We start from the raw sequence: 144,179 nt of genomic DNA on the forward strand, positions 1-144,179 counted from the left end.
ATAGAGATCAGCTCCCCTGGAGAAAATGGCTGCTTTGGCAATTGGACTCTATGACATTGAAGTCCCTCCCCTCCCCAACCCCGCCCTCCTCAGGCTCTGCCCCAAAAACCTCCTGCTGGTGGCAAAGAGGGACCTGGCAACCCTAGTATGGATGCATCAGTTGTACGTGTGTAACCCATTGTTGGTTTTTAATTGTGCTTTTTAAAAGATATGTACTGGTTTTAAAGTTTTATTGTCTATTTAATTGTTGTTTGCATCCTTGAGGGCCCCAACTGGGCGAAAAGGCAGGATACAAATGTTTTAAATAAACAAACAAATAACTCTGATTTGTGGTCTGTACCTCATTTCCCACCACTACAATTGTGGATTAAGTAACTCTTTGCCAAGACCCTATTAAACTGTATACCTAATGGAATTCATAGGGTTGCCAGGTCCCTCTTCGCTACCGGTGGGAAGTTTTTGGGGCGGAGCCTGAGGAGTGCGGGGTTTGGGGAGGGGAGGGACGTCAATGCCATAGAGTCCAATTGCCAAAGCAGCCATTTTCTCCAGGGGAGCTGATCTCTATTGGCTGGAGAGCCGTTGTAATAGCGGGAGATCTCCAGCTAGTACCTGGAAGTTGGCAACACTAGGCATTCACTCCGACAAACAAACACATGATTATCAAAACAGGGAATCATTTCACAATGATTTGCAAGCGAAAGGATGAAGAATTGGGTCTCATAGGCTGATGACACAGTGACTTAGAGAAAGGCTATGAGGCCTTTCTGGAAGTATTTAGGGTGTTGGCATTCAGGAGATTGGTGAGTAATGCAGGCTGAGAGGAAACCAACCCACAGACGAACTGGGTCGGTCTAGTGCTGTGTAACAGAAGTGGAAGAAGTCTGAATGACAAAAGCTAATAGCGTTAGAGGCATTACAGCTGGGCAAATGGTAATTTACAATTGTAAATGTAAATCTGACATGGGGAGGAGAAGGCATCTGTTGTACCTCCTGAAGAGAGAAGGAGAATGGTACATACCACAGCTGCATGTCATATATTTGGGAAGGCAGGGAAGTTGAAATATGGGTCTTGACACATAGGTATTGCATAGCATAATACATTAGTGCTTGATCAACAGTTTTCTGTATACAACCCTGAGAGATTAACAACATATATTTGGATATCTTTTCCATATGATTTACCATGCTCAAATGTTAGTGTACAAGCTCTGCTTTTAACTTCCGCACGTTGCTTAGCTCTGCACGCTCTGAAATAGATATTCAATAGTTTAATCTCAGAGATTAGTGTAATCTCAGTGGTTATAATCTCAGAGGTTAAAACAAGCAACAGGTGAAGTGCAAATCTAAAGGTAGCACAGGGTTGCTATCTCCAGATTGGGAAATACCTGGAGATTTTGGGGGTGGAGCCTGAGGAGGGTGGGGCTTGGAGAGGTGAGGGACTTCAATGTCATAGAGTACAACTGCCAAATTTTCTCCAGGTGAACGGATCACTGTCACCTGGAGATCAGTTGTAATAGCAGAAGATCTCCAGCCACCACCTGGAGGTTGGCAATCCTAAGGTAGCACAAGGTAGTAGAAGAAGAAGAGTTGGTTTTTATATGCCAACTTTCTCTACCACTTAAGGAAGAATCAAATTTGCTTACAATCACCTTCCCTTCCCCTCCCCACAACAGCACCCTGTGAGGTAGGTGCGGCTGAGAGAGCTCTAAGAGAGCTGTGACTAGCCCAAGGTTATCCAGCTGGGTTCATGTGGAGGAGTGGGGAAACTAACCCAGTTCACCCGAATAGCGTTCACCGCTCATGTGGAGAAGTGGGGAATCAAACCCGGTTCTCCAGATTAAAGTCCACTGCTCCAAATCACCGCTCTCAACCACTACTCCACACTGGTTGCCAACTTTGGGTTGAGAAATAGCTGGAGATTTTGGGGGTGGAGCCTGGGGAAGGCAGCATTTGGAGAAGAGAGGGCCCTTGGCAAGATATAATGTCAGAGAGTCCACTCTCCAAAGCAGCCATTTTCTCCAGGGGAACTGATCTCTGTTGTCTGGAGATCACCTGTAATGTCAGGGGAACTCCAGGCCCCACCTGAAGGTTGGCAACCCTAGTCCTATACCATGCAAGCTTCAAAACGTACCCATGAGACATCTCAACTGACTATACATCAAACGATGCGTCAGAAGACTGGCTGATAACCTGCCTCTGCATGTGAGGGTAATGGAACCCTTTTAAGATGATTCCTTTACAATAGCTTGACATGTCCTATGACAGACAGACGGGCCGTGATTGTTCTATCGGCTTTTGTTTCCAGAGTCTTTTGATATCAATTGTCAACTTTCCCATTTCTTTTCCTTTTCATCTTTCTCTGTCTTTCATGGCAGCAAGCATGTTTGGGATCTGTACGCTAGGAACACCAAGAGAGCCCCAGTCGAACCATCTATTTTCAACAACTGGCAGTCCCGAAGCATTGGCTCTAATCAACAAGCACTGGAAAAAAAATGCCTTTTCTTCTCTATTTATAAAGAAATTTAGGAGCTGTCTCCCTACCAAGTGTTCAAAGTGATGAACATGGAACAAAAGCTAGTTCTAAGACAATGGTAAAATAAAGTCAATCAAGCCACAAAAGGCAAAATAAAACAGACTCAATAAAAATCATTCCAACATATAAAATGCCTTTGTGAAATGAAAACGTGCTGGTAAAAAGGATGCAGGATTTTGGATTGAAAGGTCATCTAATGAGAATGTTCCAAAAGTGGGCAGCTAGGGTTGCCAACCTCCAGGTGGGGCCCAGAGTTCTCCCAGACTTACAACTGATCTCCAGAGATCAGCTGCCCTGGTGGAAATGGCAGCTTTGGAGGGCAGGCTGTATGACGGGGGTGTCGAACTCAGTTTTTACGAGGGGCAAATATGACATAAATGTCACTTGGTCAGGACGGGCCACGCCTCGTCAGCCCAGATCGAGACTGGGGAGGGGGTAGGTGGCTGCCTTGCGGGCTGGATAAGACCTCTCAAGCGGTCGTATCCGGCCCGCGGGCCATATGTTTGACAACCCTGCTCTGTATGACATCACATGCCCTGTGGGCTTTGCAGGAAATGTCCTGTGCAGATTGCTTGCCTTGGTGCAGCAGACTGCTCAGGCGGTGGCGTGGTGGTGCCGTGGCTGCGGCGTCCCTGGCAAAACTCCCCCTCCCCCTTTGGATTGTGCTGCCTGTCGCATCAATAATCTACCCCTGTAAAACCAGTAAATGTCGAAAAACAGAGCCAGTTCATTCAAAACAGGAAAACAAACAAAAACAGAGGATAAATGGAAGAGGTTTAATGGAAGAGTGATAACTTCTAGTACTACAAAGAGTGTATTCTGACAACGGCATTCGAGTCTTTTCCTCTGGAGCAAATGTTTGTGCAACAGTTCTTTGTTTCAAAATCTTGGTGCTGCAAGTACATATGACCTTTGTGAAGTTCTAGAAAGAATACCCAGCAAGGGCTGCCATATATTTTTTTTCTGGCCCTGTGTTTGTATAGCAAGGAGCTTAAGCAGGAGATTCCCCAGCCACTCTGCCCCCAAATACATTCTCCTCGCACAGCCCCCTCAGATCCAACACATACTCCATTTCCAGACCCAGAGGACTTGGCTATCCTCGCACGAGGCCTGCTCAGATACCAACATTTTTTGCTTTCAGGACTTGCCAACTCTGATCCTCAGGCCAGGGAAAGGATTACCTGCTTCATGGCTGCCAAAGACAGAGGAGCAGGCCAGAAACACATTAGAGGGTGTACACTAGACCACTGGAAATTCATTTGGTGCCAAAGTTGGTGTAAATAAGGAGCTGCTTTCTTGAAAGTGAATCCCAATAATTTGAAAAGGAAACATAAGAACATAAGAAAAGGCCCTGCTGGATCGGACCAAGGTCCATCAAGTCCAGCAGTCTGTTCACACAGTGGCCAACCAGGTGCCTCTAGGAAGCCCACAAACAAGACGAGTGCAGCAGCGTTATCCTGACTGTGTCCAAAGCACCTAATATAATAGGCATGATCCTCTGATCCTGGAGAGAAACAACTTGCAGGTCAGTGTAGGATCAGTGTGCTGGTTCAAACGCTTCCGATTCACGGGAGTTGTAGACTGAAATGGGTTGTCTGCGTGTGAAAGAGGCTTCCCGTCCCCTCTGTTCTCGCACTGCTCTTTCCAGATGACTCGTGTTTACTCCCACATCAACTTCCTCAGTCAGACTATTCACTTATGTACCATTTGCTCAGATGCTTCAGTGGGGACTAAAGTGCTTGTTCCTCTTTTCTTTTGATTTTGTGCTGCAGGAAAAAAAATAGCGGCTATCCCACAATCCCTTGAATTGCACATGGCTACATGTAAGGTTGCCAACCGCCAGGTACTAGCTGGAGATCTCCTATTACAACGGATCTCCAGCCAGTAGAGATCAGTTCACCTGGAGAAAATGGCCGCTTTGGCAATTGGACTCTATGGCATTGAAGTCCCTCCCCTCCTTAAACCCCGCCCTCCTCAGGCTCCACCTCCAAAATCCTCCCGCTGGTGGTGAAGAGGGACGTGGCAACCCTAACTACCTGACATAGCTTCAATAGGCCAGTACTAGCAGAGTTTGTGAGAGCTCTGGAGCTAAGCAGGGTTGGCCATGATCCGTACCTTCAATAGGAGACCACCAAAACAGACCTGTGTTGCTATCCAGAGGAAGGCAATGGCAAACCATCTCTGTTCATATCTTTCCCTGAAGACCCAATGAGGGTTCTCTGATAGCATCATTTTCATCATCATCATCATCATCATCATCATCATCATCATCATCATCATTATTATTAATGAAGGACTGAACTTCTGAAAAGGGCACTTTTTAGGAATGCCAGCCTCCAGATGGCACCTGGGGACCCCCCAGAATTACATGTCATCTCCAGACTACAGAGATCAGTTCCCCTGGAGAAAATTGATGCTTTGAAGGGTGTACTATGTGGCATTGTACCCCAATGAGGTCCCTGTCCTCCCCAGGCTCCACCCCCAAATCTCTAGGAGTTTCCCAATCTGGAGCTGGCAACCCTACACCAACCCCACCAGTTGCCAGGGAGGATCTGGCAACCCTAGTACTCTAGCCTGTGAGGAAATGCCTCCCTGAACCTTTTCATTGTCTCTTTCACACATCGCACATGCTGAGGAAAGTGCAAAATAGCAATAAATTATTCCAACAATGCAGGCATATTCAGCGGTAAAACATATTGCTGTTGCATTATGTTAGTACAGTTTACTGGTTTCATGTCACAGGTTGCAAAGAGCTCTTCAGTGAAGAGAAATGAATAAATCTTACTAATAAAGCTTTACAATGAATAAGTGAGTGATAAATTGCCAGTGTGGACACACGAGGTCTGTTTCAGCCAGCTCAAGCACTGAGGTAGGAAGGAAAGTCTTATCACGCGCAAATAACGCCTAACCATTCTGAGGTAGGGTTGCCAACCTCCAGGTACTAGCCAGGGATCTCCTGCTATTACAACTGACCTCCAGTTCCCCTGGAGAAAATGGCCGCTTTGGCCATTGGACTCTATGGCATTGAAGTCCCTCCCCTCCCCAAACCCCGCCCTTCTCAGGCTCCGCCCCCAAAACCTCTCGCCGGTCCCCGAAAATGCTGGCAAAACACAGAGGGAGATCAAGGTGGCCTCTGATGGTCAGAAACGACATGCATAATCAAAACCAAGACCTGAAGTCGTTGGAGAGGTGACCATGAAGGAAACAGCCATGCATTAAAGGCCTAGGATTGAGATCTGGATTTGAATCCCCACTTTGCCTCAAAGCTCACTGCAGGAGTTCTCTCTCTCTCTCAGGTTGCTGCGAGGATAAAGTGAAGAGGGGTTAGGAATGGACCCATGTACATCTAGGCAAAAAGACAAGATAGAAATGTAATAGATAAATCAACACAATCTGGGAAAAGCACACAACAAATTCCACATGCATACATGTCCTCAGTTTAGTACCTCCAAGAATCAAAACGAGAGTATGTAGAAAATTTATTTAGTTTATTTCCTTATGTAGACTGAGATGATTTCCGGTGATCTCTGGTGCGAAAGACAAGATGCACATAATGTTGAATCCAATATTCGTTCTGTCAAATTTTTTCCATCCCCCCATGCTTCCAGCAGTCTTTCCACCTTTTTAAAAAACCACAGACAGACAGACAGACAGACAGACAGACAGACAGACAGACAGACAGACAGATAGATAGATAGATAGATAGATAGATAGATAGATAGATACCGGTAGATAGATACCGGTAGATAGATAGATAGATAGATAGATAGATAGATAGATAGATAGATAGATAGATAGATAGATAGATAGATAGATAGATAGATAGAGAAAATGTACAAAAGGTGGACAACCCATATGTACATTTTTTTCAATTAAATGTATGTTTATTCCCTTGTTTTTCGTAATAAAAAACCCACACACACCAAGGATTTAAATTTTGTTACAGAATTGCAACTATCAGACTTCTGACTTTAGCTGGAAACTGACAGAATCAGGTTTTTACTTTAAAACGACCTCAACGATCATCCGCCTGACCCGAACATAGACAATGTGCTACTACAGCCACTCCAGTGCTCATATTGGTACCCTGGAGAGGAAAGCACATTTGTGTATGTCAAAAAAATAATAATTGTGCTCTACCTTTTACTAGGTAACCAAATTAACCAAATTAACCAAAATGCTTCCGTTTCAGCCCCCAGAAAGTAAATCTCAGCGCCCTCTGCTGGCCATTGGAGGCTAAAGCTTCGGCGAGAACAACGCAGCTGCGGGAAGGGAAATTAAGCAACAGTTGGAAGGACGATCAAGTGTGCAAGAGGCTTCAGCCTGACAACTGCACGCACATCCAGTTAGGACTGTCTAATTCACTGGTTCCCAACCAGGGGTCCGTGGACCCCCAGGGGTCCGCGAGAACTAAATTAAGGTCCGCGAAACAAAGTTATAAACCCATAATAAATTAATATTTTCAATTAAAAGTTCTCTATTATAAATATATATATTCAAATATTATTCTAAGCTTAATGTTTAACTAACAGTTATGATTAAAGTTTATTTTCAAATTCTCAGAATTTTTATTTTGAACCTTGGGGTCCCTGCACCGAACAAAAAAGTCCTAGTGGTCCCTGTCAAAAAAAGGTTGGGAACCAGCCCCCCCACCCTTTTTTTTTTTGCTGAATCTGGGTGTGTGTGAGCAATTCAGAATGTTGGAAACAGAAATTATTAGGACTAAAAAAAAGAAAGAAAGGAAAATAATGGACTCCTGACTACCTTTTCAGCTATTCCCCCCACCCCTCCAGTTCGGAAAGTTTCATTGCAGTAGCTTTGTATAGAGTTGGCAGTTCCTTCTGAACTTTGTTTAGAGGATGATAACGGCTGGGATAAAATGGCTTTGTCAACCCCAAGATTGCCAGCTTGTAGGGTTGCCCGGACCTGGCAATCCTAAGTGGAGCCTGAGGAGGGCAGGGTTTGGGGAAGGGAGGGAGTTCAATGCTATAGAGTCCAATTGCCAAAGTGGCCATTTTCTCCGGGGGAACTGATTTCTATTGCCTGGAGATCGGTTGTAATAGCGGGAGATCTCCAGCCATGACCTGGAGGTTTAGATAAATAAAAAACTAGCACTAATGGCTAAATGAAAATCCAGATTTCTACAATACAAACAGCATTACTTATTGGATGCCCCATCTTGTTGATTGTTATTGACTTGCTTTGTGTAATTCTCCTTGAGTTCTCCTTAAGGGGGTTGCCCGGACCCTCTTTGCCACCAGTGGGAGGTTTTTGGGGTGGATCCTGAAGAGGGCAGGGTTTGGGGAGGGGAGGGACATCAATGCCATAGAGCCCAATTGCCAAAGCAGCCATTTTCTCCAGGGGAGCTGATCTCTATCGGCTGGAGATCAGTTGTAATAGCAGGAGATCTTCAGCTAGTACCTGGAGGTTGGCAACCCTACTTGAGTCCCACTGAGAAAGGGGAATTATAAATAGGCTTGCCAGGCCCCGTAGCTCCACCGGCGGGAGCTTTGCGGGGCGGCAGCCAAGGTGTGCGATACGTGCACGCACTTGTTTACCTGGAAGCGACGTGGACGCTCTAGCGGATGCTCTAGCGATCTCAGCCGAAACTCTGGTTTCATTGAGTTTTAGCCATACAATTTTAGCCGAGGTTGCCAGAGTGTCCGCATCGCATCCGGGTAAACCCGAAAGTGGCATGCGGGCTGCATGCGCTCGCGCGTGCACGCAGTGTCCGCCGTCCCTCAGCTGGATTTTACCCGCCACCACCAGGCACTTGGCAACCCTAATTATAAATAACATAAATAAATAAAGCAGGAAGCGATAGGCTGGTAAGGATTATTATATTGCATTTTGAAATTCACTGGGCAGGAGACGGAGTGGAAAAGGGAAGAGGGAAGAGGAAAAAAGCATTTTTAAAGCAAGGCAATGTTCAACAATCACTGCTGCCTATTCACATTTTGTTATGGATTCCTTTCCTGCCTGAGACAAGGAGAATATCTGTGCTAGAAAGAGTTTGCATTCATTGTGTGGAGATGTGAGTGTGTGTCTGGACAAATTTCAGTCAATCGTGCCTTCGTTCTGTGGGACATTGTGTCTGAGCGGGCAGTCCGGAACAATGCCAGGGTTGCTTCCAGAAAGAGAATGAAGACGAGGGATCCATTTTGTAGCACGATTAGCGTGTGCGGCTTTGTTATGCTCTGGGCAGGATAATAAGAGGTTGTTAATGCCCATTAGGCATCACTGGCCTATCTGCGCTTTGGTATTTAATAATTAAAATAATGTACTTAGAGAGCAATGATTATCCTGCTGCTGTAGGATACCTTTTAATTACTGACTTGCTTATTTATGTATGTATTAAATTTTTGGTCTCTCTGAGAGGGCAAATGACTGCACGGTCCAACTGTTCTCTAGTTTCGAAAGCTGCAATCCTGGCCAAGTTGAGGGAATCAGAGGAGCATGCCTAATATATTAGGTGCGGTGGAACACAGGCAGGATAATGCCGCTTCAGTCGTCTTGTTTGTGGGCTTCCTGGAGGCACCTGATTGGCCACTGTGAGAAGAGACTGCTGGACTTGATGGTCTGATCCAGCATGGCCTTTCTTATGTTCTTATGTTCTAATCACCATCATACCAATTTAGGAAGGACCTCCCTGTGTGGTTGGTTTCTGCAGCCCAAGGAGCTAAAAATTAGAGAAGCTGCTGAGGGAGGGGGGATCCATTCACTCATCCCCGTTAACCTTGAATTTGAAGGAAGGAAGGAAAAAACTGGGGAAGCATATTTAGGGTTGCCAACCTCCAGGTACTGGCTGGAGATCTCCTGCTATTACAACTGATCTCCAGCCGACAGAGAACAGTTCACCTGGAGAAAATGGCCTCTTTGGCAATTGAACTCTATTTGGCAATTGAGCCCATTTAATACTTAAGCTTTACTTCAGTTTGGTTTTCAGATCCAGGTTGGGAAACTCCTGGAGATTTTGGGGTGGAGCCTGGGGAGGACAAGGACCTTAGTGGGGTATAATGCCATAGAGTCCATCCTCCAAAGTATCAATTTTCTCCAAAGGAATTGATCTCTGTAGTCCGGAGATAAACTCTTTGCCAATTGGACTCTATGTATGCCTAGCCCCAGAAGCACCGTCAGTATTTCAGCCATTTGTCTTGGACTCAACTGGTGGCCGTACAGGTATGAGATGCGATGAGAGGCATAAGGCATACCTCTTGCCTCTTCCTGCACTACTGACTCCAGCAGTATTGCCAGTGCCTCAGTTGCTTGGGTGGAGATCTGGCCCGGGCAGGGGTGCCAACCTCCAGGTACTACAATTCAAAATAAAGGGGAAGAACTGCTGATCACGTAAGTTTGTAAAAATGGCAGCAACGTAGGCTGTTATCTAACAATGCCAAGAAATATATTCACATATGAGTTCACAGTGGAAGGAACCAGCAAAATTGCGGTCAGTTTCCATATACAGTCCATCAACGATTTCTGAGGAAGAAGTTTTGTCAAAACAGATGGATACCGGAGCCCTGTAAAAAGAAAAGAAGAGATAAGATGGACTTGGCAATTTATACTTAATCAAAATATTAGCCACAGATTTGGTACAAGTGGCCAACTGATAATCTGAGTCAGATAAGGATTCAGTCAATTTCAAGGACTTGTTGTTCTGGAACTGTTTTCAGCTTGATCATCATTGTCTGTGAATGTAATTTTTGGTATTGTTGTACATAATGTCATTGGATTCTTTAATGTGAATATATTTCTTGGCATTGTCCGATAATAGCCTGAATTGCTGTCATTTTTACAAACCTCCAGGTATTATCTGGAGATCTCCTGCTATTACAGCTCTATACAGCCGATAGAGATACGTTCACCTGGAGAAAGGGGCCGCTTTGCCAATTGGACTCTATGGCATTAAAGTCCCTCCCTTCCCCAAACCCTGCCCTGCTCAGGCTCCACCCCCAAAACCTCCTGCCAGTGGGGAAGAGGGACCTGGTAACCCTACCCCCTTTTCCGGCTTTGCTCGGTTGTACATAATGGGGGAGGGGGGCTCTGTCTGACTTTCAAGTGTTCTGCAGCCATTAGACTTTATTGCAAGTGACAGCACATTCCTGAGGTGCGCTGGTGGCCAGGACCAAAAGCCTTTGGAGGCTGGCGAAGGCCTTTGCCGGCACAAGGGCCCACAGCGCTGGCATTTGGGTGGTGCACGCCAGCGTTTGTGGCCCCAGCGCCAGCATGCAGGTCTGGACGCCGGTCACCAGATGCTGCCGTGGCAGCGCCGGGCCCGAATGCCACCAGAGCCTGCCGCCAGCGTGTGTACGCTGGCAAAGGCTGCGTCGTTGTCCCAGGAGGCGTTCCTGGGGCGTACCGGTGTCCTGGGAGGTTTTCCCGGGGCGCCATGGTGTCGAACAGGGGGCGAGGCTGCCGTTAAGCGGCCTCCTGAGCCATTATGGCTCGGGAAAACCCCCTTTTTTGGGTGGTTTATCTCCCATGCAACCCTATGAGGGTTGTTTGGATTTTTGCGCCAGGCGGAGGCAGCACTGCTGCGTTGCCTCCTAAGTCCGGCTTAGGCATTCCGCTCAGGAATGCACGGTAAGATTACTGGATTTTGTTTTAACGTTTGAATGATGTTGGGTTTTTTAATATTAATATGTATTATGTTGTATTTATAATTTTACTGTTGTTACCCGCCCTGAGTCTGGCCTGGCTGGGTAGGGTGGGTTAGAAATTTAACAAACAAACAAATAAGTTGGGAACAACTTGATGGCTAGGGTTGGCAGCTTTGGGTTGGGAAATACCTAGACATTTTTGGGGTGGAGCCTGAGGAGGCGGGGTTTTGGAGGGGAGGCACTTCAATGCCACAGTTTCCAATTGCCAAAGTGGCCATTTTCTCCAGGTGAACTGATCTCTGTCGGCTGGAGATCAGTTGTAATAGCAGGAGATCTCCAGCCACTACCTGGAGGTTGGCTATTGATGGCACATAACACTATTGATGGCACATAACACGCATATCATAGACAGAACAGGATTGATAGTCTCAGTTATGGAGCTGGAGGATCTGATGGCATTCCCTTAGCCAAGAGCATGTGAATTCTGAGCCAGCTCATAAAATGGAGAGAGGAGTTATTTTTTTGTTTATTTTCATTCTCTTTCTGGATAGATTTTAATTCTATCCAGGCAGCAGGTTCCAGGTGGGCCTGCTTGAAGTTCTGATGAAGTCACCTTATTACTCCGACTGTCAAGTGGCATTATTAGAAAAAGCGGATTAGGACTTTCTCATGACAACGTTTGCATTTGTTACAAAACGTTTGGATGAAACTAGTGCTAAATGAAACACATCTAAAGATTATTTTTATGACAGAGAGTTGGAAATCCGTCAAATGCTATGAAGAAATATGGGGATGAACAGCTATTTTAACTAAGCAGCATGTAATCATAACCACCCACTTCCATGTGAATCAAGATATGGGTGAGCCAGAAATGTAAATTCCAGTGAATCATCACAATGCCAGAAACAGGTTTCTAGTAAGATTTTCAATAGGTGTGGGGAGAGAAGGTAATGTTGCCAGCCAGTGGTTTTCAACACACTTCTAGACAAGCCCATGATCCAGTTAAATGACAATGTTTGGCTTTTGGAGTCCTGGTCCTCAATGTGTATCACAGCCAAGTACATGTTTCTGTGACACCAATCAAGTTCCACCGCGGTGTAACTGTGTCTTCTTGCGTCCCAATCTGTAGATGGATCTTCAAAACCTCTTAGTTCTTGTGCATAAATATTTTCTGGTTTGGATATGCCCAGACTATTTTTAAAACTTACTATTTGTAGATACAAATACATGAAACTGCCTTCTCTTTGGTCTGTCCAGGTCACTATTTTTCTACCGCAACTGGCCGTTGCTCTTCAGGTAGCTTCTGATTGTCCAGATGATGAAGAAAAATAGTTGGTTTTTATACCCCAATGTTCTCTACCTTTAAGGAGTCTCAATCAGCTTCCAATCACCTTCCCTTCTCCATCCCACAACAGACACCTTCTGAGGTAGGTGGGGTGGAGAGATTTCGGAGAGAACTTTGACTAGCCCAAGGTCACCCAGCAGGCTTCATGTGGAAGTGTGGGGAAACAAACCCGGTTCCCCAGATTAGCCTCCGTTGCTCATGTGGAGGAGTGGGGAATCAAACCCGGTTCTTCAGATTAGAGTCTGCTGCTCTTAACCACTGCACCACACTGGCTCTCCACTCTGATTTGTAGTTTGAGAGCCAGCGTGGTGTAGTGGTTAAGAGCGGTGGTTTGGAGCAGTGGAGTCTGATCTGGAGAACCGGGTTTGATTCCCCACTCCTCCACATGAGCGGCAGAGGCTAATCTGGTGGACTGGATTTGTTTCCCCCACTCCTACACACGAAGCTAGCTAGGTGACCTTGGGCAAGTCACGCTCTCTCAGCCTCACCTACCTCACAGGGTGTCTGTTGTGGGGAGGGGAAGGGAAGGTGATTGTCAGCTGGTTTGATTCTCCCTTAAGTGGTAGAGAAAGTCGGCATATAAAAACCAACTCTTCTTCTTCTTCTTCTTCTTCTTATTATTATTATTATTATTATTATTATTATTATTATTTGCTTTTTGGTACAAATGAAAATATCATCTATCAGTGCCATGCTCATATCTATTGATGTTAGAGTGCTATTAAAAAGAGTCACGCCTATGTAAGAGACTTCAACTACCCTCACATTGGGTAGTTGACTGGGTAAACATTGACTGGGTAAACACGTGCTTGAGTCATGCTGTAGAAATGAGATTCCTAGCCATCATAAGTGACTGTGCACTGGAACAATTGGTCGCAGAGCCAACCGGAGGGGTAGTGGATCTTGGACTTAGTTCTGAGAGTGGCTCAAGACCTGATGAGAGATATAGAGGTTGTTGCGCCAGTTGGGGACAGCGTCCACAATGCTATTAAGTTCAGCATTCATGTCAGTGGAAAGTTACCCCTAAAGTCCAAAACTGTAACATTTGATTTCAAAAGAGGGACCTTTACGAAAATGAAGAGGATAGTCAACAGGAGGCTGAAAGGGAAGCACAAGAGAGTAAAATCCCTAGAGGATGCTTGGAAGCCATTTAAAACCACACTTCCTGAAGCTCAGACTGAAAGCATTCCCTAGGTTAGGAAAAGCACTGCCAAGTCTAAAAGAATGCCTGCATGGTTAACAATGCAAGTCAAGGAAGCTATAAATAGTAATGAGGCTTCTTTTATAAAGTGGAAGGTCTGCCTCAGTGAATTGAACAAAAAGAAAAACAGGCTCTGGCAAAAGAAATTTAAGTAGATAATCAGGCATGCAAAAAAAAAAAAAAGAATTTGAGGAGCAGGCTGCTAAAAGCATCAAGACAAACAATAAAAATTTCTTTAAATATATCCAGATCAGGAAACCAGCCAGAGAAGCAGCTGGGCCTTTGCATGACCAAGGAATGACAGGATTGCTAAAGGAAGATGGAGAGATGTCCAAGCAGCTCGATGCATTTTTTGCTTCTGTGTTCGCTGTGGAAAGTGTGGGGTTTGTACCCATGCTACAGCCACTATTTTCAGGAAGGGTGTCTGAAGAACTGAGTCAAATCGAGGCGACGAGAGATGACGTTCTAGACCCATTGAAGCCGCTTTGAATGCCATTGCATCAGGTTTCAGAAGTGGTTGAAGGTCACGCAGGAATGTCATCGGCAACTGCATCTCAGTCTCCCTGCGTTTTGCAACATGCGGGTGATTTCTGGATCATGTGAGCTCAAGACAGAAGCTGTGGAAAAAAGAACTGGCACCTGCTGAAGGAGAGCATAGATTGAAGAGCCTGATTTCGACAGCTGCCAAGGAAGTGAGTGCTGTTGGGCCTTCCTCCTCCTGTTGCCAAGTGCTACTAATCATCTTCCCCACTTCCCCGTGGCACTGCTAGTTTTGGCTGACTTTGGACGAGGAAGTGCTGGAGACTCAGTGTGCCTTTCTAACATTTGCTGGGTTAAAAATATATATACCTGTCGAGCACAAATTGGGGTATAGGAACAAGTTTGCACAAGGCAGTTTCTCTTGAGTGCAACTTGGACAGCCTCCTATGCTGGATCCTGGTTTCATGTCACTCCGTTGAGAAATGCTCTGCTCTTTTTCTCGGCCTCTTTCGACCTCCTCTATCTCACACACGATCTCTTCTTCAGCTCCACCACTGCAGGCGAAATGGCCATTCAGGTAACAGCCACAGTCATTTGAGCAGAGTAGCATTCTTTAACCAAAGGCCCCGACTCTCTTACAGGCACATTCACAATAACTGTCCTTTCAAAATTGTGAGAGGGGAGGAAGGAAGGAAGGCTGAGGAAAAGGAGGAGGTTAATTTGTATTAGAGCCAGTGTGGTGTAATGGTGTCAGACTACGATCTGGGAAACCCAGGTTCAAATCTGGTGAACTAGATTTGTTTCCCCGCTCCTACACACGAAGCCAGCTGGGTGACCTTGGGCCAGTCACGCTCTCTCAGCCTCACCTACCTCATAGGGTGTCTGATGTGGGGAGGGGGAAGAGAAGGTGATTGTAAGCCAGTTTGAGTCTTAAGTGGTGGAGAAAGTCACCATATAAAAACCTCTTCTTCTTCTTCTTCTTCTTCTTCTTCTTCTTCTTCTTCTTCATCTTCTTCTTCTTCTGTGTAGTGGTTAAGAGCGGTGATTTGGAGTGGTGGAGTCTGATCTGGAGAACAGGGTTTGATTCCCCACTCCTCCACATGAGCGGAGGAAGCTAATCTGGTGAACTAGATTTGTTTCCCCACTCCTACCCACGAAGCCAGCTGGGTGACCTTGGGCAAGTCATTCTCTCTCAGCCTCACCTGCCTCACAGGGTGTCTGTTGTGGGGAGAGGAGGGGAAGGTGATTGTAAGCTGGTTTGATTCTGCCTTAAGTGGTAGAAAAAGACGGCATATAAAAACCATCTCTTCCTCCTTCTTCTTCTTCTTCTTCTTCTTCTTCTTCTTCTTCTTCTTCTTCTTCTTCTTCTTCTTCTTCTTCTTCTTCTTCTTCTTCTTCTTCTTCTTCTTCTTCTTCTTCTTCTTCTTCTTCTTCTTCCTGCCATGGAAACTTGCTGGGTGACTTTGGACCAGTCACACACTCTCAGCCTCGACCTTGACAAATATTTGGAAGGGAGACCTCCAACAACTACCAGGGGAGTGACGTGGAGGCAGGTAATGGCAAACCACCTTCAAGCGTCTCTTGTCTTGAAATTCCCACCAGGGGTCGCCATAAGTCAGCTGTGACTTGAACAGCAAAAAAAAGGAAAAAAAGTTCTATGCAGGTTGGGGTTGCCAACCTCCAGGTAGTGACTGGAGATATCCTGGAATTACAGTTGGTCTCTAGACAACAGAGATCAGTTCATGGGGAGAAAATGGCTGCTTTGGAAGGTGAACTATATGGCATTATACCCTGCTGAGGTCCCTCTCCTCCCCAAACCCCCGTTCTACCCAGGTAGCACCTCAGAAATCTCCACCAGGATGATTTCAGTTTTAAACAAAAACAAAAAAAACCCCTGGGTGTTGGGGAGGGGAAAATAGCTGCTGTGGTAGGGTTGCCAGATCCCTCTTCGCAACTGGCGGGTAGGGCTGCAAAAAAAAAAAAATTCGGTACAGTTCGGATTCGGATCCAATATGATTCCATTTGTATCCAATATAAGATCCATATGTATGCATCTCTCGAGGGTGATCCATTCATCCCAATAGGGAAAAGGGGAAAGCCCATATCTCGGGGGGCCCTGACCCAATGTTTACAAAACTTGGGTGGTCTCTTAAAAAGCCTTGACTGAAGCTCCGCTGAAAGTCTGGGGTCGGCACACCCAAAAATGCGCCCCCTGCAGCCACGGAAAGAGAAAAGGGGGGGGGAGCTGATATTTCAGCCCCCACTGAACCCATCTTTACAAAACTTGGGTGGTCTCTTAAGAGGAATTCTCTGAAGCTATGATAAAAGTTTGGGGGCTGCACCCCCAAAAAAGCGCCCCCTGCAGCCACGAAAATGGAAAAGGGGGGAGAGGAAAAAGGGGTGGAGCCCATATCTCGGGGGGCCCTGACCCAATGTTTACAAAACTTGGGGGGTATCTTAAGAAGCCTTGTCTGATGCTCCGCTGAAAGTTTGGGGTCGGCACACCCAAAAATGCACCCTCTGCAGCCATGGAAAGAAAAAGGGGGGAGCCCATATCTCGGGACCCCCTGACCCAATGTTTACAAAACTTGGGTGGTCTCTTAAGAAAACCTGTCTGAATATCCCCTGAAAGTTTGGGGTTGGTACCCCAAAAAATGCACCCCCTGCAGCCACGGAAAGGAGCGAATGTGCACAAGCACCCCCTCACACACACATGAGGATTTCCCTCTCTCTCTTTCCCCGGCCGGCCGCACATCAGCTGATTCCTCCAGTACTCAATCCTGACTGATTGGCCAGAAGAAGACCCAGCTTGGCCACCGATTGGCCGGGGGAGGAGAATGCTGCTTACTGAAGGTTATGCTGCTTACTGACGGCCCCGAATTGGCCGAATTTATTCGCGAACTCCCGAACTCGCTGAATTCGGCCCCCCCCCGGTTGCCCGCCAGTTTTGAGTTCGGTTCCTCCTGAACTAAAAACCGCCGAATCAAGGGAAATTCGGCTGATTTTCAGTTCGGGCCGAACCGAATTGACAGCCCTACTAGCGGGAGGTTTTTGGGGCAGAGCCTGAGGAGGGCGGGGTTTGGAAAGCGGCCGTTTTCTCCAGGGGAACTGATCTCTATCGGCTGGAGATCAGTTGTAATAGCAGGAGCTCTCCAGCTAGTACCTGGAGGGTGGCAACTCTATGCTGTGGGGACAATGGCCACCATGGGGGTGGGACTGGGTAAATCTAACCTTTTTCCTACTCACACAGGTCTGGGAAAGCTGAAGGAAAAGCCCAGGAAATCCCAAGAGGTGCAGAAATGCACCGCGAGAAGCAGGAAACAAACCCGCTTTCCAACAGCATCAAACCCAGGGCAAATAACTTGTGTGGAAAAGGCTCTAGAATACCCAAGCCTAAAACCAGCAAGCTTGATTCCCTGCAGAGCACCAGCTGTCCCATGAATAGTCTACCATGGTATCTGTGTTAATCTGTTGCAGAAGACAAAACAAATGAGTGAAAATAATGAGCTTTGTGGCACCTTCGCGACTAACCCTTTTCTTCCAGCACAAATGTCTGGAGGCAAGAGCCTCTTCGTGCCACTATAAATTCCTTCATCTTCAAACAACTACAAATCTCCTTTGCAGCAGACGGGCACGAGCGACGTGCACTTAAGGTCATATATTTCTGTGATGGATTGTGGTCCTGGTCTGTAGGAAACGAACAACAAAAACAAATCGAGAAAGATCCGGGATCCTTTGCAGTTTCTTTAAGCAAATTATTCAGCTTGTTAACTCACCACTATAACCTTTGCCAGCGCTGGGTGCAGAATTTCCTGTTTTTGCAGTTTGTACATTGCTAAGCCGGGTTGTCAGCAAATTCTGGGGTGTGTGTGTGTGTATGATCTGGATGAAAAAGGGATTTGTGGTGCTCCTGGATTCTTTGTTTTAGTACTTGCAAGTGAAGAGTTAGGAATATAAAGCAGTTCCACAGCGAATGCTGTCTCAAATGCGAGGGGCGTCAGATAAATGTGTTGCCCATCTGGTTCTCCCCCCACCCTTCATTCTTAACAAAATAAGTTAAAAAACCAGAAGACGTTTAATTGCATAAGACAAGTCTTTAGAAAGTAATCACCCCGCACATGACAACACACCAGCGTCCTGCGTTCTTACTCAGCAAACGGTATGTTCCTCAACCTACTGACAGTCGTGTTTATTTCATTTATACCCAGTTGTTCTCTGCAATGGGGACCCAAGATGGCTCACAATGGGGGGACACCAAGATGGGTCTCCACCATTTTATCCTCACAGCAACAGCTCTGTGAGGCAAATTAGGCTGAGGTAGGGTTGCCAGGTCCCTCTTTGCCACTGGCAGAAGGTTTCTGGGGTGGAGCCTGAGGAGAGTGGGGTTTGGGGAGGGGAGGGATTTCAATGCCATAGAGTCCAATTGCCAAAGCGGCCATTTTCTCCAGGTGAACGGATCTCTATCAGCTGGAGATCAGCTGTAATAGCAGGAGATCTACAGTTAGTACCGGGTGGTTGGCAACCCTAGGCTGAGGGTACATGACTGGCACAACCTCTAGGTGGTGCCAACCTCCAGGTGATTGTTGGAGATCTTCCACTATTACAACAGAAATCCAGGCGATGGAGATCAGTTCCCCTGGAGAAAATGGCCGCTTTGGCAATTGGACTCTATGGCACTGAAGTCCCTCCCCTCCCCAAACCCCGCCCTCTTCAGGCTCCACCCCCAAAATCTCCAGGTATGTCCCAACCCAGAGCTAGCAACCCTAACACCCACCCATGGCAGAGTTGGGATCCTGGTCCAACACTAACCACTACACCACATTGTCAGTGATCTGAAGTGGAACAAGATGTAGGTTTCTGAATGCCCCGGCTAGTTTGCACTGAGGCCATGGTAAGAGGGGTGGACTTAAGGCAGCCCTTTGGGATCTACTGGAAACATTGGGATCTAGTGGCAACATTATCTATGGGATTTAGCTTTCCCTGGCCATTTAGGCTTGCAGCCTTGAGATCCTTTGAAGCCCTTTACAGCATTTAATAGGAGTGACAATCAGGATCATGTTTCACCCACTGTCCCTTTGTCAGTATTTTGGAAGTCAGCTTTGTATTGAAGGGAGCAACTTGTGTCCTAGGATGAGTGGATTCTTTCAGGCCTAGTACAGACATAACCGATAATTATGGTTAGCGCTAACCACAAGGTCTTAACCCTGGTTACCATGACAGATCTGCAGAGAAATTATAGTTCAACTCGCTAAAAGAGATTCCAGCGAAACGTATTGGCTTTCTTGCTTGAAGACATGGTGAAGAAGAAGAAGATAATCTGCCTTAACTACAGCTTCCTCAGGGTAGATGTGACATCACCATGGTGAATACAAAATCTGGGAGTGGTCCCAGCTATTCCACTGAGCAAAGTCTGAAGCCTTAAGAACATCAGAAAGGCCATGCTGGATCAGACCAAGGTTCATCAACTCTGCTCACACGGTGGCCAACCAGGTGCCTCTAGGAAGCCCACAAACAAGGCTACTGCAGCAGCACCATCCTGCCTGGGTTCCACAGCAGGAAGCAGTTCTTCGTCCGACCATCAGAGGTTGCCTCGCTCTCCCCCGGCGTTTCCCGGTATTTTGCCCTCATTTTCATATTTGAGATAAAGCAGATAAATTCCCTGAAAACGAGGGGCAAAACGCGGAGAAAAGCAGGGGGAGAGCGAGGCGACCTCTGATGGTCGGAAACGGCACGTATGATCAGAATAAAGACCCTAAGTCGTCAGAAGGGTGACGGCGAGGGAAACAGCCATGCATAAAAGACCTGAGTAGACAATACTGATCTTGATGGAGCAAAGGTCTGATTCAGTATAAGGCAGGTTCGTGTGTTTGTGCTTACCTAAGTAAACCCACTTGGGATAGGTCTGTTTATATTGCTGCTCTCCTTGAACCTTACGAGACAGGATGCTTTTAAAAATTCCAAATTAATAAATGCCACTCGGGGAATGTCCTTTTACAACTTCCCTTGGCAACATCGTCTATCTACTAAGTCATCTTTACAAAGAGGAAGTATTGCCCGATATCCAACCTGAATCTTGTTTGAGCTCATTGCTGCTAATCCTTTCTTTAAGGGCCTCGCTGTGTCAGTGGAGATGTTGCAAATCAGCTGAAGAGATGATTCAAAGCTTTCTGGCCTGGGAGAAGCAAACTGCAGAGATCTGAAATATATTGATTTCGCAATCCAGGTCCAACCTTAGAAGCTTGCTCACAAGTTTACTTCCTACTAACCTTCAAGTGTGAAAAAACAATGCCGCTATAAACTTACGTGAGCCATCAAGCTCTAGTGCGATCAAAGAGAAGTGTTATTTATTCATTTAGAAAAAACATTTCTCTCCCCGCCTTTCTACCCAATTCAGTGTCCCCAAGGTAAAAAACTGGAAATCAACTTCAGTCAAGGCAAACCAGGATCTGAGTGATCATTAGTCAGCTGGAAACCTTGTTTCACGAATAAGCCAGCATGGAGTAGTGGTTAAGAGCAGTGGTTTGGAGCGGTGGACTCTAATCTGGAGACCTGGGTTTGATTCCCCACTCCTCCACATGAGCAGCGGACGCTAATCTGGTGAATCAGGTTCGTTTCCCCACTCCTCCACATGAAGCCGGCTGGGTGACCTTGGGCTAGTCACAGTTCTCTTAAAGCTCTCACCGCCCCACCTACTTCACAGGGTGTCTGCTGTGGGGAGGGGAAGGGAAGGTGATTGTCAGCTGGTTTGATTCTCCCTTAAGTGGTAGAGAAAGTCGGCATATAAAAACCAACTCTTCTTCTTAAAATAAACCATGCTTTCGCTGTGGTATCTCAACCGGGCCTGGTTCTTCCTCAAGCAATCAGCAAATGTATGTGAGTGTATGTGCTTGTATAATATTGCCCTTATGTAACAGCGTTCTTGCACACATAACCTATCATTAAAATACAGCAAGATTTTGAATGACGACTCTCATTAGAGACTGAGAATGCAAATGAGTTTTCTTACTGAACGTTTATTGAATCAGAAGGAAATCGAAATATACACTTATCTAGAGTTCAGATGCTAGCTTTGAATTATAGCATTAGTCATTTCCCCTCCCTGTTACAGTAATGCAGATTTCTGGATTTTCTATCCGCGGTATCAAACTTGCACGTCACAGGATCTTCATAAAGCTGGTACAATTGTGTCCAGTCTTAGGATTTGGTGGGTTTTTTGTTTTGTTTTTAAAGAATGTCGCTTTAAGCACAGACATAAATTAAGAAAACTGCCTGCAAAACTGTTCCCTCCCCTCAAGATAGAAAAAAAAAATTAGTCACACAGAAGTAGATACATCTCTGAATTAGTAAGAAAAAGGAGATCAGGTCTGCCCCCTTGTGTCGCTTTCTTGTTAATACTTTAATTACTTTTCACCCCCCAAGAAGTTAATTTCTCCCATTTTATTACATCAAGGAAGAAACAGATACGAATGAATGATAAACTCTGTACATTTCAGCCTTTAAATAATATTAATAGCTGGATAACGAAACTGAAGCATACCTTAAAAGCTGATGATTCTACATTTATGATCCTTTTAAACATGAACCCACTTTTAAAAAAATTACTGTATAGTTTATTCATAGGCAATTTCGATGGCTTCTGTAAATCTCTATGATATCTCTTGTCTTCCTCGCATACCCAAACCATAATTTTAAAAAATGGTCCCCTTTCTTATCTTGGAGAGGTCTTAAAACTTATTAGTTTAAGGCCACATTGGTTCTGTACAGCTACAACATGTGTTATCTCCCTTGGTTAAGTGCTTCATCTGGATCCTTAAACCATGCTTAAGGGTCAACAGAAAATGGGATGTTGAAATCGTAGGATTGGACCCAGTAGAAGATTTCCATAGAAGAAGGAGGGATAACTTTTTGCTGAACCCCTCCCTCTGCAAACCTCTGACTCCTCCCTCGAAGATGTTCCTGGGCATTTTGGGCTGCAGAGGGAGAGGAAAGGCATGGCAGTCCCACTCCGTAGATGGAAATCTAGTCCGTCGAAATCTCTGGTGGAGCCAAGCTATGGTTTGAACCGAGCTTGCAAACTATTGTTTATGTTGGCCATGGATACGTCAGATTTCTGCCTACAGCAAGCCACAATTTCTGTATCTTCTCATGTCTCACTGGTGTTTCCCAGTGTGTGGCCTTTGGGACAGAGCTTGGTTTGGCAAGCCTAAACCACCGTTTCGCTGCACGTGGGGTTAAGGCAATCATATCCGTTGTTAACTGTTAAGGCTGCACCTTTGCGAGAAGACCGTTTCCTTCCCAAAAGAGGGCTTGCTGGACTATTGTTCCATCCTCCCAACAGAACTCCCACTAAGACAAAAGTGTCATTCCTAGACCAGCTACAGCAGATAGGCTTATATGAACACATGCTTTGCAAGCAGAATGCCCACATTCAATCCCTTGGCTTTTTAGTTAAAGGATCTTAGGTAACAAGAAAGATCTTTACTCAGGGCACTGGAGAGCTGCAGAATTAAGAGGAGATAGTCGTGGGTTACATGGGGAAGGCTGTGGCTCAGTGGCAGAGCATCTGCTTGGCTTTCAGAAGGTCCCCGGTTCAATCACCGGCATCTCCAGTTAAAGGAACCAGGCAAGTAGGTAATGTGAAAGACCTCTACCTGAGACCTTGGAGAACCGCTGTCAGTCTGAGTAGACAATATTGACTTTGATGGACCAAGGATCTGATTCAGTATAAGGCAGCTTCATGTGTGTTCATGTGTGTACATGGATCAGTAGCCTGATAACAGTATAATGTACTGGTTGGTGGTAGAAAAAACTGACTCTTTAGTCCGCAGTTTTGCTGGCCATTGCGAATGTCATGTTTGAACACCCTTTCCTAGATAAACCTCCCCTCTCAGTCTATGCTGTCTTCTTGCCTATAGCAAGGAAGGAATCTTTGCCTCTCGATCGCTCCTTCAGCTGCAGCTGCAGGCTCATAGCTGTCCTAAATCTATGGATTAGAATTGCCAGCTTGAAGTGGGGAAATTCCTGGAGATTTTGGGGGGTGGAGCCTGGGGAGGGCGGGGTTTGAGGAGGTGAGGGAGCTCAGCAGGGGTGTGATGCCCTAGAGTCCACCATCTGAAGCTACTCTTTCTCCAGGGGAACTGATCTCTGTAGTCTTGGAGATCCATTGTAATTCTGGGATAACTGCAAGGCTCCACCTAAAGGTCGGTAACCCTATCATGAATCCAGATTAAACGGATTCAATGCATTGCAAGGATTATTAATAAATGGGGAAACAATGGCCTTTTCTTAATTCAACTGCATATTTATGCGAGAATTGGGGGAAGGGGCTGGAGAAAGATAAGATACAGCCAGGACTGTGATACCATAGCCCCACAAAGAGCAGAGGACATAACTTGCATAGTATATATGTTCCCAATTAATACACAGATGATGAAGGTGCGGATTGGGTGTACATTAAGTGAAAGTACCGCAGAACTCAACAAACTCCAATCAGGATCAGAGGTGAACCAGTCATCTTACTTCTAGCTAGGGTTGCCAAGTGGCATTGTGAGTGTGTGTGTCCTGTCCCTTTCATAAAAACTTAATGGAATTTACCAAGGAGGTGTTATTTACCCCCATGTCATGAAACGATCAGCTGCCCATTATCACATGGCAAGCCTCAGGAAAAGGGCCAGGACATTTCCCCCCCCCTCCAGGACAGTTGGCAACCCGAGCTCTAACCTAAGGGACTATGCACTGAAATTTGTTAAGTAGGGTTGCCAACCTCCAGGTAGAAGCTGGAGATCTCCCGCTATCACAACTGATCTCCAGCTGATAGAAATCAGTTCACCTGGAGAAAATGTCCGTGTTGGTTATTGTACTCTATGGCATTGAAGTCCCTCCCCTCCCCAAACCCCACCCTCCTCAGGCTCTGCCCCAAAAACCTTCCGCTGGTGACGAAGAGGGACCTGGCAACCCTATTGGTAAGAAAAGAGATTGGCAGTGGGTGTGGCCACACAGGTGTGGGGTGTGGGGGTTAGGTTGACATAAGGGGGCAGGTCCAAGCCAAATGTGGGAATAGAAGCCCATACCTTAAAATTGTGATTTAAAAAAAAGGGGGGGAAGGCTTTATACAGTCAAGGGATGACTCTGGTAATCCTTTTAAATTAATCTAACACCCCCCATCATTCATTTACTCTCACAGCATACCCACTGTTTCTAAGTGACCCTTTGTTATTTACTAGTCTTTTAAAAGAAAACATTCTGTAAATGATGGTTTCAAAATGTACACCTGCTTTTGCCTTAGGCCTAGCATTCATTTTGGCAGGAGGCATCTGAAAGCGGGGTGGAAGGGAGATAGGAACCAAACCCGGAAGTCATTTTTCCCCCCACTGCAGGGTTAAGAAATTATCGAGATCCAGTGATTCTCCGATAGCTTTAGAGGATTCGTTACTTGGGTTTCACAGGAGCAGGCACAAAAGACACTGGATCTGTTTGCACTTCAGCGTCAGACATCCGTTTGGGGCTCTGTGGAAGGGGAGAGAGAGACAGAGAAAGAGAGATTTAGAGCTCAAGTGTATTTTGGAGCGTCGCATAGGCATTAAAAAAAAACCCTCTAGGCCTCTTTGCACAGATGATGAAGTAGGCTGAAGTCGGAGCTGTTTTGCACTTAAAATTTTTTATTATGGTAACTCAAAGTCCGTGTCAAGAAAAGATGAGTTCTGCAACTTTGGGCTTCTGGCTGAATTTTGCACAATTTAATCTGCTCTTACTAATTATGGTGTGCAGAGGGTGGAATGGACCTACACAGGCTCTGAAGCTAGTGTTGACAGGTCCCTCTTCACTATTAGCGGGAGATTTTCGGGGCGGAGCCTGAGGAGGGTGGGGTTTGGGAGGGGAGGGACTTAAATGCCATAGAGTCCAATGCCAAAGATGCCATTTTCTCCAGGTGAACTGATCTCTATCGGCTGGAGATCAGTTGTAATAGCAGGAGATCTTCTGCTATTACCTGGAGGTTGGCAACCCTATCTGAAGCTCTATACCTTGACCCTTCAAAATCTCATTCAGTGTTCTCTTTGGCTTCTGTTATTTCACCAGGCATTGTTCATAAACTTTCAGGTGTGGCTCTGCAGACGCGAGGCCTAGATACTTATTTGTAATTTGCAAAAACCAAAACAAATGAGATTCTGCACACATTCTGCACTTTTTTTCTGTGCTTGCCTGGAATCACAGAATACAAACAGCTCTGGTACAGCACACAAAAGATCCTGACGTAATTAATACTTTTCTTGGCCACAGAACACTTTTTTGGGTTGGTAGATTGCTAGCTGTTATCTTTTTCTGAATTGCTCCTGCAGAAAGGCTGTAAACAGTAGGTCTTGGTGTGGTTTGAATGTTAGGGACAGATAATCAGGACCAGCTTCTTTAATTCCAACACATCAATATTTCTGGTCCTGCTTACAAAAACTGAAATTTCACCAACAGCTCTTCCACCTATAAGGAACATTAAAGCCAAATATTCTGTTTGGATCACAATGGTCTGTATTTGACTTTGGGCAGACAACAGGATTAAGCGAACAGTTTTAGTAGCACCTAAAAGTTGGTGGGTTGGATCCTACCAGTCTATTCCAAGTAGGGAAGCCAACTTCCAGGCAGTGGCTGGAGATCTCCCGCCATTACAACCAATCTCCAGGCGACAGAAATCTGTTCACCTGGAGAAAATGGCAGCTCTGGAAAGTGTACTCTATGGCATTATACCACATTGAAGCCCCTCCCCAAACCCCACCCTCCTCAGGCTCCACCCCCAAAATCTCCAGGTATTTCACAACCCACTGCTGGCAACCCTAGTTCTAATGGAGACAACGTGTTTCTCTGGTGCAAGGAGCCTAATGGAAAGAGCCTTCTCTGCCAGAGGACGACATCTTGGGGTCAGCCGAAGCTTCACTGGGCCGGAGGAACACACCGGTGCTATTGATCACACTGGTCGGATCCAACCCATAATTATCGCATTTCATTTAAACAATGCCTACTACTCAGTGACTTGCAGTTAGAAACCAAGGACCCTGCCCAAAGGCTCACAATCTCAAATGCCGACAGCCAGGTCCTCAGTGACACTTGAAACACGGAAACTGACAATCGAGCGCTGGATGTTGTGTCAAAGTTTAGCAAAAGGATACAGTAGTACCTCTAATAAAAAAAAATACCATTAAATACAATTGTGGATTTCTGACATCAATCTTTTTAAATTAAACAAACAAAATACAGGTTATCAATGCACCAAGTAAAGTTTCAAAATAAACATATGCTTAAGGAAAATTCAACAATTTGAGATTGTGGTTACGTCAAACCAATTCAAGTAACAAGTTAATGTTCAAAATATAGAGGTACTACTGTATCCTTTTGCATATCTGATATTTCTAGTACCTTCATTCCCCCTTGGGTCTATTGTTTATATTATGTGCCAAGGTTTAGAGCAGGGATGTCAATAGGGTTGCCAGCTCTGGGTTGGGAAATACCTGGAGATTTTGGGGGCGGAGCCTGAGGAGGGTGGGGTTTGGAGAGGGGAGGGACTTCAATGCCATAGAGTCCAATTGCCAAAGCGGCCATTTTCTCCAGGGAAACTGAACTCGATCGGCTGGAGATCAGTTGTAATAGCAGGAGATCTCCAGCTAGTAACTGGAGGTTGTAAGCCAAAATAGACACCTCTGTGTATAAATGTAGTTACTCCTAATCTAACACAGTGTTAGATTTGGAGTACCTAGAGGTTGGCAACCCTACATGTCAAACATAAGGCCCGAGGGCCAGATTTGGCCCCCTGAGAGCTCTTATCCGGCCCACAAGTTGGCCGAGGTCACCGCCACCCCCCCACTCTCGAGGCATGGCGAGGCTGGCGAGGCATGGCCTGGCCCGACCAAGAGGCATTTATGTCATATCAGGCCCTCCTAACACTTGAGTTCAACTCCCCTGCTTTAGAAAGTCTGGGGTGGGGTTTCGTCAGTTCAAAGACTAGGTCTGAAAGCACTTGTGTTCTAAGCGCTGGCAGGGATGAATTAGTCAAAGGACATTGATGTATGTGGGACTGGTTTGTTTGTCGGCTTAAATTGTACTACAGTGGCTTCTGTCTGTGTCAAAAGAGGCATGCGCAGCGGATTTTAACGGAGTTGGGCTCACTTGCATGGTCGTCATTTTGATGCTCTATTCTAAGAGTAGGTAGCTTAATATAGCCCACAGGCTATATAGACTTCCTTCCATACATCCTGCTAGCTGGAGATAATATTCTATACGAATGCCACAAGTCTGGGGAACTCATTCTAAATTCCATCAGCATCCAAAGGATTAAGGGGGAAAAAAAGATTTCCAATGTTTGAAGAGGAGTTGATAGAGGCTGGGATCAGACAGTATTTTTCCAGAGAGCTGAAAATGGTATGGTACGGCTGTCGTTGCCTGTGGTATGCATACTCATTTCTGTAATTCCTTTATCATCTCTGAGTAAAACAGGTTTTGTGGATTTTTGAAGCTCATCAACAACAGCTTTATCGTACCACTTACAACTATATCTTACACACACACAAACACATATTTATATTACTAATATCTAATATAACTAATTATGGATTCCATGGACTGCCAAAAAAACAAATCAGTGGGTTATAGATCAAATCAAGCCTGAACTGACCCTAGAAGCTAAAATGACTAAACTGCGGCTATCCTATTTTGGTCACACCATGAGACGACAAGAGTCACTGGAAAAGACAGTCATGCTAGGAAAAGTTGAGGGCAGCAGGAAAAGAGGAAGACCCAACAAGAGATGGATTGACTCAATAAAGGAAGCCACAGCCTTCAATTTGCAAGATCTGAGCAAGGCTGTCAAAGATAGGACATTTTGGAGGACTTTCATTCATAGGGTCGCCATGAGTCGGAAGTGACTTGACGGCACTTAACACACACACACAATATAACTAATATATATTTATATATATAAAGATATATTACTGACCCATGGCACATTGGGTCTTTCCCTTGATGAGTTGTATATGCTTCCACAAAAGGAAGCATTTCAAACAATTAAAGGTAGAATTTTGGATATTCAATTTTAAGATCTTGGAAGTGTAGCTGACAAAAGCTGTTCCCCCTTAAGGCTGGGGCTTTCACTGAAGGCAGGTAGCATAGCCTCATATCTTCATCTTTTAGAAAATCCACATCTGCATAGAGCTTTTTCCCTGGCTAGATTCAATGTTATGCCATCAGCAGTTTTATTTGGTAGATTCCAAAAAGTGGACTATGATGACAGACTTTGCCCATGCACACTGAAAAGCGTTGAATCAATCTGGCACATCCTTTTCCATTGCCCATTCTATACAGATATACAGCTTAAATATATTGACCCCGTCTTTACAAACCTGGTGGGCCTGTCTGATTAAGCTAAAGAACAATATATACAGAAAGATACTTCTCCAGGCATAACTGAGGAGGTTACCAAATTCCTTAATAACACTCTAATGAGTCACAAAAAAAGGGAACTGGGAGTTAATTGTTGTACCTAATTTGTGTATATATCTGATGTTTGACATTTTAATTGGTATTTTGTACTGGCCTGATATTATATCCCATTAAAGGCTTTTGATTGATTGATTGATTGATTGATTGATTGATTGATACTGACCCATAGGGTGACGTCACATCCTGTGTTTACTGGGCAGACTATGTTTATGGGGTGGTTTGCCATTGCCTTCCCCAGTCATCTACACTTTACCCCCAGCAAGCTGGGTACTCGGAAGGATGGAAGGCTGCATTACCCTTGAGCCGGCTACCTAAAACCGACTTCTGTCGGGATTGAACTCAGGTCATGAGCAGAGCTTCGACTGCAGTACTGCAGCTTACCACTCTGAGCCATGGGGCTCTAGTTGCATCTCAACTTTATGCAAATATCCTGCAGAACATAGAAAGTTGTTACCAGTGGCTATGAGCCTGCTCTCAATCACCAGTGCAATGCATTCAAATCCCAACTGATATTTTCAGAGGAAAAAAACGATTGTCAGAGATTGATACCTGTATACAAACCTGGCAGGTAGGTAATTCTTATGGCGAGTGCAACAAAACTTATTTAATAAGTGAGTGCTTATTGGAAAACCCTGCAGGAGGACAAACCTGGCAAGCGCATGTTTCTGACAGCAACAGAAATAATGTTTTTGTTGTTGACCTGACCAACAGAAAATGTGCCTCGTGTACACTACTGACATGCATAACACGTCTGCTGCTGTATCAGCGCAGGAAATGGATCCCAAGGCCCTGCTTGGCCCACACGAGAAAGGTTCCCAGCACTGTGGCTACATGCAGATTGCTAAAGAAAGAGGAAAGGTAACGTACAAGACCCTTAAAAAACCCTCCGAACGACTGTCTCTTCTCTATCTTCTTGGGAGTGTTTTCCTTTGCAGCATCCCCTCCGTTCTGAAGGGAGTCCGTCTCGGCTCTTTCTTGCTCCTGGGGCTGTTGCTGTTCTCCGACTTCCGCTTTGCTTCCTTGCGTCTTGCTCAGCATCTCCGTTGAGCTCGCTTTGCTCCGCGCACCTGCTGTTTCTCTGCTCTCAGCCTGGGCAAAGGGCCTGTCTGGGAAGTCCAGGGTCTAAAGCAGTTTCAAACAGTAGTTATTGTTTTTTTTAGAGTAAGAAACACATTTGATTTGGCAGGAGGATCCCCAGTTCAGTAAATTAAAGTTTGGCCCCTTGACATCAACTGGGTGGAAACCCAAGGCTGGTCCCAAAATATCATGTTGTCCCAAGCTAGAGTCACCGATTGTTTCCTTCCATGCCGCCAATGTCCATTTCCGAGCTCAGACCCTGCGGATTCGGCTCAGACACGGCCAGTGGCAGCGGGAGTCTGGAGTAGGGTTGCCAGGTCCCTCATTGCCCCTGGCTGGAGGTTTTTGGGGTGGAGCCTGAGGAGTACGGGGTTTGGGGGAGGGGAGGGACTTCAATGCCATAGAGTCTAATTACCAAAGCAGACATTTTCTCCAGGTGAACTGATCTCTATCAGCTTGAGATCAGTTGTAATAGCAGGAGATCTCCAGCTACTACCTGGACGTTACATCAAAATAGACACTTCTGTGTACAAACAAGTTCAACCCAAAGACACACAGAATATTGACTCATATAAACATAACCCAAAATGTAATGGGAATCAAAATATAGAATACAAAGGTATCATGGAATCAACAATGCACCGAAAAATGGTGTTCCGTTATATGTTACAATGCAGATATGTTGACCAGGTAAGTATACAACCAATCACAATATCTCATATTAATGTCATAAATCCTCTTTTGTCTTTTTTACAGGAACAATATGAGATATTGTGACTGATTGTATACTTACCTGGTCAACATCTCTGAATTGTAACATATAAGGGAACACCATTTTTCGGTACATTGTTGATTCCATGATACCTTTGTATTCTATATTTTGATTCCCATTACATTTTGGGTTATGTTTATATGAGTACCTGGAGGTTGTCAACCCTAGTCTGGAGGCAGTGCTCGTCTCCCCCCACCCACACCATTGAAGGCTGGGAGCAAACCAAGCCCATGCACTGCACCAGCGTGCCCCCTGCCCTATTGTGCCACCCCAAGCAGATGTATGGAGGGCATGGCTATAGTACCAGCCCTGTGGAAACCACTTTACCCAGTATGTCCGATTCCGAACCATTGATCCTCTACCTGCTCAACTCAGAATGAGCCCCACTGAAATATCTGGGACTGACTTCTAAGCCAACGTGCAGAGGATCAAGATGTATCATTAGGGTTGCCAACCTCCAGGTACTAGCAGGACATCTCCCGCTATTACAACTGATCTCCAGCCGATAGAGATCAGTTCACCTGGAGAAAAGGGCCGCTTTGGGAATTGGACTCTATGGCATTGAAGTCCCTCCCCTCCCCAAACCCCACCCTCCTCAGGCTCCACCCCAAAAACCTCCCGCCAGTGGCAAAGAGGGACTTGGTAACCCTATGTATCACATATGGGAAAAAAGGAGTTCATCCTGCTACCCTTGCTCACATGAGTAGGCCCTCACAACAACTGTGGGGTTGCTCATGTGAATGAAAACTGCACTCTTTGCAAAGCATTTCTTCATACAAATTTCTGCATTTTTCTTATTCCTTCTTGCACAAAGAAATTTTTTTTTTGACACAGGGCATGTCCAGAGGGCTCTCATTTTGGCAACTGACCGTGCCATTTTAGCATTTTCTTATAGTACAGATGATGACAAATAACAATAATTATAGCTGTTGTTCCTAGGGTGGGGCCATGGTTCAGCGAGAGAGCATCTGCTTGGCATGCAGAAGGTCCCATCTTCAGTCCCTGGGATCTCCAGTTAAACTAATCAGGGAAAGATTATGAGAAAGACCTCTACTTGAGCCCCTGGAGGGCCACTGCCGGTCAGAGCAGACAATACTGATTTTGATAGACCAAGGGTCTGACTCATCAGAAGGCAGCTTCAAGTGTTGGTGCACATAATGCTTTAGGGTGTCACACGCTTTCTTCTCAATTACCTCTACTACACCCACAATAAAGCAACTCTTTATCTACTCCATACTACAGAGGGGGTGCTCAGATGGAGAGACAGGGTCTTGTCTAAGGCTACATAGGCTGAGATGAAATATGTTCTGGGGGCTTCCTTGCTGACGGTTGAGCGTTACACTATGTCAGCTTCCATTTGACAGGTGGGCAGGATGCCCACGCCAATGCTAGCCATCCATCAATCAATGTAGTGGGTAAGAGTCTAGCAGGGGGAAGGTATGCACTGAGCACTCCTGAATTCAAGCACCAGTCTTCCTTGGGGAAAAGGTACCCTGAGACATCTCCCCACCTTCCGCCGTGCATGTTGCCCGGGACCAGCCTGGAGCCCACGAGGCTGCTGTCTGGACATACCCCTCGAGGTAGAGGCTTGGATCATATGAACAAGTTCAGTACGTGCTAGATTTTCTCCGCACTGCAGCATGCTTCCTCTTGCACTAGCGCTTCCATTGGAGCAAGGTTGTTTCCAACCAGCCTTGCACAAACACAAGAGGAAGTGTGCTATCTAATGCATGCGCAGGGCTGCCGAGAGCCACCATGGGCCCCCAGACAAAGGGCGAAAATGCATGGTCGCTTTAGCCTCCTTTACTCCCTGTTTCAGCCAGGATTCAGCCAGGATCGAACACATGCGTTTTGCCGAATGTGCGTTCGATCCTGGCTGAATCCTGGCTGAAACAGGGAATAAAGGAGGCTAAAGCGACCATGCGTTTTAGCCCAAATATTCCACTTGGGCTCTCCGTATGACCCCGATCCAAAACAAATCACTTGGCTGGTGGTTATCATGCACCTATAATAATAAAAGAATCTGCACGTCCACCTGCCTGTCCATTTGTGACAGGCAGATCTCATCAGAAAATAAAACAAGGTATCCCAAAATGGGCCACCAGCTTCAGGGTGACCGTGGGAGTTCCAGAGCCAAAAATGAAAGGAATCAGAACATCCTGGCCCAGGTTACTTCCGGACACCTCCCATGCTATTTGCAAGGGAAACTAAACTAACTTCTGTTCCTCATTTATTACCACTAAGCCAGATTAACATTCTATTACGGTACTATACAAGTGAAGGGGGAAGGAAGCATCCTTTTACTAGTTTGATGTATCATGGTGAAATAATAACTCTGCTCTTCTATTGCTGCTATACTACTATTAAATACTTTCTAAGTTGCCAACTAGGGCTGAGAAGGAGTTGAGACCAAGACTGACAAATAAGGGGGAGGGGGGAAAATCAGAAGTGGGGACAGGGGTATGGCATATCATAAAAGAAAAACAGCAAAACAAAGGAGGAGAAAAGCATGGAAAAGAGTTGGAAAAATTAAGGAGAAGACCTTGAAAAGTTTTTTTAAAAAAATATTTGCTACCACACATTGATAGGGCTGCCCCTTTGCAAGATGTGGCTGTGCAGACAAAACTATGGAGCTGCGTGGAACTAAAAGAAGAGGGAAACCATAGACTGCTGGAGATTATGACCCTATTAGGCAATGACTGTACTTTGTCCTGGCTGGTTTTGCCTTGCTCCAATACTGGCTTGGCTGATGGGTTTAGCAGGATCTGAGAAAAGCCAGGGTTTCCCTCAGCCGCCTAATAAACATTGCAGAAAAACGCAGCCTGCAGAGTCAGAACAACTCCTGCTTACCATGCTCTGCCCTCCCTGCACCCCTAGTGGATGCAGCGCAAGTGCTTTGGGGGGGGGGAGCAAATGCATGACTGCAACATGACACTGGGTTCAGGGGCTTTCCGGCTGACTCTGGCCCTGGGAATTTTGTCCTCCCAGCCTCCCCCCCCCCACTTAGCAGCCCTGCGCACACAGAACTCGTTCATAGGATCCCAGCAAGTTTTCACATGTATGCAAACACCAGCAACACCATCACCAAAACATTAACAAGGTTCCTCTAATCCCAAGCCATGAAGCAAGAAACCAAAAGAGAGGGGGGTGAGGAGAAAGAGATTTGAAAGACACTGGATACATGACACCGGGTTACAGAAAGGAAAGGTGATCGGAACAGATTTCATTGTGTAAAATCAAAATACTCCACCAGAAGATTGACAAGCCATGATCTGATCAAGGAAATCCAATGCCACAGAACATTCTGCACGGAATTGCAAATGGAGAAAATGTGATTTCCCCCCTTTTTCTTTTTTTCTTTTGCAAAGCAAGAACTATTATCAAGCAATTTATTACACCACAGAAAGGAGGGAAAAAAGAGCAGGACATGGACAAGGCTTAAGGTTTACAAGATTTACAATGATACAGCTTTTGAAAGAATGAGAAAACAAAGTGGCACTGGTTCTTGTAGGTTATCCGGGCTGTGTAACCGTGGTCTTGGAATTTTCTTTCCTGACGTTTCGCCAGCAACTGTGGCAGGCATCTTCAGAGTAGTAACACTGAAGGACAGTGTCTCTCAGTGTCAAGGGTGTAGAAAGAGTAATATATAGTCAGAAAGGGGTTGGGTTTGAGCTGAGTATTGTCCTGCAAAAGTATTGTCCTGTAAGTATCAAGATAATGTGCTAATGAGGGTATGGTATGTTAATATGGAACCATTGTATCCTGAAGTGATCTGTTAATGTGTGTAATCCAAAACTAATCTGTATGGCTATTGTTGAATGTTGTCTTTGTCTGGAGGTGTTTCAGGGCAGGAAGCCAAGCCTTATTCATTCTTAAACTCTCCTCTTTTCTGTTAAAGTTGTGCTGATGTTTGTGAATTTCAATGGCTTCTCTGTGCAATCTGACAAAATAGTTGGTAGAATTGTCCAGTCTTTCAGTGTCTTGGAATAAGACCCTGTGTCCTGTTTGTGTCAGTCCATGTTCAGCCACTGCTGATTTCTCAGGTTGGCCAAGTCTGCAGTATCTTTCATGTTCTTTTATCCTTGTTTGTATGCTGCGTTTTGTGGTCCCGATGTAAACTTCTCCACAGCTGCAAGGTATACGATATACTCCTGCAGAGGTGAGGGGGTCTCTTTTGTCTTTTGCTGATCGTAGCATTTGTTGTATTTTCTTGGTGGGTTTAAACACTGTTTGTAGGTTATGTTTTTTCAAAAGTTTCTCCATCCTATCAGTGACTCCTTTAATAAATGGCAAGAATACCTTTCCTATGGGAGACTGTTTTTCTTGAGTTTTCTGATTTTTGTTTGGTTCAATGGCCCTTCTGATTTCATTCTTGGAGTAGCCGTTTGCTAGCAGTGCGTGATTTAGATGGTTAGTTTCTTCCTTGAGAAACTGTGGTTCACAGATCCGTCTTGCACGGTCCATTAATGTTTTGATTATTCCTCTTTTCTGTCGGGGGTGGTGGTTGGAGTTTTTGTGTAAGTAGCGATCTGTGTGAGTTGGTTTCCGGTAGACCTTGTGACCTAACTGAAGGTTTGATTTACGGATGACAAGGGTATCAAGAAATGGGAGTTTACCCTCAATTTCCTTTTCCATGGTAAACTGAATGTTTGGATGGATATTATTAAGATGGTTTAGAAAGTCCATTAATTTTTCTTCACCATGGCTCCAAATGGTAAATGTATCATCTACGAACCTGAACCAGACTGTAGGTTTGTAAGGTGCTGATTCTAATGCTGTCTTTTCAAAATATTCCATGTAAAAGTTTGCTATTACTGGACTGAGTGGACTTCCCATAGCTACTCCATCAATCTGTTCATAAAATTCTTGATCCCATAGGATATAACAGCCTTATTTCACCATTGTTTGACAACAAGTTATTTCCTATGGGATCAAGAATTTTATGAACAGATTGATGGAGTAGCTATGGGAAGTCCACTCAGTCCAGTAATAGCAAACTTTTACATGGAATATTTTGAAAAGACAGCATTAGAATCAGCACCTTACAAACCTACAGTCTGGTTCAGGTTCGTAGATGATACATTTACCATTTGGAGCCATGGTGAAGAAAAATTAATGGACTTTCTAAACCATCTTAATAATATCCATCCAAACATTCAGTTTACCATGGAAAAGGAAATTGAGGGTAAACTCCCATTTCTTGATACCCTTGTCATCCGTAAATCAAACCTTCAGTTAGGTCACAAGGTCTACCGGAAACCAACTCACACAGATCGCTACTTACACAAAAACTCCAACCACCACCCCCGACAGAAAAGAGGAATAATCAAAACATTAATGGACCGTGCAAGACGGATCTGTGAACCACAGTTTCTCAAGGAAGAAACTAACCATCTAAATCACGCACTGCTAGCAAACGGCTACTCCAAGAATGAAATCAGAAGGGCCATTGAACCAAACAAAAATCAGAAAACTCAAGAAAAACAGTCTCCCATAGGAAAGGTATTCTTGCCATTTATTAAAGGAGTCACTGATAGGATGGAGAAACTTTTGAAAAAACATAACCTACAAACAGTGTTTAAACCCACCAAGAAAATACAACAAATGCTACGATCAGCAAAAGACAAAAGAGACCCCCTCACCTCTGCAGGAGTATATCGTATACCTTGCAGCTGTGGAGAAGTTTACATCGGGACCACAAAACGCAGCATACAAACAAGGATAAAAGAACATGAAAGATACTGCAGACTTGGCCAACCTGAGAAATCAGCAGTGGCTGAACATGGACTGACACAAACAGGACACAGGGTCTTATTCCAAGACACTGAAAGACTGGACAATTCTACCAACTATTTTGTCAGATTGCACAGAGAAGCCATTGAAATTCACAAACATCAGCACAACTTTAACAGAAAAGAGGAGAGTTTAAGAATGAATAAGGCTTGGCTTCCTGCCCTGAAACACCTCCAGACAAAGACAACATTCAACAATAGCCATACAGATTAGTTTTGGATTACACACATTAACAGATCACTTCAGGATACAATGGTTCCATATTAACATACCATACCCTCATTAGCACATTATCTTGATACTTACAGGACAATACTTTTGCAGGACAATACTCAGCTCAAACCCAACCCCTTTCTGACTATATATTACTCTTTCTACACCCTTGACACTGAGAGACACTGTCCTTCAGTGTTACTACTCTGAAGATGCCTGCCACAGTTGCTGGCGAAACGTCAGGAAAGAAAATTCCAAGACCACGGTTACACAGCCCGGATAACCTACAAGAACCAATGAACTCTGACCGTGAAAGCCTTCGACAAAGTGGCACTGTTAGTATTCTGGCATTCCAAGATAACCAAGTGAATTGTTTTGGCTCTCCAATTATTATTTATCCCTCCCCACGCTCAGGTCTGTATCCATCAGTCTTGGATGTCATGTCCACGTCAGGCACTGAGAAACAAATGTTTGTGGATCCAGTCCGGTGTTTCCTTGGGCAGACGGATTTTTCATTTGTGGAGTGTGACTTTCCTTCCTCCCCAGTCCCACTATAGCCCTAATTGGAGTGTTTCAGGCTATGGTGGGAAGGGAGTGGCAAGAAAGTCACTCTGTGGATGGAAATCCTTCCACCCATGGAAAAACTGCACTGGGTCCAAGCCATAGACTCTTCAAAAGTGGTTCTTAGATGGCGTGACTCTCAGTATTTACAGAAACAAGACATGTATGGGAAAAAATTGAGCATTCCATTTTATTATCATTATTATATCAGATCTTATATCTAATAGTCAAGTTTGGGCCCATCTGCAGATACTTAAATCCATAGATTGGGGCCACACTGACAGAAAACAGTTTTGCAAACTTGGGGGACCCCCCAGGTTTGCAGAAAAACCTGAAAACATTAAAATACAATTGAGGGGGTTAAATCCCTTCACTGTGTTGAGGCAGTGAAGTTGCGTTTTGGTGGGAGGGGGAAATCCCCGCCACAATTTTCTCAGGTCCCCACTGGTTTTTATATAAAAGACACACTGACAGGTCAATCGTACTCAGAGCTATCCCAGTTTAAGTCCACTGAAATCAGTCAGTGTAGACTGAAGCCACTCTACTGATTTGCTAAGCCACCATTCCTTAGTGTTTAAAAAAATCTGGTTTCATAACAATTATAGATTGTACAACTCTCTTTGAGAGTCTGCATGGGTACTTAATTCATTAAAAAAATGTGGGTAATGAAAATTTCCCCTAGCTGGTAACTCCAAATAGGTCCTCCTTTATTGCATAGAACTGCTACGGAATGATCAATTACCTCAGTCTTTTTGGTTAGAGAGACAGCGTAGTGTAGTGGTTAAGAGCGGCAGCCTCTAATCTGGTGAACTGGGTTTGGTTTCCCCACTCTTACACATGAAGCCTGCTCAGTGATCTTGGGCCAGTCACAGTTCTCTCAGAACTCTCTCAGCCCACACAGAGACAGGCAATGGCAAACCACTTCTTAACGTGTCTTGCTTTGAAAACCCTGCCGTCAGCTGTGACTTGACAGCACACACATACAAGTTTTGGTTAAGGTTCAAATCTTGGTTAGGAGGTTGAGGATGGGCCTTGGAGTTGTGAGGTTCTCCCTTCTCATCCCCTCTTCTTTTGTGTGCACCTGTGCTCCTGTTCACATCTTACACTGACATTAAAGTTAATTTCATCATGTCTCCTATTTTATGTTTCAGCGGAAGATAATGGGGATGTCAAGAAAAGCCTCTGCTGGAGCCATGTAAAGGATGTCATTTTATCCCTGGATCAGCCAGAATACTGGTAGATTTTCTCCTGAATCTCAGGAAAAACAATACAGGCAGATAATCTGCCAGACGTCTCCATATTAATGTTGTAAAGCCTGAAATCGACCCTTTTAATATTGATGGAAGCGAGAGCGGGAAATACAAAACGAAAGCTATAAATAATGAACCATACATTCACCCCTCTTATTGTTATGGCAGATCCAGACCTGACAGCCTGTCTCATCTCATAAGCAGTTAGTGCTTCCCGAGAAAGGGAAACCGGATTAACAGGATGGCATGTTTTCCTAAGGATTTCTTCTCACGTCAGCCCCAGAGGCTGAAGGAAAGATTCTCATTGACTTTGGAGTGGAATCAGTCATTCTTTGATATATGACATTTTAGTAAAGACCCAGCAAGTGAGATCAGAGCATCCGAGGAGATGGCTGCCCCCCACCCCCAAAATGGGATATTCCACTGCAGATCCAGAATGGACCGCTGAACAGTCAGATTCAATTGCTGTTCAGTGACTTCCCCTTCTTCACTCGCCTGCCCTGTTGTCACTGTAAGGATAAATGGAGGTGATGGTTTCTCTTGGCAACGGTGAAATATTGCAAGTGGTGAAGTTGGGTATGGGCCATGCTAATGCCGGGGCTCCCTGATAAGCCTTGGTGCCAGTTTAAGGGCTCCTTTACAAAGCTGCTGCCAAGGGGACAGTCAACTGAACAAACTGCTCACCAGTGCCGTCTTTGCAAAACTCAATGTTAAAAGTTGAATAACTGCCAGCTTTCAAGCTATGCATACATAGAATGGTTTTCTGTTTCTTTATTACAGTTGTACGCTGCTCTTCCTTTGAAGAAAACCAAGGGCCCTTTCATACATGCCTAATAATGCACTTTCAATCCACTTTCAATGCACTTTGCAGCTGGATTTCACTGTGTGAAACGTCAAAATCCATTTGCAAACCAAAGTGGATTGAAAGCACATCATCCAAGGTGTGTGAAAGTGCCATAGGAGTGGCAGGTAGGGTTGCCAACCTCCAGGTATCAGCTGGAGATCTGCTATTACAACGGATCTCCAGCCAATAGAGATCAGTTCACCTGGAGAAAATGGCCGCTTTGGGAATTGGACTCTATGACATTGAAGTCCCTCCCCTCCCCAAATCCTGCCCTCCTCAGGCTCCTCCCCCCAAATCTCCAGGTATTTCCCAACCCGAAGCTGGCAGCCCTACAGGCAGGCATGCTTGCCACTTGGTCCTTTGCAGTGGGCCAAATAGTTCCTTCTTCGGACTGTTTCTGTTTGGGGTAACAGCACAGGGACCGTAGGGTTACCATCCTCCAGGTGGCGACCGGAGATCGCCCAGAATTGCAACTGATCTCCAGTTAACAGAGATCAGTTCCCCTAGATAAAATGGTTGTTTTGGAAAGTGGAATCTATGGCATTATATGCTGTTGAGGTCCCTCCCCTCTCCAAACCGCACCTGCTCCAGGTTCCACCCCAATAATCTCCAGTAATTTCCCCACCCAGAAGTTAAGGGAGGGGGTTGAATCTCCTCCTGCACCACACTGCCTGATCCAGAAAGGAAACATCACTTGCAGGAATAGAGGACAACAGACAAATGTTGAACAACTATGGAGGAGTTCACAGTTAGGGTCTGTGGGCCCCATTCTGTGAATTCTGTCTCATGGAAATCAGCCTGTAGGTAGCTGACCTCTTATCCAGGCAACTGAGAGGGCTTAGCCTGTGGAACTGAGGCTGCATTTTGTCCTTTACATGACAATTACTGCTTGTATAAAAATAATAATAATTAGATGCTGTGAAGTCACACCTTCATGGAGTTTTCAAGGCAAGAGATGAGCAGAGGTGGTTTGCCATTGCCTGCCTCTGGGTAGCAACCCCGGTCTTCCTTGGTGGTTTCCCATCCAAATATCCAGCTATGGCCAACCCTGCTTAGCTTCCAAGCTCCAACAAGCTTAGGCTAGTTTGGCCTATTCAGGCTGCTCAAATGGTCCACATTTTATACTGGAGAGATTCCAGAGTTCAGACCAACTAGTCCAGTGTACGAAGACTGTAATGGAACAATTTTTAACTTAACCAATTTTCAAGATTTGCTTTCAAAGAAAGTTAAAAAAACAACAACTAACAGTGCCACATTAAATCTGAACATTATTAGGAAACAAAGAATGAATGGAATACAACAGGTCAGAGGCCGAACTTGACATAACAAGAGTATTCTATGAAACGGTGACAAATGTTATCATTAGAAACCAAAGCAAAGGCAGGGCTGGTTCAAGGTATTTGGTCACCACAAATTCATCACCTGCTGAACCTGCCACTACTGGACACGTCTGGGCAGTTCACTGTCTTGGACCTGGCTGGCAGGGGCACAGGACCAGGAGGTGATACTGCTCCCCTCCTGTACCACTGATGCCCAGGAGTGAGTTGAGCCCCTGAAGGCCATAAGTGCCCTCTTCATTGCACCACCCCAAGCATTTGCTTGGGTGGTTTGGCTGGAGAACTGGCCCTGAGTAAAGCTCTGAGCAGCTGAGCCCATCACCAAGGTAAGATTGGAGCCGGACACTTACTTGCTCATCAGGCGCTCGATCGTTTACCTCTTCTGAAGGGGTTACCCCTGCATCACTTCTGCCTGACTAAAATAACAAAGGATTACGTGCATTTCTAGAGTGCTTCTGTGGTAATCTGCTCAAATAGGTGACACCGGTCAGGCCCCTGTGCCTCTAACTCTGCCTTTGCGAAGGGAGAAGGCAGATCACAACTCTCAGATCACAACTTTCGGACAGCACAGCCCCTCCTCTTCCTAAGCTGGGGAGATTCCTGGGCTTATCCTATTCAGACTCAATTGGGGACTCCTCACTTCTTCAGTAGACATGTCCTTTGAAGGACCTATGTAGCTTTGAGAACGGACAGCTCTTTTGGGCAAGTCCAAGAGGCTTCTCCCAGTGCATGGGATGGAAGGCCACTAAGGAAGAGGGCCCGTTATGGCTACCAGAACAGTCTCTGGCCCTGATATTTTGGGGGCTCATTCTCAGAGCTTCAGGACGCTAGGCTGAAATCTCAGGACTGCCAGCTAGAATTTCCTGTACACAGTAACCAGTGTACATATGTTATGCAGAGGAGAGGCAATAATCTGGTATCATCAGATCAAGTATGTTTTATGTTTAGCACATAATTCATTTCCACAGTATTAAAAAAAATTCTTCAATTGGTAAATAGTCCATTCTCTTCAAAATGACAAAGTGACTACATTCATTCGCAGTTACCATCCAGTGGAGTGAGCAAATACTGCCGTTATTATTGCTATTCATCATCAGGCCCCACCCTATGATATTATCAACCCATGACTCAGACCTTGACATGTTGGGGACCTGGCCCATTTAAGAGGTCTTGGGCCACAGAGCTGGAGAGACCTTCACCTTAGGCCTGAGAGAGAGCTGCCTGTTAGCTGAAGGAGATTGTTCTGGTCTAAATGGACTATTAGTCTGATTTAGTATAAGGCAGCTTCCCAGCTGTAATTCTTTTTTAAAATGTTTAAAAATGTTTTAAGACTCGGACTGTAATTCTTTGATTGTAAGAATCTATTAGTCCATGCTTTCGGTTTTATCATGTTTTGACTGGCTAAGTGCCGCAAATAAATTATCTATCTATCTATCTATCTATCTATCTATCTATCTATCTATCTATCTATCTATCTATCTATCTATCTATCTATCTATCTATCTATCTATCTATCTATCTATCTATCTATCTATCTGGCAGCTTCATATATTACACACTAGGTATGTTTGCATGACAGGGCTGTTGATGAATCAACATTAGATGAGGTTGTTCTCCACCTTAGCGAATAGCTTACAAATAGCTGCTTGGGTCAGATTGAAACTGAAATTGATCTGATAGGCTTTCCCCCCAGCATATATGATTGTCGGTTTAAAAATTATATAGAAGCATGTTGTTTGTCAATACCCATTCATGTAGGGTTGCCAACCTGCAGGTGGGGCCTGGGGATCCCCTGGTATTACAACTAATCTTCAGACCACAGAGATCAGTTCCCCTGGAGAAAATGGCTGCGTTGGAGGGAGGACTCAACGGCATCAGACACTGCTGAGGTCCCTCTGCAGGCTCCACTCCCAAATCTCTGGGAATTTCCCAACCCTGAGTTGGCAACCCTGCATTCATGCCTTATAAACTTAATTATCAAACAGGAAACATTCTTAAAGGGCAAATGTCCTCAAGAAATAAAAATTCAGCATCTGTATGAAGAACAACAACCATGAGGTTTGCTGTTTGTTTATGAAAGAACTATTAAGGATAGGTGAGTAATAATAACTGTGCCTTCTGACCTCGCTTTTCTCTGACCTTTCTTTGACAGACCTCTCTTTGTCATTCCCCAACCCCTTCCATCCTCCCGCAGAAGATTTAGGTATAAATCTCTCTGCCAACTGAGAATAACACTTCGTGCATCTTCATGCCACCTTTTCACATACTCTGCCTTGTCTGTTAAGGCCTTTGGTGTTGTGTCAGAAGGACGCCTGAATAACAGAGTCCTGTTATATCCCCTTGACATAAATAGTTGAAACCCACATAATACAGATTATGTGACAACTTTCCCTTTCCTTGAAATCAGGGACTTCAGTGCATGCTTCATGGGGTTCATCCCAGAGACTGATATAGCTATTCCATGTATCGGGAATGCATGGACTCTTATTCTATTTCCCACAACTGTGCGATTTGTGAAAAGGATAGCACAGCTCAATGCATCTGAGGACATGCTCCGTGGTCAATTTAGAGAGGACGACAATGGTCATTCAACAAGGTGCAAGCAGCAGTATTAGCTTTAAGACACTGAGTAGTTCAGCCAAAGACATCTTATAGACTTTTTGGGTGCTTTCGCACACGCCAAATAATACTTTCAATGCACTTTGCAGCTGGATTTTGCTGTGTGAAATGGCAAAACCCACTTCCAAACAATCATCAAACTGCATTGAAAGTGGATTGAACGTGTATTATTCAGCATGTGTGAAAGCGCAGTTTATGTTTCTATCTCTGGGACAAACCAATAAGTTTGCTAGCCCTATGGCAATGGAAGCCAGTTTATTAAACGATTTGGAAGTCTACTGTACTAACAGCCCATTCCTGAAAAGTCGGTGTGCAGAGTTGGCGGGGAAGAGGCACAGCGGCAACTCTTCCTAAGCTGATTTGCGCACTCCGTGGGAACAAAAAAAGATGTTTTGCGGCTTTTTTTGTTTTCAACGGGGCCAAAAGCCCCCGTTGAAAACAGCAAGGCTGCGCCTGCTAAATACTCTGCTAAATAGCAGGAGCAGCACTGCCGTTCCCGCAACCGGCGTAACCGGCCAGACCAGGATAGGAGGCCGCCTAACCGGTGGCTCCTCCCCCAGGCCTTCCCCTGGAATGCCCCCTGCACCGGTGCGCCCTCTCTATGCTGTTGCCGGTGCCATGGAAAGGCCGCGCTGGCGGAGAGGCGAGTTGCGGTCCCGCAGCACTCTCCCGTCGGCGGGACTGGCCTCGCTGCCAGCGTAAGTACATGTAATCGTGCTATTACACGCACTTACGCTGGCGGCGGGGTCACGCTGCCTCCTAAGGACTTTCGGCCCATTTTTTCAGGAACGGGCTGTAAGGCTTTAAAGATACATTAGTGTGTTGTTTTTTATCACAGTCTTCCAATGCTTGTTTGCATGCATATTGCTAATGCACAGCAAGGAAGGCAGGCCAGATCTTTTGCTTCCCTCCAAGGTTCTCCCCTTCCTGCTTACTCATTATAAAAACAGAAGAAAAAAGTTCTGTGCCAGCGACACAAATGGTGATGCCAGTGTTCAAGTCTGGAGACACGGGCTCTTCACAAACTGAGCGTGAGAAGGAAGGGCCTCATTTTGTCCATTTAATTGCTACACAACATCCTCTGAAACTATTTTGAAAGGCATTGGGAATCCATCTTTGAAACCGTACTTGCATCTATCTGTTTTTGTTTGTCGAAGGGGAAAACCTATTGTGAACCCACTGACTGATTCGAATAGGATTCTTTCTGCAGGTCAAAGGGGTTGGAGAGGAACTAGGGAAGCCATGTATTTATTTATTTAAATGATTTCTAGACCCTCCATATGGACTCAAGCACCGGTCCAGCCATAGGACACCAATGATTGACGGCTGCTGTCTCAAGAGACAGTGTGGGATAGTGATTAAAGCGCTGGACTAGAAACTGGGGGATCTGGTTCAAATTCCCACTCAGCCGTAAAGGTCACTGGGTGACCTTAGGCTGGTCATTTTCTCTGCCCAACCTAACGCATAGGGTTGTTGTGAAGATAAAATGGAGAAAGGAAAACCACAGACACTCCCCTGAGCTTCGTGGAGGAAGGATGGGATAAAATGTCCTAGACAAACAGAATACACAGACAACTTTGACTGCTAATGGCTACCTGGAACATGTTTTACATTTCTTCCATGTACGTTCAAAAAATACCCTTCTTACCAACTTGAAGAATTTCCTCAGGTTTGTTTTGGAAGGCTTTTCCTCTCCTTTGGATCTTGTTTCTGCAGCTTCCAGGCTTCTGCTTTCATCTTTTGCGGGGGCTTCAGGGACGGCTTCCATCCTCTCTGTGTTTATCACCTCTATGTCATCTGTCGGAGTCTGCAGATTATTGGCATCAATTTAAAAAATATATGCAAGTATTTCATCCATGGCAATGCAGCTAGGTATATCAAGACATTCTGTTTTCCCGAATCTCATCCAAAAACCAATTTTGCCAACATTTAAGGGCTAGAGAGATTTCCCCAGGAGCCAGTTTGGAAGAAGGGAGACAGAAGGACCTGAGTATGCTAATCATCTGCCTCCCAACCATACCTGACCCCACTCCAGACATTATATAGTAGGTCTGTGATTAGATTTCTCTGAATTTATTCGAACATTAGAAACAATCTATGGGGAAGGAGGAGGCTAATTTGGATTTGGTCATGGTGTTGGGGCAAGGAGGGGCATTTAATCATTTCCCTTGAACACATGATCACAGGAAGCTGCCTTATACTGAATAAGACCATTGGTCCATCACGCCAAGGTCAATATTGTCTCCTCAGACTGGCAGCAGCTCTCCAACTGCTTGGTTCTTTTAACTGGAGATGCCAGGGATCTTCTGCAAGCCAAGCAGATGCTTTTCTGCTGAGCCATGGCCCCTTCCCCTTGATAAAAATCTCCCCCCTCCAGAGGCTCCTAGCCCAAGTAGGAAGAAAGACAAGTATCCTTGTTAGCTTTTGTGGCTAACGGCAGTTTGAGGAGGGGGGATTCCTACTGGAGAAAGTGGGAAGACCCTGATCTAAATTAATCCCTCCCCACACCTGCTTTTTTAAATATTAAAGCAAACATTATGAGATCTGATCCCAGATCTCCCAACATAGTATGGGTTCAGCCCTCCATCATACAAATAATATGTAGGATTCTGATACAATTAACATTAAAAAGAATCGGCGCTATTCTTCATCACAGCAGCCGTCTGTGTGACAGTTCTTGGGATATTCCGTTTTTAGTCTTGAATACAAAGTACCACACCATAACGCTGTAATGCATCAGACAACACAAAAAGAGAAACACGGGAAGACACCACTCAGTCAAAGATGATATCTAATGTTAATAGCACTTAACTACTGCCATTAAATAAACTCATAAAAACTGAAATCAAATGGTCCTGCTCACAGAAGGCCTTTGAATAATTTAAACCTAACCAATATTTATGTGATGTTTGTAAAACTGCATCCCCTCCAAGTTCATTTTTTAAGCCAACATGTCTTGGATGGGATTTTGCCATGACAATTGTGTTGTTGTTTTTTAAAAAAAACACACAACAACAACCCTACTTTAGCGGTTAATCTCCGTTGCTTCTTCTGCAGTAATGCCATTAGCTCCAGAAAGCCAGACAAACCGTCCCCACTTATTTAGGTGCAGCTATCGCTTCTCTCCACAAAGCAGAACACATCCTCAATAAAGCAGACACTGTCTTCCAGGAGTTCATTTTTTAAAAAACATTATAGTGTAGATCAGATTACAGCTACCGCTGCTGCAGCTGTAGACCAAATGCATTCGTCTCCGAGGCTATGTTGATGCAGTGGGTTTAGTTTCACTAGTGACAACAGTTGTATCCTGGAAGGAAATTCCAGACACCCCTCTGTTCAGAAAAAAAACGTGGGATCTACAATTACTCTGAAAACCTAATCACCTGGAAAGAAGGCGGTTAAGGGGAGACATGATAGAGGTCTATAAAATTATGCATTGTTTGGAGAGAGTGGACAGGGAGAAGCTTTTCTCCCTCATAACACTAGAATGTGGGGTTATCTGCTGAAGCTGGAGGGTGAGATTTTCAAAACTTATAAAAGGAAATGTTTCTTTACACAATGCATAGTTAAATTGTGGAACTCCCTGCCCCAGGATGTGGTGATGGCTGCCAACTTGGAAGGCTTGAAGAGGGGAGTGGATATGTTCATGGAAGAGCGGAGTATTTAGGGCTGCTAGTAAAAATGGATACTAGTCATGATGCATACCTGTTCTCTCCAGGATCAGAGGAGCATGCCTGTTATATTAGGTACTGTGGAACAAAGGCAGGACAATGCTGCTGCAGTCGTCTTGTTTGTGGGCTTCCTAGAGGCACCTGGTTGGCCGCTGTGTGAACAGACTGCTGGACTTGATGGGCCTTGGTCTGATCCAGCATGGCTTTTCTTATGTTCTTATACCTGGCTATTTTATGGTTTGCTTAAAGCATAATAAGAACTATAGATCCTGGATCCAAGTCAGTTACTTTTTCTGGTTGCCAGTTTCAGGATCTAGGTGCCTTAAAGAATTACCTTTTTAAAAATGGCTTTTTGTATTGCACATGCTTTCTTTAGATTCAGCTGCAAGAAAACTTTACTTTTCCCTTTCTGGGATTTGGTGTTATTGTTTTGTAATTTTTTAATGCTTTACTACTCTTTCTCACCTTGGGAATCACTGCCTTGAAATGTGAGCTACAAATGAATGAAACAAATTTGTACCATATCTAGGATCCGCACGTACCTTTTTCCAAAAGAATTTACTTAGAGGTGTGGGGGTAGAAGCCGATCTCTCCTTCGTTGTCTCTTTTGGAATTTCATTGGTGATGACGGCTGGTGCCGGGGGCACCGGCGGTTGGACCGGAGGTTCGGGGGCTTTTGTGTTCTGCTTTGTTGCTGGCATCTCCTGCGATGGAGGGATGTTTGCTTCTGATTTCACATTATCAGTGCTGACAGTGACAGGCTGCTCAGTACTCTAGACACATGTATAACAAGAATTGGTAAGACCAAAGACAAGGTAAACAATTTCCACATGACTGATGGGAAAAATCCCACATATGATGATGATGATGAAGAATAAGGTGTCGTCAAGTTGCGATTGACTCATGGCAACCCCTTCAAGGGGGTGTTCCAGGCATGAGAGGAGCAGAGGTGGTTTGCCATTGCCTTCCTCCATGTGGTACCCCTGGTCTTCCTTGGTGGTCTCCCATCCAAGTACTGACCATGGCCAGTCCTGCTTAGATCCCAAGCCCTGACAAGCTCAGGCCAAACTGGGCTAATCATGCTGATCACGTGTGATGACAAAGAAGAAATTGTACCACTTGTATCTTGTACTGTCTTGTACATTTGTATTTATCTTCAGAAACCTATGCAATGGCAAACTACATCTGCTCCTCTCATTCATTCATTTATTCATTAATTCATTCGACCTACTACCCCACTCTACCCAGCCAGGACCAGGCTCAGAGTGGCTTGTGTGTGTGTTAAGTGCCATCAAGTCGCTTCTGACTCATGGCGACCCTATGAATCAAAGTCCTCCAAAATCTTTGACAGCCTTGCTCAGATCTTGCAAATTGAGGGCTGAGGCTTCCTTTATTGAATCATCTCTTGCTAGGTCTTCCTCTTTTCCTGCTGCCCTCAACTTTTCCTAGTTGCTTACAAGGAATATAATATCCCCTTAAATCAATAAAAACAACATTTAAAATAACCCTGTAAAAAGTAATATAAAACAATTATCCTAATTTACCTAAGGCACCTCTAGAGTGCAAAACATAAAACTACAATGAGGTGAGCAGGTGGAATAAAGTTCCAGTTTGATATAAAAGGTAAAGGTCCCCTGTGCAAGCACCGGGTCATTCCCGACCCATGGGGTGATGTCACATCTCGACATTTACTAGGCAGACTTTGTTTACGGGGTGGTTTGCCAGTGCCTTCCCCAGTCATCTTCCTTTTATCCCCAGCAAGCTGGGTACTCATTTTACCGACCTCGGAAGGATGGAAGGCTGAGTCAATCTTGAGCCGGCTACCTGAAACCAACTTCCGTTGGGATCGAACTCAGTTTGATATAGGGAAAAATAAAACAGAAATTTGTATTCATCCTCAGAAACCTCAGAGGTAAATAAGACAGGCTTATGGCAATGATGAAGGTTTCATGGTAACTGAATTCTGATCCCTTTGACCCTAAAACTGAAAAGCATAGCAGTCTTACTTGCAATTGGAAAGCAGGGCCCACATGAATGCTTTTCAACAGTGTTACTCACTTTGGTATTGGCCATTTGCTGGGCATCTTTCTTTGACTGCAACAGAGAAAACGAGCACAAAGTGAAGTCACTGGTCAACGGCCATTCCGTATTGGCAGGCGGTATTTGTAGTCTTTGTTACTTTCAGGAATCAATGATATAAGGCAGCTTCACACATTTTGCCTCATGGCTGACATGGTTAACCACACACATTCAGGTTTTTCAGGAAAGCAAATTAGGGTTTAGAATTGGAGATGAGATGGACCATTCATACCAATGGTTAGTACGCTTGTTATCATCTGATGAATACACTGCAAAATTACTGTGATGTCCCAGTTCTCTAACTATGGTAAAGAAAATGAATGCATTAAATTACCTGTTGATTTTTACTTCATCTGATGTAAATTTTGGTAGCATCTACCCATTGGGTAAGCATTTCCTACAACATTATTTATTATAACCAATCATTAGCTTACAACGCTGCTCTTCGTGTGTTCAAATGTACATTGCCAGTCATTTCAGGCACGGGATTAAATTGATTGCTACCACACCCACATTTCCAAATGTGACATAATTATGACAGAACCCACTAGAATGTGATACAATTCCACAGTGACTTTATGGGAATCACTGCCACAAGATATAAGGGTGTGGCACCAAAAACATTCCAAAATTGCTCATGGTAGAGCCTCCTCACACGATCAGTTTGCTTTGAGCAAACTGCTTTGACCTTTACACTCAGATCTTCAGGCTGTGATCCATAACATGCTTACTTGGAATTAAGTTCTGTTCAGGTCGTTTAAGCTTATTTACAAGTAACAGTAATAAGATCAGGAAGTTCATTTCTCCTCTCTTGCGTGTTGGTAGACAGAGGACAGTAGGACCATAGCCAGTTTCCCAGGAGATGCCCTATGTGGCAGAAGAAGGGAAACACTGGAATAATTTTCCTGCTTGTTTGGAACATGGATCTCTTTGTGGGGATGAATCTACCAGTCTCTTAGTTGAAGAGTCAGGCTTTATACTCAGTCTCCTGTGTTCTATCAGCCCCAAATTGTGAGTCATGCTATTGTTTCATAGTATTCTCAGATCTCTCCAAGCAAGAGATCCATGCTTCCATGGCTAATCACTAGGTTCCAATTTACCGTTCTGAGATTCACAGTTAAAGACCTAAAAACTGGCGAATTCTTCCCTCTGCTGATACATTCTAACACAGTGGACTGAATCTGCTAAGTTAGCACCAATTACTCCTTTTTACTAAGAATTCCTATAACACAGAAAGTCTTCCATTGTTGTTGTTGATTGGAGGCTTTTGCCATCAAAGGAAAACTCGGTGGTTGAAACCTTTACATCCAAATTAGCAAAAAAAATCCAGGTATCATCTGTATAACTCTGGTAATAGCATTTTCTTGCCTTCTCCCTCCCCCTATAGCCCACTGACTTCCCTGCATTGTTGTTTCTGGGGGACAGTGATCCCTCAAGAATAGCATAGATGGGCAAAACTGTGGGAAGGGGAACCCACTGCTTTCAATGGAACTTTGTTGTGAACAATTTTTCTAGAATTTCTCTCTTTGCCAAGAATGCATTGCATCCCAACGACGTGACTCCAAACCCCTCGTATTTAATGAAATATTTGGCACCACACATCTAATTTGGCTTTAACTTGCCTCCACTGTGTGAATCAAAAAAATATGCACCATTGGACTGCACATGGCTAGAGTAGATGTTTCTGCATCAGCTTTGCGGAAAAAATATTACTTTTAGAAAAAAAGGTGGCAAAGTAAAACAAATAAATTTATAATGCCCAAGACCTTGTGAGACTAGCTCACAAGATCATGCCAGCTATTTGGGATTGTCTAGGCAAGCACATCTCTGATGTCAGCACAGGCATACCTCCTTTTATTGCGCTTTGCCATTATTGCATTTTGAGCAAGTCTATCGGTGCCATTTTCCCAACAGCATGCGCTCATTTCGTGTCTCTGTGTCCCATTTTGGTAATTCTCACAATATTTCAAACTTTTCTATTATTATTACAGTACTTTTTTTTTTAGACATAATGCTATTTCGCACTTAACAGACTACAGTATAGTGCAATCACAACTTTGATATGCACTCGGAAACCAAAAAAGTTGTGTGACCTGAACCCGCAATATCTCCGAGGTATGCTTGCAGTTGCCTCTATAATCTAAAATGGCCCACAAGATCTTATGAAATCTCATGAGATCTTCGTAGTTTCAAAGAACTGAGGTAAGAAAATGAGCGAACGGCAGGAATATTGGAGGTGAGGAGGGAAGCAGAGTTGGAGTGGGGGTAGGGAAAATAGAATAAAATGGAGACGGGGAGGAAATTGTCCTCTCTCTTGAGTTTTTGCGGATCCTTCACTTGAATATTAATATTTTGAAAGTGAAGACATGCACGGATAAATCTTTACATACAAATTTCCCATTCGGAAATATTTTACTTCTTTTGTGATCCAAATGCAGCAATGAACTTTTATCCAGCTGTTAGATCCATGATCAGTTGATGAGAAAATTAGTTTAAAAAAAGGGGGGGTTGCCTTTTGTTTGAAGTTAGTATTTAAGAAAAAAGACCTGAAAAACAATGCTTTCTTGCAAAAAAAAAAAAAAAAAAACCCAAAATAGAATAAAGGTAACTTTACAAGGAGGACAGGAAGCAGAAGTGACTGGTGGTTCCTGTTCTCCATCCACCATACCACTTCATCATGGGATGTGCAAGGAGAGGATGCACATGAGACAGGGCCTTTTCTATGATGGTGCCTAAACTGCAACATTCCTTTCCCAGGGAGTCTTGTCTCATCTCATGAACGTTCAGAATGGTTGGCAGGTTAAGCTTTGGGGTTTGAAAAAGCATTTGGGACAATCAATGATTGATTGTCCCCCCTGAGTGAGCTGAGGCTGCTCCATTTCAGTGTTACACATGGCGCTCCGCATGAGCAGAGGCTGCTCCACTCAGTCCAGCATTAAGTTAGGTGTGGCACACATGGAGCTCAGCATGAGCAGAGGCTACGCCACTCATGCCAGTGTTAAGTTTGGCACCGCACACACGGAGCTCCCCATGAGCAGAGGCTGCTCTGCTCACTCCTGTGTTGGGGATTGCTCTGAAGAGGTTGGAAAGATGCATCTGGTGAGAGGATGTCGGGTCTCTGCCTTGTTTGTTTAGCCTTCCAGATGGAGCTAGCTGGCCTGTTTGCACTGGGGAAGCTCACTAGCTGATATCCTGTCCAACCAAGCGTGTTTAGAACTAAGTGCCTCTGAATTATTTGGAACTGATGTCCTTGAAAATACAATTAGAGCTGCTGTTTTAAACTTGACCCAAAACAGGGTCTGGTGCGCACAACCGTTGTGCTAAAGGTATAATTAGGCCTTTTAGCAAAATGTGTGATTTTCCCTTTAAAAATAATATCAAATATAATACATTTTTATAGGATCCCCCTCGAGTGTCTTGTCCACTGACATTCCATTATAAATAAATGTACTTTATTATACAAGCCCCCTACTCACAAAAATGCCATGTGGGTGTCAGTGGAATTTTTGCATGAGGTTAATATTTTCCACCCGCATCTCAAGGGTCTTTGTCCTTACACATTCTGGAGGATACAATGCTGCCATTCTTTCCCTCCATCCCCCTACTCATCAGTGGGTCAAACTATTGAGTAATGGGCAAATTTAAGAATATTGATGGAGTTATAGTCAGGATGCCTAGAACTGCGGACTAACCCAAATCCTATTAGAATAAATTTTGCAAAATTAAACAAGTACATTTTACTATTGGTAAACTGCTGGAACTATTTAGAGAATAAGTCCATCGATAGCTAGTAGCTGTGATGGCTAAATGGAACCTCCATATTCATAGGTAGTATACCTTAACACTAGTTGGTGGTAGGGACAATAGCTGGGAAAGGCTTTAGCCTATGTGCCCTACTTGTGGCTTTCCAGGACCATCTGGTTTACCACTGAGGAGAAAAGGGTACTGGAATAGATATACCCTGGTCCAATCCGGCAGGATTCTTATGTTCTTAGCTTTAGTTCTGAAGGCCTGCAAAGCATATACAGTTTGCAAATTCACACCTGCAAATCAACACTTAGATGTACTCCTATTCACGTATGGTTTACAGGTGATCAGAATATTAAATTATTGCTGGAAGGTACATTGGTAGTTTTAGAAGTTTCCTCCAAACTGCTAGTGAGAGACAGCCTAACCAGAGGAGTACACAGTAACTACTTATTCCCCCTGGGAAGAAACAGGTACATAAGAACATAAGAACATAAGAAAGGCCATGCTGGATCAGACCAAGGTCGATCAAGTCCAGCAGTCTGTTCACACCGTGGCCAACTAGGTGTCTCTAGGAAGCCTACAAACAAGACGACTGAAGTAGCATTGTCCTGCCTGTGTTCCAAGCACCTAATATGATAGGCATGCTTATTTGATCCTGGAGAGAATAGGTATGCATCACGACTAGTATCCATTTTTACTAGGTAGGCAGACTTATTCTTTTTCAAAGCAGCATCATTCATATCCTCTTACGGAAGTTAAGAGAATATGGGGTAACGTATATTCTTTTCACTCTGGAGACCCAGCAGAGAAGACCCAAAATGGTGTATTCCACAATGGCCTGGCAGTACAAACAATACAGAAGTGAAGGGACTTTCCTGCCGAAGTTAATGCGGTAGAAAATTACTGCTGTTCAAAAAGGTTGCTGCCGATGCACCCTGTGGCAGAACCAAAGTCAACCTGCCAGCAGAAATTACTCCTGGCCCTGCCAAAGAGACGATCAGCACGGCGGCTTCAGTTTGCTTCCTGCTTGACTCTCACCGGGGGATCAGCGCTGTCAGACTGTGGGGAAGGAAAGGGGGTGAGACAGGGAGCAGAAGGGCCAGTTGCCGGCAGGTGCATCGCTGCAGTCACGCATCTCTGTCTCAAAGCCAGAAAAACTAGAATCCTCCTTGCAAGCACTGTTAGAACAGCTGGGAGTGGACTGCTACCATTATACAGAGTTTATTTGGTGCATGAGCAGAAATATAGCTATATAAAGCGCTGGACTGTGTAATATTTGGAACGAGGACGTTGGTCAGCTAGGCCAATGGAAAATGAGCCTTGAGACCAATTTGGTTCTCTGTCCTTGGTTAACATCAGCAACAGTCTGCCCTATGCCTGTTGGGTTCCTGTGCAACTTAAAAGTTTAAACAGGGGAAAAGTTGAAGGCATGCTGCCGTCTCCGTACGAAAAATGTGTCTGCTCTGTTCTGGAATTGCCTAAATGGTAATGCCATTCTTGTAAGTGCTTGTTCACTGTGATAAATCTAATTCTGGCTGCCGTTTGCTCATTTTCTGTAATCTGCCTTGAGTCTTAGCAAGAAAGGCACAGTGTAAATGAATATTTTTGAACCTTGATGAGCTATTGACAGTGTTTTTCCTGTTAGGGGGGATCTAAAATATGAGCAGCAAAGATGGTTATGGAAGGGTATGAGTTATGATTGCTTTGTGAATAGGGTTGCCAGCTCCGGGCTGCAAAATACCTGGAGATATTTGGGGTGGAACCTGAGGAGGGTGGGGTTTGGGGAGGGGAGGGACTTCAATGCCACAGAGTCCGGTTGCCAAAGCGGCCATTTTCTCCAGGTGAACTGATCTTTATTGGCTGCAATAGCAGGAGATCTCCAGCTAGCACCTGGAGGTTGGCAATGGCAACCCTATTTGTGAAGGGATCTATTTTAAGGCACTGGGTAGGGAAGGAAATGTCTCCATTATACCTAACTGGATTTTGGAAACATGGGATAAGTTATGCTTCATATACGTGGAAGCTGATTTTTCATTTAACCAGATCTAATCCCTTTTCAGATGTTCTAAGGAAATGGAACATGCATGTGACATGGGGAGTAGAATTGTGACTGTGAGCTCCACCTCCAACCCGAATAAATATAAATAAACCTACTCAGATCTGTTGGATGTAAATGTATTCAATCTATGAATGAATACATCTATGTAGGTACAGCGCTGTCCCTATGGTTAGGAGCATTGCATTTTCAGTATTTCTGATTGCCTGAACAGAGACCTATGAATACACACTTGTGCATGAGCAGGTTCTATACATACCAACTAGCACGTGTGGATTAGGCACAAATTTTGCTGTCACAACCCCCCCCCCCATGCATTCATTTTACCCCCTTAGAACAGTTAAAAAAGGGTTCAGGACTACATTTTTGGAACATTACACATTATTACTTGAAACACGATATATAAATGCTAAGCATTACTATTATATAAGGCAGGCGGTTTGCCTTTCACTCTTCATTGTTTGTCAGCTCTAAGTTCTAGTTAAGGGAAACACAGGTTTTGTTAGCAAAAGGGACTTATGACGACACAGGAAATGGTTATGATGGTTCAGAGGGATTTGTTTTTACCGAACCCTGAATTCACAGATGTTATAAATTTCCAGACTTGCAAAATGCTCAAGTTGCTTCCCTCCCCTCTCTCTGTCGGGATCAGTTTTTAAATCAAAACACCTGCCAAGATTTTGCCCTTTATGAAGTCTGATAAGCGACATTTCGTCCTGTGTTTAACTAAAGACTCATCTGTTGCCATTCAGGGTTCTCTTTTTTGTTATTCTCCAGTACCGACCTTGTGCCTAAACAGTTTGCTAAATGTACTGTGTCCTAATCTGGGGCTGTCTGCTTTCTTTTTCTTGGTGCCTTTCACGTGGGAACCGGCTGCCGTCGTCTCAGCAAGCTGTCCTCCATGGGTCTTGCCTGCCTGGGTTGCCTTTGTGCGACATCATTTCAAGTTGAGTCTCCATGACAAGTTCCATTTTTCCTTTTGCTCACCATACACATCAGTGGCATTATTATAACACAATATTACATCCGCGGTCAATGCCGCACTGAAGATAATTCCATATTTTACTGTGTCGATCACCCTCTCTATTTAGAAATGTGTTAGAGTGCATTTTAAAGTGGGGCTGCGGCTCGGTGATTTGCATGCAGAAGGACTCAGATTCAGCCTTCAGTATCTCCAGGTAGCCAGATTTGGGTCCAATAGCACCTTAGGTATTTTCAGGGTATAAGCTTTCGAGAGCCAAAGCTCCCTTCCTCAGAAGCTATGCCCCCTCTCCCACATTTTGTTGGTCTCTAAGTTAGGGTTGCCAGCTCCGGGTTGGGAAATGCCTGGAGATTTTGGGGGTGGAGCCTGAAGAGGGGGGTTTGGTGAGGGGAGGGACTTCAGTGCCATAGAGTCCAATTGCCAAAGCAGACATTTTCTCCAGGTGATCTGATCTCTATCGGCTGGAGATCAGTTGTAATAGTGGGAGATTTCCAACTATTACCTGGAGGTTGGTAGCCCTACTCTAAGTTGCTACTGGACTCATATCTAGCTCTTCTACTACAGACCAGCACAGTTACCCTCTGAAACCATCTTCCAAGTAGCAAGTCTTGTTGGGAAAGGCCTTTCTCTGCCTGAATCCCTGGAGAGCTGCTGCAAGTCAGAGAAGATGGACCAATGACCTGACTCAATAGAAGGCAACTTCATATGTTTAACAGCTTGGTACAATTTCTTACATTATATGTACTGCTGGAGTGGTTTGCAAACACTCTGCTGATTGGCAGGCCTGGTGAGAGTCATGAATCCACTCCCCTCTTTGTGCCTAGAATAATGCTTTCCAACTTCATCTGCTGAGAAACCCCTGAGCATTTTGGGACAAAATTAAGGACACATGCTCATAATCTGCAGGTCATTGCCTAAACTAGAAGAAACCCAGCAGGGTTTCTCATGAGGGTTGCCAACCTCCAGGTACTGAATCAAAATAATGCACTTGTATAGCTAACAATAAAAGCTCAGACTCAAACTGAAATGCAATTAGGTCTATTCAAAGGAACAACCTTAATTATAAGAATAAATACGTGCTCAAAGAGCAAAAGACAAAAATCAAACAAAATTCACAGTTACAGTATCCCAAAGGTAAGTATAAGTATACAATTTCTCTAAAAGGTAAGTCGAGGTATAATAGGCCAAAAGTCCAAACATCCAACTGGTAAGTATGCACAGGCAACGGAGTAGTTATAAACCGCAATGGGCTTCCGGTAAAGTCTGTCCATATTTAATTGCAAGCTTACAAGCTTCTTTTCCCATAAGGGTTATAGGCACACGGAAACATTTGAAGTTTGAAAAAAGAATATGAAATGGGGACTTTACCGGAAGCCCATTGCGGTTTATAACTACTCCGTTGCCTGTGCATATTTACCAGTTGGATGTTTGGACTTTGGGCCTATTATACCTCGACTTACCCTTTAGAGAAATTGTATACTTATACTTACCTTTGGGATACTGTAACTGTGAATTTTGTTTGATTTTTGTCTTTTGCTCTTTGAGCACGTATTTATTCTTATAATTAAGGTTGTTCCTTTGAATAGACCTAATTGCATTTCAGTTTGAGTCTGAGCTTTTATTGTTAGCTATACAAGTGCATTATTTTGATTCCTTGCCTTCCTTGTGTACTTGGAGCCAGTTTTTGATTACTCATCAACCTCCAGGTACTAGCTGAAGATCTCCCGCTATTACAACTGATCTCCAGCCAATAGAGATCAGTTCACCTGGAGAAAATGGCCGCTTTGGCCATTGGACTCTATGGCATTGAAGTTCCTCCCCAAACCCCGCTCTCCTCAGGCTTTGCCCCAAAAACCTCCCGTCGGTGTCAAAGACAACCCTAGCTGCAACCCCACTTACTTTTAGAGGTTTTGAAAACAAAGGAATAATTAAGGCATTACCAGTTCCCAGAGTAAAATAAATGTGTATAACCTAATGGATAATAGGTTGGGTTTGCCTGGGAAACTTGTGTTCAAATCTTTGGTCAGCTATGGATGCGGTAGGAAAGCAGAGGGAGAAAGGCTCTCTTAGAGCCCATTTTTTCCTTTAAAATGGGAATAACTGTGAGGGCAACATTTTGAACATGCATAACTAAGATCAAGTGTGTAATCCAAGTCAACATTTTAGTTCTTACAGCAGGGTCCCCAACCTTTTTGAGCCTGCAGGCATATTTGGAATTCTGACATGGCATGGTGGGCGCAGCCACAAAACGGCTGCCCAAGAGGCGGAGCCAGCCACAAAATGATTGCCACAGCTTAACTTCAGTAACACAGTGCAGATCCTTGTGCCGTAGTGGCAGCTGCTGCCAAAGCAATGTTAAAAAAAAATCTAAATCAAACCTCCAAAAGTCAAAAGCACCAGAAAAGGAACCACATTGGGGACCCCTGTCTTACAGTGTACAATGCTGTTTGCTAAGAAGGAGACCCATCTCACTGACCTTGAGAGGTCAGGTTCTCCAAGGGGGAAGGACCTTCAGGCTCTACCCAAAAGCATGGAGCATGAGAAACCCTACTGAATTTCCTCTAAGACAGGAGTCATCAACATATAGCACCTTGAACAAATCTGACTGCCTGAGTTATCCTGTCTGATGCTTCAGTGCAAAACCAGAAGTGAAGAGGATTATGAAGGGAGTTGTAGCTGGGCTAGCAACATTCACCAATGTGTTACTTTGCCCCACAACTCTGAACCCTGCTCTCAAATGGCCCATCGAGAATGGAGGACTCTTACAGTGCCTTCCTAAGGAGAGTTAGTCCTGTCTAAGTCCATTGAAATGAATGGGCTTAGACTGGAGTAACTCTCCTTAGGAATGTACTGTTAGGGTTGCCAACCTCCAGGTACTAGCTGGTGATCTCCTGCTATTACAACTGATCTCCAGCTGATAGCGATCAGTTCACCTGGAGAAAATGGCCACTTTGGCCATTGGACTCTATGGCATTGAAGTCCCTCCCCTCCCCAAACCCCGCCCTCCTCAGGCTCCACCCTAAAAACCTCCTGCCGGTGGGGAAGAGGGACCTGGCAACCCTAAGGACTCTGCAAAGCACCACTTACTCTTAGGTCCTGAACTGTCCACATCGCAACAATCCAGAAGGATTTTGTTTAGCAAATGATTTCATAATAAAGCAATGAATTCTAACCTATGGCAGCCTGGACTTGACCCACATTGGCTACTGCTTATTCTGTGGGGCCAAGAAGATGATAAACACACTGACTTTAGGAAATGACCTTGTCTTTTTACTCTGTATTCCCTGTATTAAAATCAGTGGGAACTTGGCACAGGTAGGACTAGACCACTTGGAAGCAAATATACTATATGGGTTTGGTCTGCTTTGAATGCAAACACAGCTGGATAATTTAAGAAGGACATGCAAAATCATTTCTGTGCAGAGCACAGCCACAACTTATGTTGGTTGGAGCATTCTTTTGGAGCCTGTTTAAACTCCTGTTTAATAATTCCCAAAGGATGCCTAGTTTCAATAGTGTCCCCGGCCATATAATATGGTAACAGAAACATAGATTTGGAAGGTACCTCCAGGGTCATCTAGTCCAACCCTCTGCACAATGCAGGACATTCACAACTACCCACCACCACACCCCCGTGACCCCTACTCCATGCCCAGAAGATGGCAAAAAAAAAAAAAAAATTCTCCATGATATTCTCCATATGGTGGCCCAGGGACAGAAATGGTCAGCCTCATAATAGAATTGGCACCAGAAAGGATTTCACAGCACTAGATATAAAATAAATACATTTTATAGAAAAATAGATCCTTGATGTAGTTATGAATGAACAGACAGGTTGTAATACACAAAGGTCCCCCTATTATGTCTAGTGTGGCCTTAAGATCCTAAGAAATTCAGGTCTGCCACTGAGTATTTCAATTTATCTATTACATTTTTATCCTACCATTCCTCCAAAGGGCTCAGAACACCATATGCATAATGTTTGGGAAGGAGTTTAATGCATATGGGCTGCTTCACACATGTATAGGGTTGCCAGGTCCCTCTTCACCACCGGTGGGAGGTTTTTGGGGCGGAGCCTGAGGAGGGCAAGGTTTGGAGAGGGAAGGGACCTCAATGCCATAGAGTCCATTTGGCAAAGCGGCCATTATCTCCAGGTGAACTGATCTCTATTGGCTGGAGATCAGTTGGAATAGCAGGAGATCTCCAGCTAGTACCTGGAGGTTGGCAACTCTACACATGTGTGATGATCCCTTGAAAGACTTGCAAGTGTGAATGAGCCAATCATATGTCTGATGGACTGTCAAAGTGTCAAATCATCAGGTGACAATGATCCAGTCCTTATCTGGGTACAGTATCTGGAACTCCTTGGAGGAAAGGGCAGATACAAGTGCCACAAATGAAGTCATAATAAATAAATCAGAACTTCTGTATCACATGAGACCTACTCAAATGCAATTATTTTAAATGGAGACAGTTCCCATAGTCAAATGAGACAGGTACGCACAAACTAGCACTAAATCACATTAATCCAAATTAGACAGAAATGGACAGAACACTCACCTTGTCCTCTGAATCACTCTTAGAATCTGCTTTACTTGGAGAAACCTTAGAATTCAAGAAGAAGAAAAATCCATTGAATGTGCCTCATCAAATAAATGAAAGTACGTGAAGAAGAATAGTTGGTCTAGGGTCAAAAGTGAAAACTATAGACGTGCACATTTAAAATTAAGGACAGAATGAGGGCCAGACAAGGAGAAAGACACCTCCTCTGATATGCTCCCATGTGGCAACTGTGGTCTTCAGCCTGACACCTGCTGCCTGCTTTCCCACTTAGGGCGGCCCCCCTGACATCAACCAGAGCCTGGGTCTTTTCTATCATGGCTCCCACTCTGTGGAATGGGCTCCTTGAAGAGTTTTAGGAGACCCCCTCCCAGTGGAGATCTTTAGGAGTCACTTGCAGAGTGTGCCTGTTTGCCAGGGCTTTTGTTGGGGTATGAACAGCAGGCATTTGGGTGGGAGGAGAAGGGAAGAATTTGTGATTTGTATTCTATTTGGTTGTAATTTGAAATGTTTTAACTGTTCTTTCTAAGATGCTTTGAGCCAAAAGGAAAGAGAGGGTAAGAACATAAGAACATAAGAAAAGCCCTGCTGGATCAGACCAAGGCCCATCAAGTCCAGCAGTCTGTTCACACAGTGGCCAACCAGGTGCCTCTAGGAAGCCCACAAACAAGACGACTGCAGCAGCACCATCCTGTCTGTGTTCCAAAGCACCTAATATATTAGGCATGCTCCTCTGATCCTGGAGAGAATAGGGATGCATCATGACTAGTATCCATTTTGACTAGTAGCCATGAATACCCCTTTCCTCCATAAACATGTCCACTATATAAATTGTATAAATAAATTGTTAAATAAAGCTATAAAGGTATAAATTGTTAAATAAAGTTAGGGCATAACTATCAGCGCCATCCTAAGAACACTTTCCTGGGAGTAAGCCCCAATGAATAGAATTAAGTTCAAAAGCAAGGAATTAAGTTCAAAGCAAGTGGTTTCCAGCATACATCTGGTCGACAGGACTGGGGCAGACATGACATTGTAACCTATAGGTAGATCCTGAAATGCTAGGGAGGATTTGCTAGCTGCAACAGCAGTTGAGAGCTAAGACAAGGTACTGAGGTGGGGCCTATGAAGCTTTCTTCAACAGACAGATGATGGGAGTTTTTGCCCTCAGAATGACAGAAATATATTCACAGAGATGCAATCAAATTGAAACTCTGTATGCAGAGGCAGTAGACAACTGGACACCACATGCAGTGGACACATTTATTTTTTAAAACTATTTTAAATATAATTCCTCTAGGACGTTCATGGAAGCACGCTGGGTTCCCTTCCCCTCCACATTGTCATCACAACTACCCTATAAGACTGGATTCTCAATTGCTGAAAACCCATTGTTGTATAATTAGATGGACCCTAGGTCTGATCCAAACAAGCAATTCTTATGTTCTTGAACTAGCTTAATTCAGTTCTAGAATGTACATAAGAAAGCATGACTGAAGAGTCTAACAGACAAAACCAAACACGTGTTGGAAAGTTTCTAGGTCTCCAGTAAAATGATAATATGTAGGGTTGCCAGCCTCCAGGTGGTAGCTGGAGATCTCCTGCTATTACAACTGATTTCCAGCCGATAGAGATCAGTTCACCTGGAGAAAATGGTCGCTTTGGCCATTGGACTCTATGGCATTGAAGTCCCCTCTCCAAACCCCGCCCTCCTCAGGCTCCACCCCAAAAATCTCCAGGTATTTCCCAACCTGGAGCTGGCAACCCTAATAATATGCCTTGGTAATATTTCCACTGATATTTGATTAGTTTAGTGCAACCATTCCTTTCTATAACACTGAATTCTCTTAGTTGTGCCCTATTGGGAAGGATTTATGCTGCAAATAGCTGATTTTGTTCATATTTTCAGTTAGTTAAAACCATCAACATACATTTCCCCCTAGCTTAATTACATTTCAAAACTTCTTTTAAGACAAATAATTATCTGCTTAGCTAAAAATTCCTGGTACTAGATTATATACAGGTCTGCTCAGCTAGCGACTTCCTCCAATGCAAGAAACCTTACTCTAATGCTCTTTAGCTGAGCAGACAAGTAGGATACAAGCTGGTATTTTCATTTTTAAATGTTCCTAACTCCACTTCCAACCCCCTAATTCCACATACAGACTGATAAAGGGAGCTTAGGCTCTCGAAAGCTTACACCATGGAAACCTCTTTGGCCTTTAAAGTGCTGCTGGATTCGAATCTAGCTCTTCTACTGCAGACCAACACAGCCAAGGACGTGAAACATCTGAACCCAAGTTTCTGTAGCCCAATGGTGTTTTCTGCTTAGAATGAAAAGTCCCCCCTCCCTAACATTTACCTCCACATCTGCACAAAAGAGACTCACAATTCACGTCAACACAACAAAGTAAAATCGAAGGCAAAGTCTTACCAGGGTTTTGAAGAAACTCATGACGCTGTTGTTATAGTCTGTTCCGGCTGCTGTTTTCACGCTCTCTGGCTTGACCTCTTCTTGGGCAAGATCCTCAGAGGCTAAGCAAACGACACCCGGAGATTCCTGCTGCACAGAGCTTTCTTCACACTCTACGTCCTGCAAAAAGGGAGAACCGTTCCTTCAGTCCCTTGCCCGCTGAATGCCCAGCAGAAGGCTTGAAAAGTAATCTACTTTCCACTTGCATCAATGTGCTCTCTGAGTCACAATCCTAATTCCATCCATATTTCTTCAGCCTACAGAGTCAGAACAATCGGCCATTGATGTCCACCATGTCTAATATATGCAGTATTTGCCGCTGGTAGGGGGAACATTGTTCTGAACGACAGAGGACAACAAACACAAGAAGTCAAGTTGCATATGGCACTCCGGACAAACCGCCTCTTCTGTTCGATGCAGCTGAACACTGACTAGTAAGTGACGCATGGCTCCCGGGTTGGTTTCCGAATCCTTCAGGTCAGATCACAATACACACTGGGAACCTTTAGTGTTCCGTTTACCACTCCTTATGGGAAGGACGGATTCTAATTTGTGCAAGTTAGGAGAATTCAGGCTAGATTTCATTTATTTGGTACAGTTGAGATTTGGCTAAAAAGTTAGTCTAGGAAGCTAGTGTGAACTTGGATTGGACCATAAGCATTCTAGTATCTAACCTTCCCTCCAAGGTGACTCAAGGTGACACCCACTGTTCCCCCATATCTATTTTAATATTCCCATTAGGGAAGTTAGACTGAGAGAGAGTGTGACTACCCCAAAGTGAGTTTCATAACTGAGGAAGGATTTGAAACCATGTCTCCAGATCATAGCCTGTCCCTCTGACCACTACCCCATACTGGTTCCTGAGACCGAGAGGATAAAGAGTACAAGTAGAGTCCAAATAATGAGGTCTTATTTAATCTTCTCCACTGTAAGGAGTCTCAAAGTGGCTTACAATTGCCTTCCCTTCTGCCCCCCCCCCAAACAGGCACCTTGTGAGGTAGGTGGGGCTGAGAGAGTTTGGAGAGAACTGTGACTAGCCCAAGGTCACCCAGCAGGGGTGAGGAATCATAGAGTTGGAAGGGACCATCAGGGTCATCAAGTCCAACTCCCTGCACAATGCAGGAAATTCACAATCAAACCTGGTTCTCCAGATTAGAATCTACCATTCATGTGGAAGAGCGGGGGATCAAACACAGTTCTCCAGGTAAGAGTCCGCCGCTCTTAACCACTACACCATTCTGGAAGTGAAGGTGCATTCTATCTGGTGCCTTTAGGGAATCTGGGCCATTGGCAGCTTGGGTGGCAAACCTACCAGGGAGTACAGCTGGAGATTCTGCTGTCACTTGACTTTTAGGAAAAGCCATATATGAAGCTGCTTTATACACAGAGTTAGACTGTTGGTTCTCCAGAGGTCCCTCCCAATCATGCCAGGATCCTTTAACTGGGAATGTAGCTAGGACCTTATGCATAGAAAATAGGACTCTATCCTAGGGTTTGGGTTTTCCATCTCCCCTGCAGAGTCAAATCTATTATAATTTTGTTTTAGCTGTCACGTCACAGACAACCTATGGGGACCTCACAGGGTTTTCAAGGCAAGAGATGTTCAGAGGTGCCTGGCCATTGTCTGGCTCTGCGTAGCAACCCTGGCCTTCCTTGGTGGTCTCCCATCCAAGTACTGACCAGGGCCGACCCTGCTTAGCTTCTGAGATCTGATGAGAGTGACCTACCTTGGGCAATCCAAGTCTGGGCAAAAGCCTATTAACAGGGACCATTAATGTCTGAAAAGTCAGGAGCTTTATCCTCCATGCTGAGTTTAGCCAGTCAGTTCAAAGTTGGCAACTATTTGTTTTGACACAGTTCCCTGAAAAGCCAGGCTGCCCATGATGCCCTTCCTCTAGATTCTTACTTGAGCACAGAGGATCATGTGACAGTGTCTGAATGCTAGGAATGTTCAGCTCTGAGGGAGGTCTTGCATGACAATTATATTCTTATCCTTTCCTTGCCTTTTAAATTAGCATTCCATTTTATCTGAAGAACCATTCCAGCTAATTTAAGCCATGTCTCAACCTTCTGTACTCTCAGAGCCGGAGAAAGGGCTTTGTTCTTTGTCACTGAAGAGCAATTCGACTACAATGTTTGTTCCCCAGCTACGTAAGATGAAGCTAGCAATCACGTCTGGCTGCTGTGTAGCTCCCAACACTCAACTGACAATACAGTATCAAAACAATGGCTCAGTTCAGACGTAAGCTGGAACCACGGTTAGTAGTTAGTTGATTATCTGAATGAGGATCACTCCATAACTAAGATAGGACCTGCCAAACCTGACACCTGGCTGTAAAATTGGTTCATTAACCACAGTGGATTAGACAGATACATGGAGGGTAGGTCTATCAGTGGCTACCAGCCACCAAAGGAACTGGTTAGTCACTGTATGAGACAGGATGCTGGATTAGATGGACCACTGGTCTGATCCAGCAGAGCTCTTCTTATGTTCTTAACTCTGGTTTTGTGTGGTGTACAAACACAAACATCTTAGCTTAATCTGGTTTATCCCTGGTTTATTCACCAGCATCACCTTCCCAGTCAACTGCAAAAAGATGACGAAACCACCATTTGTAGATGCAGACCACGTTTGTGGATTCAGACCATGAACACATGAAGTATTGTCTACTCAGACCGTCAGGGTCTCAGGCAGAGGTCTTTCACATCACCTACTTGCCTAGTCCCTTTAACTGGAGATGCCGAGGATTGAACCTGGACCTTCTGCATGCCAAGCAGATGTTCTACCAATGAGCCACAGTCCCTCCCTGGTTTAGGTGATATCTGAAATGAGCCAATGGACTAGATCCTTTGCACAACCAGCAACAGAGATGTACGGTATCTGTCTCTCCTTCCCCTTCCACTGATAGCTCCGGTAAGCCCTGAAACGTATGGGTGTTAGGGAACCTATCTAGGTAAAAAGCCACACAATATTGGCAGCTGCAATGAGGAAGGAAAAGCAGGCAAAATGCCCCCCCCCCCAGTCTCTTCCAATCACAGAAGTGCTGCCGGAAAAAGAGACAGGAAGAGCAATTTTTCTGACTTTCCCCTCCTCACTGCAGCCAACAATGCTGCACAGCTTTTTGTTCACATGGATCTCCTAACCAGCAGCATTGCCTTTTCAGGGCTCCCAGGGGAATGCTGAGGAGGGGGAAAGGCTGGGGGGAAAGCCACTTCCACTAGTACCTTATGCTGGCAGTACATAAGATCCCACCTAACAGGTCCACGATACCCAAAAATAATCTGAAGAAAGTACATCATTGTCAAACACTATACATTAATGTACTTTGAGAGCTGCTCTTTGCTAAGGGGGACATGTTAAAACTGGGAGAATGAGCCGCAGCGTTCCCCACAAAAGCATGTTTAATCATGTGTTATGAAATATCCCATGTGACCATTGTACGTGTGTGACTACGATGGCTGGGTAGATGGGGCTGCTGGACCACCATTCCATTGGAAGAAGGACTGCAGTTGGGTGAGAAAACCCACAAAAGCATTGCTTCCTGTGTGATTGTGCCCTTCACACTTCAAGGACACCCCTTCCCTTGGCAAAGGACTTGTGTATGCATGAATAGGTTTGCCCGGTCCCTCTTGGCCACTGATGGGAGATTTTGGGGGCGGAGCCTGAGGAGGGTGGGTTTTGGGGAGGGGAGGAACTTCAATGCCATAGAGTTCAATTGCCAAAGCGGCCATTTTCTCCAGGTGAACTGATCTCTGTCGGCTGGAGATCAGTTGCAACAGTGGGAGATCTCCAGCTACTACCTGGAGGTTGGCAACCCTATGCATAGGGTTGCCAGGTCCCTCTTCGCAACCGGTGGGAGATTTTGGGGGCGGAGCCTGAAGAGGGCAGGGTTTGGGGAGGTGAGGGACTTCAATGCCATAGAGTTCAATTGCCAAAGCGGCCATTTTTCTCCAGGTGATCTGATCTCTATCGGCTGGAGATCAGTTGAATTAGCAGGAGATCTCCTGCTACTACCTGGCAGTTGGCAACCCTACCTATGCATGAAGCTGGCCTACAAGATGTCATGGCGACTGGTGGACATTTCATGAGAAATTGGAGGGAACGTGGCTCAAAGAAAGGGAGTTTTCAAGGCTCAATCGGTATAGGCTTCATACAGTCCACCTCACAGCTTCAAGAAAGCCGGATAGGGTGTGTGTGTATACGTGCGAGACACATATTTCTAGGGAACATGTCCCATTAAACTCGGCCTGAAAGTTTCTCACAGGTATCTTGACTTACACCACTATGCCTTATCTGTCAGATATCACAAATCATGAATATCATAGGGCTTTTATGCTCCTTCGATATAATGCTCTTCTAAGTTTCTCGAAGGGATATATAATAAAAGGCCAATGGATGTACGAAAATGTATATGCAGCCAGGATGCATTAGAGACCACTGAACACGTCTTTTTTGAGTGCATGCTCTACGATCATATACGTTCAGGCCCTCTGATTCCCCTGTTAGTGGATTGTCCCAGACCTCTCAGAAAACATCGTCTAGAACTCCTTTTGTCAGATACAACACCAAATTTATCTCTTAGTATGGCTAGATTTGCCTGGCTGGCAACTAAAAGAAGACAAAATGCACTTAAGGCTCTGGAATAACCAATCTGTGGTTAGAATCGCTACTGTTTTATGCGTATCTTGGAGGATTTTAACCCTTTATCCCAGTTTTTAATCTTCACTACATTTTTCCTTTTTATATTATCAGTCCATAACTATTATGTATTTAATTTCATTTTTTAGGATATGTGATGGCTTCATCCGATCCTCTTTCCTGAGGACTCTTCCTCTGCCCACAAGCTGTATGCAGTTCAGAGTGTCTATGCGCATGAGTTTGATGGGTGTCCCTGCTCTGCCCCCCCCCCACCTTGCTTTCAAACTGTGCCAAACGTCCCGATGTGAAAAGCAAAGGAAGAAACGTGTTTTCTTCTTTCCACAGCTGACTCCTACAAAGCGCAGAAGACAGGTCACGGTCCAAAGTTCAGCATCCACACCTGTTGTGTGTCTGCTCCCCTTTTTTCCACTCCTTCCTCTTCTTTTCTCTGCCTGCCCAGCAGCAACCCTTAATCGATTTCATAGCATCCGACACTTTGCAGACAAAAAGGACACTCTCAAAATGCATGCCACAGCCCTTGAACAAAGGCTCTTTTCCTGCCGTGTTCATCGACTCTGCAAAAGCTTCTCCGGCACTGACTGCTGTGTTAGTCAGCTGACTGTTATGAATCCCTTCGCTAACCCCCACCCCCACCCCAAGAATACAACTGCAACTCAGTCAGCATCCTTTAGAGCCCTAATTGGTCTGAGACCAGGTTACTCAGGTTGCAATCCTAAGCACACATACTCGGGGGTCTCAAAATTATTTCAGTGATGCTTAAAATTGACAGGCCCTGACCTAGATAGCCCCAGGCTAGCCGGATCTTGTCAGATCTCAGAGCCTAAGCAGGGTCGACCCTGGCAAGTATTTGGGTGGGAGACCTCCAAGGAATACCAGGGTCGTGACATGGAGGCAGATAACGGCAAACCACCTTCAAACGTCTGGTGCCTTGAAAACCCCACCAGGGTTGCCATAAGTCAGATGTGGCTTGACGGCAGAAGAAGAAGAAGAAGAGGAAGAAGAATACAGGCCAGGAATTCTGAAGCATGTGGGTGCCCTTAAACTCCCTTTTAAAAGTCACGCTAACAAAAATCTCCCCAAAAGACAACATATGCACAATAATTGACCAGAGGTAAGATCCCCCAATAATGGCCGTGCTTGCAAATTAGGACGGGTAGAGTAAAGCGGACATGATTTATGGGACTCGCTTTCACCTGGGAGAAAATGTTCTGTACTTGTTCACTGTCCTTATTTCTGCTGCTTAGCATGACATCAAATGTTTAACCCTAAACAAGTAATCAAACAGCAAACTGGTTGGAAATGGTTTTGCCTGATACCAGGTCGTTTTTGATGCCAAGCAGAATCTAAAGAGGTTGAAAGCTCATGCTGGAATAAATAGTGTTCATCTTTAAAGGGCCACTGGACTTCTGTTTTGATAACTAGTAATATCACAATTGAGGCTATCACACTTTGGCTGCATCATGAGAAGATAAGACTCACCAGAAAAGACAATAATTTCAGGAAAATCTGAAGGCCGTAGGAAAAGAGGAAGACACAACATGAAATGGAACGACTCAATAAAGGAAGCCACAGCCTTCAGTTTGCAAGACCTGCGTAAGGCTGTTAATGATGGGACGTTTTGGAGGACATTGATTCATAGGGTCGCCATAAGTCAGAAGCAACTTGACAGGACACACATACACAGCCTCAAATGGCTGATGGAAAACCAGGCAAATGGTGCTGAGGGAGGATATGTTTCATTTTCTCTCCCCATGCAAATCACACATTTTGCAAAGCTGCAGTTTGTGCTACAGGAAGTACTTTTTTACTCAATGAATAACTAAATTGTGGAATTTACTACAAGTGGGCATAGTGATGGTCGCAAGCATAGATGGCTTTAAGAGGGAATTAGACAGATTCCTGGAGGATAGGTGCATCTGTGGCCACTAGCCCTGGTTACTAAAAGGAACTTTCATTGTCAGAGGCAGGAAACCTCTGGACCCAGTGCTAGGATGGCCTTGGCCCCTATGCCTTGTTCGATAACCCTTCAGGGCAGTTGGTTGGCCACTGTGTGAAAAAGGATGCTGGACTAGATACACCAATGGACCAATCCAGCAGGACACTTCTAATACTCTTATCATGAGATGATCACGCATCTTCAGAACGAGTGTGATGTAGTGGTTAAGAACGGTGGTCCTTTTTTCCTTTTATCCCTTAGAAGCTCCTTGATCAATTGATCTTGAGCAGCACATATCTAGTGTTGGAGGGATATAAGGACTGAAACAAATCTTGCCACTGACAATGTAGCCTTGGGGTCCCTGTCGCTTAGTAAAAAAGGCATTATGTCAGTCACAGAGGCATTGGATTTGTATATTAAAAGGGGGGAGAACGGTGGTCTGGAACGGTGGACTCTAATCTGGAGAACTGGGTTTGATACCCCACTCCTCCACATGAGTGGCGGATGCTAATCTGGTGAACCGGGTTGGTTTCCCCACTCCTCCATGTGAAGCCAGCTGGGTGACCTTGAGCCAGTCACAGCTCTCTTAGAGCTCTCTCAGCCCCACCTACCTCACAGGGTGTCTGTTGTGGAGAGGGGAAGGGAAGGTGATTGTAAACTGGTTTGATTCTTCCTTAAGTGGTAAAGAAAGTCGGCATATAAAAACCAACTCTTCTTCATCCTCTTTATCCACCTGTAAAATGCACATTGCAGCCTAATAGAGACCTAATTAGCATCTGGGCAATGCAGGGAAGGGAGAGGGGGGTTAACCCTTCAGTGGCCTCTTGCTTTTTAAAATGGGAACATCCCCCCATGCTACTGTTAGCATTTTAAAGGGGGGAAAGCCCTTCAAAACACATCTTTTATCCTTTAAGATGGTAATGAATTTGGGTACTCGGTTTCAACTGGCAAAACTAAGAGGAGATTGAAGTTTTAAACCTCCATTTCCCTTCCCCACATGGCCGTGATAGAAACTGGGGCTGTTAACAGCACTTATAAAAATTCCCCATCCTCCATTTTATCCTCACAACAACCCTATAAGGTAGGTTAGGCTGAAAGAGAGAGCAACTAGTCCAAGGTTACCCAGCAAGATTTCTTGGCAGAATGGGGATTTCAAACTGGCTCTCCAAGATCCCAGTCTAACACTTTAACAGTTATAACATACTTACTGTAGAAATTTTGCCAGAAGATATCCCTGAGCTGAAGATAATCTTTTTGTAATTTGCCAAGATTCTTTTGGGCACATTGTAGGGCCTGCTCCTAACTTTGGCTTCCCTCCTCTCCCCTTTTCACTCTTCTTACAAGGAATTTATATGGAGAATGGTTTACATATTATTAAGAAGAGAGCAAACATTTGAGTGGGACTGCAGTGGGCGGGGGACAGCGATGCGTGTGAAATCTTGCATGCATGGAATTGCAGGATAACAAAAGTCCTCCTTAGTTTCATGAAAAAATCACGGAAGAAGGATTCCTTTTAGGCTGGCATCCAGAGAGTTAAATGAATCCGTTGAAGTTGACCCCCCCCCCCCAAGGTAATCCCTCCTACCACTTAACATTTTGCAAGCTGATCCCCAAAAGTAATGGTTTCAAGTGTTTTGATGAGTTTTAAAAGGCCTTTTAAGAAACTTCATGCAAAGTTTAAAAGTAGCTGCCAATAAGCAGGGAAAATACTTTCCAAAGGGAGGAAAACGCAATGAAGATTGTTTGCTGCATTAGTAACAACGATGACAAAGATATAAACAAGGCAGAATAATTCTGGAACTATTGTTCTGAAGAGATAGGATGAAAATAAAATAGTATATCATTGAGCAAAATTATTGTTGTAATAGCATGGTTATAAGCCTCTGCCATCAGGAAGAGAGGTAGGGTTGCTAGGTCCCTCTTTGCCACCGGCGGGAGGTTTTTAGGGTGGAGCCTGGGGAGGGCAGGGTTTGGGGGGGGGGCTTCAATGCCATAGTGTCCAATTGCCAACGCAGCCATTTTCTCCAGGTGAACTGATCTCTGTCGGCTGGAAATCAGCTGGAACAGCCGAAGATCTCCAGCTAGTACCTGGAGGTTGGCAACCCTAAAGAGAAGTCGTGTCAAAAAGAACTGCTGAAGTTCTGGTGAGCCACATATGGCTTATAATTAGGGTTGCCAGGTAGCTTGGAACGGTGGGCAAATGCCCGCCAATCCATCTGCTGGCTGACAGCAAGGATGGCGTGCGGCCGGGAGCAATGCGATCCCTGGTGGAATGAGATCAGGGCCTTGTGGGACCTTAAGGAATTCTGCAGGGCCTGCAAAATGGAGCTATTTCGCCAAGCCTATAACTGAGGGCAACAACGATTTACCCCCATACCCCTTTCCCCCCCTTGTTTGTGGGAGCCCTGCTTGCTCATTGGGCCTTTGGCCGACTCTATGACCCGATGGTGAGCGCCATTGGCCTGTTTTAACTTGATGCTTTAATCTGATGTTGTATTTAAATCAATGTTTTACTGTTGATGTTTTATTAAGTTAGTTTATGGGGCTGTCAAATGTTTTCTATTTTTATTCTGTTGTGATTTTACGGTATTCATTACGCAACAGGTTGTTAGCCACCTTGAGCCCAGTCTTGGCCGGGGAGTGAGGACAGGATACAAATCGGAACAATAAACAAACAAACAAACAAAATGTGTTTCTAGTCCTCAACAACCTGGTGAACCTATTGTCTGTATCAAGAGGCAGCTTTCAAAGGGAACCAATAACTGAATGAAAACCCCTGTGAACAAAACGACTCCTTCAGGCTTCAGTTCTCCGGGTAGGGTTGCCAGGTCCCTCTTCGTCACCGGCGGGAGATTTTTGGGGCGGAGCCTGAGGAGGGTGGGTTTTGGGGAGGGGAGGGACTTCAATGCCATAGACTCCAATGGCCAAAGCAGCCAATTTCTCCAGGGGAACTGATCTCTATTGGCTGGAGATCAGTTGTAATAGCAGGAGATCTCCAGCTAGTACCTGGAGGTTGGCAACCCTATCTCCAGGCCTGGTACAAACATGTAACTCAAGGTTACAAACACATGCAATCCCATTCTGTATATGCAATTTCATGGGTCATGAAAGGGACATGTTTATTTCACTTCTGAAATGACAAACATAGACCATGTCAGGTCAATGGGATTGTGGCATTGTGGCATGGGCCCTGCTGGGACACCTAGGCCATTTCCCACTCTCCCCCCTATATGGGCCCTGCCTCCTTCATCTGCCTGTGACCAGTGTGGTACAGTAGCTAGAGCGTAGGGTAGGGTTGCCAGTCTCCAGGCAAATCATAGATAGGGTTGCCAACCTCCATGCTATTACAACTGATCTCCAGATGGTAGAGATCAGTTCACCTGGCGAAAATAGCCGCTTTGGCAATTGGACTCTATGGTATTGAAGTCCCTCCCCTTCCCAAACACCTCCATCCTCAGGCTCCACCACAAAAACCTCCCCCGGAGGTGAAGAAGGACTTGGCAACCCTAATCCTAGAACATCAGTCCTGATATCATGGCAACATTTCCAGTTTTTGCCGGAAGGGACATCATGTGCTGGCACACCGGTGGGCAACAGGGAGGATTGTCCGCAGATCTCTCACCATACTGGGAGACCTGGCATCCCTATCTCAGCCTAACCTCCCTGACATGGCTGTTGTTATGAGGATAAAATAGAGGACAGGAGAGTGATGTTGTAAGCTGCTTTTGGTTGCCCCTGGGGAAAAAAGAGGGGTATAAATATACAAATACATTTGAAAAATCATAATTTGTTGTGTAATGATACCTTTTTCAAAAAGGAAGAAAAAAAATGGAAGAAATCCATAGCACTAAAAGAAGAAATGTCAGCCCTGCGACTTTAGCATTCTATACCTGTTGAGTTGACTCAATAAAGGAAGCCACAACCTTCAATTTGCAAGATCTGAACAAGGCTGTCAAAGATAGGACATTTTGGAGGACTTTCATTCATAGGGTCGCCATGAATCGGAAGTGACTTGACGGCACACACACACACACCTGTTGAGTACATCTCTACGAGAAAACGGCTTCCAAAATTCATAAAGGCCAGTATCAGTTCTGCCATTTTGGGGGGCACGTTGGTGGGGGAGGGACCCGCATGAAAAGGACGCACTCCCGCCAAGACCTCTTTGTCCACGGAGAAGCACAACTCAGTCAGTGAAACATTTCAGGCACATCATTTACCTTGGCTTGAACAGTAAATGCTTCATCGATTCATGAATCCGGCCCTTGTTTTAATTATGCAGCTTCCTGAATGTAGTTTTGTGGGGCTTGCAAATAAGGCTGTGGTTCACCAAACACAGAATTGCCTGTGTCCTTCCTGAACCAAAACTGAAAATGGAGGCCCCCCTCTCTCTCTCTCTTTCTCACTCAGCATTACTTGTTGTTTGTTGGAAATGTGACATGCGGGGGGGGGGGAGAGAAAGAAGCTTTGATGTGATTCAGCTCCCACAGAAGCTGTCCGTCACGGCTTGCTAAAAGAGTGATGTGTGCCTGGAGTGAAATCTGGATAATTATGATCATATCAAATTATTTAGCCTCCCAGTATAACGGTATCACCCATATAATCAGAAATTAGGCTGACTGCCACTGGTCAGGGAAAAAAACCAGTTTCATGGGAAACGCACCGCCTGACCCGTTTAATCTGAATCGGCGCATTTATTTTTCGGAATAAAACCCACGCTGGTTGGTAAGGAATTATTAGCAGTTTTTAGCAGACAAGGCACAATTCAGAATCAAACTACTTTACACCATGCAAAGAACCTCACAAACCCTCCCATTTCCAGATTGTAAACTGGTTTGATTCTCCCTTAAGTGGTAGAGAAAGTCAGCATATGAAAACCAACTCTTCTTCTCCTTGGCCATCAGCTACAGCATCAAATAACTTATCTGGAATTCCAGTCAAGGCACCGCGCCTTGACTGGAATTCCAGATAAGTTATTTGATGCTTTAAAAAAGCACCCACTGGGGGCCGGAAGGTGGCTCGGAGCTGTGGTTTTTAGGGAATGGAACTCCAGAGGTTTCTGGAAATGTGAGGGTTTGTGAGGTTCTTTGCAAGGTGTAAAGGAGGAAGGGCTGTAGCTGATGGCCGAGGAGAAGAAGAGTTGGTTTTCATATGCCGACTTTCTCTACCACTTAAGGGAGAATCAAACCAGCTTACAATCACCTTCCCCTCCCCACAACAGACACCCTGTGAGGTAGGTGGGGCTGAGAGAGCTCTAAGAGAGCTGGGACTAGCCCAAGGTCTCTCAGCTGGCTTCATGTGGTGAGCTCTCCTTCCCTGGAGGTTTTTAAGAGGAGGTTAGATGGCCATCTGTCTGCAGTGCTGATTCTGTGACCTTCGGCAGATGATGAGAGGTGTGTATGGGGGGGGGAGGTAGTTGTGAGTTTCCTGCATTGTGCAGGGGGTTGGACTAGATGACCCTGGTGGTACCTTCCAGTTCTTTGATTCTATGATTCTATGTGTAGGAGTGGGGAATGAAACCCAGTTCTCCAGATTAGAGTCCACCACTCCAAACCACCATTCTTAACCACTATAGCTCTTGCATTTTAAGGGCTGCCACAATCCAGTCTTACACAATGAAGTGGTTAACATTTCTTTAATCAAGCAAATATCTCTGATAATAACATCTAGCACTTTAGAGGGAGAAAGCCAAGGAATATATCAACGTGTGGTAGACTGCCTCAGATCACTGGTCTACAAGGCTAGCCTTGAACCTTCTAAGAATGAGGCACGGGTAGGGTTGCCACATTTTAATTAAAAAATACTGGTTTGGGGGAAGGAGCTAAAGAAAAGTGTTGGCTGAGGCAAAGCCAATACCAGACCCAATAGACAGTTTACGGGTGGAAACTGTTGGGACATGTTGGGGAAGCCAGACAAGACTCTTGAATTGATTGGTTTTTCATACCATAATACTGGTTACCTGCCAGAACATAGTTTACGAGTTGAACCAGACAAGTGCTAATTGGCAACTCAAGCCCCGGGATTGCTAAGTATTGTTTCACCTTGTAGACAGTTTCTGCAATTGCTTCTGGTTTCTGCAATAGGTCACCATGACTTATAAAATGGTGGAAGACAAGCTGGTTGTACATCATTTGATGAGAATCCAGCAATGATTTCAGTTCTAAAGACCCCCTTCTTCAAAAAAAGCAGGCTTTATGATTGTGAACACATGAACACATGAAGCTGTCTTATACTGAATCAGACCCTTGGTCCATCAAAGTCAGTACTGTCTACTCAGACCAGCAGTGGCTCTCCAGGGTCTCAGGCAGAGGTCCTGTTAACTGGAGATGCCGGGGATTGAGCCTAGGACCTTCTGCATGCCAAGCAGATGCTGTACAAACTGAGCCACAGCCCCTCCCAAAACCTACAGCAGGATGTTTTGACCTGAGCTTTGGTTCAGCCAGACATATGTTAAAAAATGCATCTGCTTTGAATCCAGTGAACCAATAGGTGCATTTTTAAAGAGATGTTTACATTTTAGTTTCAATAGAAATACAAACAGGAACAATGAATAAAAAATGAAAAGCATACCTAGAAAAATAAAAACCGTATACCCATTAAAGAAACAGAGATATAGGATCTGAGTCACCAATAGGTGCATTTTTGTAGAGCTTTTAAAAATCACGTTTATAGAAATGTTAGGTATCATCATATGCCAGCATGGCTGACTATTGAAGATCTTCAGATATAACCTGGAGATGTTATTCAGAAACTGGATTATAAGGAGACTCTTGGGCCTTTTATGCATGGCCGTTTCCCTTGCAGTCACCCCTCCAACAACTTCGGGTCTTAGTGTTGCTTATGAATGCCATTTCCAACCGTCAGAGGTCGCCTCACTCTCCCCCTGCGTTTCCCTGCATTTTGACCCTGCATTTTCAGAGACCTGTTTTATCTCGAATTTGAAAACGTGAGCAAAACGCGGGGAAACACAGAGGGAGGGGGAGGTGACCTCTGACGGTCAGAAACAGCATGTGTAATAAAAACAAAAGACACAAAGTTGTCGGAGGAGTGAAGGCGAGTGGAACAGCCATGCATAAATGACCTTGTATTCAACTGCTTCCATAGGTGTTCAAATAATTCTTTAAAAACCACATTTGTTCAGAAGAAACAACTTTCTAAATGCTTTTAAGGAAGTAATCTTTTGATACAAGATGGTATTCGAGCTCTCATCTAATGTTTTGAATACTTAGATATATTTTGATAGTTCCTTGATTGTGGGTGGTATATAGAATTACTTGTGGAATTGGTTTATGCGTGATCAGTGTTCATCTCCAGATCTTTTTCATGTTGACATGGCTTGGTGTTGTATGTAATTATTAACAGCCACTATGCCTATATGTTTTATATATCTTGGGGCCCAACATAAAGCCCAACAGGGAACTTCTCTTCTCACCTTCTCCTGGGACTCAGTGGCACGTGGTGGAGACAGTTCCAGTATTCATAGCCCATTGCAACAAACCTGCCAGTCTTTCCACATACACATGCTCACCTTCATTTGAAACTCCCTTACAATGCTATCTTCAGCAGAGTTACACCCTTCTAAGCCCGCTGAATTCAATGGACTTAGAAAGGACGCTTCAGGTGGTACTGTTAGATCTAAGTCCAGTAGCACCTTAGAGACCAACAAGATTTTGGGGGGTATACGCTTTTGGGAGTCAAAGCTCCCTTCGTCAGATACAAGTAGGAATGGAGATCTCTGAGTCTTTGTATCAGATGGCACTGTTAATGTCTGTGAAACAGGGATGCACAGTTAGACATTCACCAGCCAAGAGTCAAACTGGGTATGTCCCATTCTTTAATATATTTTTGTATAACTAATTTGAAGTGGAAAATTACCACCATTGATAATATTTGGAAACAGCTGGATCTGGTCATTACTCTGATATCTGTTTGTCTGGCTAGGAGTTCAAAAAGTTCAAAAGGAAGATATATGCTGCTCAAGATCAATTGATCAAGGAGCTTCTAAGGGATAAAAGGAAAGGAAGGGAAGAGCAAGCAGAGAATTACTCGGCACACACATAATCGGCAGGAACACTTACCAATCAGCAGAGTCACACACTCCCTGACCTAGATGGCCCAGGCTAGCCCAATCTTGTCAGATCTCGGAAGCTAAGAATGGTCGGCCCTGGTTAACATTTGGATGGGAAACCACAAAGGAAGCCCAGGGTCATTATGCAGAGGCAGGCAATGGCAAACTAGCTCTGGACATCTCTTTCCTTGAAAACCCTACTGGTTCCCTATAAGTCAGGTACAACTTGATGGCACTTTCTACCACCACCAGAGTCACACACAGATCCTACCACTGAAGAGGACTGCACTTTTTATACCAATCATCTTGGCAACTGACTGTACTTATGGATCACAAGAATATTTTAGGATATTACATTTGGAGTAATCAAAAGCATGCTTGTAAATATAAGCTACAGGCTTTCCCCGACGACGGCTAAATATTGCAGACAGGAGCAAAAACTGAACTGGACATTTCAAAGTCCACAAAGTAAAAACAAAAGCAAGGTGTTTGTATATGTGAAAAGATGTATTAGGAGGGAAATTTTTTTTTTAATGGCCAAAGGAATCTTGTTATGATCCCCAAGTCTCTTCCCTGCCTTTAAAAAATCTACCTACACTATTTAACTTCATAATTTTATAATACTGCCTAATAATAATATTGATTATAAAGAATTAAAGAAAGTATTTTATGGTTTATGCTAAGAATATTAAGAGAATAATTGTTTAATGGTCATTATTATTTACTATATTAATTGACTCTAATGACAAGATAATTTAAACTGTAAACCACTTCAGTGTTCTCTGTGGTCACCCCAATTGCCAGAAGTCTGTTTTACCACTTATCCCAACCTGACTCTATGTAGATGTGAAGCTCTATAATAAAGCTGGTGATAGCCAGCAGAACGAATTTGTGATTTGGGAGCTCTTGAACTGAACCTTGTATATCAAACCCAAAGATAATGGAACATCCCCCAAGTTTTCTTGCAACTTTAGGAAATAATTATGAGAAATTGTGAACCACTTTTAAAAATTAACCACACCTTGGTTAAAGTTTGATAAGGTGGTACTGTGTAGTGTTTACAGTGTGCATAACTAGGAACACAGAGACCCCAGTTCAAATCCATGGTCAGCCATGAGACTTGAGCCAGTCATTCTCTCTCCATCTTACCTACATCACAGGGTTGTTGTCAGGATAAAATGGAGGCTAGGAGAACAATGTTCACTGCCCTCACTCCTTGAAGAAAGAGCTGAATTTTTAAAAATTCACTAAATAAATACTGTAAGGCAGGTTATATTGCTTTGCATGCCATATTTGGTTTGTAGGCCTCAAGTTGGCAATGGGTGCTGTGGACCATCAACATTCCAGTTGCAATTTTAACCTCCATCTCACCTGTACAATACAATGCTATCTTGCCCCATAAATACTTTTTACAGGTTCAGTAAAGAAACAAATCCGGTATTTTTGTTTAAATACTTGCCTTTCCCGGCAGGGCATTATCCGATGCACTTTGTAATCCCGAAGTTTCTTCTACCGTGATGGACACGCCAGGGTTCTCTGCCTTTACCTCCCCTTGGCTCTGGGCTTGCGTCTGGTTCTTGTCCTTCCCCTTTTCCAGTTTGAAGAGTCTGTCGAAAAAGGTTAATTCTTTGGGCTTGGAGGAAGCGGCATCCTCCGCCTCAGACGAGGCTGGCTCAGAGAGTTCGATTTCAGTAAGAGGCAGTTCGCTTAGGGCTTTATCTGATGCTTCCTCTGGCACAGCTGCAGCAGGGAGATCCACGGTCTCACTTGTCGCTTTGTTTGCCCGGGCTGCTTCTGAACTGGCATCCAGTGGAGCCGATGCAACCAATGCATTTGTCGCCGGTTCTTCGGTACGTCCTGGTACGGGCCGTGAAAATGCAAGGACAAAACGAGATTTGGCAGCTGGCGGGGCCGTTTTGGCTTCCTTCCCGAGATTATTTCCCGGGGCCTCAGAGACGGAGCTGATCTCCATTGTCTTTGGGGAAGAAGCAGCCACATTATCCTGGACGCTGTTCACTCTCGCATCCACTACAAGTGCAAACAAGAAAACAGCCATTATCCTTCCTGACAGGAAAGAAGCACCATTAATCTTAACTGCTTGGATCTTCAATGGACTGTCAGCTGCACGGCCTGAATGTGCACTGTAGCCTTTTCGGATGCTACACTCCACGTGTACCTGGAGGCCAGCAACCATCAACAGGTCCTCCCTAAACACCTCGTCATCGCATTGTTTGAAATGGATAACATGCGGGTAGTCAGCTTCAAGACACATGAACCAGAACTCTGAAAAATCACAGGATGTATGTGCATGCAAAACCCATCCATTTCCCCTTTCAAAAACATGACCACCACCCATACCTAGAGGATTGCTGGTAATGCACACTCCTGCTACATGTGGTTGAGAGGCTCTTGGTATGTGCGATCGTAACGTGAAAACAGCTAATGAATGGGCAGTAATTCTAGGAAAAGTTGAAGGCAACAGAAAAAGAGGACGACACAACATGCAATGGATTGACTTCATACAGGAAGCCACGACCCTCAGTTTACAAGACCTGAGCAAGGCTGTTAATGATAGGATGTTTTGGACAATATTGATTGATAGGGTTGCCATGAGTCCGAAGCAACTTGATGGCACTTAACACAATGAATGTGTCATCTTCTTTATAAAGTGTGAGCTTTGGCTTAACAACATGCAGGTGGATCTAAGTGATCAAGACCTTTCACACTGTCATGTAGGGTTCATCTTGTAGGGTTGCCAGCATTCAGATGGGGCCTGGAGATCTCCCAGAATTATAACGGATCTCCAGATTACAGAGATCACTTTCCCTGGAGAAGATGGCAGTTTTGGAGGGAAGGCTCTACGATATTATATGCCACTGAGATCCCTCTCTTACCCAAACTCTTCCCTCCCCAGGCTATACCCCCAAACCTCCAGGAATTTCCCAACATGGAGTTGGCAACCCTGCCTTCTTGTGGCCCAGTCTGATAATGCCTCAAATCATAGGTTGACAGCAGCAGCAGGAGAAGAAGAAGAGTTGGTTTTTATATGCTGATTTTCTCTACCTTTTAAGGAGAATCAAACCGGCTTACAATCTCCTTCCCTTCCTCTCCCCACAACAGACACATGGTGAGGCAGGTGAGTAGGGTAGGCAGGTCCCTCTATGCCACCAGCAGGAGGTTTTTGGGGCGGAGACTGAGGAGGGCGGGGTTTGGAGGAGAGAGAAGGGACTTCAATGCCATAGAGTCTAATTGCCAAAGCGGCCATTTTCTCCAGGTAAACTGATCTCTATTGGTTGGAGATCAGTTGTAATAGCAGGAGATCTCCAGCTTGTACCTGGAGGTTGGCAATCCTACATGTGAGGCTGAGAAAGCTCGGAGAGAACTATGACTAGCCCAGGGTCACCCAGCAGGCTTCATGTGTAGGAGTGGGGAATCAAACCCGGTTCTCCCTATTAGAGTCCATCACTCCTAACCACTATGCAACGCTGCCTATAGCACTATTTAAATTGTTACACCCAGTATAATCTTTACTGTTCATGCTCTGTGAGATAAAAGGTCACCATTACTGTTTGTTACGAGATCACTGCATTATAAGTCTGGTTGAAATGAATAGGAGTTACAAGGGGGAATGAACTACGTCAAGTTGGTCTGTCTGACACTCTCGGCCTGAATAGTACCCCAAATGCACTTCCTGAGATGGTCATACTTGCCTAATGGCATCCCATTCTCAAGGTAGTGATTGTCCTACTTACTCCCCACAACTCCCTCAAGTGTAGGGTTACCAGGTCCCTCTTTGCCACCGGTGGGAGATTTTAGGGGTGGAGCCTGAGGATGGCGGGTTTGGGGAGGGGAGGGACTTCAATACCATAGAGTCCAATTGCAACAGTGGCCATTTTCTCTGGGTAAACTGATCTATATCGGCTGGAGATCAGTTGTAATAGCAGATCTCCAGCTAGTACCTGGAGGTTTAGCAAAAGATAGACACTACTGTATAATTGTTAGTTACAAGCCAAAGAATACAGTCACGATATTATTTAAATGCAAATTCTCTATTACAAAATTGTCAACTCTCATATATACATCACCAAAAAGTACAAAACACCAACTGTGCACATCTATCCAACAGTCACATTGGTATCAGATCTATCCTATATAAGGTAAGTATTACAATGTTGTTGATATCACTATTTGTTCACAGTATATTGTCTGTAGGAGACTAATGTTTGTTGTATTTTTATTTCAGATGTCAGGTAGAAGAAGAAGACAGCCATTTCATTCTTCTTCAGTTCCTCTTCAAACCCTTGATAATACAAGTTGGTCTATTCCTTCAATTACACATTTTCATTTCTTTATTCAATACTCCACATGGGTAGTATAAAAATCATGTCCTCTGCTCTTCAGAGCTAGTCAAGGTTCATGGATTCCTCCTTGGGATCTCCAGCTAGTACCTGGAGGTTGGCAAGCCTACTCAAGTGGCCTACCTCATCCTTCGAGAATTTGGGTCCTACTGCGACGGTTCAAAAGCCTTGCCGTTGACTCATTAGTCAAGATGCAGACCAAGGCAGCTTTTGGCCTCAAAATGAAATCCTGTCACTTATCTAAGTGAAGCCAAACACAGAGATAAAAGCAGGTTATGGTAGACTGACACACCTTTGACTTCGGAAGCAGCAACTGAAGCAAGAACAAGAAAATGATTTCTAAGGGCATTTCTTAAACAGCTGTAAGACGATATGAGCTAAGGGGCTCAGTGAAGGGTAAAACAAGGAAAAGGAAAGATCCGAGGGAGGTGAACTTTCTTTCTGCATGCACTGAGCAATTCTTATATTAATTCAATGCATCCCTTTTATTAATTCAATTATATTATATTAATTCAATGCATCCCTTTTCAGTTATTACAATTACACGTACTGGGAGCTCCTCAACGGTAACACACAGTACCCACAAAGTTATCAAAGTTATTTTCTATGGACCTACAGCTTTGGTACAGACTACGCCAAACCTATGTGTACACTCATGGGTTTCCCCAATGGGCCATACGCAGGATTGCCAACCTCCAGGTGGGATCTGGAGAGCTCCTGCTATGACAACTGCTGTCCAGACAATAAAGGCTGGTTCCTCTGGAGAAAATTCTTCTTTGGAGGGTGGACTCTTTATCACACAAATAAAATAACACAAATGTGTTGATGCAAGTTAGGATTTGAGTGATCACCTATAAGCCAGCTCATGTTTTCACAAACTAACCAAAGTTAAAAAATAAACCACGGTTTGTGAGATGTCTGAATGGAGCCTGCATATTGAGCTGCACATTAGATTCTACAGTGGGGAAAATAGGCTCCCCAGGGCCAGACCAAGTTGGGAACACAGCACTAGGGGCAAGGTTTACACCCCTCTCCTTACAGTCCCAATACAAAACAGGGTCCTATACAGCTGAGAATTAAATTTGAAAAAATCACTGAGCACTCCAAACAAGAATTCCAAGCACACATTTAGTTTGACAAAATCCAGGGCGGACCTGTAGACGGTGTAATGTATGTATAGCGAGGCCCTTATAATTGCACATTAATCTGAAATTACACATGAGAGAGAGCCAGCGTGGTGTAGTGGTTAAGGGGTCAGACTAGGATCTGGGAAACCCAGGTTCGAATCCCCACTCAGCCATGGAACCTTGGGCCGGTCACACACTCTCAACCTTGACCCTGGCAAGTATTGGATGGGAGACCTCCAAAGAATACCAGGGGCATGATGTGGAGGCAGGCAATGGCAAACCACCTCCTAACATCTCTTGCCTTGAAAACCCTACAGGGTCGCCATAAGTCAGCTGGGACATGATGGCCCCAAAAATATACACAAGAGAAAGGCAGGTAGATGAGAATATAGGCAAACAAATTTTTTTTCTTTTACTGAAAACACAATGTGGAAGACAGCAGTGACAAACTGTATGAATCAGAACCAAACCAAATACCATTAATCATTCCAAGCTAACACCCACAGTTCATACATGAGTTTGACATATCAGCTTCTTTGTACTGAAACATTGTGCCTCCGCCTCTGTACACAACATACACAAATAGTCTGGTAAGTTCGGACAGCAGACAATTAAGAATCTCAAGAAAGAAAGGGTTGTTGCCAATGCTGTACACAAAATTTATGAGTATACATCTTAAAATAATCATATGGTCTTGGGAATGGCAGGAATAGCTTAAAAGAAAACGTGTGTGTGTGTGTAGTGTCAGCAAGTCGCTTCCAATTCATGGCAACCCTATGAATCAATGTCCTTCAAAATGTCCTTTCGTTAACAGCCTTGCTCAGGTCTTGCAGACCGAAGGCTGTGGCTTCCTTTATAGACTCAATCCATCTCATGTTGGGTCTTCCTCTTTTCCTGCTGCCTTCAACTTTTCCTAGCATGATTGTCTTTTCCAGTGACTCTGGTCTTCCATTGATGTGACCAAAGTATGATAATCTCAGTTTAGTCATTTTAGCTTCTGGGGAAAGTTCACACTTGATTTGATCTAGAACCCACTCATATGTCTTTTTGGTGGTCCACGGTATCCGTAACTCTCTCTTCCAACACCACATTTCAAAGGAATCAACTTTCTTCCTGTCAGCTTTCTTCATTGTCAAACTTTCACACCCATACATAGTAATAGGGAATACTATGGCATGAATTAACTTGATCCTGGTTGCCAGCAACACATCCTTACACTTAAGAATCTTGGAGCTGCCTAATGAGTGCATTACAATCTCATACACAGTGCATGCCACTACAACACACCTGTTGATCAGGACAAGAGGTTCAAGATGAGCCTGATCTACTCACTTTTGTTTTCACATTATCAGTCGCTTGTTCCATAACATAACACAACTTTTGTATGGCCTTTGAGCTGTACACATGCTATTTTGGAACTGCACATTTTTGTCTGGAGCTTCTTGGATCCAGAGGAACTCATGCGTGCACAGAAATATTTCCTCCTGTGGATAGGGGTAACTGGGGGTGTGGGGGGAGGCCGTTGTGAATTTCCTGCATCGTGCAGGGGGTTGGACTAGATGACCCTGCGGTCCCTTCCAACTCTATGGTTCTACGATAATGACTTTCTTGCCTTCCCCCTCCCACTGCAGCCAAAAGTGCTCCCGAAATGCTGTTCTAGTGTGTCCCCAAAATACATTGGGGGGAAGCAAGAAACTTGTACTCCACATACAGAAGTCCTTCTGCCCATGGAAAACACAGTTGGATACCAGCCCATGTATGTGCCTGAGATCCATGGAGGAAGTGTAAAGTGTAATAAAAATGGGGTGGGTGGGAGATAATGGAGGCTCAAAAATCCCCGACCATTCTGCTGCTTTATCTGGAGGCTGCAAAGATATGTAGTTACCCAAGACTCCCCAAACCAAAGGGGGGAAGCTTAGATAAATGATCTGAGATTCTGGGGTGCCAGCAATGGGCTGGAATCCCTCCAACCAGGGAAGGCTGCGGGCAGTTAGAATAATCCATTCTGTCCGTCATCCATGTTCCGCCCAAAAAAAAAGACCTACTCTTTTATCCTATCATTCCTGTGATTTTAGACTTCGTGCAACAGCCAAAGGTTGTATGTATCCATTTTAGGAGGTGCCCTTTCACAGTCTTAAGCAGAGCCCTTTCAATCTGATTGAAGAGCCCATTACATTAATACTCACCATCCAAGATGCATAGGGTTACCAGATCTGGGTTAGGAAATACCTGGAAATTTTGGGGGTGGAGCCTGAGGAGGGTGGGGTTTGGGGAGGGGAGGGACTTCTATGGGGTGTAACGTCATAGATTCCACCTTCCAAAGTGACTATTTTCTCCAGGTGAACTGATCTCTGTCGCTTACATATCAATTGTAATCCCAGGAGATCTCCAGCCACCACCTGGAGGCTGGCAACCCTAAGGGACTCCTGAGATGCAGGTTCTCTGTGTTTCAAACTGATTCGCCATATCCTGATTTTAAAACACACACCTTTATGGACTAATCAGTCATGCAAAGCCAGGGAGCTCAGAAGCAAGCAGGTGTTTCCTCAGGGGGTGTGATCGGTCTTGCAGTGTTTGCCTTGCTTGGTTTTATCTCATGCCTTTTTTTAGCTCCTAGCTTTTGCCCATGCTAAAGGTGACTAACAGCGCATTCCTGAGCCTCCAGGGCAAAAGCCCTTAGGAGGCCAGGAGGGTGCTGCACCAGCATCTGGGGGCCCCGCACCGGTGTCCGGGCAGCCAATGCCGGTTCAAGTGGCCCATACGATGGCAGGAAGGCCTGTACGCTGGTTGCAGGCCACTGCAGCACCGGCCTGGGACGCTGACAGAGCCTTCCGCCGGCATCCGAACGCCGGCAAAGGCCACACCGGCGTCCCGGGATGTAATGGCATCCAAGGAGGCGTTCACCTTTTAGATGGTGTATCTCCCGTGCAACCCTATGAGGGTTGCCCGGATTTTTTGTGCCGGGAGGAGGATTCGGCAGGGCCGAAACTTCCTTTGGAGGCAGCGCAGCCGCGTTGCCTCCTAAACCCAGCGCAGGCATTCCACTCAGGAACGCATTGTAAGAGAGCAACCCTAAAAAGGTGTGCTCAGAGAATCCTGCTCAGGTCTACTCAATGGGGCTTCCTTGCAGGAAAGTGTTCTTAGGTTTGAACTGTACTTCTTCTTTAATGTATATGAATTGAAATATCCGTTGTACCTGTGAAAGAGATACCATCAGTTGATCTCTTTTATGGGTCCAACTTTTTGTTGGTACAGAAAAGAAAAATAAGTTTATGAATTACAGAGACCAGAAAGCCAGCATGGTGTAGTGGTTAAGAGTGGCCAACTCTAATCTGGAGAACCGGGTTTGAGTCCCCACTCCTCCACATGAGCGGCAGACTCTAATCTGGTGAACTGGGTTTGTTTCCCCACTCTTCCACATGAAGCCTGCTGGGTGACCTTGGGCCAGTCACAGTTCTCTCTGAACTCTCTCAGCCCCACCTACCTCACACAAGGGGGTCTGTTGTGGGGAGAGAAAGGGATTGTGATTGTAAGCCGCTTTGAGACTCCTTAAGGTAGAGAAAAGTGGGGTATAAAAACCAACTCTTCTTCTTCTTCTAAAAGTAAATTACTTTGTGACTACCTACCTAGTTCTATATGAACTAGCCAATAAACATCCTTAGGTCCCTATATAGACAAGAGAATGAAGGCAACATCATACTTCATACAACAAACACACTTCCCACATGAATGCCAGTTTGGCATTGAACACCAATTTGGCATTTGACAATCTTATAAAATGTGAAAGCCATACAGACTGTGTACATGCAAGGCAGCCCTGACTGAGTATGGTTCCCAGGCACATGGCTATGGCCATCAAAGGTTTATGCATAGGGGATGACCCCATGTTATGTGGAAACACCTATGTAACACCAGTGTACACACATCAGTCAAGTTTGCTGTCTAAAACAAACCACCTTAAACTTCCTTTGCATACCAACCAGAGCGAGCGCCTCCACTGAAAAGAGCTAGACTCAATAAAATGTATCATCTTCACCCAATTATTTATTTACCTTTCCTATCCCTGAAGGGCACATGGTAGATAACAATGACAAATCAAACACAATCCAATCAAATGTGGTCAAATATTTTCTTTTCCCCCCCTTCTTTTTAATTAAAAACCCAATCCACAAAGTATATCAAAGACATGACTTGGATGATAACGACAAAGTATGGTTAAGCGGGGGATGCAAAAGTCATCAATTCCCAAGCCATTGGTGGGTGGGGAGGGAAGAGGGAGAATGAGAGATAGGATTCCCAGCTCTGGGTTGGGAAATGCTTGAAGATTTGGGAGTGGAGCCTGGGAAAAGCATGGTTTGGGGAAGGGAGGGTCCTCAGCAGGGTGTAATGCCATACAGCCCTCCCTCCAAAGCAGCCATATTCTCCAGGGAAACTAATCTCTAACCTACTGAGATCAGTTGTAATTCTGGGAGATCTCCAGTCTCCACCTGGAGGGTGGCAACCCTCGAAGAGAAGCCCATGAGCTCAAGGTTTATCATTATATCTGAATGTACCCAGTGAATGCCCCCCAGCTGAGCCAGTTTCCTCAAGTGTAAGTGCAACACAGTGACATCTTAACCAGAATTACACCCTTCTAATCAAGCTCCTTGACTTCAGCAGACTCCACTTAGGACGGCGCTGTAATTCTACCTACCAAGCTACACAAGCTGCAAATATATCACTTTACCTTATGTGTGACCAGCACAGCATGGGGACAATTATACTAGACGATGAGAACAGATAGAACAGGGGCGTTTATGCATGGGAGTTTTACCTGGGGTTCGATGCTCGCTCGACCCACACTTTTCTGTTGTGAATCCAAAAATTGCTATGCACCAGCAAAGTCACCAGGCTCAAATCTGGAAACGTTTGCATCCCCGCCCCTTGGAATGCTGCTTTGTAATTGGCTGTAGTGTCACACACACATCCCAGATTTCTTTTCCCAAATTTTGGCTTATGCAAGGAGAGGAGGATGATTTCACCCGGGTTGATCTCAAGGGAAATCGAAGAATCGGGTTTTAACAGGAATGGGAAGACCCGGGATTTGCGAGGGCTGGCTGTGAGGTCATCTCTAATGGACAGAAAACTCATGCATAATTCCAAGGAACAACTGAGTCAGTCCGGGGGTGAACGTGAGTGAAAGTATCCATGCATAAAGGACCCAGGTCTTCCTTTCCATAACATACCTGTTTCTCCCTTTGTGGAAGAGATTTGTACAGCCTCAATTGTGACAGGTCCGTTCTTAATATTGTCAGGTGGTTCAGAAGAGATCTAGAGCAACACAGTGTAAGTTAGTCATCGGAATCACCTCACCACAGTCTGCTGTACTACTTCATACACTAATGCAGCAAAAAAAAAATCTGGAAAGTTATTACAAGAGTACTATGCATGCTTGGGAGGGAAGGCAACATGGTATAGCCCGATCTTGTCACATCTCGGAAACTAAGCAGGGTCAGTGCCCGGAAGGAAGACTACCAAGGAAGACTCTGCAGAAGAAGACAAAGGCACACCACCTCTGCTTCTCACTTGCCTTGAAAGCCCTTTGCTGGGGTGGCCATAAGTCGGCATTTTACACATGATGGCAACTTGATGGCACTTTACACATAGTATGCACGCTAATTGCTCCCAATCCTCACCAGTAGGGTTGGCAACAGGCCTGGCGGGGGGGGGGGGGGGAAAGCCCTGTGCCTTTAGTAATGTGGGGAAACAGGCAGTTGAAGATTTTCACAGCATGGAGGGAAATAACCTGGTAAATAACATCCCATAAATGCTGTGGGGAAGCAGGCAAAAAAACAAACACAACTTCCCAGTAGCATCCATCCCAAGACAAAGAATCATTGTGTGAGTGACCTATGTCTTAATACCTGAATACAAGCCTAAGAAAAACACATCCAAAAAGAAAATCCAGATTCTAATCCCTTACTGTGTAGTTGGCTAGCCTCTTCATTCCAAATATCTCGTCTCTGTCTTTAAATATCACCGGTATTAACTGTAATGCAGCACGTGTTATGCTGGGCAATTAAAGAACGAGCTTATGAATTTTAAAATGCCATTCGATCTCTCCAGAGAGCAACATCCAAGCAAAACATGACAAAGCTTTCTACTGAAAGTTACCTCTGAGTATGAAGTTCTATGAATGATTTCTTGATCTGGAAGTTCCTCTTCTTTTGTTAGTGTGTTCCCCATTGTAGCTGTATTTGAGAAATCCCAAAATAGAAGTTTAGGAAATGCAGGATTGAACACACATGAAGCTGCCTCATACTGAATCAGATCATTTGTCCACCAAAGTAAGTGTTGCCTACTCAGGCTAGCAGCGGCTTTCCAGGGTCTCAGGCTGAGGTCTTTCATTAGGGTTGCCAACCTCCAGGTACTAGCTGGAGATCTCCTGTTTATTACAACTGATCTCCAGCCGATATAGATCAGTTCACCTGAAGAAAATGGCCACTTTGGCAATTGGACTCTATAGCATTGAAGTCCTTCCCCTCCCCAAACCCCGCCCTCCTCAGGCTCCGCCCCAGAAACCTCCCGCAGGTGGTGAAGAGGGACCTGGCAACCCTAGTCTTTCATACCAGCCAGTGCCTGAACTCTCCCTAGAAGCTAAAATGACCAAACTGAAGCTATCATACTATGGTCACATTATGAGAAGACAAGAGTCACTGGAAAAGACAAGAATGCTAGGAAAAGTGGAAGGCAGCAGGAAAAGAGGAAGACCCAACAGGAGATGGATTGACTCAAGTCATGGAAACCACGGCCCTCAGTTTGCAAGACCTGAGCGAGGCTGTTAAAGATAGGACAGTTTGGAGGACAGGGTTGCTGTGAGTGGGAAGCAACTTGACAGCATTTAACACACGCACACACACCACCTGATCCTTAACTGGAAGTTCTGGGGGTTGAATCTGGGACCTTCTCTTTGCCAAGCAGATACTCTACCACTGAGCCACAGCAGGTTTTCGCCATGAGCAGAATTTAGCTGTGCCTTCAGATCTGAGAATGCACCTGATCCCTATGTAGAATTATACGATTATTTATTTATTTAAGAAATTTATATGCTCCTTTCTCCAGCGACCTGCTCAAGACATGAGCTAAAAGAATACAACAAAACCGACAGCATAAAAACAATCTATTAAAACCGAGGCAGGGGCAGAAAACAGCATAAAAGAATAATGAGCCACATAAAATGATATTGATAAAGCAGTCCAACATCCGGTAAGAATGGTGTCTGGTGCAGACATCCTGAGATCTTGCCCCTTCTAATCTGTTTTAATTTGTTTTAATCGGTATAATAAATTTTCCTCCCTGGGAAGCAAGAGACACAGACTTTTGAAGGCTGGAGGGTTCCTTTATGAAGAGAACATTATAATTTGTTTGCAATTCATTTTATCTCCGGAGCTTCAGTGAAATTTTGATTGAACGTTATGATATGGAAACCACTAAGGTTTGCTAACAGACTTCCAGAGCTTGGCTCTTTCCTTAGTTTCATTTTAACTTATTTTAACTCATTTTGATGGCACAGCCTGCTCCCCTGTACAAGATAAGAGAAACAACAAGGGTGGGTAAGAAAGACAGTCAGGCGCAGGGAGGATATCTCTTGTTGTAAGATTTTAAGACTTTACGGGTTTTAATTAATGCCTCTAGTAGCCAGGGAAGAGGCTACTAACAGGGCTTCTGCCTCATCCCTAACCTGTAGCTTTTAGCTCAAGGTGTTGTGAGAAGCTGAATTCTCTCCTGTACACTAGAGGAAAGGAAGGATTTACTCCTGGCAAAATGCTCCGTGAAATGTCCACTGAAATTAGGGTTGCCAGGTTCCCCCTGGCCACAGTGGGGGGTGATGGAGTAGAGTTGTTAGATCCAGGTTGGGAAACTCCTGGAGATTTGGGTGTGGAGCCTGGAGTGGACGGGGCCTCAGTGGGGTACGCTGCAACAGAGTCCAGCCTCCAAAGCACCCCTTTTCTCCAGGGGAACTGATCTATGTAGTCTGGAGATGAGCTGTAATTCCAGGGGATCCCCAGGTCCCGTTTGGAAGCTGGCATCCCTAGCTGAAATCTCTCAGAGGTGTCTTGTTAAGGTCTTTGGCTTCAGCTAGCTCTTTCCGGAGGCTGGAAGATAACCCTTTGAGATAAAGTGGTATCTTGCACCTGTTTCAGTTTCTACCAGCAGTAGTAACACCTTATGATAATGTTCCTATCAGGCTTTTGAAGTACCTGAGTGGAGGAGGACCCCAGAGGAAGGTTTGCTTGATTCACAGTCATTCTGTGTAGTCAGTGTGCCAGAGGTCTTCATCTTGGTCAAAATGCTGAGATTTCACTTGGATTTTTTTTTTTAAAAAAATTCATTCATCTGCTTTGGCCTGCAGTTTGGAATCTGAACTGTTTTGGGGAGGGGCTGGCTAGTTATTTGAACTGTTTTCGAGAGCTGCCAGTTTGGGACCTGAATAGACTCTGGGAGTTGTTGGCCCTGTTTGAAGATATTATTCTGCTCACAAGATGTTTCTTTGTGATCCTGCTTTCAGCAGAATGCCAAGTGTTGTTCCATTCCTTACTACTTACGCTTTGATTGACTTATTTTGTATCTTAAAATCTGGTTAGACATAGGCAGTTTATGCCTAGTAATAAGCAGCGCGTTCCAGGCTGAAGTGCACTGCATATTTTTTTTATTTCTTCACGCTGAACCGTCATTCCAGCCGTCACTGTGAAGCCGGCACATACCTGCTTCACATTTCTTAAGAGCCCCTTTAACACGACCTTTTGTATTTGCTCTGCCCCCCTATCGAAACATTTACGGAAGGAACCATGAAAAATCACAGTAGCGGCTTAGCTATGCAAACAACCGTTGCTAATGGCTATGCAAATGAAGAAACAAAGCAGCAGGCAAGTGGGGGATGGAATTTCTCCTCTTGCATGAATAGTCATTTTAAAGAGTGGGTTTAAAAAAGCAGCTTTGAGCAAGCCTCAAAATCAACCCTGCATAAATGGCCTTAGTATTTTCCCCTGGTTTTTTCCTCTGTTTTTGCTTTGTTTTGTTTCTTCACATTGTTCTCTCCCTTTCTTTCATTTCCCATTTTCCTTTGCTCCTTTTTAGATTGTGAATATTTAAACATTGCACTTGCTACAGGTGCTCTTGTCTTGGGTTTTTTATAATTATTTTAATTGACCATCTTATCAATTATTAATTGTTTAATTGTTAGTTCATAATTCTTTGGGTTAAAATCGGAAGGAAATGTCAGCAGCTTGACCATAACTCAGGGTCCTCTCACTATAAACAAATTAAGTTAGATTCTTTGATATGTACTACTCCCCCCCCCCCAATTATGTTCTACTGTCTCTTTGCCTGACTCATCTGTTTTGTTGCAGCCTGATCCCCCAGCCCCTCCAGCGGACTCCAGTACTGTGAATAAGGCCCACAAGGTATTTTCAGAGGTCAAACATAAGGATTCTCCCGATCCCAGTAATTTTCAGCTTTTAGACTCACAAACCTTTTTTAATTGCTGAAACTTTACAGAAGATCTATGATAAATGAGATGATTTGGCCAGTAATATTTCTGATCGGAACTCCTGCCATATTAAATTGCTTTCACCAGCACAAATGGTGCCTGACACAGCCTATTCAGAGAAAAGAAAATATACCCCACATTGGTGTAAGTGCCCCTTACCTGGGTTAAAGGAGCACTTACACCGTAAGGTGTTAGGACACTGCCTAAAGGCAGCTCCACCCCCAGGAATGCCCTGGAAACGCCCCCTCAGGCTGGCATAGGCTTTCCCTTCAGGAATTCCCTGCCGGCGTGGCTACACTGGCGGTAGGGGTTGGCATAACTCTGTGGCTCCCTGGCGTCGGTGTGTTTGGCCCCAGGACGGTGTAAGTGCTCCTTTAACCCAGATAAGGGGCACTTACACCGGTGTGGGGTCACACCGGCTCCTAAGGAGCTTCGCTCCCTCCCCTTAGGATTGCATGCTTCAGCATGTATTTCTTTCCAACATTTCTTTGTCTTTTTGCACATTCGCCACATATGATAAAGAGTACCGTCCACCTCTTTACATTTCCAACATTTCCCTTTGTAGTTCTTGTCCATCTCCACGCTATCCTTTGGGGTAATATACTACCAATAAAACATCTTATACCAATTTTCTCTTATTGTTTAACTTGCTGTAAATTGTATAACTTTCGTTCATAAGGTTTCCCATTGTTGGAGAGATATTTCTTCCTCAAACTTTTGAATCCGTCTAACCATACATGTTTTAACTTGTTCTGTTTTTCGTGTCAAATTGATGTAATAGCTTGTAAATTAGTTCTACTAAATGTTCCTCAAACCTTTTTAAGGTAATATGAAAGACGAATGCGGTCTAACTGGTTTAAAGGAGAAAGCGTTTAGTGTTCGCTATTGCTGCTTTCACAAAGAGGCTGAGCACAGGAGGACACAGTTTCAGCCCAGAGAAATTCATTTTCAAATTGCCAATTGCCAAAGCGGCCATTTTCTCCAGGTTGGCCTGATGTTCCCCTCCCTCGGGGCTCAGCTTGCTTCCGCGATTTCCCCAGGTTTTCCAATCCCTGTTTTATCCCGAAAATAAATTTACTTCCAAGCTTATCTCTGATGTGAGTAGGTGCATAGTTCAGCCGCGGGTTGATCTTTCCATGTCACAGCATGCCACCATTCTCCTACCCCTTCTCCAACTGAGCTCCAGGGAGTGTGGGGGGTGGGAGGTAGTTGTCAATTTCCTGCATTATGCAGGGGGCTGGACTAGATGACCCTGGTGGTCCCTTCCAACCCTATAATTCTATGAACTCCTTCTTCAGCCATCCCCTCGCCGCATTTTTTTAATTCTGCTGATTTGATGGTATACCAATATATTATCATATCATCCAAAATACTATTAAAAATTGCAGCGAGAGCCAGCAGAAGCTAGGATGGTGCGTTCACTCCCCCACCCCCGCATTTGGGTGATGACTTGCCCATGGGGAGGGGTGAGCAATTGCACGATCCTAGGTTTTAACGTATTGTCTAATGTTTAAGGGGGCCATTTCCCCAGGGGCCCACAGGGCCCACTTGCCATTGGGCAAGCTGAACCCCTGGCCGGTCCAGCCCGCCACTGCACACAACCCCTCTTCTAGCTGGGTTCATTTCCAGCATTTGCACTTGGCTGGATAAGGAACTACCTGGGGTGGGGCAGGGGCTGCAGGGGGGTAAAGTTGTAGATCCCACCACCCTACCTTCCCCACACATACCCTGCTTTATACATAATTGGGAAGGACTGCATTTAAATATCCAGGCCTGCCTCTGTCACATGTAAGAAGGGCCTTTAGATGCTGCAGAGAGCCGGGTTTACAGCTTTGAGTTGCCTCAGCTATTTCAATGCCCAAACATCCTGTATGATACACTTAATTGTTATGTCTAATGCACTTTAAGAGAGGAAGCTCGGTTACACAGTTCAGGAACAACAGGATTGGATCATGAGTCTGGAACCCAGAAGTCTCGGGCGCCCGATTACATTCTGCTAGGTGAAGGGGAGGGGGAATATGTTGAACACACATGTCTACCTGTTGCTAAAGTAAATATCCGGTTACACTCCCTGCAACTGTTTGGAAAAGGATTCTACCTGTGTACCTTCCCAAGGACGGAAGGCATAAAAGTGGGAAAGAGACTTCTGAAATACTATTTTTTCCCCGCAGTTTTTGCAGCTTAGCAGTCGTCCTACAGATAGGATAGCCCACTTTGGAACTAGTGCTGATTTGCAGAAATGATTTAAAAAACAAACAAACAAACAAACAAAAACCTTCAATTGCTGATTTCTGCATGTTAAAGGGGGACAGAAACCAGCCAGGCTGATTTTCTTCTGGCCAGTTGTTAACCTAGAGACAGACGGATCCCGAGGTCATACGATATAAAGAAGCGAAAGTGGACCCCATGGATCTGGAAGGGGAAAAAAGAAACTATCTTCACTTTTTAAAAGTATGCCTGCCTCAAAGTTGACAGCGAAGGGTAGGGACTGGAATGAGTCAAGCAGAGTAAACAAGACCCACCCTTGAGCAATACAAAGTGGAGCACAGCTGAGCTCGTGCCATATTTTCAGCCGGTGCTTCCACTTGACTTCAGAGTGCTCATTCCCTGCATTTAAATTTAAATAGGGCTGGTTCATACATTATACTCAGCAGAACAACACACTATTGGAATCCCGCAAGGGGAAAAGCAGCTTTGGGTGGGAGATATCTAGGGTTGGCATGTCCCTCTTTGCCACCGGCAGGAGGTTTTGGGGCCTGAGGAGGGCGGGGTTTAGGGAGGGACTTCAATGCCATAGAGTCCAATTGCCAAAGTGGCCATTTTCTCCAGGGGAACTGTTCTCTATCGGATGGAGATCAGTTATAATAGCAGGAGATCTCCAGCTATTACCTGGAGGTTGGCAACCTTAGAGATACCGAGTTTTAAAAAAACTGGCTGGTGGAGAAAGGGTTAAGACTGCCTCTTTGTTAAGAGCCTCTCTGTTAGTTCTCCAAAATGGGTATTCCCCAAAGCTGTGTTTCTTTAGATAAGGTAGACACCCATGCGGCTTCCCTTTTTCTTTAGCTGCTTGGACAAGTCTGCTTATGGTGACCAGGGTAGTGTATAAGCCCCAACACAACGTTATTCTTACAGAGCTGTGGAAATCCCTGTCTGGTTCAGTATGTTGTTCACTAGAGTGGATCACTTGTGTGAGCAGAAAGAGAGGTGGGGGGAAGAGGGAGGGAAAGAGGGAGGAATTATGCAGTCCATCATTCAAAACATGTGAACTGCCTCTAAAAATAGCATGCTTTCCTGACCTCTTTGCTTCATTGAACACGGGAGACATTAAATTCCGCCACAAAACTCACCTGCTCCATAAAGCCCTTAATCTTTTTTTTAACAGAAACGAAGTTAAAGCACATGTAGTTGGGTTACCTGTGTCTCACTTATCTTTATCTCACTTATCTTTCTCTCCCCTCCCTTAAATTTGTATTGTAAGCTAACCGGGGCAGAGACCTTTTTGCTTATGTGACTTTGTGAAACACCATCTGCACTGACTGGGCATGGGACAGATCCAACATAGGATTTCCACGGATAGGAGGCCATTTTCATGGATTCCCTCCTCCCATGGCGTACCTCTGATTCCCCGTGTGCTGTTTCTTGGGAGTCTCACATCCCCAAGGGGAAATGTGGGGGGTGCGCGTTTTGGGCTACCCCAGAGAGAAGGCGGCAAGGGAGTCAAGTCCCTCTGTTCTTGACAATGCGCAAAAACAGGCTGTAAACCTCATGTGCCCAGAATGAATAAGGCCTGCATGTTAGAGATTCGCTTGGGTCAAATCCCTGCTCAGGACTGGTTCTCACATGACAGTAACGAGAAACAAGAATCATTTATACGTCTTGGTATGGTGCAAAGGATTAAATGTGTAAGCTGTACATACACAGTGAAATCACAATGTACAGGTTTCTAGTTGGCACAAGGCCCAGGAGGATTGCCAACCTCGAGGCAGAGCCTGGAGATCTCCCAGAATTACAACTGATCTCCAGACTACACAAATCAGGTCCCTTGGAGAAAATGGCTGCTTTGGAGCGTGACGTCCATCGCATTATGGCCCTGCCCAACATCTGCTCTCTCTGGGCTCCATCTCCAAATCTTCAGGAATTTCCCAGCCCCATGTGTTGATGGTGCATGTCACCCATGCAATCTGGATTAGAGTTTCCTACCATGGAATGGATGTCAGTCTGGACTTGCTCTGTTTGAAGCACTGTTCCTTCTTCTCTGCAGTTCCCTTTTATAAAATAGAAGCAATCGTGGCCTGCCTCACAGTACTGTTGTGTGAATTCTTGAGATGAACATACATGGTTACAGCACTATGGAAACCATTTCAAAATTAGAGGCTGGTGTTCCCATTACATTTTATCCCACCCTTCCTCCAAGGAGTTCAGGGCAACATACATATGGCTCTTACAGGAACCTGATGAGGGAGGTTAGAACCATGTGAGCTGGAGGATAGAGCAGGTCCTTCCAATGGAGCCTTTCCAGTCTGACTGCCCACTGCCTCACTGAGAGGCTGAATGGTGTAATGGCTGGAGTTCTGGTGGGCCCAAACTGGGCAGATCAGGCTCCAAATGATCTTGGGCCAATCCCTTACTCTCTGTCAGCTTAACTTTCCTCTCAGGGTTATTGTGAGAATGAAGTTCCACGGCTCTCCATTGACCCCACAATGGGCTCATAGGGAGGTCATATAGGGGCTTGGATAACATATCCATCCTGCCCTCTTCCAGGGTTGAGCCCCCATTTTGCCCGATCTCCATCAGCTTTTCCTCCACTAGTTTCCACCCCATAGCAGTGGGAAGGGGATTTAACTATTAATGTTGTTTGTTTGTTTGCTGCAAACCCAATCATTATATAAATATGCATTTTCTCTCTTTATTGTCCCAGCGCACACAATCTGTCTCCCTGGTCCCACATGGACAACTTAGGTGGGTAACTTATGCCTTTGAGCTGGCCCGATCTATCAGAGATCTGAGTTTGGCAGGAAAAGTTCTGCCTCCCCTTGTGGCATATTTTGCATTCAGCTCAGCGGCACCAACCTCCAGCAGGGAGGAATAACCGACCCGCTAGCCACGTTGGCAAGCAAACAAAAACTCCACTCTTGTTTTGCAACTGGAGAAGTTGGCAGAGAGTTTCACTAAAGGTTCAGCCTACACAGCTTTCCAAAAGGCTCAGGGCAAGAGGACAGAGAAGAAGGAAAGAAAGAAGGAGTGCGGGGGTGGGGGAATATCACCCGTCTTATTTTATTTTTAATTAACCAAGAAAGAAGCAAATACACATGAGAGAATCGCTTACCTGGAGGAGATGTTCAGCCAACAGGCTGGCTCTTCTGAGCTCCCGTAGAGCTGGATATAACCCTTCCCAGAGGTCAGCCAGTAACTTACTTCACCTTAGGCAGACTTCAGAATGAAACGTCACAGACACTAAAGTGGAAACACACTGACAGGGTGGAGTTTGTGACACTCAACTGCCCTGCTAAACTATTTTCCCTACCTGGCCTGCAGGGCAACTCAAACCTGTTCAGTTAAAGGCACACTATGTATTTTTTTCTAAAAAGACAAATAGTTCTTTTCAAACAAATGGTTTGTGCAGCCAATCGCATTGCCTTGCTAGGAAAGAAGCATACAAAGGACTGAAGGAAACCAGAATACACCCTTTTAGTGGACCTCCTTCCGTATTTGACACCTAAGAGGGCACACAAAGGGCCCTTGGCTGAACACTGCATACTGTGGCAAGGAGTTCCACTGCCAAACGATCAAAGCATTGGGTGGAGAGAGAAAGAGGGCTATTTGTCTTGCAATGCCCAAATGCTAGAACTCTGGGGCATCCAGTGACGTTTATGGGTGGTGGATTCAGGATGAACAAAAGGAAGTAGTTCTTCAGGTGCGTGTGTGTGAAGTGCCGTCAAGTCGCAGCCGACTTATGGCGACCCCTTTTGGGGGTTTTCAAGGCAAGAGACTAACAGAGGTGGTTTGCCAGTGCCTTCCTCTGCACAGCAACCCTGGTATTCCTTGGTAGTCTCCCATCCAAGTACTAACCAGGGCTGACCCTGCTTAGCTTCTGAGATCTGACGAGATCAGGCTAGCCTGGGCCATCCAGGTCAGGGCAGGTGCTTCATGTACCAGAGACAATACACCTCTTTAAATCAGTTGCCGGTAGGGTTGCCAGGTCCCCTCCTGGCCACTGGTGAGGGATGGGGGGTAGGGTTGCCAGGTCCCCCTCTCCATCAGCGGGAGGTTTTAGGGGCTGGGGCGGTTGCGCATGTGCGACACCATTATGTCACTGCCGGGTTTTAGTACTCAAAGGGCTAAAGCAGCCACGGCGATGCGGAGCTTCCAGGGGTAAACCTGGAAGTGACGTAATCATGTTGCGTGCGGCCGCATGCGCAATCCCCACTCCAGAGCAGCCGGATGGATTCTTCCAATACTCAGCCTTTTAAAGGAGGTGTTTACCCTGTGCTTTGACTGCTGGATTTTGTATTTTCAAAGGGATGCATCCTTTTTTGTTTATTTGTTTATTTCTTTTTCCCAGCATGCCAGGGATACAATTTGAAACCAGCGAAGTGGTTAAGAGCGGCGGACTCCGATCTGGCGAACCGGGTTCTATTCCCCACTCCTCCACACGAAGCCTGCTGGGTGATCTTGGACCAGTCACAGTTCTCTCAGGACTCTCTCGGCCCACGCGGAGGCAGGCAGTGGCAAACCACCTCCCAACGTCTCTTGCCTTGAAAACCCTACGGGGTTGCCATAAGTCAGCCGTGACTATGACAGTTTCCACCACCAAGAACACTGAAATCAATGGGCTCCGTCATAGGGTTGCCAGGGTTGGCAAATTCCTGGAAATTTTGGAGTGGCGCCTGGGGAGGGCAGGGTTTGGGGAGGGAACTCAGCAGGGATATGATTCCAGAGTCCACCCTCCAAAGCAGGAATTTTCTCCAAGGGAACTCTTCTGTGTACTCTGGAGATAAGCTACAATTCTGGAAGAATACCAGGACTCATCCATCTGGAGGTGGGAGCCCTAGCTTAGAAGGGAGTAACTCTGTTTAGGATGGCATTTGTAAGTATCCTACAGACATCTTACAGGATGCACAGATGAGACCTTTATGTCAGGCTGTCTGTAAACACCTCACTTCGCCTTGACGTCAAGGCTGTTTGCTGGCGGAGCTACCAATTGCTTTGCTTAGCTTAGCTTCCCAGGATCTGAAGTCGGTGGGAGCTTGGTATTTCCAGGCTGCTTCTGTAATCATGATGTGACTGTAGGTCTGTGTCTGTAATTCTCCATATAACCAAGTGTACCCCCATCCCCCTCCGTTCCTGCCTTTTTGTTTCTAAGCTCTGCATAACTGTTACCAATAAACCAACTCTTTTGGACTTCTGTCTCCTGATGTGGCTGTTGGATTTCAGTGAACACAAGTGCTTACACTTTACACCGTACCCTGAATGAGTCATAGGGTTGCCAGGTCCAGGCTGGGAAATACTTGGAGGTTTTTGGGGTGGAGCCTGAGGAGGGCGGGGTTTGGAGAGGGGAGGGACTTCAATGCCATGGAGTCCAATTGCCAAAGCAGCCTTTTTTTCTAGGTGAACTGAACCCTATCAGCTGGAGATCAGTTGTAATAGCAGGAGATCTCCAGCTACCAAGCTATAGAGCAACAGACTTCCGATAAAGCTGATATTCAAAACAAGGATAAATTGCAAAACCTTGTATAGTTTGTTTTGTGTTGACAGAAGTGTTTTGGAAATTATATGTTGATATTTAAAATTATAAGTCACTTTTTGGAAAATTATGTAATTCATTATATTCAGGTATATAGTGGTATTCTCTCTCTCTCTCTCTCTCTCTCTCTCTCTCTCTCTGTATATATATATATATATATATATATAGAGAGAGAGAGAGAGAGAGAGAGAGAGAGAGAGAGAGAGAGAGAGAGAGAGAGAGAGAGAGAGAGAGAGAAAGAGAAAAAATACCACTATATACCTGAATATAATGAATTATATAATTTTCCAAAAAGTATATATATTTTATATATTTATATTTTATATTTTGCACCACCTGAAGGCTGGCAACTTTAACAATGAGTCTCTCCTCCACCCCCACCCCCAATTCTGCTGTTAATATTCAGCCTGGTGAAGAGCTATGGAGAACTTGAAAGCTGGCATATGTCTTTTTGGTTGGCTTTTGTTTCTGGATTCCTGTACAAGGAATTGGAGTTTGTCTGAAGGCTTTTCAAAGCCAGAAACGGTCAGTTGTGCTCTACACACAAAAAGGAGAGGTGAGAAGACCAGGGGCACATGTCAAGAAGGTGCTTTCATGCCCACCACACACCGACCTCAGTGTTTTGTGATGAAGCCAACATTACCTGAGCAGAAATAGGGTCAACTTTTCTAAGTGTTTTATTTCAATGAAACCATAATCAAGGCTGTTTCTTCCCAATGACACCATACATCACTGTTCCTGGACAGGAAATTAATCTTTTTTTGTGTGTATGCATCACCATGAGAATTCTGATTTATGCTCATTATTTCTCTGTCTTGTCTAGTAAGATGCTACTGCGCTGGATTCCTACCTCATGGACTCCTTGCCACATTGATTTGTTTGCTGAATCCAGATAACTGGATCCAGATAACTGTTGACTGCTGCAGACGATTCTGGGTCATGTTGTCATCTAGGGCACACTCTCAAGGTCACAGTACATGTTACATGGGCAAGCCCGTGATGAAATCTGATTTTTTTTTAAAAAAAACAACCCAAAAACCTAAAAATAGCTGAAATGTGGTAAGGATTAGAGTTGTGATGGTGTGGGGAGGAGACGACTCATTCTTTACCTCCCCATTATTTTCCTGATTGAATCATCCTTCCAAGTTGAAGTTAGTCATTAGGGAAAAAGACAGGCAAAAACAGTACCTGTCTTCTTTCCCTACTGGGGCTAATTCTAGCCTTTGAGAGATGCTGGCACTAAGGAAACCGTTAACCCTTCCCTTCTTGCCTAGAACGGCAGCTCTGAACTCTCCTATAGATGATTTTTTTTAAAAAAAAAAATGGGGGCGGGGGTGCCACAAGCCAGGAGATTCAGTCATGGGTATGCTATATAATGTCCAGTTAGGCCCTCGGTTTAGTGTCTGGCCCATGAGATCTAATTGTCCTCCTCTGCAAACTGTGCTCTACAATGCAATCTGTCAGGATACTGGGGGTTGGTTAACATAGTTAGGCCTTAGGTGGTTGCTTCCCAAGTAAAAGAACAACTCGCCTCTCTTCAGATCCAAACAACTATATTCTTTAATGTGTAACAGCAACAACAGGAACAATAGAAAAATGCAGAACTGGATACAGGTGAACTGTCTTTGTTCTTATTCTGTATGAATTCCAGTTTACAACCTTCTGAGGCCTTTTCTGCCAGCATTCTCATGGTAGGGCTGCTAATCTCCAGGTGGTGGTTTTTGGGGAGGGGACTTCAATGCCGTAGAGTCCAATTGCCAAAGCAGCCATTTTCTCCAGGTGATCTGATCTCTGTCGGCTGGAGGTCAGTTGTAATAGCAGGGGATCTCCAGCTAGTACCTGGAGGCTGGCAACCCTAAAGGGTATACATAAATACAAAAAATTGCAGGAAAGCTCTGTGATGGGTAAACTATCCAGAGAATGGAAAATAGCGGCATTGGGGCAATACAGCTGAAGAAACTGAGGAGCTCTAGTGCTGAGCGCTACCCCAATAGGCAACTACCTGGAACCTGTATGTAAGTTGTTCTGAGCGCTGTGGAGGAAAAATGAGGAAATTATTCCAGTAAATATTTAAAAAAGCATCATTTGCCATGCTGTCTGGGATGCGGAATAAGGTATCAGCCCCCTTTTTCTCTTCAAAGATCCTTTTGTGCTTGCAGCAGAAGTGGAAAGGGAAAGAGGATTATCAGTGATTGCTGAACCAACCCTTGAACACAGAGTCAACGCGGAGAGAGAAAAGCTGCATGGTCATCTTGGTGACCACACTCAGGGCCGGGGCCAATCATTTTTGTGCCCTAGGCAAAGCTAACTATTTGTGCCCCCCCATTGCTAACCAATTTTCAAAAACACATGTCTTGTGGAAAAAATAAAAGCAAAAACTTTTAATAATTATATTCCATAGCACTGTTGTGGTACTTATCTTAAAATAAAAAATACAAATTCTCAGTTGCATTTTTTTCAAAAACAAAACAAAAACCCTAATCTGTTTAAAACTGTTTAATCTGTTTATATCGGGACCACACAACACAGCATACAAACAAGGATAAAAGAACATGAAAGATACTGCAGACTTGGCCAACCTGAGAAATCAGCAGTGGCTGAACATGGACTGACACAAACAGGACACAGGGTTCTTGTAGGTTATCCGGGCTGTGTGACCGTGGTCTTGGTATTTTCTTTCCTGACGTTTCGCCAGCAGCTCCTTCAGTGCTACTCCTCTGAAGATGCCTGCCACAGCTGCTGGCGAAACGTCAGGAAAGAAAATACCAAGACCACGGACACACAGCCCGGATAACCTACAAGAACCAATGAACTCTGACTGTGAAAGCCTTAGACTATATTTAGGACACAGGGTCTTATTCCAAGACGCTGAAATACTGGACAATTCTACCAACTATTTTGTCAGATTGCACAGAGAAGCCATTGAAATTCATAAACATCAGCACAACTTTAACAGAAAAGAAGAGTGTTTAAGAATGAATAAGGCTTGGCTTCCTGTCCTGAAAACCTCCAGACTAACAAAGACGACAGTCCACAATAGCCATGCGGATTAGCTTTGGATTTCACACATTAACAGATCACTTCACGATACAACGGTTCCACATTAACATACCACACCCTCATTAGCACATTATCTTGATACTTACAGGACAATGACTCAGCTCAAACCCAGCCCCTTTCTGACTATGTATTACTCTTCCTACACACTTGACACTGAGAGACACTGTGCTTCAGTGTTACTCCTCTGAAGATGCCGGCCACAGCTGCTGGCGAAACGTCAGGAAAGAAAATACCAAGACCACGGTCACACAGCCCGGATAACCTACAAGAACCAATGAACTCTGACCGTGAAAGCCTTCGACAATATTCTGTTTAAAACTGTTCCCCTCGGGCCAGTTCTGCGCCCCTCTGAGGTCTGCACCCTAGGCGACCGCCTAGTTCGCCTAATGGTAGCACTGGCCCTGAACAAACCCAATCCTCGGTGCTGCTCCCTCAAGACAATGGCTCATAGAGACAGGCCATCATGCAAATCATAAATTGCTACCCGATGAGAAGCAGAATGTCTTCTTTCATGAGCTTGCCATGTTTACACTGGAGAAAGACTGCTTTCCCTTATTTGCCAGAGGATTTCTCTCTCTCTCTTTCTCTTTCTCTCTCTCTCTTTCTCTCTCTTGTTTTTATGCAGCATTTCTCTCCTTCATGTCACCTGATTTGGCTTGGTCTTGGCCTGAGTCATGCATTTCAGTCACTGAAAATAAACCCTTGCTTTCTGCCAACCTGCAGATAGCATCAGCAATGCAAAAGAATTAACTTTTCTTCGGGAAATTGCTTCCTGGCCCTCCCACTAGGGAAGTGAATGGACGCTTTCCAGACAAGTACTTGGGGGGGGGGGTGTTGCACATACAGGGGTGAGGTCTTTTGTTCTCAATTCCTGCATGTTTAAAAAGCAGCCGCACCAAATCAGCTATTCTCATCTGCTATTCTTCTGGGCATGGAGTAGGGCGGGGTGGGGTGAGGTAGTTGTGGGTGGGGTGGGGGTGAGGTAGTTGTGAATTTCCTGCATTGTTCAGGGGGTTAGAGTAGATGACCTCGGTGGTCCCTTCTAGCTCTCTGATTCTACGATTCTAAGAAGCAACTAAAAACTCCCTTGCTCTAGTATACCTGAGCTTCCTGGCTTGTGACTAATACTTAGATCCCTGTTTACCCTGGGATTGAAGGACTGATCTTCAAAACAGGTGAACTAGAGACTTCCTTCCTTCCTTCCTTCCTTCCTTCCTTCCTTCCTTCCTTCCTTCCTTCTTCCTTTCTTTCTTTCTTTCTTTCTTTCTTTCTTTCTTTCTTTCTTTCTTTCTTTCTTTCTTTCTTTCTTCCTTCCTTCCTTCCTTCCTTCCTTCCTTCCTTCCTTCCTTCCTTCCTTCCTTCCTTCCTTTCTTTCTTTCTTTCTTTCTTTCTTTCTTTCTTTCTTTCTTTCTTTCTTTCTTTCTTCCTGCCTGCCTGCCTGCCTGCCTGCCTGCCTGCCTGCCTGCCTGCCTGCCTGCTATCTAAAAGGAAACTGGCTGGTCTCTATGTGGCATCTCAAAATGGGTTCACCCTCATATTAGGTATATGCATTGGTTAGTATATAGCAAAGCTGTACAGAAAGGAAAGTGTGAAATCACACACAGGGAGCCAGTGTCGTGTAGTGGTTCAAGTGTCAGTCTAGAATCTGTGAAACCCATGTTTGAATCACCACCCTGCCATGGAAGCTTCCTGGGTGACCTTGGGCCAGTCTCACACTCTCAGCCTAACCTACCTGACAGGGTTGTTGTGAAGGTAAAATGGAGATGAGGAGAACAATGTAAGCTGCTTTCAGTTCCCATTGAGGAGAAAGGTGGGATATGAATAAATGTGCAGTAAACTGCCTTCAAGTCAGTATGCAACTGAAATAAGAACTTGTTTTTATGGAAGCTTATTCACAATCACATGCATTTGTAGTGATAGAAGAAACAGAAACCTAATCAAAATGATATTATGAGTGGCCAGCTAATCCAGATGCACATGTATGGAAGAATGAGCTCATGGGTGTGGTCCTGATTTGTTTGCACAGGAGTGATCTGCAGACGCATCTTGCCTCTTGCCAGACCATGAGGAGTAGGGTTGCCAACCTCCAGGTAGGGGCTGAAGATCTCCCGCTATTACAACTGATCTCCAGTAGACAGAGATCAGTTCCCCTGGAGAAAATGGTGTAGTGGTTAAGAGTGGTGGTTTGGAGCAGTGGACTCTGATCTGGAGAACCGGGTTTGATTCCCCACTCCTCCACATGAGCAGAGGATGCTAATCTGGTGAACTGTATTTGTTTCCCCACTCTTCCACGTGACGCCAGCTGGGTGACCTCGGGCTAGTCACAGCTCTCTTAGTGCTCTCTCAGCCCCACCTACCTCACAGGGTGTCTGTTGTGGGGAGGGGAAGGGAAGGTGATTGTAAGCTGGTTTGATTCTTCCTTAAGTGGTAGAGAAAGTCGGCATCTAAAAACCAACTCTTCTTCTTAACCACTATACCACACTGTCTTCAGTACTGTAGATTGAAATCTTGGGGGTAGTAGCTAGCCCACTCTTTTGATGGCTTCTTCTAAAGTTTTTTCCCCCATGCCTACTTGTAGTAAAAACTGTACATACAAGTTGAAAGTGGACAGCAATCCTTTGGCATTTACAGATCAACTGCATCTTATATTTTCTGCATTATTCCATGTTTTTTTTAATTAGTGTGTTTCATGAATTGCCCAGCTCTTCAAAGCCACGTGATTGTGACTAAACACATTCACAAATATCATGTGGTACAATTCCTAGCGCGTGCCGTGCGTGCCAGTGTGCCCGGCCAGGAAAATCCAAGAGATGAATGGTTGCCATAGTGATAACCCAGCCTGGGTTGGGATGCTGATGACCTGACAATCCTATTCCAAGGCAAGAGTCTCTAGGTAGCTGGGTTATTTTGGATCAGGTAGAGAAGCATGTTTAGGAATGGAAACTTGGAAGACAAGCTGCCATGTTCAAAACCATCACTGAAAAGTTATCATGGACAGCCCCTTGCAGGTTTGAAGATTATCAAGGCATTAAGAATATGACTGAGCTAGGGTTCCCGACACTGCCTCAGCAAATACCAGGAGATTTGGGGGGGGGGGGGGCTGGGAAGGGCAGAGTTGGTGGATGATGTGATGTCACTTCCAGGTGATGCTTTGAGTTGCTTCTCCTAGTCACTATCATCTTTACCACAGAAAACTAGGAGAAATTCCTAGAGTTCCACTATGTGGAAGTAAGGCTTTCTCCTCCTTGTAAGTTTCTTGGGTGTAGGAAATTGGGGCTGGGGGCAGATAATTCTCCACTCTGCGTGGGTAAATGGGAGGCCTGGACAAGGTCCACCTATGAAAGAGGGTGTTAGCCTTTGCAATAAATGAAACGCATGGAGTAAACCTGGCTACCGCTTGGGCCTATGTCGGATTGCCAAAAGCTGAGGAGATACAATAGGAAAGGGTATTGTAATTGTGGAACTCCCTGCCCAAGGATGTGGTGATGGCTGCCAACTTGGGCGGCTTTAAGAGGGATGTGGATATGTTCATGGAGGAGAGGGTTATCCATGGCTAGTAGTCAAAATGGACACTAGTCATGATGCATACCTATTCTCTCCAGGATCAGAGGAGCATGCCTCTTATCATAGGTGCTGTGGAACACAGGCAGGATAATGCTGCTGCCATTGTCTTGCTTGTGGGCTTCCTAGAGGCACCTGGTTGGCCACTGTGTGAACAGACTGCTGGACTTGATGGGCCTTGGTCTGATCCAGCATGGCCTTTCTTATGTTCTTAATGCCCTATGTGTGAACTTCCCAGGATCATCTGCTTGGCTACTATCAGAGGCCAAATGAAGAATAAGATGAATCCTTGGTCCAGTAAGGTAATTTCTTATGTTCAGAGGATATTTTTAGTTTGAAGATAAATTCCAGCTGGTTTAAAAATGTAGCTGATCTAGTGCTGACATGAAGGGTGTGTGCTTTAAAAGAGAATAATGGATTAAAGGGAATATTAGTAACACTCGTTAAACATTGTGGTTTTACTCAGTGTTTACTTAGCAAGCCTTCTATTTGCTCCCATCTTATCTGTCATCTGCCTGTTCACCTGAGTGAGGAAATTAACGTTTAGATCCACAAGAGTTAAAACTGAAGGCGGTGCCATTGTCTCACATGTCAAGTGATGGAAAACTCTAATGCAGGGGTGTCGAACATACGGCCCACGGGCCGGATCCTGCCCCTTGAGAGCTCTTATCCGGTCAGCCGAGGCAGCCACCCTCCCCAGTCCTGAGATGTCATTGATCAAAGACTGTTAAATAAAAGAAAATACTGTAGAGTGTTATTGTTTAAAGCATGTATTTTAGGTAAAAAATAATATCAGTAACTGGCTTTGCCTGTGTCTTCTATAAAGTTTGTATCTCTGGTACCTGGCATTACACGTTATCATACACATGGCCTGGCCCGGCCATATGTCATATCCGGCACTTGTAGCAAATGAGTTCGACAACCCTGTCTAATGCATAATGAAAATTGGCATAGCATGGTGGACGAGGGCAAAAACAACCTGGTTAAAGTCCCCTCCAAGCCACATAGGTTTGCCAGGGGACTTTGTGCATGTCGCAGTCTCTCAACCTGACCTAGTCCACAGGATTGTTCTTGTAAGGATAAAGTGGAGGAAGAGTGAATGATGTGATAAGTCCATTTGGGGAGAAAAGCAGGATATAATAAAATTAAAAAAGAATAAACCATTATGCTTTGTATCAGTGGCAGCAAAGGTATTGTTTTTGTGGTTGCTTCCATAGATCACGAAGAGTGGTGTGGAACTAAGCCACATGACATGAGCTACCTACATGATCATAAGATATGTCTGTTACCAGCAATGATGTAGTGCTTAGGAGCAGTGGACTCTAATCTGGAGGACCGGGTTTAATTCCGCACACCTCCACACGAGTGGTGGACTCTAAACTGGTGAACCAGGTTGGTTTCCCCACTCCTACACATGAAGCCAGCTGGGTGACCTTGGGCTAGTCAGTTCTCTGTTGTGGGGAGAGGAAGGGAAGAATATTGGAAGCCAGTTTAATTCTTCTTAAAAGGTAGAGAAAGTCAGCACATAAAAAACTTCTCCTTCTCCTTCTTCAATGGGAGCCCACAGTGGAGAACCAACTTGGAAATATCAGAGTCTAACATCTGAACAGGTAAATGAATAGGAAAGTTTGCTGGAAGGAACAAGGTGTTGCAATATTTCTTTTCATACAGACATGGCTATAGTCAGCCTTTTTGACTGACTGGGGCTGCCATTATTTCCCAGGTACAGTTTTAAAGAAATGAATAGAAAAATCAGAGGTAGAGTTATTTAGGTAGGATACTTGTGGCCACTTTTCAGGGAAATTACCATGGGGCCGTTTTTGCCAGTTCTTCCTTCCTGCTTCAGACTTCTATTTCACCTTGGCCCCCTGTTTCAGGGGGTGTCCACTGACCCACACAAGCACAGTAGTGGGAGAGAGAGAGGGAAGCTGCCTTCCTCAAGGATAACTGTGCTCACATGTCTTAGGATCCAAGTGGTGGTTTTCCAAATATAATAATTTACTCATAACCTGCGACAACCCCCAAATCTACTTCATCAGGACACTGCCATAAATTGGCTCATACGAGGACTGACCCTTGAAAACGACAGGTTTTTGTAAAGCGATAAGAAGGGGTAATGTACCATTAGTATTTTTTTTAATTAGGATAACGTTTAGAAGAATGACAAAATTGAAAACAGCTATTTCTTCATGTGGGAGCTTCCAGAAAAGATAGAAGGTTACTGTGTCGGAACCAAAAACGAAAACAGAAAACCATTGTGTGGATGCAAGGGAGGTGGGTGAGACAGGCATTTTGGAAGCACAATCGGTCCCCTGTGTGAGCTGTTTTGCGTTCCCACCAAATATGCCCCATTGATTGCAATACTATGCTAAACATTTCACTTCATTAATAGTTTGCTGCAAAGCTGAGATAATGATTCTCCTCCTCTGTCACCGATTTCACACAACATCGTTTTCTTCAACACTCCCCCCCCCCCATACACACACCGGCCCGGTCTTCCTCTCTTTCTCCCTTTCGTTTGAAGCATGAAGAAAACCCAGTTGACCGAATAAACAACAGATTCATGTCTAGACTGATCTCTTTCAAGCCACGCTTTGCTGTGATGGGACTTGTGTACTGCATTTTGTCGCGGCATTAGCTCCGAAGCTACTGCTCTGTCCGGAATCAAACAGTGATCTGTCTTGTCACATTAGCCTTAGGCCTTTAACGGCAAAGGCAAATATATACCCTCTAATTTTTTATAGTTGAAAGAGGGCCATACTTGCATCAACTCCCTGCCTTACCCGCAATATTTTGGATTCCTAAAAATTCTCTTCAAATGTCTGTATGTTGTAAAAATATTGTCGAAGGCTTTCACGGTCAGAGTTCATTGGTTCTTGTAGGTTATCCGGGCTGTGTAACCGTGGTCTTGGAATTTTCTTTCCTGACGTTTCGCCAGCAACTGTGGCAGGCATCTTCAGAGTAGTAACACTGAAGGACAGTGTCTCTCAGTGTCAAGGGTGTAGGAAGAGTAATATATAGTCAGAAAGGGGTTGGGTTTGAGCTGAGTATTGTCCTGCAAAAGTATTGTCCTGTAAGTATCAAGATAATGTGCTAATGAGGGTATGGTATGTTAATATGGAACCATTGTATCCTGAAGTGATCTGTTAATGTGTGTAATCCAAAACTAATCTGTATGGCTATTGTTGAATGTTGTCTTTGTCTGGAGGTTTTTCAGGGCAGGAAGCCAAGCCTTATTCATTCTTAAACTCTCCTCTTTTCTGTTAAAGTTGTGCTGATGTTTATGAATTTCAATGGCTTCTCTGTGCAATCTGACAAAATAGTTGGTAGAATTGTCCAGTCTTTCAGTGTCTTGGAATAAGACCCTGTGTCCTGTTTGTGTCAGTCCATGTTCAGCCACTGCTGATTTCTCAGGTTGGCCAAGTCTGCAGTATCTTTCATGTTCTTTTATCCTTGTTTGTATGCTGCGTTTTGTGGTCCCGATGTAAACTTCTCCACAGCTGCAAGGTATACGATATACTCCTGCAGAGGTGAGGGGGTCTCTTTTGTCTTTTGCTGATCGTAGCATTTGTTGTATTTTCTTGGTGGGTTTAAACACTGTTTGTAGGTTATGTTTTTTCAAAAGTTTCTCCATCCTATCAGTGACTCCTTTAATAAATGGCAAGAATACCTTTCCTATGGGAGACTGTTTTTCTTGAGTTTTCTGATTTTTGTTTGGTTCAATGGCCCTTCTGATTTCATTCTTGGAGTAGCCGTTTGCTAGCAGTTGCTGGCGAAACGTCAGGAAAGAAAATTCCAAGACCACGGTTACACAGCCCGGATAACCTACAAGAACCAATGAGTCTGTATGTTGTGTTTGTGTTATGGGCTGTCAAGTCACTTCTGACTTATTGCAACCCTATGAAACAATGGCCTCCAAAACGCCCTGTCTTTAACAGCCTTGCTTAGGTCTTGCAATCTGAGGGCCATAGCTTGTTTTATAGAGTCCATCCATCTCATCTTGGGGCTTCCTCTTTTCCTGCTGCCTTCAACTTTCCCTAGGATTATTGTCTTTTCCAGTGACTCTTGTCTTCTCATGATGTGACCAAAGTACAGCGAGGAAATGGAAGCAGTTGCTCCTCCCAGATATAGAAGAATGGAAAGATAAACTAATGGAATATGCTAGCTTGGCAAGAATGACCAATATGATAAATGCAAGTAATTATATGATCTTTGAGCAACATAATGAAAAATGGGAATTATTCTATAACTATGTTGAGGCTCATGAAACTCTAACTGAGAAATTAGACAGTATTTTGTGGTATAACATTGTAGTTTCAACTTTACATTTTGATTATGTGGTGTGAGGAGATACTAAATAGTTATAGATGATGATTACTTACTGATTATGTTAATCGTATATCTTGCCCAACAATATAAATGCAAAGTAATGTTGATTGCTTGGTCTGCATTGTAACTGCTACCTTTTAGTTTGTTAATGGTATGACAGATATTTCCATTTTTCCCCTTTCCCGTTTTCCTTCTGTACCCCTTTATTAACATAAAATTAAAAATTATGATGTGACCAAAGTACTATAGCCTCATTTTAGTAATTTTAGCGCTAAGAGAAAGTTCAGGCTTGATTTGATCGATAACTCACTTATTTGACTTTTTGGCGATCCACAATATCTGCAAAACTCTCCTCCAACACCACATTTCAATTGAATCAATTTTGTTCCTGTCAACCTCCTTCACCTTCCAATTTTCACATCCATACATCATAATGGGGAATACCATAGTGTGAATTATATATTGAATTGATTTAATCTTTAATAACCAGTTTTTCTCAATTTGTTGCTTTGATTAAAGATATGCTTGAAAAACCTAATTGTCCAACAACAGATCTGCTCCATTTCTGTCCTACCATTCCCCCAGGGATGTCTGGGCAGAGTACATGGTTCTCCCATGCCTACTTCAATCCTCACAACAACCTTGTGAGGTAGGTTAGGGGGAGAGAGAGTTCCCGGTCCAAGGTCACCCTATAAATTTTGTGGCAGAGTGGGGATTCGACCTTGGGTCTCCCCAACTCAAAATATACCTCAGCACATACAGAGTGGTCAATGCAGCATGTTGGCTATATAATGAAAATTAATCTTATTTACAAAAAATGTGTTAAATAACACCAAGTGAATGATGACAAAAATACAGGTGAAGTAGAACCAGGAGTTAGCAAATAATAGTCAATTAAGAAGTCAAAAACCAAGTTCAGGGATCCAGGTCTTCCATAACAATCACCTTTCTCTTCTTAAACAGTCTAATTCAATTGCAGGACAGCATTTCAGTGGCAGGTCAAAACAATTTTCTTGTCTTAAACAATCCGATTCAATTGCAGGACAACGTTCCAACAGCAGATCAAGACGGAGACTCCAGCTATAATTTCATCTGTTTACACAGCCAGCTTCATCAGTCAATGATTGTCCAGTGTCCTTACTCTCAAAGCTTTAAAGTATTGCCATCCTTGTCCAAGGTCACCCTATAAATTTTGTGGCAGAGTGGGGATTCGAACTCGGGTCTCCCCAACTCCAAATATACCTCAGCACATACTTGCACTTTCACACAGCCCAAATAATGCACTTTCAATTCACTTTCAGTGCACCTTAACGATCGTTTGCAAGTGGATTTTGCCAGTTCACACAGTAAAATCCCCCTTCAAAGAGGAGGGGGGGATATACTGCCATGGGGTCCACCTTCCAAAGTGGCCATTTTCTCCAGGTTAACTGATTCTCTGTTTCCTGGTGATCAATTTTAATCCCAGGAGATCTCCAGTCACCACCTGGAGGCTGGTAACCCTAGTTTCTAAAGGGCACTAATCAGCCAGCAGTTTATTTTATTTATTTATTCATTCATTTACCTGCTTGTCTCCCCATTGGGAATCCAAAGCATCTTACAGTACGAAGGGGAAAAAATGCAACACAAACAGGAGAAGGAAGGAAGCTTAAGCTTCTGAGTGAGGAGCAGGGGTATGGGTCTCCCAGATTTTTCCACCTAGCTCTAGGTTATCACTTCAACTCATGCCTCTGGGCACACCTAGGCCTTAAATACCAGAAAGAATAGGGTTGCCAGGTCCCTCTTCACTGGGGTTGCCAACCTCCAGGTGGTGGCTGGAGATCTCCTGCTATTACAACTGATCTCCAGCTGATAGACATCAGCTCACCTGGAGAAAATGGCCACTTTGGCAATTGGGCTCTATGGCATTGAAGTTCCTGACCTCCCCAAACCTTGCCTTCCTTAGGCTCCACCCCCAAAATCTCCCACCGGTGGCGAAGAGGGACCTGGCAACCCTGCTCTTCACCACCGGTGGGAGGTTTTGGGGGCAGAGTCTGAGGAGGGCAGGGTTTGGGAAGGGGAGGGACTGTAACGTCATTGAGCCCAGTTGCCAAAGTGGCCATTTTCTCCAGGTGAACTCATCTCTGTCGGCTGGAGATCAGTTGTAATAGCAGATCTCCAGCTAGTACCTGGAGGTTGGCAACCCTAAGTAAGAAGCAAAGGAGAAACAGATTCAGCCTGGTCTTATTCTGCTGCGACTAGCCAGCTTGCAAGCTCTTCCCTGTTTCCTCCCCTGGTTTGTCAGTATGCCTCAAGAAGTTGTCTTTTGTTCCATAATTAATTACAGGTATGTGTTTGGGCCTGGTAAATAATGCCCTGCCTTCCCTCCCACTGAGCTTTCACACAGGACATATGTCAGGCTGGTTTCTTTCAGGGCTACTCCAGGAAACACTAGGTTTACAAGGCACTGTTTTACAGTGATTCCTATCTTTCCTGGTGGGCAGGTTTCCGAAGGTAGTCTGGAAAACCTTTGCTACTTGCATGGCCGTCTTGGCCAGTGAAGGGCCACCAGGTTCTGTCTTGTCATACATGTTGTTTTAACATTTACTTGAAAATTGCTGGTAGAGATAATCTGGAGATTTAAAGAGAGAAAGCTATCTCTTCCTTGCCATCTAATTCCTGGGGGTGCGGGATCAGTTCTACAATATCTCGACCAGCGTAGCACTCGATGTGTGACCAACTGTGGCTGTTCTTGGAGAAAGCAGACCTGGCAATTGCACACATGCTTTGGTAAAATCAAGATTAGACTACTGTAATGCATGCTATGTGGGGCTTCCTTTGAACACTGTCCAAAAAGTTCAAAAGACGCAAACCACGGCAGCCGGGATTTTAACAGTGTAATGAACTTAGTGTAATGAACATCAATCGATCAGTTGTTTCCAGATTGTTTCTGGGCCCGGACCAAAATGCTGGTTTTGAAAATATCTTGTATCCAAAGTACCGGAAGGATTGCCTCCATACACATGACCCTGTCCAGGACATGGCAGATATCCACAGTACATAGGGCTGCCAGCCTCCAGGTGGTAGCTGGAGATCTCCCGCTATTACAACTTATCTCCAGGTGACAGAGATCAGTTCACCTGGAGAAAATGGCTGCTTTGGAAATGACATTATACCCCACTAAAGTCCCTCCCCTTGCCAAACCCTGTCTTCCTTGGGCCCCACCCCCAAAATCTCCAGGTATTTCCCATCTCGGAGCCGGCAACCCTAACAGTACAGCTTTTTAAAGCTGCTGGCTCCAGTATTTGGAACTCATTGGAAGTATCCTGGCTTGGATCCTATAGCTAATCTCTGCTGATGTAATAGATTTCCGTTGGCAAGACAAAACTTCCTTGGCCCCCTCTCTCCACAGCAGCCCCCAAATGATGCTGCTGGTGGAATGAGGGAATCCCCGGAAAAGCATCAGGGAGATTGGGAAAAGGGGATCAGTGAAAAGTTTCATTAGCAGAAATTTTCCATAGGGTTCGACCTCCTGTCTCTTTTGGTATTTTGTTTCTGAAAACCTGTTTAGATGGCCTTTGACTTTGCAGATTGGACTGATCTTTGCTGTGATGATTGAAATGAGTACCCAGCTTGCTGGGGGTAAAGGGAAGATGACTGGGGAAGGCACTGGCAAACCACCCCGTAAACATAGTCTGCCTAGTAAATGTCAGGATGTGACGTCACCCCATGGGTCAGGAATGACCCGGTGCTTGCACAGGGGACTACCTTTACCTTTACTGTGATGATTGATAATGAAAATTGTAACTAAGAACTGTTATGGCTGTTCTTATTTCCTCCAGTTGCAAAGTATATTGTTAATTTTTTCAGACATATCAACCATCCATTAAAAATACCATTCTGTTTACTTCATATTTCTCTGTATTTTCAGACTGCTGATACACACCAACCAAGGGCAGGGTACATTATTGTCATCACCTATTTGGGCAGCAGATGGCAGTATTGAATTATTTTAAGGACAGGTTGTTCCCTATTGTGCTTGGGTTAAGTGCTCATGTTCACTAATACCAGCAAACTATTAACATGTTTTGTTTTTTAAAGAAAATCTCTTTAATTGGGGACTTGCTTTGCAGTGTTTGAATTCAGCTTCTTTATTTTTAATTTTCTCAGCTTTCATAGTAAGAGAATTTATTTGTTTTTAAACACTTGCCTATGAAGCATCAACTTTTTAGCTGAGAAAGGGGCGTGTCATGATAGAGGTCTACAAAACTTAGGTGTTGTGTGACAGTGGGGACAGAGAAAGGGGACAGAGAGAAACTTTTCTGTCTCTTTCACAATACCATAACTTGGGGTCACTGTCAACTCACAGTAGATTTAAGACAGACAAAAGGAAGTGCTGCACATACATGCCAGACATGTAGCTTCCTTATGCTAAATCAAACCAAGGACAGCATTGTATGGCTCTTAGCAGTGTCTAAGGTGCCTGAATCTATCTCTTGGTGGTCTTTCACATCACCTATTATCTGCTCCTTTCAATTGGAGATGCCTGAGTATTGAACCTGGGACCTTCAGCATGTCAAGCAGGTGCTCTACCACTGAGCCATGGCTTCTCTCCAGTTGTGTGCTGGTTGCCACAATTAGTAGCTGACTTGTGGAATTCACAGCCACAAGGTGTGGTGGTCATTAGCTTTTATGGCTTTAAAGGGGACAGATGGACAAATTTATGGAGGACAAATCAATAGTGATGATATCTGAATGGGACTTCCGGGTTCTGAGGTTGAATGCCTCTGAATGTGAGATTCTGGGTGTTGGAAGTGAAGGACTTTATGCTGTCCCTTACCTCAGATTCCAGAGGGGGACAAGACTAGTGAGTCAGAGAGATAGAGGGGACAAGACACTGGGGCACCCTTTCTCTACTGCACTGAACTATCCCTTTGATTTCTACTCTTAGGGAAAACTTCCTTCCTTCCTGCTTCTTCCTTGCCTCCTCACACACACAGGCACTCTTCTCCATCTTGCCACCATGAGGGAAGGATGCAAGTCCTGGATCTCTCTCCACCCTAGTTAGTTAGAATAGATAGGGAACTATATTTTACTCGATCCTATCCTACAATAAATAAAGTATATTAGTTGAATAGACAAAAGGCTCTGAGCCTACTTCCCCATCCCTAAGGGGAGGTACAATGCAGCTTACCACATCTAAGCACCTTCACAAACATGTAAACATAATAAAGCGATAACAAATTTAATGCTATACCCCATTGTTGATAGGCACCAAAAGCCAACAGAGAGGGGAAAAATCAATAACCCATCCTATAAGAGAGAGCTAGCGTGGTGTAGTGATTAAGAAAGTTGGCATATAAAAATCAACTCTTCTTCTTCTTCTTCTTCTTCTTCTTCTTCTTCTTCTTCTTCTTCTTCTTCTTCTTCTTCTTCTTCTTCTTCTATAACTTCAACAAGTACCCTCAGAAATAGTCTTGTCTTACCATCCCTTCTAAAAGCCATAACCGAAAGCACTTTCTTACCACCTCTGGCCACTCCACAGGGTTAGGGTTATGATAGAAAAGGCCCATGAAGTGAGCCATTAATCCCTTCACAGTCCTGTGAGTTGGAATGGCAAACCAAAACCACAGGGAGGAGCCACTGGTACAAACATTCTTACCTCTTTGAAGGAATAAATCGCATGCTTTGTCGCTAGGTTTCCAATTTCAGTCAAGGAAAACAGAGGAGAAATGCAGGACCAAACATTACATTGAGATCTGAGTTAGGTCTATTAGGCAAACATATCAAGACTTGGTGAATCCCTTATTTAATACTAGCCCCCACCCACTTACCAACCCTTCAGCTCGTTTCAGTATCATTTTATAGGGTTTCTGCCCCTGAGTGTTCTGTGGGCTGACCCCCAAAGTGGTGTTTGGCCATGTTTTTCTCCTATAATGATAAGCCTTTTCAATACAGTTGCTTCCTTTAGAACTTCCTCTGCTGCTTCCTCTAGATTACTGTTCCAGTGTGCGTCATGCTCAAACCACCTCAAACAGGACTCTGAAGATGCAGCATAGAAATATTCTAAATAACATTAATAAATAAAATAAGAAGCCCCCTTCATTTGCAAATTGCCTGAAGATGAATTGTATAAAGGAGGGAATAGACTGGGTTCAATTCCCCATTCCTCCACATGAAGACCATTTATGCTTGGGAGGTTTTGCCTTGGATTTGCCACTCTCTAGATGCACATTTTTCTTGTCCAGATTCTCAGAACTCAAAAATAAGCCCCCATGCAGAGTTCTGAGAATTTGGATGGGGAAAATGTGCATCGAGAGAGCAGCAAACCCAAGGCAAAACCTCCCATTCATAAATGGCCTTCTGCTGGGTGACCTTGGGCTAGTCACAGTTCTCTCCGAACTCTCAGCCCCACCTAGCTCACAAGGTGTCTGTTGTGGGGAGAGGTAGGGAATGTGATTGTAAGCCGCTTTGTAGTAGTAGTAGCAGCAGCAGCTTTTTATACCCTGCTTTTCTCTACCGTAAGGAGTCTCAAAGCGGTTTACAATCCAGAGATTTGCTTGAGGTGCTGGAGCACAGAGCTCTTGCTTTGAGAGAGCCAGCATGGTGTAGTGGTTATGAGTGGTGGACTCTAATCTGAAGAACCGGATTTGATTCCCCGCTCTTCCACATGAGCAGCGGACTCTGGAGAACCAGTTTTTTCCCCCTCCTGCTATCTTTGGGTCCATTTGGATATTATTTTTATGGTCTGGGAGTTTATTTATTTAGAACATTAATATGGAAGCTATCTGGAGACCTGCTTGAAGTGCTGGAGCACAGAGCTCTTGCTCTGTGAGAGCCAGTGTGGTGTAGCGGCTAAGAAAATCAGATTAGATTCCCCCCTCCTACACATGAAGCCTGCTGGCTGACCTTGGGCTAGTCACAGTTCTCTCTGAACTCTCTCAGCCTCACCTACCTCACAAGGTGTCTGTTGTGGGACCGGGAAGGGAAGGTGATTGTAAGCTGCTTTGAGACTCCTTAAAGGCAGAGAAAAGTGGGGTATAAAAACCAACTCTTGTTCTTCTTCAATCACAATCCCTTCCTCTCCCCACAACAGGCACCTTGTGTGGTAGGTGGGGCTGAGAGTTCTGAGAAAACTGTGACTAACACAAGGTTAAAGAGCACCTCAAGCAGGTCTCCGGATAGGTTCGATATGAATGTTCTAAATAAATAACCTCCCAGACCATAAAAATATGTCCAAATGGACCCAAAGATAGCATTGGGAGTGACCCTCAATGAAAACTGCTGTTTGTTCAGAAGTGGGGATATTCTTGATTGCTACACTGCACAAACATCTTCCCCTGGGAATCTGGGCTCTGCTAAATCATGCTCATTAGAATGAACTCAGATGGCCTCATGCTCCCAATATAAGTTCCAGAGAAAGATTTAGGAAAAGCGAAAGCCTTTTCTATCTCACCGCAAAAAAGTTTTAGGACTTGTTTTCACTTCTGGCAAGTATGCTACTCAATGAGTTTTCAAATGCCAGCTCCTACGTTAATCACATTTCTTTCGGAATTGGAAGATGTGAAATGGGTTCATAAATTTTATGGGTAGTCCCTTGTAGATTTATATTTCATCTTTACAAAAGCCTTCCAGACAAGCTTTGGAAGGTCAGATTCTTCCCCATGGCTGTATGCAGCTAATTTAATTAGAAAATGATAGGGGAAAGTCAAACATCATTATTTATTTATTTTTAAAAAAAATAACTTCAATGTAAAGAGCAGCAGTACAAGCTGGTTTACATTATAAATGCTTTTACTTTAATTGAGATATTTTAAAAAATTTTTTTGGGAGGAATCAGGATTTCCTGCTCTGATTCTCTCTTGGGATATTGATCTGTGATGCAACTTGCCTATTATATTAAGTGCTGTGGAACACAAGCAGGATAATGCTGCTGCAGTCTTGTTTGGGGGCTTCCTAGAGGCACTTGGTTGGCCACTGTGTGAACAGACTGCTGGACTTGATGGGCCTTGGTCTGATAATCCAGCAGGGCCTTTCAATCAATATTTATTACGGTCATGGACCATCAAATAAAACATAATATTACAAAATATATGGTAAAACACAAATATTCAGGATAAAACAAAATTCTAATATTTAAAGGAACATAGACATTACTGAAATAACCAAAATACAGAAATTCATAGGGTTCCAAACAATATTCAGCCCATACTTCCATAGCTATTGTATAGATTTGGTCCAGCACTGTCTTATTTTTATTGCTAACCAAGCAAATCTAGCAACTCCATTTGTTAAGACCTCATTTGTATCTGACAGCAATAATTTTAAGACATTGCTTCCTCAAAGCTCTACGGCTTCTTTGGACTGTGACTAGTCCAAGGTCACCCAGATGGCTTCATGTGGAGGAGTGGGGAATCAAACCCAGTCTCCAGATTAGGGTCCACCATTCTTAACCACTACACCATGCTGGCTTTCCTTGAAAGCCTTAAACTCACCCTGCAAAAGATTCCTTGTATTATCAAAAGAGCAAATGGAGCCTTTTGGAGATTCCTCTCCTGGGAAAGCCACTTATTTTTTCTTAGGCATTTTTAACCAAGCAAAAAGAATAGTCTTATCACTAAATAACCTTAAATTAAATTAATTACAGATATTACTCCTTCTGTTTACCATGTACTGTTAGATGGAACTATCTACTTAATTAATTAATCACCATTAATAGAAGTTAACTATGTAATCTTACAATACAGTCTGCCAACATTTACCTTCTGTTTTCCATGCTGCACACAATCTTCCAAGAATTAATAATGTAAGTAAGGTAAAGGGCAATAATGAGCAAATTATTGCTTAGGAGTTGTAAAACTGACCTTATCATTCTAAGAAAGGAAATAATTATATAACCAAGAGTTCCATGCCTGTACCTATATTTATCAAGTTGAACTAATGTAATACTCAAGTTCTGAGAGTCATGGAGCTTAGGTCAAAGTAAGCAAACAGGAAAAGTGAACCTATAGCATCCCATGCCCAACTGAGGGCTGAGCCAGAGGGCTACGTCCCTCTGGCACTGCCCTTACAGCATTTTACCTATGGCACAGCCACAGGCCACAGCCATAAGGGAGGCCCCAGAAGGGTTCCTGCCAGAGTCAGGTGGAGGAAGCATAATTCTGCGCTGGTGTCACTACTATGTAGCTGACTTGTGTTGGCTCTTCTTTTGGTGATGCTGATCTTCTCTGCCACCCACTCCACATGCCCCGCCTTTTCTATTTTTTCAATAATTGTATTTATTTTTGTATTTGAAAATCTGGTCCCTCTTACATGCATTCGCTTGAAGCAGCTTACAAAAGCTAGCTGATTGAAAATACAATGTCAGATACAAAAACAAAGTCTGAAATATGATTAAACAGTAATAGCCCATTCCTGAAATAAAGGCGTGCGGAGTCGGCGGGGAAGAGGCACAGTGGCGCAGTGGCGCCTCTTCCTAAGCCGATTCGCACACGCCGTAAAACAAACAAAAAAGCCGTTTCGCAGCTTTTTGGGGGGTTTACCGGGGCTAAAAGCCCCATTGAAAACAGCAAGGCTGTGCCTGCTCAAAAGCAGGCGCTGCACCGCCGTTTCCGGTGCCGGCAAAACCGGCTGAACCAGGATAGGAAGCTGCCTAACTGGTGGCTCCTCCCCCTGGCCCACCCCCAGAACGCCCCCTGCACCAGTGCGGCCTCTCTACGCCGTGGCCTGTGCCACAGAGAGGCCGCACCGGTGGAGGGGTGAGGCACGGGCCCGCAGTACTCGGCCACCAGCGGGACTGGCCTCGCCACCAGCGTAAGTGCGTGTAATCACAGTTTTACACGCATTTACGCTGGCGGAGGGGAAACGCCGCCTCCTAAAGACTTTCAGCCCAAATTTTCAGGAATGGGCTATAAATGCACCACCAAGGAACGATTTGCATTAAGCATCGCACACTAGTCTAGCTCTGCTAATAACAACTTTATCATCAGTCATTCAGCACTCCCCTAAAGAAGGGCAGCTTTGTACTGCTTGCAAAATATTTGAAAACTGAAAACTGTCAGTATGGATGGGTTTCTTAATCTGCCACCCCCACCCCAGATTAATGGCAGAGGGATGACAACATCAGGTCTATATGATATATAGTTGGGCTAGGGTTGCCAGCTCCGGGTTGGGAAATACCTGGAGATTTTTGGGTGAAACCTGAGGAGGCCAGGGTTTGGGGAGGGGAGTGACTTCAATGCCATGGAGTCCAATTGCCAAAGCAGCCATTTTCTCCAGGGAAACTGTTCTCTACTGGCTGGGGATCAGTTGTAATAGCGGGAGATCTCCAGCTAGTACCTGGAGGTTGGCAACCCTAAGTTCGGCCCTGAATTACTTTGACCTGTATCATAGTGGTATAGAGTTAATGTCCTCGAAAAACTCATTCACTTGAATCTCAGCCTTGCCCAACATTCGGAGGCCTGTAGGGTAAGTAACCTCAGAGAAACCTGGGTCTTGAATTTCTTGACTGAGTCTATTTTGGATTTTCCCAGGCCATGGGCCACCACGGCCCTAAAATAGATCTTTTTGTGTCTTTTTAAAACTTTCTGGTGCTTTGAGAAGCCATTTTTGGAGGTTTACATTCCTGGAAATGGACATTCCCACTCCAAAATAACCACTAAGTAGACCCTCGGAGTTCTCCAGTGGCTTTTTTTGAGCCCTTTTAACAATAACAGGGATTCTGTAGCTGTATTTTTGGCTAGAGGAAATCTGTGGTTTTGGTTAGAGAAACTCCGTGTTTTTTGTTGAGCTGTACATTTTTCTTTGCTGGAGGAATAGGAGAAATGGTAGCAGATACAATGGAACATGTAAACATATTTTGTGGAGAGGTCCTAGAGCTTACTGGCAGAGCACTGGCTTTGCTTCTTGAAAGACCCTGTCTCATCCTTGACATCACCCATAAAAAATGGTCTCAGGTAGCATGCTGTTTGTGCTGGTGATCTGACTCGGTATAAGGCTACCATTAGTTCCCATTTTTACCTCCAGTCTATAGGAAAGGAATTAATAGCTTTTTGTCCAGCTCCCTGTTTAGCTTCTGGGATTCTTCCTCTTTTCTAATGGAAATTTATGCAGAGATGTTTCCCTGCGGTCACCCCTGTCAATTGCTTTGGGGCTTCCTTTTGATCATACATGCCTTTTCCACCCATCAAAGGTTGCCTCGCTCTCCCTGTGGTCATTTTTTCACGGAGGCTTGCAGCAGTTTCACTTTTGTTTTGCCACGCTGCTAATTTTTGATTTTTCTTGACTGTTTCGAATTTGAGGGGAAAAAACCTTTCATCCCCGTGTCAAGTCAAACCTGTTTTGGTCCTTTGGTTCTTGTAGGTTATCTGGGCTGTGTAACCGTGGTCTTGGTATTTTCTTTCCTGATGTTTCGCCAGCAGCTGTGGCCGGCATCTTCAGAGGAGTAACACTGAAGGACAGTGTCTCTCAGTGTCAAGTGTGTAGGAAGAGTAATATATAGTCAGAAAGGGGTTGGGTTTGAGCTGAATCATTGTCCTGCATTGTCTTCCTGTACAGGGGCTGTACTGTGGGGGGGACACAATGATGACCGTCTGTCAAATTCTGGGAAAGGGGGGGAGCATTGCCAAGTATGGGGGTGGGGGAAACGGGGAGCATGCTAAATAGAAAAATTATATAAGGAAACCAGAGGGACTGGTGCTTGTTTTTCTGCGCTGGGGCCTTGTCCACAGAGGTGAAACACACAAGGTAATCCGCTGGGTGGAGTTGGGGCGGAGTTGGGAGCGGGCATAATCAATAAGCTTATCAGAAGGGGAGGGCTCCAGCAAAGGGACAGACCAAACCGTTGTAAAATACTGCCTGCTTTGTTCCCATGAAAAACCAAAACTACTTCGGGATTGACGGGGATGATCCACGGCCATAAAAAAAATTTACATCTTTTTTTTTTTTTTTGCTCCATGGCAAAATTGTCCATGAAAAGTTGGCCTGTGTGTTTTGCTCCCGTTTTCCAGATTCTGGCTAAAACAGCATCTGGAAAATGCTGGCAAAACGTGCAGGGAGAGCGACGTGTCCCAGCACAGTATGAGTCCACTGAGGCTTTGCAGAGTAAATCTGGACTTCAAACTATGAGTGTATGTGTGTAGCGGTGGAAAGTGCTGTCAAGTCACAGCTGACTTATTACAGTGACCCTGTAGGGTTTTCACGCAAGAGATAAACAGAGGTGGTTTGCCATCACCTTCCTCTGCATAGCAACCCTGGATTTCCTTGGTGGTCTTCCATCCAAGAACTAGCCAACTGGAAATCAGTCATAATAACAGGAGATCTCCAGTTAGTACCTGGAGGTTGGCAACCCTAGGGTATTGCCATGTGCACTCAACATGGCAACTGGACATATTGGGGAGATCCTGTGTAGCAGGGACTCCTCTTATGTGTAGTTGGTGGGCTCCCAGTATGTATGACTATAACATCTGAAAAGGATTACTATCTCTTATATAAGGACAATGCCTTTTGTATTATGAAGGTGTAGCCTTGCTAGTCATAGCAAAATAAGGTGCTGCTCAACTTTTCCTTTAGTTTGTATTATAAGCAATGATGTAGAAAACAAATTTCTTTCTTTCTTTCTTTCTTTCTTTCTTTCTTTCTTTCTTTCTTTCTTTCTTTCTTCCTTCCTTCCTTCCTTCCTTCCTTCCTTCCTTCCTTCCTTCCTTCCTTCCTTCCTTCCTTCCTTCCTCCCTTCCCTCCCCTCCCCTCCCCTTCCCTTCCTTCCTTCCTTCCTTCCTTCCTTCCTTCCTTCCTTCCTTCCTTCCTTCCTTCCTTCCTTCCACCTAAAAATTACTAATGCAGTTGGAGAGATGTTTCCATGGTTTGTTCCAAATTTGACAAGATCCCTCCATAAAACATGTCATAAAATGGAATTTCTCTTGTAAAATTCCAGTGCAGAACCCCCCACCCTCGTGGGTTGAACTTTCATAGTGTGCAAACTCACCCTCTCAGCCATGGATTTCTAGTCTAGCAGAATCAGGGGGATCAAGAATACTGAGGGAATTGATGGGAAAGTCTTGCTCAGTACAGGAAAGGAAGTTGGTGATTCAGTGAAATGAAAAGTTTCTGCTTTGAGTCAGGGCTGGGTGGGTGTTTTCATTGCTCCAGCTAAGTCAAGGTCACAATGTTAGCCCAATGTGGAGTGCAAGCTAATCTGCATGCTACCAGGCTATGTATGGTTGTGGCCAGAGCAGAGAGTTAGAATCATAGAGCTGGAAGGGGCCATACAGGCCATCTAGTCAACCCCCCTGCTCAATGCAGGATCAGCCTAGAGCATCCCTGACAAGTGTTTGTCCGGCCTCTGCTTAGAGGCTGCCGGTGAGGGGGAGCTCCCCACCTCCCTAGGTAGCTGATTTAGGGTTGCCAACTGCCCTCCTGCTAATTCAACTGATCTCCAGCCGATAGAGATCAGATCACCTGGAGAAAAATGGCTGCTTTGGCAATTGAACTCTATGGCATTGAAGTCCCTCCCCTCCCCAAACCCTTCCCTCTTCAGGCTTCACCCCCAAAATCTCCCACTGGTTGCGAAGAGGGACCTGGCAACCCTAAGCTGATTCCACTGTCAAACAAATCTTATTGTAATTCCCCCCCCCCCTAATATCTAGCCAGTACCTTTCTGCCAACAATTTAAACCCATTATTGGGAGTCGTATCCTCTGCTGCCAACAGGAATAGTTTTGCGCGCCTTGCCAAGATGTTCCTTTTCCCCCTTAAATAGAACCCATCCTCGCCCTCCCTCCCTGCCTTTTATGGTTGTGGCAGTTCCAAGTTTCAATACATGCATCTGCCATACATTAATCCTTACAATAACCCTGTTAGGTAGGTCAGTATAATTATAGTTCCATATTGCAATTTGGAGCTAAGGACAGGAGACTATAGTCACTTAGCGCAGAACTATATTCTAACGCGTCGTTCCACTATTCTGTTCCTTCTAGGGTTGCCAGCTCTAGGTTGGGAAATACCTGGAGATTTCGGGGGTGGAGCATGGAAAGGGCAGGGTTTGGGGAGGGGAGGGACCTCAACAGGTTATAACGCCATAGAGTTCAACCAACTGAAGCAGCCATTTTCTCCAGGGGAACTGATCTTCGTTGTCTGGAGATCAGTTATAAAAGTGGGAGGTCTTCTCTTTATCTGCTTGTTCAATTGTGTAGAGAAACATAATACATCTATGGTTAAAACTGTATTTCAGTGCTGTGGCTAATGAAGACCACAGTGTCTAATCATCTTCAGGTATTTCTCATATCAAAAGATGAACTGTAATATCATCAACAATTCAAAGCAGGTATTTTTAATTCCAATCCAATTAAGGTGCACATATTTTGCAACAGATCCACAACCTTCAGAATTAATTAAACTGCACTGATGAGTCAAGAAAGGAATTTGCTGCTTCAAGCAAATGGCTTTCTTTGTTGTTTTGTTGACATGGAATTTATGCACTAGAAGGTGTTACATGGTAAGCAAGCTTCAGGAATAGGTTTGCCAGCTCTGGGTTGGGAAATACCTGGAGATTTTAAGGGTGGAGCCTGAGAAGGGCGGGAATTGGAGAGGGGAGGGACTTCAATGCCATAGAGTCCAATTGCCAAAGCGGCCATTTGATGCAAATATATCAATTGGAAACGGTCTCTGGATTGACTGTCTTGTTTTCACCACAAATTGTGGCTTCTTCAGCTAATACTTATAGTTTTTAGTGATAATTTCCATGCGCCATAAGGATGCCCGTGTTCAACGATCCTGTGAGTTCACTCCCTGAGCTCACAGGATCGTGGTGAAAACGAGAAAGTCAATCCGGAAACCGTTTCCAATTGATATATTTGCATGTTCACATTGAACACGAAAGATGTTTCTGCTTCTCAAGCCAAGCCCAAAAGAGAATCCACAGTTTGAAGGACTTTCCTTTGGCAAAGAAAATTCCAAAGTCCTTGGGCACATTGATCAACTCTTTGGACTAGCTATTATTTGGACTTACCTGTACTTGAAAAGTTATACCATCCTCCTTTAGGAGACATTCTTTGTATATATTGTATAGAATTTTTATGTTTCATGTTTGATATTATGCACTATGTCCTTGTCTATTTTCACTGAATTGGGAATAAGTACAAAGTAGTTTGTTTCTATACAAATGCTTGAGTTGAACATTAGTATTTGAGCCTTATACTGGTTTTTTGCTGAACTACCTGGAGCTTGGCAACCCTAGCAATCCTATACACACTAACTTGGGAGTAAGTAAGTCCCACTGCATTCAGTGAGACTTACGTCAGACTAAACGTGCATAGAATAGGGTTGTTACAAATGCTTAACTTCAAATGATTCCCCAGGGATGACATTTAGGAAATCTCATAACATTTTGACACAGCTCTCTATTGTTTTCACTACAGTAGCCTGATATGCACCATTAGCCTATGATGCACCAGATCTTGAACACAGAATTGGCATGTTTGTTTGTGTTTATAGACACATATATATATATATATGAGAGAGAGAGAGAGAGAGAGAGAGAGAGAGAGAGAGAGAGAGAGAGAGAGAGAGAGAGAGAGAGAGAGAGAGAGAGAGAGAGAGAGAGAGAGAGAGTCAGAAGACCGCTTCATACATTTGACAATATGGACTCTGTCCCACAAACACCGTTGCCAGGACAAGAACATAAGAACATAAGAAAGGCCCTACTGGATCAGACCAAGGCCCATCAAGTCCAGCAGTCTGTTCACACAGTGGCCAACCAGGGGCCTCTAGGAAGCCACAAAACAAGACGACTGCAGCAGCATTATCCTGCCTGTGTTCCACAGCACCTAACATAATAGGCATGCTCCTCTGATCCTGGAGAGAATAGGTATGCATCATGACTAGTATTCATTTTTACTAGTATCCAATGATAGCCCTTTCCTCCATTAATATGTCCACTCCCCTCTTAAAGCCTTCCACGTTGGCAGCCATCCCCACTCCCGGGGCAGGGAGTTCCACAATTTAACTATGTGTTGTGTGAAAAAAATACTTCCTCAAACTTGCGTTGTTTGCGTTTAAGGTGTCACAAGATTCTTTGCCACAATCTCCCCCTCCCCTTATTGAAATCTGAAATGGCACCTCTGGATGGATTATGCCTTATTTTTTTAAGCAGGGTGGGGTTTTGGAGGGGTGGCCAGGTTGTGTACTTCTCAGACCTGTTCTCTAGCTGTTGTGGCTCTGGGGTCATGCGGTGCATCGCCGAGTTGCCAGGGGTGGTTAATTATTTAATGAACTTCGTCTGTCACTTTTACCTGCAGTTTGTGTCACAGCTCTTTGAACACATCTGACTCACCGGGCTTTCTTATCACTGCATGGTAGCAAAGTTGTCCAGGGTTCATAAGAGAGAGAGAGAGAGAGAGAGAGAGAGAGAGAGAGAGAGAGAGAGAGAGAGAGAGAGAGAGAATGTGCATAATTATCTTTTCATTGAATCTGTCTCAATTGTCTCTACTATTTGCTCCCACAGTGTAAAATGGTTAGATACGGCTTATCAGGGAAAGGGGAAAAAAAGGATTGTGTTGCTCTGAAAAGCCTGCTCTGTGGCCTTCTGCTGATAACAGCAAGTTGGGTTTACAGAGGACAGAATGATGAATAATGTGTAGTTAAATAGTGTCTGCAAGCCCCAAGGGTGTACAGAAAGGAGAAACGCGATCAAGGCGGTGTTACCAAATGCAACCGCAAATCTGTTTAAGGGCAACCCCATTGGCTTCCCTTTGAAGGTGACAGAAAAAAACCTGTGCTCCTAATCTTTAGACCAGGCCACTCAGTTCATATGAAACCAGGCTTCCCATTTTCCCGCTTTGGAGCCTGATGTTAAGGCTGCAGTCTTCCTCTACTCGGACATAAGCCCCGTTGACCCCAGTGAGACCTCGGCCAGTCGGCCTTAACAAGTTGTGACATTTCCCCATTCGTTCATTTATTTAGAACGTTTCCATGCCCCCTCTCCAGATGGCCAGCTTGAGGCGTTCAATTAGGGGTTAACTGTAAGTATGGCAGATGTCTGGTTAGACCCATTTTTCTCTTGGTCACCCTTCCCTGAAAACAGTTTCCCCAGACGATAGACAGTGTGGTAACTACTTGCTCTCTGCGGTTCTGGGACAAAGCATGAGTGAGTGAGGGATAGTGAGCCGAGGTTCAGTGGGAGAATCAGAGAAGGGATGTGATGTAGTTTGCCTGAACTTGGGTCCTGATGGTCAAAGCTCGGAAGAAAGGGACAAGAAGGAGACCGTCTATTGTATGAGAAAGCTGTTTTTTGGACACATCTGGGTCTAACACGATATACAGTCTTATAAATCATGATGGGTAGCCGTGTTAGTCTGTTTGTAGCAGCAGAAAAGAGCAAGAGTCCAGTAGCACCTTACAGCCCATTCCTGAAAAGGGGGGCCGAAACCTCTTAGGAGGCGGCCGAGCACCACAGGACCGCACCTTGCCCCTCCGCTGGTGTGGCCTCTCCATGGCACAGGCCACGGCGTAGAGAGGCTGCGCCAGCGCAGGGGGCATTCCAGGGGCAGGGCGGGGAGAGGAGCCGCCGGTTAGGTGGCTTCCTATCCTGGTTCGGCTGGTTATGCTGGTGCTGGGAATGGCGGTGCTGCGCCTGCTTTTGAGTAGGCGCAGCCTTGCTGTTTTAAATGGGGCTTTTAGCCCCGGTAAAACAAAACAAAAAAGCTGCGAAATGGCTTTTTGTTTTTGTTTTACGGCATGCACGAATCTGCTTAGGAAGAGGCGCCGCTGCGCCTCTTCCCCGCAGACTCTGCACGCCGTTATTTCAGGAATGGGCTGCAAAAGACTAACAAAATTTCTGGCAGGGTATGAGCATTTGTGAGCCACGGCTCACTTCTTCAGATAACCTGAAATGAAGCAGTATCTGAAGAAGTGAGCTGAGGCTCACGGAAGCTTATACCCTGCCAGAAATTGTGTTAGTCTTTAAGGGGCTACTAGTCACTAGAAAAGACAGTCATGCTAGGAAAAGCTGGGGGCAGCAGGAAAAGAGGAAGTCCCAAAAAGAGGTGGATTTAAAGGAAGCCACAGCCCTCTGTTTGCAAAAAAGACCTGAGCAAGGCTGTCAAAGATAGGACATTTTGGAGGACTTTCATTCATAGGGTCCCCATGAGTTGGAAGCAACTTGATGGCACTTAACACACACACAAGGTGCTACTGGACTCTTGCTCTTTTCGACTGCTACAGTCTTATAGGTAACTCATAAGTAAACATCTGTCCAGTTAGTCTCTGGCTCTTGAGTCAACACGCTTCAAACTGGTCTGCAGGTCTAGTCTCTTTCCTTAAATGCAAAGGCCTTTGTATTTCTGTAGTGGAAAGAATGTTGGTCTGCGCTGCTTGATATACAGGTTCCGAATTTTGGTCCACAGCCGCTAAAATGTACTCTTCTGTGTAACTATTCAAGGGTCAAGAGTTCCATCTTCCGGTGCCTCTGGTTTAACCTCCTCCTTTGAAAACAGATTGCCTTGCTGACACAGATACCAGTACATTTACCTCAAGAGGACCAATAGCAGCTCCCTCAGGCTATTTCAGTGGCAAAACAGCCGGGGAGGGCAGGGTATAAATCTAACGAATGAATGAATGAATGAATGAATGAATGAATGAATGCATAAATAGATAAAGCTTGTGGGAAAGGCTTAAGCTCCCCCCCCCCGCCCTCCCTTTGTGCCATGGTTCTGATCCAAAAAGGGCCCTTGTGTACCTGACTTTTATGGGGAACAAAATACTGGGAGCTCTATTAATAATGGGCCATCCAGTATCATATAATTTTGAGAAGTTTTGATGAGAAGTAGAATTGTTAGAACATCTCACACCCCTCTCCATAATTCTATGTCTTGTTTTGAGAATAGGGACAGAGATAATGCTTCAAATTTCCCTTAAAAAAGCCTTCCTTCAAAAAATTGCCTCAAATGTCCCTCTCCCAAAGGCAGGCCTAAAGTGTAATTAGTGGGACAGGCAGGGATTAGTCTTAGATAGGGTTGCCAACTTCCAGGTACTAGTTGTTCTCCTGCTATTACAACTAATCTCCAACCGATAGAGATCAGTTCACCTGGAGACAATGGCCGCTTTGGCAATTGGACACTATGGCATTGAAGTCCCTCCCCTCCCCAAACCCTGCCCTCCTCAGGCTCCGCCCCAAAAACCTCCCGCTGGTGGCAAAGAGGGACCTGGCAATCCTAAAGTAGAGTCTGGAGATCTCCTGGAATTATAACTGATCTCCAATGACAGAGATCAGTTCCCCTGGAGAAAATGGGTGCTTTGGAAGGTGGACTCTATGGTATTGTATCCCAAATCCTGCCCCCCCCCCCCCCCCCGGCTCTATCCACAAAATCACCAGGAATTTCCCGACCTGTAACTGGCAATCATAATCTTGGGCCAAAAAAACCTTTTGCATTCCATCGATGGGCCATGTCTTTTATCTAGGGTTGCCAGGTCCCTTTTCACCACCGACAGGAGGTTTTGGGGGCAGAGTCTCCGGAGGGCAGGGTTCAGGGAGGGGAGGGACTTCAATGCCATAGAGTCCAATTGTTCTTATAAATATTGGGGTAAATTTGGGGTATATTTTCAGAAACTTGATGTACAAAATTGATTTACAAGTTTTATAAAATTCATTTACCCATAGAATAATGCTTGGCTGGGAATATGTGTTTCTATGTCTGAAAATAAAAAAGCATCAATGGATACTGGATAATACATTGAATTGTTTGACAGGAGTAAATAGTATACCTAAAAGTTCCTGGGAGGTCCTGGGAGACCAACAGTTCCTGGAAAAAGTCCTGGAAGACTGGAAAAAAAATTAAACATTTCTAACCTCTAGCTTCTGAGGAAATTAATGCTAATGCTTGCTTCCACAGTATTAAATATCAAGTGATTGTTAAATGTCCTTTTCGAGGTGTGCCCATTGACTCACACTTCCGTCCTGCATTTAGCAGAACAGTCTTGTGACCGAGCCCTTGACCTTAATGTGTTTATTACTCACCACTTGGGAAACAAAAGTTATTGAAACTCACCCTTGAAATTGATACGGGTAACCACAGAGAGAGGGAGGGAGGGATAGAGGGAGAAATAAGGTTCCATAGTAGGACATATTCATATAACCAGATTGAAATCTGGTTAAAGCTGGAGGGTGAGAGATTCAAAACAGATAAAAGGAAGTATTTTTTCACACAACGCATAGTTAAATTGTGGAACTCCCTGCCCCAGGATGTGGTGATGGCTGCCAGCTTGGAGGGCTTTAAGAGGGGAATGGACATATTCATGGAGGAGAGGGATATTCATGGCTGTTAGTTAGAATGGATACTAGTCATGCTGCATACCTATTCTCTCTAGTATCAGAGGAGCATGCCTATTATTTTGGGTGCGGTGGAACACAGGCAGGATGGTGCTGCTGCACTCGTCTTGTTAGTGGCTTCCTAGAGGCACCTGGTTGGCCACTGTGTGAACAGACTGCTGGACTTGATGGGCCTTAGTCTGATCCAGCAGGGCCTTTCTTATGTTCTTATGTTCTTAAATGGGCAAACTCTGAGCAAACATTTTTTGCTTGTCCAGACTGAACCAGTTTACGACATTTAAAGTGTAAGGATCTATTACTTTTCTTCATCTGTGAGCAAAAGTTACTAATACATTTCTGATGAGCTGACATCTCATAAGAACATAAGAAAGGCCACACTGGATCAGGCCAAGGCCCATCAAGCCCAGCAGTCTGTTCACACAGTGGCCAACCAGGTGCCTCCAGGAAGCCCACAAACAAGACAACTGCAGCAGCACCATCCTGCCTGTGTTCCAAAGCACCTAATGTAATAGGCATGGTCCTCATTGTAGCTTAGAGTCGGCTTCATTGTGTCCACTTGATATAGCTACCAAACCGGCACCATGATATGACATCTAATGCTACAGTACATTTTGTTAACTTTTAAGGTGTCAGAGGTCTTTATTGTTTTGCATTCCTTCTGGAATTTCCAGGGACGCTGCAAACCTCACGGCAAGCAGATTCAGCCCATGAACATATTGCATTTGATTTAGGGATGCCAACTCCAGATTGGGAAATTCCTGGCATTATTGGGGGGGGGGAGCCTGGGGAGAGCAGAGTTTGGGGAGGGAACTTAGCAGGGTATAATGCCATAGAGCCCACCCTCTGAAACCGCCACCTCTTCCAGGGGAACTAATCTCTGTAGTCTGGAGATCAGCTGTAATTCCAGGAGATCTCCAAGCCCCACTTGAAGGCTGGCAACCCTATTCGACAGCCGTGATATATTTATCTTTCTGTAGCCCAATTCAAGCACTTGTTGAACAGCTTTGCAGCTGCACAGTAGCTGTAATGTTTCAGTTTCATTTCCTTCAGCCTTGCAAGCCACTTTTGCGTATGCACAGTAGGTGAACTCGATTCTTCCCCAGGGGTATGGATAGGGTTGTCCAGTCTCTCTTTGCCACTGGCGGGAGGATTTTGGGTGGAGCCTGAAGAGGGTGGGGTTTGGAGAGGGGAGGGACTTCAGTGCCATAGAGTCCAATATTTGGGGGAGGTAAAAGCTTTCGAGAGTCAAAGCTCCCTTCGTCAGATATAAGAACGAACGACTCTATGCTGTTAGTTTCTGTATATGGTGAGTGAATGAGGGATCTTTCCTCCCTCCACAGGGAACCATTCAGTCATGTAATTTGTTCCTCCATATTCTGAAGTGATGTAGTTCCAGTAAGGGCTTCACATGGGAATCTTCTTTATGTAGCTCAGCTGACTGAAGGGCCTGTGAGGTAGAAAGCGAACACGGCAGCAGAATGGGTTCTCTGCTATGTGTTTTGCAGATTATGGCTTTATGTAACTTCTGATCAATGGTTCATAGGAATGTGAACTCTGGACTCCCCAGGTCTACCTCTGGTGCAAAGAGCTTCTCTTGCAGCCAGAGATATGTACAACCAGGAACGAGATTGCGAATCATAACTTGCTTTCTGGTTTAATGCCATCTGTTGCCGCATGCCCAGGGTCTGTACCCGGCAGCCTAGTGTTTTTTATACTGTTTAATGAAGGTATCAAGTCCACACAACTAAGGGAAAGGACAAAGGCTGATTTTTTTCCCATAAATTTTTTATTATTTTTAAAATATTTTACTGTCTGGTACTTTTCAACAACACATTCATTTCATAAATCATACAATAAAAAACTTTAACAGTTTCATCGAAAAGCATATTCATCTATTAATGAAAAGATATTCAAATAAGAGACTTCCCCCTCACCTTCCTCCATCTTGCTATAAATTTATCTATTCTTTTGCAAAGAAGTTCTAATCCAGAAAAATACATCAAGCTTGATTACTAAGTTAATTCTAAATTATTCATTTACAATTAGTACGTGTTTATTATTGATTTCATATATAGTAACAGATTTTATTTCAAAACCGTTCTTAAGGTAAAAGGATTAGATCAGTAAATACAAAATTCCCTAGTCATCATTTAAATCCCTGTTTAGCCCTCTGTTTCTCTCTATCACCCATAAACTGCATGTTTCCTTTTAGTTTTGTTCTTGCTGTGAATTTTTGTTTTTCCAACACTTCTGTTATTTTTGATGTCCTGTCTTTTTTGTCCAGATGTCGAGGCCAGGGAAAGGACAAAGGCTGATTTGAAACACTTACTGTGGTCTATGATTAAGTATCTATGAAACATCTCACACAGGTTGTAAACCTGTATCTGGGCAATACCACTACAGACTGCAGGTGGCAACTCACATGATTAAAATAATACTCCATGCAAATAAGACCCTGCCTGCCTATATAATAGGGTTGCCAGGTCACTCTTTGCCACCAGTGGGAGGATTTTGGGGTGAAGAGGGTGGGGTTCGGGGAGGGGGAGACTTCAATGCCATAACATCCAATTGCTAAAGCGGCTGTTTTCTCCAGGTGAACAGATCTCTATTGGCTGGAGATCAGTTGTAATAGCAGGAGATCTCCAGCTAGTCAGTTGTAATAGCAGGAGATCAGTTGTAATAGCAGGAGATCTCCAGCTAGTACCTGGAGGTTAGCAACCTTGCTATAGAAACTAGGGGGTCTGGCTTCACCATTCCATAACATGGTAGTGGTTTTTTTTAAGTGTGCAGGGAATTCTTGTTTGGTGTAGAAGAAATTTCAATCATGTGAGATCCTGCTTGCTTTCTGAGCTGGTACAGCCCAGAAAAAGGTTTACCGCCTCAGTGAGAACCGAGGCAAAGTTCCTTTCTATTAATAGTACACCCGACCTCAGGGTGTCAATTTTCTAGGTTCACCCAGGGCAGTTTTCTATGAAAGAGAGTTAAAAATAGACAAAAGTCCAACTCTGGTAAAATTTTAATTTGCTGAGATAAAAATAAGAACCACACTAGGACAGGCAGGCCAAACAAAACATTCCTCGGGGTCACAGTACATTCAGCAGCTGCTTAAACTGTGGAATAAGCATAATAGCAAACAATTCAGCTTTTGAAAGGCAACATTTGGCCAAAATGCAGAAAGAATTAAAGTTGGCCTCTGCCAGTGGAGACATTTGTGGATAGGGTTGCCAACCTCCAGGTAGTTGCTGGAAAAATAGACACCACTGTGCAAGTAACACGAGGTTTTGGAAATTAGCACAGACACGAAGGATGTAACGAAGTGCAACAAGTATATTAATATGCTGCACAATTATACAATGAAATAGACTATACTCCTCTAATATAACAACTACATCTATCCTAAACTAAAGTGCAAAAAATCACCATAATGGACATGAAAGTTTCAATAGTACATTCAAGTCTCCATACAGGTAAGGTGGTGGAGTATTCACAAGAGTGAGATATAATGCTGATATATCAATATGTTCTTCTTATTCTCTAGGATCCTTCACCAGGTATCTGAACAGGAGAAATATCATCCAGAAGGGGATATGGCCGTTTCGGAGTCTTCAACAGTCCCACTTCTGATCAATGCAGATTTTCACAATTCAGTCTCATCTTCAAATACCAGATTCTCAGCATCACATAAGGTAATGTTCCATCTTCCTACTTTAGGATAGCTCTCTGAGTTCCCAGCAGGGATATGATGAGACTGAATTGTCCAGATCTCCTGGAATTATAACTGCTCTCTGGACTACATACATCTCTTATTCATTCGTTTCTTTGTTTAAACCATTTATTCCACTTGTCCTGGTTGCTTTGGAAGGAGGACTGCATGGCACCATACCCTACTGAGGTCTCTCCCCTCCCTAAACCCCACTCTCCGGTGTGGCACCCACCTTGTGGAAAGCTCCCACTCTCCCAGCTTTCTGCACACTATGCAAAATGGAATTATTCAAGACGGCTTTTCTCTTCAAGCAATAGAGTTGCACTTAGGGATGCCAGCCTCCAGGTGGGACCTGGGGATCCCCTGGAATTACAGCTCATCTCCAGATTACAGAGATCAGTTCCCCTGGAGAAAAAGGATGCTTTGGAGGGTGGACTCTGTGGCAGTGTACCCCCCTAAGGTCCCTGTCCTCCTCAGGCTCCTTCCCCAAATCTCCAGGAGTTTCCCAACCTGGATCTGGCAACCCTACACCCCCATCCCCTGCCAGATGCCAGGGGGGACCTGGCAACCCTAGTTGCGCTATACTAAATGATTCACAAAGTTACTTGGATAAATCATTAGGGACGGTGGTCTATATTACTGTGTTTAGCTTGCTGTAACTTGGATCAGGGATTTAGATTTAGATGAAGGTGGAGTGAGAATTGGAGGGAGGAACGTTAACAATTTGAGATATGCCGATGATACTACATTAATGGCAGAAAATAGCGAAGATCTGAAACGACTACTGCTGAAAGTTAAAAGAGAAAGTGCCAAAGCAGGACTACAGTTGAACATCAAGAAGACAAAAGTAATGACTACAGGAGAATTACACAACTTTAAGGTTGATGATGAGGAAATTGAAATTGTTGAAGACTTTCTATTCCTTGGCTCCATCATCAACCAAAAGGGAGACTGCAGCCAAGAAATCAGAAGGACGTTGAGACTGGGAAGGGCAGTCATGAAGGAGCTAGAAAAGATTCTGAAGTGTAAGGATGTGTCACTGGCCACCAAGATTAGGTTAATTCATGCCATTGTATTCCCTATTACTATGTAGAGATGTGAAAGCTGGACAATGAAGAAAGCTGACAGGAAGAAAGTAGACTCCTTTGAAATGTGGTGTTGGAGGAGAGTGTTACGAATACCGTGGGCTGCCAAAAAAACCAATCAGTGGGTTATAGATCAAATCAAGCCTGAACTGACCCTAGAAGCTAAAATGACTAAACTGAGGCTATCGTATTTTGGTCACATTATGAGAAGGCAAGAGTCACTGGAAAAGACAGTCTTGCTAGGAAAAGCTGAGGGCAGCAGGAAAGGAGGAAGACCCAACAGGAGATGGATTGACTCAATAAAGGAAGCCACAGCCCTCAATTTGCAAGATCTGAGCAAGGCTGTCAAAATATTGTCGAAGGCTTTCACGGTCAGAGTTCATTGGTTCTTGTAGGTTATCCGGGCTGTGTAACCGTCCTTCAGTGTTACTACTCTGAAGATGCCTGCCACAGTTGCTGGCGAAACGTCAGGAAAGAAAATTCCAAGACCACGGTTACACAGCCCGGATAACCTACAAGAACCAAGGCTGTCAAAGATAGGACATTTTGGAGGACACTGATTCATAGGGTCTCCATGAGTCGGAAGCGAATTGACGGCACTTAACACACACACACAACTTGGATCCTACTATGGACTTTTTGCTTCATTTGATATGTCATGTTACCTCTTATGCTTTGCTTCAGTTCTGTTTTTAGATTTCTGGTTGGTTCTACAACCCTAATCCTATTGTATTGTTAATTGAAAGTCCCATCATGTTGATGATCCTGAATCATTCTGTGTAATCCACCTTGAGCCCAAGTGAGAAAGGCTGAATATAAATAATATATATTAAAATAATTTTGTGTTGAAGTTAATGAGGTCGGAGCAAATTGATTCACAGCATTATCAGCCATGTGTGTCTCTTCTAGCAAAGGTGAGTGGTTCATTTTAATGCAGATCTCTCTGCAAGGCTTCCAATTAGTAGGCCAAAAGCAAGAGAAAAGGTTTGACAGAAATATTTTCCCTATCTTGCGAGCAAAGCCCAGGAAATCTTTCCTTGCTGACCTTCCTGTCCAAAAGGAGATATTGCCTAGTTGAACGCGTGCCAGAAAATATGCAAAAACCTTTGACAGCCTGGCTCCTATCCAAGGACTTCATGGTGTTCCTTCAACATTTGGTGCGCTTGCAAACACACTTTTACAGTGCAAAGTCAAGGTTGCAGCAAAGTACAAATGTACCTATCTGGCTTTTGATCACTATCCTAAAGTCAGCATAAAAAAGGCGGAGCAACCCTGCCAAATGGCTAGGGTTGCCAGGTCCCTCTTTGCCACCGGTGGGAGGTTTTCAGGGTGGAGCTTGAGGAAGGTGGGGTTTGGGGAGGGACTTCAACGCCATAGAGTCCAATTGCTGAAACAGCCATTTTCTCGAGGTGAACTGATCTCTATCGGCTGGAGATCAGCTGTAATAGCAGATCTCCAGCTAGTACCTGGAGGTTGGCAATCCTATGAATAACGTGTGTTTTTGAACTGTAAACAATTTATGCAAAAGAGCAAAAACTACAAAGTTTCTTTTGGGATTCATAGAAAGTAGCCCTTCTATAGGGATGATTTCAAACATCTCCTTTCTGCTGTGTCAGCCTGAAAAATCTCTGTTTTGATTTTGTTTCTCCCTGAATCTATGATTCTTTATTTGGCACTGTTTTCTATTTCCTTGCACCAAACAGTTCCTGCAAAATGTATGAATGGAACTGACCATCCATGGCCCTGGAGGGAAATCAGTTTCACCTGCTGCACAGATAAAAAGCACCTGCAAGGCAAAGAAATTAAACTCCATCACTACAAGGAAATGAACAGCACCACAGCTACAGCATAAGACTGCCATTCTCCCACCAGGTTTGGAGGATCCCCTCCTCCTGGCTCCTGTTTACTGCCACATCTCCACTGCTTAATGCAGGATCAGCCTAGAGCATCCCTGACAAAGTGAGTGACTTCCTGTTACATGCCTTGGCACTATTGAAGAACCCGAGCAAAGTAATTGAAGCACGAAACAACCTGAATCAAAATTTGAAAGAAAAACAATTCCATGCACATTTCTTCTGTTGTTCTTGACCAGAGGGGAAGGCCTGAGCAAAGGAAAGAGTAATCGCCTTTTTACCTGATGTAGAATGCACAGTGGTGGTTGTGTTACAGAAACAAGCGACGGCTGGGAATCTTAATCAGGTCAGTTGAAAGTTTCCAACAGATGGACCGTTCAAGAAGATTCTTGAGGTTGGTTGTATAATAAGCCATTGGGTTTCTTCAAGCATCCCGACATGTTATTGTTGTCAAGTAACTTAGCATTTGATCTGAAACAATCTCTTCTGCCTCCAGCCATTGTGAATCATGAGGCAGCTGGCAGCAAGTAAAAATGTGTGTTTATCCTCTAATAAGTAGGTTAACACAATTAGCATGAATGAGGGGATGTTACAGAGGGATGATTACTCTGTTCTTGGAAGGCAAAATGTTCTTCATGCTGTTTGTTTTGATGTTGAGCCTGACTTTCAGTACATGCTGTTGCGGGATCCGTCTTGGAGACTGCATGCATGTCATACAGGGTGTGGGAGGAAGATGGTAAAGATGGAAATGGAATTGACTTTCATTTTTTTCTTTTTTCTTTTTTGCCTAGCTACAGGGTCACTGAGTTTCTCAGCCTGAAGACAAGCCAAACCATACAATCACACAGCATCGCCATACTGAAGCTTGCTATGTTCAATCATAGAGTTGGAAGGGACCACCAGGGTCATCTAGTCCTTTTGCCTCTGTCTTGATTTCAAAGGTCACAGATTATTGACTGTGGTATACATAGGCTGATCTCGCTATATAAATATTAAGGTTACCGATCTGCTCAGCTAATTCCCCATTCAAAGAGCATTTCGGGTAACAACATTGTGGAGGTAAATGAAATCTTCGGGCTGATTCACACTTGCTCACAGTTGATGGTTCCCCACTTGAGGACTGCAACATTAAGTTATTACTCAGGGGTATGAATAGGTTCACCAACCTCCAGGTACTAGCTGGAGATCTCCTGCTATTACAACTGATCTCCAGCCGATAGAGATCAGTTCCCCTGGAAAAAAGGGCCGCTTTGGCAATTGGACTCTATGGTATTGAAGTCCCTCCCCTCCCCAAACCCCACCCTCCTCAGGCTCTGCCCCAAAAATATCCCGCCAATGGTGAAGAAGGACCTGGCAACCCTAGGTATGAATGAATGGGACATCATGGGTCTAGTGAACCCCAAATAACTTCTGCATCATGGCTACCCTTCTGGAATAGGCATTACACTCTGGATGCTGGGGAAATGTATCCCATGAACAATGGAAACACCATCGTAGATTAAAATTATCGAGATCTGGTGAAGCAACTATGCATTGCTGATAGAAAGAAAGAAAGAAAGAAAGAAAGAAAGAAAGAAAGAAAGAAAGAAAGAAAGAAAGAAAGAAAGAAAGAAAGTTTAAGCAAATTTGAAAGCTGGTACTGTTTTAGAATCATAGAGTTGGAAGGGGCCATACAGGCTATCTCGCCCAACCCCCTGCTCAATGCAGGATCAGCCTTATAGTTAATTATTTGATGTCTGTATTATAACAGGTTACATAAGAACATAAGAAAGAACATAAGAAAGGCCCTGCTGGATCAGACTAAGGCCCATCAAGTCCAGCAGTCTGTTCACACAGTGGCCAACCAGGTGCCTCTAGGAAGCCACTAACAAGACGAGTGCAGCAGCACCATCCTGCCCGTGTTCCACAGCACCCAAAATAATAGGCATGCTCCTCTGATACTAGAGAGAATAGGTATGCAGCATGACTAGTATCCATTCTAACTAATAGCCATGAATACCCCTTTCCTTCATGAATATGTCCACTCCCCTCTTAAAGCCCTCCAGGCTGGCAGCCATCACCACATCCTGGGGCAGGGAGTTCCACAATTTAACTATGCGTTGTGTGAAAAAATACTTCCTTTTATCTGTTTTGAATCTCTCGCCCTCCAGCTTTAGCAGATGACCCCGTGCTCTAGTATTATGGGAGAGGGAGAAAAACTTCTCCCTGTCCACTCTCTCCAAACCATGCATAATTTTTTAGACCTCTATCATGTCTCCCCTCAGCCGCCTTCTTTCCAAGCTAAACAGCCCTGAGCGTCTTAACCGCTCCCCATAGGACAGTTGCTCTAGTCCCCTAATCATTTTGGTTGCTCTTTTCTGCACCTTCTCAAGCTCTGTAATATCCTTTTTTAGGTGTGGTGACCAGAACTGTACACAGTATTCCAAGTGTGGTCTCACCATAGATTTGTACAAGGGCAGTATGATATCAGCAGTTTTATTCTCTATTCCTCGTCTAATTTTGGCCAACATGGAATTTGCCTTTTTTACAGCAGCCGCACACTGGGTTGACATCTTCATTGAGCTATCCACTACCACCCCAAGATCCCTTTCTTGGTCTGTTGCTGCCAGCACAGATCCCATCAGTGTATATGTGAAGTTGGGATTTTTTGTCCCAGTATGCATCACTTTACACTTACTCACATTGAATCTCACTTGCCATTCTAATGCCCATTCTTCCAGTATGCAGAGATCCTTCTGGAGCTCTTCACAGTCCGATTTTGTTTTAACCACCCTAAGTAATTTGGTGTCATCTGCAAACTTGGCTACTTCACTGTTTAACCCCTGCTACAGGTCATTGATGAACAGGTTGAAAAGCACCGGTCCCAACATAGATCCCTGAAGCACCCCACTGCTCACATCCCGCCATTGGGAGAACTGACCATTGATTCCTACTCTCTGCTTCCTATTTCTCAGCCAGCTGTCAATCCATAAGAGGACTTGTCCTCTTATCCCATGACTATGAAGTTTGCTTAGCAGTCTTTGGTGGGGGACTTTGTCAAAAGCTTTTTGGAAATCCACATGCTTATTGACGCTTTCAAAAAACTCTAATAGGTTAGTGAGACAGGACCTACCCTTACAGAAGCCATGTTGGGTTTTGCCCAGCGGACCTTGCCCTTCTATATGCTTGACAATTCTATTTTTAATAATACTTTCCACTAATTTACCCGGAACAGACGTTAAGCTAACTGGCCTGTAATTTCCTGGGTCCCCCCTGGAACCTTTTTTATAAATGGGTGTTTCATATTCATTAGTTGATCTGTTGAACAGAAAGGTGGGATGTAAATACATACATATATAGATACAGACAGACGGACACACACAAATAAATGGCTTGGATGCAGTGCAGTGGAGTGCTTCGGCAAACAAAGTGATTTCCACCCTCGGACAGTATCTTTCTCATCTGTCCCTCCTGCTATAACTCCAAATGTCCCCCCCTGAAAATGCTGATCCTTCCTTGGGGGGTAGATAGGGGGGTGGCAGACAGGTGGATAAGATTTTCCCTCCTTCGTAAGTCCTTATGAATTTTCCCACTTCCCTTGTTGTAGAAAGGGATATGAGCCCGAGAGGCAGAGATGATCACCTCCTTTCGGCCAATAAATTTATGGCAAATGCAAAATCTGAGTTGTAAACTTTCAGTCCAATATAATGCATGAATACTTGGAACCAAGTCCCACTGAATTCAAAGGGGCGTGCTTCCAAGTAAATATGGATAGGCGGTATGATTGCCACATCCTCCACACGAGCGGCGGACTCTAATCTGGAGAACCAGGTTCGATTCCCACTCCTCCACATGAAGCTTGCTGGGTGACCTTGGGTCAGTCACAGTTCTCTCAGAACTCTCTCCGCCCTTCTTGCCTCACAAGTAGGGTCGCCAGGTCCCTCTTTTCCACCGGCGGGAGGTTTTTGGGGTAGAGCCTGAGGAGGGTGGGGTTTGAGGAGGGGAGGGACTTCAATGCCATAGAGTCCAATGGCCAAAGCGGCCATTTTCTCCGGGTGAACTGATCTCTGTCGGATGGAGATTAGTTGTAATAGCAGGAGATCTCCAGCTAGTACTTGGAGGTTGGCAACCCTAACTCCAGGGTTGTGGGAGTAAAGTATCTTTAGAAAGTATAGAAAGTTGTTTGTTATCAAGTAGCTTTTCTATAGAGATTCCCATTTTTGACAGGGCTGCAAGCGCCCCTTTGTTTAGTCGGTAGATGTATCAAGTAAAACATCCATAGACGATTACCATCCATAGGTGAATACCAAACTGTGTGCGAGCTTTCAGTCTTGCAATTCTTAATCCAGCTGGGTGTTTGGTACAAAAAAAGGGGGAGGGGGTAAATTGTTTCAGACACAGTGGCAAAGCTCAAAGTCTGCCGCTGTACTCTTCCAATGGAAAAACAAACAAACCCAGAAAGTGATGCAGACTATCAGTGCAATATTATGCAGAGTTATTCCTGTCTAAGCCAACATCATTAGATTAGTTTAAATAGAGCTTGGCACACAACAGGTTTTCGAGCTGCATCAGCTTGCTGGGACGAAGGACAGGAAAAAAACCCACCTTTGCAAACATGAAAGGCAGCACTTAGTCAAATGTCTCTCCAGCACTAAACGGGACTCCTTTCAACTCTCATCGAAATCCGTGAATATCGTGACTAACCTACGCAGTTTAATTCAATCAACTTTTAAGTGAAATTTAAGGCTGGCTCTAGACACACAGTAGCATGTGGTTGAAATGAGATGGTACACATTTATTTGTTTTGTTTTATTTGGTGGTGGAAAGTGCCATTAAATCACAGACAACTTATGGGCACTCTAGGATTTTCAAGGAAGGAGATGAACGGAGGAGGTTTGCCATCGTCTGCCTCTGCATAGCAACCCTGGACTTTCTCGGTGGTCTCCCATCCAAGTACTAACTAGGACCGACCCTGCTTATCTTGCAAGATCTAATGAGATTGATCTAGGTCTTTTATGCATGACTGTTTTCACTCTCCATCACCCCTCTGATGACTTTGGGTCTTCATGTTGATTATGTATGCTGTTTCCGACCGTCAGAGGTCGCTTCGCTTTCCCCTTGCATTTCCCAGTGTTTTGTTCATGTTTTCAGAGACCTATTTAATCTCAAATTTGAAAACGTGGGCAAAACGCAGGGAAACACAGGGGGAGAGTGAAGCAACCTCTGCTCTGATGGTTGGAAACAGCATACATAATCAACACAAGGACCCGAGTTGTTGGAGGGGTGACAGCGAGTGAAACAGCTATGCATAAAAGACCCTAGCCTGGGCCATCCTGGTCAGGGCATGGATTTTATTTCCAGAATTGATATTCTGCCCATCTGCCCAATCAGGGCCATCAAGGTGGTTAACATGCAAAGCTGCCATCTATCAAAGGAAGTATCACCTGCTCTGACTGGCAGAGGCTCTCCAGGGTCTCAGGTCTTTCACATCACCTCCTACCCGATCCTTTAAAATGGAGATGCAAGCAAAGCTGTTGCTATTATCACTGAGCAGCAGCTCCTCCCTGGTAGGGTGCTGAGGTGTCAGAATGGGTTGTACCATTTTTAGATTCCAGGTGGGAAATCACATTTCTGAATGCTCCACCATGTTTAAAACTCCTTCCCAATAGAAAATTAGCACAGCAGGTAAAAAACACAGGGCTAGATCCCTTTCTCTTTGATGTATTAGTTTTATATGTGAAGGGAGTTTTCTGTGGGGAGCCGCATTCAAAACCAGCAGCATCCATCATCTACAGTCTGAAATGGTGCACATAAGAACATAAGAAAAGCCATGCTGGATCAGACCATGGCCCATCAAGTCCAGCAGTCTGTTCACACAGTGGCCAACCAGGTGCCTCTAGGAAGCCCCCGAACAAGACGACTGCAGCAGCACCATCCTGCCTGTGTTCCACAGCACCTAATATAATGGGCCTGCTCCTCACTCCACCATCTCTGCATTCCACCACCTCATTGTATGGCACATGTAGCCCAGCCCTAACATGAATAATATCCTTTGGACAAATGAATTTGTTTCTCAGCAGCCATTCCAAACAATCATTTGGCTTGTGTACAAGTAGCATTTTCGCTATGTTCTATGTGTGTGTTTTTTGTCCAAACACATTCCTCTGGGTTTTGCTCATCCCAAACCAAACAGATTGATTACTTCACAATGAACCTTA

General features: G+C 44.5%; 1 protein-coding gene across 1 annotated transcript; it reads right to left on the reverse strand.

Annotated features, from left to right (window-relative positions):
• Positions 1 to 24,528: 24,528 nt before the first annotated feature.
• BCAS1 (brain enriched myelin associated protein 1) lies at positions 24,529 to 97,707 on the reverse strand. Its single transcript, XM_056844606.1, has 13 exons — positions 97,679 to 97,707; positions 88,977 to 89,053; positions 88,049 to 88,133; positions 78,798 to 79,366; positions 62,636 to 62,794; positions 60,202 to 60,246; positions 55,444 to 55,584; positions 48,833 to 48,868; positions 47,317 to 47,547; positions 44,752 to 44,910; positions 40,835 to 40,900; positions 29,505 to 29,759; positions 24,529 to 24,665 (listed from the first exon to the last, which is right to left on the reverse strand). The coding sequence occupies exons 2-13, from the start codon at positions 89,046 to 89,048 to the stop codon at positions 24,588 to 24,590; spliced, it is 1,896 nt and encodes a 631-aa protein (XP_056700584.1). The 5' UTR covers positions 89,049 to 89,053; positions 97,679 to 97,707; the 3' UTR covers positions 24,529 to 24,587.
• Positions 97,708 to 144,179: the final 46,472 nt, after the last annotated feature.

Source organism: Euleptes europaea, chromosome 2, assembly GCF_029931775.1.
Source record: "Euleptes europaea isolate rEulEur1 chromosome 2, rEulEur1.hap1, whole genome shotgun sequence".
NCBI classification, from domain to species: Eukaryota; Metazoa; Chordata; class Lepidosauria; order Squamata; family Sphaerodactylidae; genus Euleptes; species Euleptes europaea.

What these genes read in the sequence shown, in the direction of transcription:
- BCAS1 (XM_056844606.1), bottom strand. Translation starts at nt 89,048, where the DNA reads ATGGGGAACACACTAACAAAAGAAGAGGAACTTCCAGATCAAGAAATC. An exon ending in TGAGTTTCTTCAAAACCCTG is followed by an intron (nt 60,247 to 62,635) that starts GTAAGACTTTGC and finishes TTGAATTCTAAG; the next exon opens with GTTTCTCCAAGTAAAGCAGA. An exon ending in TGAGGAAATTCTTCAAGTTG is followed by an intron (nt 40,901 to 44,751) that starts GTAAGAAGGGTA and finishes TTGTTATTTTAG; the next exon opens with TCAGGCAGAAGTGATGCAGG.